At 44.9% G+C, this 144,179-nt stretch overlaps 1 protein-coding gene across 1 annotated transcript; it reads left to right on the top strand.

Annotated features, from left to right (window-relative positions):
• Positions 1-29,364: 29,364 nt before the first annotated feature.
• LOC137323296 (melatonin receptor type 1A-like) lies at positions 29,365-112,785 on the top strand. The gene is made up of 2 exons (XM_067986792.1): positions 29,365-29,813; positions 110,022-112,785. The coding sequence occupies exons 1-2, from the start codon at positions 29,630-29,632 to the stop codon at positions 110,888-110,890; spliced, it is 1,053 nt and encodes a 350-aa protein (XP_067842893.1). The 5' UTR covers positions 29,365-29,629; the 3' UTR covers positions 110,891-112,785.
• The last annotated feature ends 31,394 nt before the right edge of the window (positions 112,786-144,179 follow it).

The raw sequence follows: 144,179 nt of genomic DNA, 5'->3' as shown, positions 1-144,179 counted from the left end.
ACTAACATCTGGGGACTTGTGCCAAAATTGGGAGAGCTGTCCCACAGACCAGTCAAGCAACAGCCTGACATAGCCATACTTACAGAATCAGCCAACGTCCCAGAATCTTCCATCACCATCCCTGGGTATGTCCTGTCCCACCAGCAGGACAGACCCACCAGAGGTGGCGGTACAGTGATATACAGTCAGGAGGGAGTGGCCCTGGGAGTCCTCAACATTGACTCTGGACCCCATGAAATCTCATGGCATCAGGTCAAACATGGGCAAGGAAACCTCCTGCTGATTACCACCTACCGTCCTCCCTCAGCTGATGAATCAGTCCTCCTCCATGTTGAGCACCACTTGGAGGAAGCACTGAGGGTAGCAAGGGCACAAAATGTACTCTGGGTGGGGGACTTCAATGTCCTTCACCAAGAGTGGCTCGGTAGCACCACCACTGACCGAGCTGGCCGAGTCCTGAAGGACATAGCTGCCAGACTGGGCCTGCGGCAGGTGGTGAGCGAACCAACACGAGGGAAAAACTTACTTGACCTCGTCCTCACCAATCTACCTGTCGCAAATGCATCTGTCCATGACAGTATTGGTAGGAGTGACCACCGCACAGTCCTCATGGAGATGAAGTCCCGTCTTCGCACTGAGGACACCATCCAACGTGTTGTGTGGCACTACCACCGTGCTAAATGGGATAGATTCAGAACAGATCTAGCAGCTCAAAACTGGGCATCCATGAGGCGCTGTGGGCCAACAGCAGCAGAATTGTATTCCAGCACAATCTGTAACCTCATGGCCCGGCATATTCCCCACTCTACCATTACCAACAAGCCAGGGGATCAACCCTGGTTCAATGAGGAGTGTAGAAGAGCATGCCAGGAGCAGCACCAGGCGTACCTAAAAATGAGGTGCCAACCTGGTGAAGCTACAACTCAGGACTACATGCATGCTAAACAGCGGAAGCAACATGCTATAGACAGAGCTAAGCGATTCCACAATCAACGGATCAGATCAAAGCTCTGCAGTCCTGCCACATCCAGTCGTGAATGGTGGTGGACAATTAAACAACTAACAGGAGGAGGAGGCTCTGCAAACATCCCCATCCTCAATGATGGCGGAGTCCAGCACGTGAGTGCAAAAGACAAGGCTGAAGCGTTTGCAACCATCTTCAGCCAGAAGTGTCGAGTGGATGATCCATCTCAGCCTCCTCCCGATATCCCCACCATCACGGAAGCCAGTCTTCGGCCAATTCGATTCACTCCACGTGATATCAAGAAACGGCTGAGTGCACTGGATACAGCAAAGGCTATGGGCCCCTACAACATCCCAGCTGTAGTGCTGAAGACTTGTGCTCCAGAACTAGCTGCGCCTCTAGCCAAGCTGTTCCAGTACAGCTACAACACTGGCATCTACCCGACAATGTGGAAAATTGCCCAGGTATGTCCTGTCCACAAAAAGCAGGACAAATCCAATCCGGCCAATTACCGCCCCATCAGTCTACTCTCAATCATCAGCAAAGTGATGGAAGGTGTCGTCGACAGTGCTATCAAGCGGCACTTACTCACCAATAACCTGCTCACCGATGCTCAGTTTGGGTTCCGCCAGGACCACTCGGCTCCAGACCTCATTACAGCCCTGGTCCAAACATGGACAAAAGAGCTGAATTCCAGAGGTGAGGTGAGAGTGACTGCCCTTGACATCAAGGCAGCATTTGACCGAGTGTGGCACCAAGGAGCCCTCGTAAAATTGAAGTCAATGGGAATCAGGGGGAAAACTCTCCAGTGGCTGGAGTCATACCTAGCACAAAGGAAGATGGTAGTGGTTGTTGGAGGCCAATCATCTCAGCTCCAGGACATTGCTGCAGGAGTTCCTCAGGGCAGTGTCCTAGGCCCAACCATCTTCAGCTGCTCATCAATGACCTTCCCTCCATCATAAGGTGAGAAATGGGGATGTTCGCTGATGACTGCACAGTGTTCAGTTCCATTTGCAACCCCTCAGATAATGAAGCATTCCGAGCCCGCATGCAGCAAGACCGGGACAACATCCAGGCCTGGGCTGATAAGTGGCAAGTAACATTCGTGCCAGATAAGTGCCAGGCAATGACCATCTCCAACAAGAGAGAGTCTAACCACCTTCCCTTGACATTCAACGGCATTACCATCGCCGAATCCCCCACCATCAACATCCTGGGGGTCACCATTGACCAGAAACTTAACTGGACCAGCCATATAAATACTGTGGCTACCAAAGCAGGTCAGAAGCTGGGTATTCTGTGGCGAGTGACTCACCTCCTGACTCCCCAAAGCCTTTCCACCATCTACAAGGCACAAGTCAGGAGTGTGATGGAATACTCTCCACTTGCCTGGATGAGTGCAGCTCCAACAACACTCAAGAAGCTCGACACCATCCAAGATAAAGCAGCCCGCTTGATTGGCACCCCATCCACCACCCTAAACATTCACTCCCTTCACCACCGGCGCACTGTGGCTGCAGTGTGCACCATCCATAGGATGCACTGCAGCAACTCGCCAAGGCTTCTTCGACAGCACCTCCCAAACCCACGACCTCTACCACCTAGAAGGACAAGAGCAGCAGGCACATGGGAACAACACCACCTGCACGTTCCCCTCCAAGTCACACACCATCCCGACTTGGAAATATATCGCCGTTCCTTCATTGTCGCTGGGTCAAAATCCTGGAACTCCCTTCCTAACAGCACTGTGGGAGAACCGTCACCACACGGACTGCAGCGGTTCAAGAAGGCGGCTCACCACCACCTTCTCAAGGGCAATTGGGGATGGGCAATAAATGCTGGCCTCGCCAGCGACGCCCACATCCCGTAAAACTTAGCACAGATCAGGGCTTGTTGTCTTTCTGCATCATTATCACATCATCGGTGGATTTACCCACAAAGTAGTCTGAGTTACTTCTTTATGTTTTTGGGAGAAGCCATTATTTATTTACTTGACAATTTAGTTTTCCTACGTTAAACGTGCAAATTGTTGAAGATAGGCAGACAAATCTCTTAAATGATGCCCATTTCCAGTACTGAATGGAAATTACCCATTTTCTTCCCCCTAGGTTTTTTGAGTTTGAGAAAAATCCCATTTTTTTTGTAATTCAGCCTCTGGAATTCAATTTGAAGAAGAACTGTCCTTCTGAATGGCTGTGAAGAGATGATTTGTTAGATCTGCCCCAGTCAGTAGCCTGACCACCTTAATATAGTGGATGCTAGATTCAACCTATATTTTGTGCAGACTCTTCATTTTCCACAAGCAGCCTTGTTGGATCAATTCATTTCTCAGTTAATCCACTTATTTTTTTAAGTTTCTGAGAAACAATTTTGTCCACTTCATTGTTTTTTTGAAATGGATCGATCAAAAACACTGGTTATCACAGAATGCTGTGAAAATGCAGTACAGTCCCATGGAACAGATTGTCTCTGCATGGACCTTGTAAAAATTGAAAATTCAAATGTGCTATTATTTTTGGATGTGCTGCAAAGAATACTTCAGACTTCAGAAGATTAAAGTAATAAACAGGGCCCAGCTTTTCTTGCGTGTGTGGTCCTCCAAGTATAGTGCATTCCTCAGTAATCCCCTGTACAGATAACAAGTGACCAACACTGCAAGCTGCCTGTCGCTCAAGAAGTAGCTTCCTATTTCATTTATACAACAGCAAGTTGGTAGGTGGCCCTCCAATTTTCCAGAGACGACATCCGCTTCCTGCCCAGTTCCAGGCGGGACGTAGTTAAAATCACTGTGGCCTCATTCTGCCGTGGATGGGCAGGAAACTAACTGAAAGCAACAGTTTCCCACTAGAAACCCAGAGGCAGTTAAAATGCCCCCAAAAATGGGGGTAATTTTCACCTTCACCACCTTTACGATAAACTGGTGGAGTGGATCAATCAATTTTCATTTCCATTAAAAATTAATGAAAATAAAAATGATGTGGGTTCTATAACAATTGAGTGATCTGTTCCACCAGTTGAACACCCAAGCCATGAAGGTGAAAATTACCCCTGATAAACCTCTCATAGGAAACTTCTTTGTCCACTATTTCAATGAAGGTGGGTTAATGCCATTTTTAAATAGTGGACAGAGGAGTTTCATACAAGAACGTTAACAGATTTGTTACCAATATTGCACAGCATGATTTCAACCACCGACCATTTAATAATTTACATACACAATCTCTAAATGTGTAGTTATCCTCAAACAACATAGGTAGAAAGAGGAATGAGGTCCTGCAGGCAGATTTTAAGGAGTTAAGAAAGAGAGTAAGAAGCAGGACCTCAAAGGTAGTAATCTCCAGATTACTCCCGGTACCACGCGCTAGTGAGTTTGGAAGTAGGAGGATAGAGCAGATGAATGCTTGGCTGGAGAGATGCTGCAGGAGGGACTGCTTTAGATTCCTGGGGCATTGGGACTGGTTCTGGGGGAGGTGGGACTTGTACAAGCCGGACAGGTTGCACCTCAATAGGGCCGGGGCCAATATCCTCACAGGGAGGTTTGCTGGTGCTGTTGGGGAGGATTTAAACTAGCTTGGCAGAGGGATGGGAACCTGAGTGTAGATTCAGGTGGGACAGAATCAGAACTGGAGATAGAAGGCAGAAAATTAGTAAGTGACTTAGGAAGGCAGAGGAAACAAAAGTTAGAAAATAAACAGCAAGGGAGTTTGGCAGTGCTTAAAGGTATATATCTTAATGCAAGGAGTATAGTGAATAAGGCAGATGAGCTGAGGGCACAGATAGCCACTTGGCGGTATGATATCTTAGCTATTACAGAAACATGGCTTAAACAGGGGCAGGAATGGCAGCTCAACGTTTCTGGTTAGAAGGTTTTCAGACGAGATAGAGAGGGGGATAAAAAAGGAACGGGGGGGTGGCAATTTTGGTTAAAGAAACAATTACGGCTGTGAGGAGGGATGATATGCTACAAGGATCATCAAATGAGGCCATAGGAGTTGAGCTAAGGAACAAAAAAAGGGCAGTCACACTACTGGGAGTGTACTATGGACCCCCAAACAGACAGAGGAAGATAGAAGAGCAAATATTTAGGCAAATTTCTGAGAAGTGCAAAAACAGTAAGGCAGTAATAGTAGGGGATTTCAACTACCCTAATATTAACTGGGACACAAACAGTGTGAAGGCTATAGACTAGCGCAAAATTCTTAAATTGCATTCAGGAGAACTTTTTTAGCCAGTACATAGCAAGCCCAACAAGAGGGGTGAGGGGGGGGGAAAGTTCTGGATTTAGTTTTAGGAAATGAGGCTGGGCAGGTGGAAGGAGTATCAGTGGGAGAGCATTTTGGTGGTAGTGATTATATGGAAAAGGACAAAGATAAAGGAGTTAAAATTCTCAATTGGGGAAAGGCCAATTTTACTAAGCTGAGAAGTGATTTAGCAAAAGTGGACTGGAAACAGCTACTTGAAGGTAAATCAATATCAGAGCAGTGGGAGGCATTCAAGGGGAAGATTCAAGGGGTGCAGAGCAAACATGTTCCCACAAAGAAAAAGGGTGGAGCTGCCAATTCTAGAGCCCTCTGGATGTCAAGGACCAGAAAAGGAAAGCTTATGTCAGAAACCGAGAACTCAATACTACAGAAAGTCTAGAGGAGTATAGAAAGTGCAGGGGTGAAATTAAAACGGAAATTAGGAAAGCAAAGAGGGAGCATGAAAAAATATTGGCAAGTAAAATCAAGGAAAACCCAAAGATGTTTTATAAATACATTAAGAGCAAGAGGATAACTAAGGAAAGAGTAGGGCCTACTAGAGACCAAAAAGGTAACCTGTGTGTGGAGGTGCAAGATGTGGGTATGGTTCTTAATGAATACTTTGCGTCTGTCTTCACAAAAGAGAGGGACGATGCAGACATTGTAGTTAAGGAGGAGGAGTGTGAAATATTGGATGGGATAAACTTAGTGAGAGAGGAAGTATTAAGGGGATTAGCATCTTTGAAAGTAGATAAATCACTAGGTCCAGAAGATATGTATCCCAGGCTGTCAAAAGAAGCAAGGGAGGAAATAGCGGAGGCTCTGAGCATCATTTTCCAATCCTCACTAGATACAGGCGTGGTGCCGGAGGATTGGACGACTGCTAACGTTGTACCATTGTTTAAAAAGGGAGCGAGGGATAGACCAAGTAATTACAGGCCAGTCAGTCTAACCTTGGTGGGTGGGCAAATTATTGGAATCAACTCTGAGGGACAGGATAAACTGTCATTTAGAAAGGCATGGGTTAATCAAGGACAGTCAGCATAGATTTTTCAAGGGAAGGTTGTATCTGACTAACTTGATTGAATTTTTTGAGGAGGTAACAAGGAGGGTCGATGAAGGTAGTGCATTTGATGTAGTCCACATGGATTTTAGCAAGGCTTTTGACAAGTTCCCACATGGCAGTCTGGTCAAAAAAGTACAAGCCCATTGGATCCAAGGGAGAATGGCAAGTTGGATCCAAAATTGGCTCAGTGGCAGGAAGCAAAGGGTAATGGTCAATGGGTGTTTTTGTGACTGGAAGGCTGTTTCCAGTGGGGTTTCGCAGGGCTTAGTACTAGGTCACTTGCTTTTTGTGATATATATTAATGATTTGGACTTAAATATAGGGGGCATGATTAAGAAGTTTGCAGATGATTACAAAAATTGGCCGTGTGGTTGATAGTGAGGAGGAAAGCTGTAGACTGCAGGAAGATACAAGAACATAAGAAATAGGAGCAGGAGTAGGCCAATCGGCCCCTCGAGCCTGCTCCGCCATTCAATAAGATCATGGCTGATCTGATCCTAACCTCAAATCTAAATTCATGTCCAATTTCCTGCCCGCTCCCCGTAACCCCTAATTCCCTTTACTTCTAGGAAACTGTCCATTGAATAAATTTAAAACAGAAATAATGTAGCTTCCACAGCTTCTTGGGGCAGCAAATTCCACAGACCTACTACCCTCTGAGTGAAGAAGTTTCTCCTCATCTCAGTTTTGACAGAGCAGCCCCTTATTCTAAGATTATGCCCCCTAGTTCTAGTTTCACCCATCCTTGGGAACATCCTTACCGCATCCACCTGATCAAGCCCCTTCACAATCTTATATGTTTCAATAAGATCGCCTCTCATTCTTCTGAACTCCAATGAGTAGAGTCCCAATCTACTCAACCTCTCCTCATATGTCCGCCCCCTCATCCCCGGGATTAACCGAGTGAACCTTCTTTGTACTGCCTCGAGAGCAAGTATGTCTTTTCTTAAGTATGGACACCAAAACTGTATGCAGTATTCCAGATGCGGTCTCACCAATACCTTATATAACTGCAGCAATACCTCCTTGTTTTTATATTCTATCCCCCTAGCAATAAAAGCCAACATTCCGTTGGCCTTCTTGATCAACTGCTGCACCTGCATACTAACTTTTTGATTTTCTTGCACTAGGACCCCCAGATCCCTTTGTACTGCAGTATTTTCCAGTTTCTCGCCATTAAGATAATAACTTGCTCTCTGATTTTTCCTGCCAAAGTACATAACCTCAGTGGACTGGTTAAGTGGGCAGAAAGAGGCAAATGGAATTCAATCCAGAGAAGTGTGAGGTAATGCATTTGGGGAGATCAAACAAGGCAAGGGAGTACACAATAAATGGGAGGATACTGAGAGGTGTAGAGGAAGTCCATGTCCATAGATCCTTGAAGGTAGCAGGACAGGTAGATAAGGTGGTTAAGAGGCATATGGAATACTTCCCTTTATTAGCCGAGGCATAGAATATAAGAGAAGGAAGGTTATGCTGGAACTGTATAAAACACTGGTTAGGCCACAGCTTGAGTACTGTGTACAGTCCTGGTCACCATATTACAGGAAGGATGTAATTGCACTAGAGAGGGTACAGAAGAGATTTACAAGGATGTTGCCAGGACTGGAGAATTTTAGCTATGAGGAAAGATTGGATAGGCTGGAGTTGTTCTCTTTCAAACAGAGGAGGCTGAGGGGAGATTTAATTGAAGTGTACAAAATTATGAGGGGCCTAGATAGAGTGGATAGGAAGGACCTATTTCCCTTGGCAGAGAGATCAATAACCAGGGGGCATAGATTTAAAGTAATTGGTAGAAGGATTAGAGGGGAGCTGAGGAAAAATGTTTTCAACTAGAAGGTGGTGGGGGTCTGAAACTCACTGCCTGATAGGGTGGTAGAGGCAGAAACCGTCAACTCATTTAAAAAGTACCTGGATGTGCATCTGAAGAGCCGTGACCTACAAGGCTATGGACCAAGTGCTGGAAAGTGGGATTAGGCTGGGTGGCTCATTTTCGGCCGGCGCAGACACGATGGGCTGAATGGCCTCCTTCAGTGCCGTAAATTTCCTATGATTCTATAGTTAGAGAACTTACTTTTATTTAGTTAGCCCAAAACCCTGAATTTCCACAGGAGCTGTCCTGTTCTCCCACCATAACTTCGGCAGGAGATCAGCAGAACCTGCAGAAAGGTGGCTGCCCGCAGCAAGAGCCTCGTTCCCGAAGAAACTCACTGCTGCTATAATATCACCAAACCGGAACGGAGCAGCTTGGGTCCAGTAAGTACATTCGAACCACTTTAACCCCTCGCTTGCCCCTTTCCCACCCGGTGGGTTTAAAATCGTGGAGTGACTGACAAGATACGCCTGCTGTGTGCCAACAGCAATTCATGTAGTAAAGACCAAATTGTGTGTAAAACAATTCCATTGTGAGTGTTATCTTACTTCAACTGCATTGCACAGCAGCTCTTGGGAGGACAACGTTGCTATCCGTTAATAAATACTTTCTCAGTCACTGCTAATACTAACAGACTTTTCTGATCATTTGAGCAAGTCTGCACCTTCCCTATCTCTTTGAAGATTGCATCAGAATTCTCTTCATTATGTGTATATATATATATATATTAACTTCTGCACTAGCCACGTAATCTGGCATTTTCTGACAACATGAGAGCTTACATTCAGGTACAACGTAATTAATTAGTGTCTCGAAGAACTCAGATTGTTATTGAGTCTTGTTACGTGCATCAGGATCAACTGTAGAATTAGTGAAAATGTGGATCAAATCTGCTGGAAGTCTCTGCAAATCTCTTCAGAATCACAAGCCATGATATTCCATTGAGCAGTTAGTAAGGGATTTACTGCTGGGTCTGCCAGTGTAAATACTGCTCTTTCTGAAAATGCTTACTACTGATGTCTCCAGGTAAAAGATAAGGGAAAATCAAGCAAGGGCTGGTAGTATAACTGACCTGACAGTTTGTTGACTGGCCTGTATCCTTCCTTGTATACTAGTACTAATATGTTAAAAATAAGGCTCAAAGATGGGGGTGCGGGGTGGGGGGGGTGCGGTGGAGAATGAAAATGACATTTTTATAGATACTACTCAGTGAAAGATAGTACTGTCACCAAATATCACTGAAGGAAACTTTGAAGTTTTGTTACACAAATGTGTGTGCATTGGTTTGCACATTCTCATCAATAAAAGTGACTGCGGAAGACATGCCAGCAGTCTGTCTCTGATGTCACAGCCCTGACCACATTTTTTTCTGCTACCCCATTGGAAGGTAAGGATTCCCTGTGCAATGGCTATTGAAGGCATTTCTTGCTCTGATATTCCATCATCATGGAGTCTCCCTGATCATTCCCGATGAATGAAATGAAGATTCACAGTTGGATGAGCCACCTTGTACCAGTAGGATTGCTACCAGAAGGAGAGCACAAAGTCACCTACCATAGGCACAGACTCACAAGGTGAGAAATACACAGTATGCATGGCTGAATACTATAGAGCATATACATAGTCAACTCATGAAAAATTCACAACAAATTTGTTTATGCACTCCATTACATGTATTTCTCATTACATAGGGCAACAATAAGCTTATGTAAAGGTTAGACAGGACTAGCTGTGGCTGATGATTTATTGTACCCTCCAATTGTAACATACAAGCCCAGTGGTGTTGGGTTGTTTTGATGAGTGAGTATGTGTGACCAGCTGTCAGCTAGACCAGTATATCACATTGTTTGTCTTGACATGGGAGAATCACTTAACTTGCAGTTTTGGAATCAGATTTTCCTGAAACTGCAATTTGTACTGATCCTCCTATGAAAGGGCAATGGTGGCTTCCAGAGGGCAAACGTCAATGTTGCTGTGCTGTTTCTGGGTTTGGCAAAGACTTTGAATCCTTAGCACAACTCTGAGCAACAGATCTGCAGTCCCTTTAGTGTACTAAAGCTGCAATGTGGTCCTCTTAATTGTATCAACAATCTCAGCTAATTACCAAGATAAGGGATTATCTGACACCTTCAGCAACCCCCTTCCGATGATGCAGTCATAGGAAATTTGAAGCCTGCAGTGAAGGGTGATGCTCAGATAGCAATTTCCTTTTATAAACAGCCCTTGTAAGGGGCAAAGCCATTGCCTTTACAGCTGAGGAAGGAAGCAAGCCAGCCTTTTGGCCAGCAGGTTTCTGCCCTTCCACTACCACCTTGCTCCTCCTCATCATGGATGATGAAACACATGAAAGGGCCCTATCACAAAAGCCAGTCAAGAATGGGCAAGACGTGGCAGTCGTGGTGAGAATGATAACATTTAATGTGACTCCAACAAAAAACAAATATAAATGAAAAACATGACAGGTGTATTGAATCATAGAATGCTACAATACAGAAGGAGGCCATTCGACCCATCATGCCTGTGCAAGTTCTGTGAAAGAGCTATCCAAATGGTCCCATTCCCCTAACCTTTCCCCATAACCCTGCAATTTTTTCCCTTTCAAGTATTTATCCAATTCCCTTTTGAAAGTTATTATTGAATCTGCTTCCACCACCCTTTCAGGCAGTGCATTCCAGATCATTACAACTCACTACGTAAAAAAAATTCTCCGCATCTCGCCTCTGGTTCTTTTTCTAATTACCTTAAATCTGTGTCCTCTGGTTACTGACCCTTCTGCCACTGGAAACAGTTTCTCCTTACTTACTCTATCAGAACTGTTCATGATTTTGAACACCTCTGTACCCTTAACCTTCACTGCTCTAAGGAGAACAACCCCAGCTTCTCCAGTCTCTCCACGTAACTGAAGACCCGCATCCCAGGCACCATTCTAGTAAATCTCTTCTGCACCCTCTCTGACATCCCTCCTAAAGTGTGGTGCCCAGAATTGGACACAATACTCCAGCTGGGGCCTAACCAGATATTTATAAAGGAGGAGCACAACTTCCTTGCTTTTGTACTCTATGCTCTGTTTATAAAGCCAAGGATAGGAACATAGGAACAGGAGTAGGCCATTCAGCCCCTCGTGCCTGCTCTTCCGCTTGATAAGATCATGGCTGATCTGTGCTCCAACTCCATATACCTGCCTTTGGCCCATATCCCTTAATACCTTTGGTTGCCAAAAAGCTATCTATCTCAGATTTAAATTTAGCAATTGAGCTAGTATCAATTGACGTTTGCGGAAGAGAGTTCCAAACTTCTACCACCCTTTGTGTGTAGAAATGTTTTCTAATCTCGCTCCTGAAAGGTCTGGCTCTAATTTTTAGACTGTGCCCCCACTCCTAGAATCCCCAACCAGTGGAAATAGTTTCTCTCTATCCACCCTATCCGTTCCCCTTAATATCTTACAAACTTCGATCAGATCACCCCTTAACCTTCAAAACTCTAGAGAATACAACCCCAATTTGTGTAATCTCTCCTCATAACTTAACCCTTGAAGTCCAGGTATCATTCTAGTAAACCTACGCTGCACTCCCTCCAAGGCCAATATGACCTTCCGAAGGTGCGGTGCCCAGAACTGCTCACAGTACTCCAGGTGTGGTCTAACCAGGGTTTTGTATAGCTGCAGCATAACTTCTGCCTCCTTGTACTCCAGTCCTCTCGATATAAAGGCCAGCATTCCATTAGCCTTATTGATTATTTGCTGCACCTGTTCATGACACTTCAATTATCTATGTACCTGAACCCCTAAGTCCCTTTGGACATCCACTGTTTTTAACTTTTTACCATTTAGAAAGTACCCTGTTCTATCCTTTTTTGATCCAAAGTGGATGACCTCACATTTGTCTACATTGAATTCCATTTGCCACAGTTTTGCCCATTCACCTAATCTATCAATATCCCTTTGTAATTTTATGTTTTCATCTACACTGCTTACAATGCCACCAATCTTTGTGCCATCGGCAAACTTAGATATTAGACTTTCTATGCCTTCATCTAAGTCGTTAATAAATATTGTGAATAATTGAGGCCCCAAGACAGATCCCTGCGGGACTCCACTAGTCACATCCTGCCAATGTGAATACTTATCCATTATCCCTACTCTCTGTCGCCTTTCGCTCAGCCAATTTCCTAACCAAGTCCGTACTTTCCCTCGATTCCATGGGCTTCTAACTTAGCTAACAGTCTCTAATGTGGGACCTTATCAAATGCCTTCTGGAAGTCCATATAAATAACATCCATTGACATTCCCCTGTCCACTACTTTAGTCACCTCATCAAAAAATTCAATCAGGTTTGTCAGGCACGACCTACCTTTCACAAATCTATGCTGGCTCTCTCTGATTAACTGAAAATTCTCGAGGTGTTCAGTCTTCCTATCCGTAATTATAGACTCCAACAATTTCCCCACAACAGATGTTAGGCTAACTGGTCTATAATTCCCCGGTTTCCCTCTCTCTCCTTTCTTAAAAAGCGGAGTGACATGTGCAATTTTCCAATCTAGAGGGACAGTTCCTGAATCTAGAGAACTTTGAAAGATTATAGTTAGGGCATCTGCAATTTGCTCACCTACTTCCTTTAAAATCCTGGGATGGAAACCATCTGGTCCTGGGGATTTGTCACTCTTTAGTGCTGTTATTTTTTTCATTACTGTTGCTTTACTTATGTTAATTTTATCGAGTCCCTGTCCCCAATTCAGGATTAGTTTTCTTGGGATTTCTGGTATGCTATCCTCTTTTTCTATTGTAAATACTGACGCATAGTAATTGTTCAACATGTCCACCATTTCCCCATTGTCAATGACAATATCCCCACTTTCAGTTTTTAAGGGGCCAACACTACTCCTGACCACCCTCTTTTTCTTAATATAACTATAAAAGTTCTTCGTATTGGTTTTGATATCCCTTGCAAGTTTCTTTTCATACTCTCTTTTTGTAGCTCTTACTATCTGTTTTGTGACCCTTTGTTGATCTTTGTATCGTTCCCATTCGCCAGGATGTGTGCCATTTTTTGCCTTTTTGTATGCCCTTTCCTTATGTCTTCTACTGTCCCTTACCTCTTTTTGGCAAGTAGAGTTCTTGCCCCTCAGGGGTATAAACCGGTTCTGTATCTCATTAAATGTTTCTTTACACATTTCCCACTGATCATCAGTCGTTTTACCCATTAACAGATTTGCCCAGTTTACTGTGGACAGTCTCTGTCTCATCCCGTTGAAGTCGGCCTTACCCAAGTCCAGAATCTTAGCAGCTGATTCACTTTTTTCCCTTTCAAACACTACATTGAACTCGATCATGTTATGATCGCTATTGGATAGATGTTCACGCACAGTTAAGCTGTTAACTAAATCTGGTTCATTACTCATTACTAAATCTAGTATGGCTTGCCCCCTTGTTGCCTCTAGGACATACTGCTGTAGAAAACTATCCTGGACACACTCAAGAAATTCACTACCTTTCTGACAGTTGCTAGTCTGCTTTCCCCAATCTATGTGAAGGTTAAAGTTCCCCATTAAGACCACTATGCCTTTGTTACACGCTTGTCTAATCTCTGCATTTATATAATCTAGCACTTCAGAGCTGCTCCCAGGGGTCCTATATACAACTCCCACTATATCTTAGATCCTTTCCTATTTCTCAATTCAACCCATAAGGTCTCTGTTGGCTGCTTACCTCTCGTTATATCCTCCTTTATCATTGAATTGATTTCATCTCTAATCACTAAAGCTACTCCTTCCCCTCTTCCATTTTCCCTATCTCTCCTGTAGACCCTATAACCCGGTATATTTAGTTCACAATCCTGACCATCCTGCAGCCATGTCTCAGTAATAGCTATCATGTCATAACCTCCAATTTGAATTTGAACCTGTAGTTCATTTAATTTATTCCTTATACTCCGTGCATTTGTATATAGAATTCTTAGTTGGGCCACACACCCTAGCCTGACCTTCAGCTTTGATGCTGGGTTAATTGCCTTACGCCTTCTAGTTTTTACTTTATCTGTAGTGTCTAAAGTACACTTTCTTTCTGCTGCTCTACGCTTTTCCCTTTCACTTGTTCTTGAACAACTGTTTGTACTATTTGTATTGTAAATCTCCCCTGGGTCTTCCCCTCTCTTGCTGCTCTCAACCTTACTCCCTTCTGACTCCCCGCTAAGGTTCTCATCCCCCTGCCACTCTAGTTTAAACCTTCCCCAACAGTACTAGCAAACACCCCCGCGAGGACATTGGTCCCGGTCCTGCTCGGGTGTAACCCGTCTCGCTTGTACAGGTCCCACCTTCCCCAGAACCGGTCCCAATGTCCCACAAATCTAAATCCCTCCCTCCTACACCATCCCTGCAGCCACGCATTCATCCGGTCTATTCTCCTGTTCCTTTGCTCACTAGCACGTGGCACTGGTAGTAATCCTGAGATCACTACCTTTGAGGTCCTGCTTTTTAATTTATCTCCTAACTCCTTGAATTCACCTTGCAGGACCTCATCCCTTTTTTTACCTATGTCGTGGGTACCGATATGGACCACGACTACTGGCTGTTCACCCTCCCCCCCCCAGAATGCCCTGCAGCCGTTCCGTGACATTCTTGACCCTAGCACCAGGGAGGCAACATACCATCCTGGAGTCACGTTTACGACCGCAGAAACACCTATCTGTTCCCCTTACAATTGAATCCCCTATCACTATAGCCCTGCCACTCTTCTTCCTTTCCTCCTGTGCAGCAGAGCCACCCATGGTGCCACAAACTTGGCTCTTGCTGCTTTCCTCTGAAAAGCCATCTCCCCCAACTGTATCCAAAGCAGAATATCTGTTTGAGAGGGAGATGGCTCCAGGGGACTCCTGCTCTACCTGCCTAGTCCTTTTACTCTGCCTGGCGGTCACCCATTTCCTTTCTGCCTGCGTAATCTTTACCTGCGGTGTGACCACCTCACTGAACGTGCTATCCACGATAGCCTCAGCATCGCGGATGCTCCACAGCAAATCCACCCGCAGCTCCAGCTCCGAAATGCGGTTAGCCAGTAGCTGCAGCTGGACACACTTCCTGAACACATGGTCACTAGGGACACTGATAGTGTCCACGACTTCCCACATAGTGCAGGAGGAGCATATCACGGGTGTGAGCTCTGCTGCCATGACTTGCCTTAGATTTACACTGCGTTCACCTCTCAGACTCTCTTCCCGCTCTCGGTCTCTCCTTTTATACTGTGCTCACCTCTCGGACTCTCTTCCTGCTCTCGGTCTCTCCTTTTATACTGTGCTCACCTCTCGGACTCTCTTCCTGCTCTCGGTCTCTCCTTTTATACTGTGCTCACCTCTCGGTCTCTCTTCCTGCTCTCGGTCTCTCCTTTTATACTGTGCTCACCTCTCGGACTCTCTTCCTGCTCTCGGTCTCTCCTTTTATACTGTGCTCACCTCTCGGACTCTCTTCCTGCTCTCGGTCTCTCCTTTTATACTGTGCTCACCTCTCGGACTCTCTTCCTGCTCTCGGTCTCTCCTTTTATACTGTGCTCACCTCTCGGACTCTCTTCCCGTATGCTTATTGAACAGCCTTCTCAACTTGACTTGCCACCTTCAAGGATTTGTGTACGTACATCCCCAGGTCTTTCTGTTCCTGCACCCCCTTTAAAATTGTACCATTTAGTTTATATTGCCTCTCCTCATTCTTCCTAACAAAGTGCATTACTTCATACTTTACTGCGTTAAATTGCATCTGCCATGTGTCTGCCCATTTCACCAGTCTGTCTATGTTCTCCTGAAGTCTGTTACTATCATCCTCACTGTTTACTACATTTCCAAGTTTCATGTCATCTGCAAACTTTGAAATTCTGCCCTGTATACCTAAGTCCAGGTCATTGATATATATTAAAAAGAGCAGTGGTCCTAATACTGACCCCTGGGGGACACCACTGTATATTTCCCTCCAGTCTGAAAAACAACTGTTCACCACTACTCTCTGCTTTCTGTTTCTTAGGCAATTTCATACTAACGCTGCCACTGCCCTTTAATCCCCTGGGCTTCAATTTGCTAACAAGTCTATTATGTGGTACTTTATCAAACGCCAGCGTCAACCATACTACCTTCATCAACCCTCTCTGTTACTTTATTGAAGAACTCAATCCCAGTTATCAAACATAATTTGCCTTTAACAAATCTGTGCTGGCTGTCACTTATTAACTCAGATTTTTCCAAATGACAATTAATTTTGTCTCGGATTATTGTCACTAAAAGTTTCCCCACCTCTGACGTTAGGCTCACTGGCCTATAATTACCGGTTTATCCCTTTCCCCATTTTTGAACAGGGGTGTAACATTTGCAGTCCTCCAGACCTTCGGTGCCACTCCCATACCTTTTACTTTTATTCGTTCATGGGATGTGAGTGTCGCTGGCAAGGCCGGCATTTATTGCCCATCCCTAACTGCCATTGAGCAGGTGATGGTGAGCCGTCTTCTTGAACTGCTGCAGTCCGTGTGGTGAAGGTTGTCCCACAGTGCTGTTAGGTAGGGAGTTAGCGAGATTGTACAACTGAGTGGCTTGTTAGGCCATTTCAGAGGGCGATTAAGAGTCAACCATATTGCTGTGGGTCTGGAGTCACATATAGGCCAGACTGGGTAAGGACGGCAGGTTTCCTTCCCTAAAGGACATTAGTGAACCAGACGGTCTAAGGAGGATTGGAAGATTGCAGCCACAGCCTCAGTTATCTCCATCCTCATATTATGATTGAGTGTTCCAAAGAATTACATAGAATTGCATAGAATTTACAGCAGAGCAACAGGCCGTTTGGTCCATCTGGTCTATGCCGGCGTTTATGCTCCACACGAACATCCTCTCACCCCTCTTCATTTAACCTTATCAGCATTTTCTTCTATTCCTTTCTCCCTCATGTGCTTATCTAGCTTCCCCTTAAATGCAGCTATGTGTTTACTGAGACTTATATTACATGTCTTGGTTTAGTTTCAGACCCAGAGTCAGTCCAGTGTTTGTTTTTTTGTAAACTGCCGTTCCCAATCACATCATAAATTGATAGCCTGCTCAAAAGATATCTATATAAACAGCATGAGCTGGAGTGCATTGGTATGTGGCAATGATTTAAAATAAATGTCACATTAATTTAATAATTAATTAAATAAAATAACTGAGGTATTTGAAAAACTCATTTTTTGAAATTTTTTTTTTCATTCTTGGGATGTGGACGTCGCTGGTGAAGCCAACATTTATTGCTCATCCCTAGTTGCCGAAGTAGCAGTTTGATACAACTGAGTAGCTTGCTCGGCAAGAGACGTCACCACATCAAAATTAAAAAGTAGAAACATAGAAAATAGGAGCAGGAGTAGGCCATTCGGCCCTTCGAGCCTGCACAGCCATTCAATATAATCATGGCTGATCCTCTATCTCAATACCATATTCCCGCTCTCTCCCTATACTCCTTGATGCCTTTTGCGTCTAGAAATCTATTTGATGCAGCCCCCCTTCGGTCCTCGCCCTCTCCCGTGCATTCTGGGCTCTCCTCCTATAAGGGGAGAAAGTACAGATGCGTGAGTGAGCGATGGTGACGTGGCCAACCGACGAATGCATTGGTTTTGCTGAGGCTGACCGTGAAAGAGATGCATCAGAGGGTGAGTATGAGACAGAACCATGACATTGGATGAGGATTGGGTTGAGTGGTAGTGGTGGGGTGAGTAATGTGGAAGTGAGGAAGTGCTGAGGAATTGCAGGTAAGTTGAAGATGAGTCTTAAATGGGTGTGAGGAGTGATGTAACAGAGTAGTGTTGGGAGTGCAGAATGAGTTGTTGGGGGTGGGGACGGTGATGTGGAAAACAGATTGTAGGAGAATGGGTAAGTGTACTCACTTTGGCTAACCTAGTTAGGTCATTGAAGCGCTTCCTGCACTGGATCCAGGTGCGGGAGATGTTGCTGCTGCTGGTGACCTCCTCTGCCACCTCGGGCCAGGCCTTCTTGGAGGCAGAGGCAGGGCACTTCCTCCCGTCCACCGGGTAGAAGACATCCCTCCTCCTCCTCACCCCATCCAGTAGCACCTGGAGTGAGACATCATTGAATCTTGGAGCAGCTTTCCCCTGTGCTGCTCCATTGTGGTGTGTGGGTGTTTGCTCCAGGAGCAGCCATTGGAGGACTGCCCCTTTAAATAGAGTTCCTCCAGCTGACAGCCTGTGATGCGGGTGCACAATCCGCCCGCGGCGCAGCTTTTGGACGGCAAACGCGGAAGCCACGTTAAGTGGCTCCAATTGACCCACGATCGCGTGGCGAACGGACAGATTTTATTGGACGGGTTACCCACTACCCTCCCCCTTTACCATCCCACCTCCTTGCTAATATCGGGGCCTAGATATCCATACCAGTGACACTCAAGCAGAATACACTGAACACTTGCAGGTTTTGTTACACATTCAAAATCAAATGGATCAACAGGGTGAGAAGGCTGAACTGCTCTGTGAGAGGATCGCTTGAAATGTAGGGGTGGAATTCCCTGTGCATTTGTGCCCAGAGACATACATAATTGGGGCGCAAAGCAAATACCCAGTGTAAAAGTTCGAGTAAACTTGGGCGCAAGTGTGTTATGGATGTAATTACGCTATGCCCAAATTTCCTTGCTCTTTTATTCCCATCTATCGATCCCTGCGCCTGAACGCATCGCAGCTCATTATAATGGCTCCGCCACCCATTCTAAAGAGCTGTACATGCAAATTTCCTACAGTTACACTGGTTCAGAACAGGTGTAAAATTACACCCAGGATTTTAAGCACAGCAAGAAACAAAATCATTTTTCTGGTGTTTTATTGTGATGTTTTGAGCGATTTTCGTTCTATTTATCCTCACTGAGACCTGCACTGTATTTTCTGTTTCTTTGAATGCATTTTTATGGTATCAGTACAAGTCACATTAAAAATTGAAAAGCTTCCACTATTGCATGTTCTTAAATAGGTTGGCCTGGAATTGTCTCTGTGGGCCCAATCGAGAAATTGTACTCGAATATACACCCATCTGGCCGATGTGAAATTGTGTCCAATTTGCCGGCAGGCTAATTTTCATAAGCCTGAACGTAAAATCACCCATGAATCAGTGCAATCTACGAGCGTAATTGAAACGGAATTGGGGCAGTTGTACCTAGTTATAATTTTCAGAATATTTCTTCAAATTTGTAGTCTAGCGTTTAAGTTAAACAACTGAGTTATTTACAGATATTTGTTAACCTTTAATAAGTGAAAAGTTTTTGAAATTTGCATCATGAATGTTCTATTTCTCGTTTACAATGGAACTTTAAAATGTTTGTAATAAATTCTGTTTTGAATTTGAACAGATCAGTGTGCGAGTCTTCTCCGGGGGTGGGGAGGGGAGGTCATAAAAAAGAGCGGGAGGGGAGATCATTGGATGAAAGCTTGCACCACAAGCCATGCTCTGACAGCCCTGCATTGTTGGAAGCTTACGTCCCGCGCAAGTGCCGCATACCTCTGCACTGGATCTTCCATCTTTGTCGGCTCCTCTCCCGGGATGGCGATGTCCAGACCTTCTGCCAATGTGAAGTTGTGCAAGGTGCAGCACACCACCAAGCACAGAGCTAGATGAGAGTTGGGTGAATCGACTTAATGGAGTGACTTGCTAAATAGAGTGACGACGGGAATTTGGTGAGAGTGGGAATTCACTGGTAAATAGTGGGTGAGTCGAACAGAAAGTGTGTTGTTATCAAACTGAAATCTAACTTGGTTTTCTAACTTTAAAAAACTGGAAGTCCCCTGAATTGTACAAGAGGTGCATCGATCAATGATAAAGGGATAGATGTTACTCTGACTTGACTTTGTTCTCCCCAGCAGTGGGTGCCTCATTATTTCTCCATTCATCATTTTCTGAGGGTACAGAATCATCAATGGCTTCTTGATTAGTCTGTGGAGGATTTGCTTTTGCCGCTCTGGTCTTGGTTTTATTGGTACAGTTGGTCTCTTTTTTGGGTTTTCATTGGGTGATTGTTTATGTCTCTTCCTCAATTGCATGAAAATTGTTGGTGGGGTCTTGTCTATTACTGTATCAGAGGCCGCCCTCCAAGGCATGTTTTGAGTTTTGTGTAATTGGAAAATTAAAATTAGGGGGCAAACAGATTGCACTCCTTAACCATCAACTTAAGCTGACTCTGAATCGTTTTCAACTACATAATTCAGAGGAATATTTTTTGTGAATGCAAGGTTTTAATAGTTCAATAATAGGCAGCACATTTTGAAATAGAAGGGAATCCCAGCACATCTACATCTCTTCTCCCCAACCCACCATTTTACACCTAAAGATATTAATGTCTGTAAATGTTAATTTTTTTTAAAGAAAAAAGAATAGTGTACTTGGATGTTACAAGGATTTTACCATTAAATCCACAAATACACTATTGAGATATATTAATGAGTTTGAAGGCTTTGAAAGTCTAGGTATGAAGTAACATTCCATGGGCAAGGTTGGGAAAGTTTGTCATCCTGATTGTCATGGACATTTGAGGGGAAAAAAATTTAATTTTGGCATATTATTACTATTTTTCTTAAAGATTTTAAAAGCATTTGTATGTTAAACAGCCTAAATATTCGGTAACTTGTGTCCCCATTGTTGAAATTTTAATAGATAACTTTGCCTAATAAAACCTGCTTTAGTCACGGATTTCCCTCTTAATAATCTGTGGCAATGTTGCCTTGTCTGTAACAGTGATAGTGTTTCTTGGATTTCCTTTCTATTTTGTGAAACTACTGTGAATGTGTTCAGTAAGATAGTTTTGGGGGTTTATAATGTGACTTATTAGCAGTGTGAATAGGTGAAGTTGCCTGCAGAGAAGACTGACCACCATGGGTGCATAACAGGAGTGTTATACATATTTGGTAGATGTTTCTGTCCCATAGTTACTGACATTCTGTTTTCAAAAACATCATGCTGAAAAGTCACTGGAACTTTAGAATTATGGTATTAATATTTAATTATATATATTGGAGGCAGTTTCTATTTTAGTACAGGTTCTGTGTAGGATTGTGCAGACTGTTCATAGCTATATCTGTGTAATGATGAATTTTTTAAAAACTGCAAGTCAGTGGAAGTTAACAATCAATCAACTGAAAGTGGGTTATTGGGTAAAACTACAGATGAACAGTGGGAAGTGCTCAAAAAAGAATTTAGCTTAATACAGGATCAGTATATACCCCTAATGGGCAAGAGCTCTAGCCAAATAAAACAGCCATGGTCAACAAAAGAGGTGAGAGATAACGTAAAACTAAAGGAAGGAGCATACAAAAGTGCTAAGAATAGTGTAGATCCAGGGGACTGGGAGAGATATAAAGAATAATAAAGGAAAACAAAAAGATAGTAAAAGCTGCAAAAAGGGAATACAAAAAGAAACTTGCGAGGGATATCAAGATTAACACAAAAAGTTTTTACAATTATATTAGAAGAAAATGTGGGTCCTTTAAAAACAGATGTGGGTAATATTGCAAATGAAAATAAGGAAATGGCAGACTTATTAAATAATTACTTTGTGTCAGTCTTCACAGTAGAGGAAGAGGATAATATACCTAACATTCCAGGTAAACTAATAATGAATCAAGGACTGGAACTCACTAAAGTTAACAAAAGCAAGAAAACAGTATGAGAAAAAATAATGGCACTAAAGACTGACAAATCCCCAGGACCTGATGGTTTTAAAGGAAATAGCTGAGGAAATTGCAGATACTTTAGCCATAATCTTCCAAAACTTTCTCAATTCAGGAATTGTCCTCTTCAATTGGAAAATTGCAAATGTAACTCCATTACTTAAGAAAGGTGAGAGAGAGAAACCAGGAAATTATAGACCTGTTAGTCTAACATCCATTGTGGGGAAGTTATTGGAATCTATAATTAAGGAAAGAGTGACTGAGCACTTAGAAAAATTTTGGCTGATTAGAGAGAGTCAACATGGATTTGTAAAGGTAGGTCATGTCTAACGAACCTAATTGAATTTTTTGAAGAAGTAACTAAAGTAGTAGACAGGGGAATGTCTATGGATGTAGTTTCCAAAAGGCATTTGATAAGGTTCTACCTAAGCGACTATTAACTAAAATTAAAGCTCATGGAATTGAAGGCAAATTATTGACCTGGTTAGGAGATTGGTTAGGCGGTAGAAGATAGAGAGTAGGGATAATGGGTATGTATTCGAATTGGAAGGAAGTGACTAGTGGTGTCCCACAAGGATCTGTGCTGGGACCTCAACTATTCACTATATGTACTAATGACTTAGATAATATAATAGAGCCATATACTCAAGTTTGCCGATGCCACAAAGATTGGTGGCATAGTAAGTAATGTAGGCAAGAGGATAAAATTACAGAGACATTGATAGATTAAGTGAGTGGGCAAAACTGTGGCAGATGGATTTCAACGCAGGTAAGCGTGAGGTCATCCATTTTGGAACAAAAAAACAATAGATCTGAGTATTTTTTAAATGGTGAAAAGCTAGGAACAGTGACGGTTCAAAGAGATTTAGGGGTCCATGTAGACAGATCATTAAAATGTAATAGGTACAAAAAATAATCAAAACGGCTAAAGGAATGTTGGTCTTTATAATTAGAGGGCTAGAATATAAAGGGGAGGAAGTTTTGCTATAGCTATACAAAGCCCTGGTTAGACCACATCCGGAGTCCTGAGTACAGTTCTGGGCACCGCACCTTAGAAAGGATGTACTGGCCTTGGAAGGAGGGCAGCGCAGATTCACCATAATGTTACCAGGGCTCCAAGGGTTAGATTATGAGGAGAGATTACATAAATTAGGCTTGTATTCCCTGGAATAAAGAAGATTAAGGGGTGATTTGGTTGAGGTTTAAGGATTTTGAAAGGAATTAATAGGGTAGATAGAGACAAACTTTTTCCGCTGGTGGGGGAGTCGAGGACATGGGGGCATAACCTTAAAATCAGAGCCAGAACATTCAGGAGAAAAGTTAGGAAATACTTATTCACACAAAGGGTGGTAGAAGTGTGGAACTCACTCCCACAAAAAGCAGTAGATGCTAACTCAATTAATAATTTTAAATCTGAGATCGATAGTTTTTTTGCTAGCCAAGGGTATTAAGGGATATGGAGCCAATGCAGATGGATGGAGTTAGGATACAGATCAGCCATGATCTCATTGAGTGGCGGAACAGGTTCAAGGGGCTGAATAGCCTACTCCAGTTCCTATGTTCCTACCACAAATCTCAGCCACTCTCTCTGGGGAATATTGAAGTACGCCCCCAGACCTGTCCAGGCACCTGAAGTGGCTCTTCAGCATTCAGATTGTTCTCTTGATTACCTGCCTGGTGGACACGTGCAACTCACTGTACCTCTCCTCCGCCTCGGCCCGCACCACCCATGGACCTCTCCTCCACCTCGACCTGCACCACCCGTGGACCTCTCCTCCACCTCGACCTGCACCACCCATGGACCTCTCCTCCACCTCGGCCTGCACCACCCATGGACCTCTCCTCCACCTCGACCTGCACCACCCGTGGACCTCTCCTCCACCTCGGCCTGCACCACCCATGGACCTCTCCTCTGCCTCGGCCCGCACCACCCGTGGACCTCTCCTCCACCTCGGCCTGCACCACCCGTGGACCTCTCCTCTGCCTCGGCCCGCACCACCCGTGGACCTCTCCTCCACCTCGGCCTGCACCACCCATGGACCTCTCCTCCGCCTCAAGCTGCGCCACCCGTGGACCTCTCCTCGGCCTCGGCCTGCACCACCCATGGACCTCTCCCCCACCTCGGCCTGCACCACCCATGGACCTCTCCTCCGCCTCAAGCTGCGCCACCCATGGACCTCTCCTCTGCCTCGACCCGCACCACCCATGGACCTCTCCTCCACCTCGGCCTGCACCACCCATGGACCTCTCCTCCGCCACAAGCTGTGCCACCCATGGACCTCTCCTCCGCCTCGGCCTGCGCCACCCGTGGACCTCTCCTCCACCTCGACCTGCACCACCCGTGGACCTCTCCTCCGCCTCGGCCTGCACCACCCGTGGACCTCTCCTCCGCCTCGGCCTGCGCCACCCGTGGACCTCTCCTCCGCCTCGGCCTGCACCACCCGTGGACCTCTCCTCCGCCTCGGCCTGCGCCACCCGTGGACCTCTCCTCCGCCTCGACCCGCACCATCCATGGACCTCTCCTCCGCCTCGGCCTGCGCCACCCGTGAACCTCTCCTCCGCCTCGGCCTGCACCACCCATGGACCTCTCCTCCGCCTCGGCCTGCGCCACCCGTGAACCTCTCCTCCGCCTCGGCCTGCACCACCCATGGACCTCTCCCCCACCTCGGCCTGCACCACCCATGGACCTCTCCTCCGCCTCAAGCTGCGCCACCCGTGGACCTCTCCTCCGCCTCGGCCTGCGCCACCCATGGACCTCTCCTCCACCTCGGCCTGCGCCACCCGTGGACCTCTCCTCGGCCTCGGCCTGCACCACCCATGGACCTCTCCCCCACCTCGGCCTGCACCACCCATGGACCTCTCCTCCGCCTCAAGCTGCGCCACCCGTGGACCTCTCCTCCGCCTCAAGCTGCGCCACCCATGGACCTCTCCTCTGCCTCGACCCGCACCACCCGTGGACCTCTCCTCCACCTCGGCCTGTGCCACCCATGGACCTCTCCCCCACCTCGACCCGCACCACCCGTGGACCTCTCCTCCACCTCGGCCCGCACCACCCGTGGACCTCTCCTCCACCTCGACCCGCACCACCCATGGACCTCTCCCCCACCTCGACCCGCACCACCCATGGACCTCTCCCCCACCTCGACCCGCACCACCCGTGGACCTCTCCTCCACCTCGGCCCGCACCACCCGTGGACCTCTCCTCCACCTCAAGCTGTGCCACCCGTGGACCTCTCCTCCACCTCGGCCTGCGCCACCCATGGACCTCTCCCCCGCCTCGGCCTGCACCACCCGTGGACCTCTCCTCCACCTCGGCCTGTGCCACCCATGGACCTCTCCTCCGCCTCGACCCGCACCACCCATGGACCTCTCCTCCACCTCGGCCTGTGCCACCCATGGACCTCTCCTCCACCTCGGCCTGTGTCACCCATGGACCTCTCCTCCACCTCGACCCGCACCACCCATGGACCTCTCCTCCACCTCGGCCTGTGTCACCCATGGACCTCTCCTCCACCTCGGCCTGCACCACCCATGGACCTCTCCTCCGCCTCGGCCTGTGCCACCCATGGACCTCTCCTCCACCTCGGCCTGCACCACCCATGGACCTCTCCTCCGCCTCGGCCTGTGTCACCCATGGACCTCTCCTCCGCCTCGGCCTGCGCCACCCGTGGACCTCTCCTCCACCTCGGCCTGTGCCACCCATGGACCTCTCCTCCACCTCGGCCTGTGTCACCCATGGACCTCTCCTCCACCTCGACCCGCACCACCCATGGACCTCTCCTCCACCTCGGCCTGTGCCACCCATGGACCTCTCCTCCACCTCGGCCTGTGCCACCCATGGACCTCTCCTCCACCTCGGCCTGTGTCACCCATGGACCTCTCCTCCACCTCGACCCGCACCACCCATGGACCTCTCCTCCACCTCGGCCTGTGTCACCCATGGACCTCTCCTCCACCTCGGCCTGTGTCACCCATGGACCTCTCCTCCACCTCGACCCGCACCACCCATGGACCTCTCCTCCACCTCGGCCTGTGCCACCCGTGGACCTCTCCTCCACCTCGGCCTGTGCCACCCATGGACCTCTCCTCCACCTCGGCCTGTGTCACCCATGGACCTCTCCTCCACCTCGGCCCGCACCACCCATGGACCTCTCCTCCACCTCGGCCTGTGCCACCCATGGACCTCTCCTCCACCTCGGCCTGTGTCACCCATGGACCTCTCCTCCACCTCGGCCTGTGTCACCCAACATGGTGTCACAAGCCATGACAGCAGGTGGTTCACCTTGTTACCAAAACACCATCCATTGACTGGTTCGCCTTCCCCGAGCTAGTGTGCTATTACGTAATTTTACACGATGAAGGCATCATAACACCCACCAACGTGCTGCGCATTAATGTGCAGGATGTGCGGCCGGACGTCGCAGACAATCTGCGCATTGGGGGAGTAGAATTCCTTCCTGTTCATGTAGCTCTGCCCATTTTCAAGCGGAGCCTTCAATGCCATGTGCATCCCATCCATTGCTCCATGCATCTTGGGGAAGCCAGCTACGTGATAGAAAGTCAGTGCCCTCCGCCTATGGTCCACTGGTGACATCTCAAATTGTAAGAACTCTCCAGCTCTACGGAACAGGACCATCAGTCACCTGCCAAATGCTGTCCCTCACTGCCCCTTGACTGATCCAGCACAGGACCCCGGGGATACCTGGAATGATCCACACCCATAGAAGTTTAGGGCCGTCGTGACCTCATATCCACGGTAAGGCCTCTGCAGCTTGTGGAGCAAAGCTTCAGATCATTTTGCAGCAATTCACACAGTTGGTCAATGGCATCCTTAGTGAATCATAGGTGGCATACAATCAGCTCCTCAGACATCTCTTCCTACCTCATTCGAGGCCTATATCCTCTGTGGGCTGGGTACCTGCAAGTAGGGTGCAGTCTCCAACTGTGGCACTTAACTTTTTGGGCCTTGACCTCTCTTCTCCCTCCTCCTACATTAGAAAGAGCAGTGGTGCAGCCAACAAATGAGCTATCCTTCAGGACTTTTCAAAAAGTAGCTTGTGAATTGGATTTCTGTGGCACAGGAGAAGCTGGAGGCTTCAATTTACTCCTGGTCAACTGGTATGTGGTGATTCCTGTGACCAGGTGTGCCTGAGAACCTGGGCACAATGTTTTTTTGTGTGTGTTTTAGGCCCCCCCTTTATAAGGAGGGGGGGGTGTTAGGATGTGTTTTATGTGCAGCAAATCAAAAAAAACAAAAATAAATGTCAAATAATAATTTTATTGTAAGGATCGAGGATGCACTGCAGCCCCTGCGGTGCCCACCGGTCGGCGCAATGTAATGAACTCTCCCCCCTCCCTCCCCAACAAGTGCAATTGGAGGAAACTCGCGTTTTGGTGCTGGGGGAGTGGCCAATTTTGTGGATGGGGACTTGTTTTGGATGCAGGGTTCACTGGACGCACTTAAAAGATTGCGGATACTTTGGTTTATTGTACTTATATGCGTAAGTCACTTGCACCCAATTTTCAGCTTTTTTTAAGCCATGTAATTCGTTTGTGCCCAGATCACGTGTGTATCTGACCGTAAATCAAGAGGAAACTCCGGGCCATTATACACAGGTCACTAATAAAAAAGGCATAATTTATCACTCAATCTGACCTCACGTTTTCTATCATTTTATGAGTCGCGCATAATGAACAGAAGAATTAACCAAGTGACTCCTGCAAAAAAAATCCTCCCAAGCAATAGCTGTAAAGATATTTAGTGCTTTGTTTTGTTGCTATCTATATTTGCATGCAAGAACAACCCAGACAAAAAAAACAGCATTTTTTTGTATTTCTTTTTGTGATTCAGTAACTCCAAGTACTGATGGAATCTTCAAAAAAGTCTGTAAACACTGACAACTCGTTCGAGAAAAAAAATGAACATGTGAATGTTTAATCGAATAAAGTAATGAGGTATTTAAATAGATAGAAACTAATGGACAAGATTGAACGAGCGGCAATGGAATAACCGTATGGATGCATGCATGTGTATGTATGAATGAACAGTCGAGCCAATTCAATGAATGAATGAATGGATAAAGAAGGCGGTACAGGCTGGAGTAATGCTCGGCTGCTGCCTTTGAATCATCCAGTGTGATAACGAATCAATTGTAAACAATTTTACAACACCAAGTTATAGTCCAGCAATTTTATTTTAAATTCACAAGCTTTCGGAGGCTTCCTCCTTCCTCAGCTGAATGTTGTGGAAATGAAATCCTCGAAATGAAATCGCATTTATAATTCACAGAACAATGCTTGGTGATTACAGACAGTTTTTTCAACTGCCCGTTGCCAAGGCAATCAGTGTGCAGACAGACAGGTGTTACCCACAAGGTCTCCGAATATACAAATCACCAAAAAAAAACAGAGATATTGAGGTAGAAACATAGAAAAGACAGCAACTGACCCGTTATATTAAAAACAGATAACATTTGTTCGCTGGTGGGGTAACGTGTAGCGTGACATGAACCCAAGATCCCGGTTGAGGCCGTCCTCATGGGTGCGGAACTTGGCTATCAATTTCTGCTCGACAATTTTGCGTTGTCGTGTGTCTCGAAGGCCGCCTTGGAGTATGCTTACCCGAAGGTCGGTGGCTGAATGTCCTTGACTGCTGAAGTGTTCCCCGACTGGGAGGGAACCCTCCTGTTTGGTGATTGTTGCGCGGTGTCCGTTCATCCGTTGTCGCAGTGTCTGCATGGTCTCGCCAATGTACCATGCTCTGGGGCATCCTTTCCTCTTCTGGCGCCAGAAGAGGAAAGGATGCCCCAGAGCATGGTACATTGGCGAGACCATGCAGACACTGCGACAACGGATGAACGGACACCACGCAACAATCACCAAACAGGAGGGTTCCCTCCCAGTCGGGGAACACTTCAGCAGTCATGGACATTCAGCCACCGACCTTCGGGTAAGCATACTCCAAGGCGGCCTTCGAGACACACAACGCAAAATTGTCGAGCAGAAATTGATAGCCAAGTTCCGCACCCATGAGGACGGCCTCAACCGGGATCTTGGGTTCATGTCACGCTACACGTTACCCCACCAGCGAACAAATGTTATCTGTTTTTAATATAACGGGTCAGTTGCTGTCTTTTCTATGTTTCTACCTCAATATCTCTGTTTTTTTTTGGTGATTTGTATATTCGGAGACCTTGTGGGTAACACCTGTCTGTCTGCACACTGATTGCCTTGGCAACGGGCAGTTGAAAAAACTGTCTGTAATCACCAAGCATTGTTCTGTGAATTATAAATGCGATTTCATTTCGAGGATTTCATTTCCACAACATTCACCTGAGGAAGGAGGAAGCCTCCGAAAGCTTGTGAATTTAAAATAAAATTGTTGGACTATAACTTGGTGTTGTAAAATTGTTTACAATTGTCAACCCCAGTCCATCACCGGCATCTCCACATCATAACGAATCAAAGCCCTGATCAGCTCGTCGCTCTACCACACAGGGGCGGTGTCTTTACACTGCTCAATGCAAACCTGTATCACATGATGAAAGAGGGGCCGCTCAGGCTGGATTGCCACAAACTAGCAATGTGATGGGGAGACCCGATGATATAAACGTCCTGAGTCCGACAGATTAGCAGGTTCAAAAAAAGTTTGATCCCTGTAGTTAAAAATAAAATACAACTTTAACCATTATGGATCCCGATGTACATTACTTTGGCCAATTTCACCACTGGTGACCAATTATAAAATGTAACTGGACTGGTTTCGGATCGAATAGTTTGATTATTTTCCTCCTTGGAATCTAAATTATCTGGAACCAAGTCAAATCCGACGAAAATGAATATAAATGTAAGCTGTTTAAACAGTTCTAGTCGGGTACCTGAGCCGTCCACTCTCGATCGCCCACCTTGGGTGGCAAGCACCCTGGCGGGGATGCTCATATTTACCATCGTGATCGATATCTTGGGGAATGTACTCGTCATCTTGTCAGTTTACAGGAACAAGAAATTGAGGAACGCCGGTGAGTCCAGCGCTTTATTTTGTGTGAAAAGTCATATCCTCTTTATAAACATATTTCCTATTTTAAGTGTTAGTTTATATTTTAAAAACTTGCATTTTTGTTTGATCAGATTGATGCAGCTAATTATTGTTAGTTTTTTATTTGGTAAAATGTGTTTCCCAGGTTCTTCATTATGAGAAACTAGATGTGCTTATTTACATTCAGAGACCACCCGTCAAAGACAGATTATTCCCTGAAATCTTAGCAGCGAACAGATCGAAATCGTCACTTTGATGGTTATGTTCTGTTTAACGAAACTTAAATCGATGGGCAGATACTCTTGTTAACTGTGTCTCCAGCTCGGACGGGAGGGTCGCGTTGCTGATGTTTTCCATTTTTTAACGTGCACATTTCCCATATCTACTTTGCTCTAAACTGTACATCAAGTGTGGGTTGCTGCTAAACCCAGGCTAATCGAGACATAAAAACGTTTGTACCAAAGGGGATTGTTTCACAATTAGAGTGAAAAGTAGAAGCAGTTTTATTGGCTTTTTACCTTCGCTGTCATTCTTCCTTCGATGTATTTTCCCCTTCTAATTGTGGCATTGATTTTACATTCTTGTGAAGAGATCGATTTTTACAATTGGCTACATTAGACCTGACCTCACACCACGGTCAAGATGTATTAACTCACTATGATGGTGAAACAGAACCCATTACCTATGAAATAATTAGTTTGGGGGATTTATCCTTTCACTGAGTTATCCGCAGAGCGATTCATTAAGATTATAGGGTAGAGTTTCCGCTTTAGGTGCAATTTGTGTCCAAAAGTTGCACTGGTTAGGTTACAGTTTGCATTTCGCTAAAATGTATTTGCATAATCACAAACGTAAAATCTTCCATGAACCAGCAGTTTAAAACAGCGTAATCATTTATTTTATTTTCTTTGCAATAAAAAATATTCCTTGATGTACTTAAGAGTGGTAACCAGTGCAGTTTTATTAATACAGCTGAAAATGAGTTTATCACAAAAAATAAGCATTTTTAATAAGGGTGTGCAGTCCTCTACCTGTGAGTAATCTGATTTTAAATCACTGAAAATGACTTTAACAAACTATACTGAATCATTTACTCCTTTTATTGGTGTACACTAGTAAACTTCTTAGTACAGTAAATAATTTTTATTGTGTAAAAACGTGCCAACTAGTGGCTGTGCCCCTAAGAAAATGAGCTTAATTTGAAGACCCTCCTTGAATGGCCACAAACGGGCGCAGTTGGTGGAAACTCGTCATCCTGATTATTTCGATTTGGGGACGTGGCCAATTTTGTGGGGCCGGTATCAGGAGCGAAGATTTACACCTGACGTAAATTGCGCTTGATTTTCCGTGATTTTCCACAACATTTTACGTTGGTTCGGGTGGATTGTGCTGATAAAACCAGTGCAATCCAGCCGAAACTTTACCCCTATATTTGTACTACAGAGGTAGTGTCTGGGAATCATTCCATAGCCACAGTCCAGCTGTAGGTGTCTGTTTAGAGCCTGTAGGAATGTGCCTGTTGATTTCAACTGGATCAGTGAGATTATCCAATTATAGGACCGAGTGATCCAAAGTTGAAGTGATTGTATAGAACGAGCGGGCAGAATACTTGCTCTTGATATTTAACCTCAGCGGTGTTATGTTTGTGCCAATAGTTCAAGCACCAATGTGTGTCTGAGAGAGAATGAGAAAGGGTATCCGAGATGGTTTACGTGATAGTGAGATGTTCTTTTATTCCTAATGTGACATTTTTAGATTGAGTTTTAATGATGCTAATATCTGTTGAAATGACCCATAGAAGAAATGATTATACATTGATCAAGGTCAGTGGTGAATCCGTCTATGGAAGCTCCAAAGAGAAGATTTTTCCCACTTATGTAAACACATTTTATTGGACAATTTGTTGGGAATCTAAAGAAAAGCAACACAAACACATTTCAATAATAGAGTCATAGAATCATAGAATGATACAGAATAGAAGGAGGCCATTCAGCCCATCATGCCTGTGCCAGCTCTTTGAAAGAGCTATCCAATCAGTCCCACTCCCCTGCCCTTTCCCCATAGCAAATTTTTTCCCTTCAAGTATTTATCCGAATCTATAACTGTGTCCAAGTTTTATTCATAAATATATGAATTTTGACTTGATGCTATTTTTACTTTTTCAACATGACTATAAATATTTCTTTGATAAAATTCTTCCCTGTGGTGATGCTGATGTCTACTGAAGTTTGTGAAGAATTCATTGCTGTAAAACGCCACTGCTTTCAAACAATATTCCCTCTGGCATATGTTAGATGACAGTACCTTATAAATACTGTATTGTCCTTTCCATTCTGTCTTAAGTTTATTTTTGTTACTGTTGGTATTTAAGTGTCCTCACTAGATATTAAGATGTACAATATAAATATATTTGCACACGTAATACTTCAGGATTAGCCATCTTTTTCCTTCCGATTTCAAATTTTATTGAATGTGTTGTGTTGATTTTCTTTGGTTTCCCTGCAATTGTCCTATAAAAAATGATTATATAGCAAGTGGGGGTGGGGGGAATTATCTTTCGAGCTTCCATAGATGGATTCAGTACTGACCATGATAAGTCCATAACCTTTGGGATATTTCAACAGATATTTGCCCCATTAATTCCCAATTGCCATGATTCTCCCCAATACTAGATATGAAGATATTGGTGGAATAGGTCAGAGGATTATTGACATGACAAAGTGTGATGATAGCAAATTATTCAACCCTTCCCAGAATTGTGATGTACTAATTTCTTTGACCTGTCAGTAAAATTTTGGCATCTACTTGGCGGAACAAGTACGACAACTTTGATAAACTTCACTGACAGACATCAATAGAAAACAGCAATATTTTGCATCGTAATAAATTTCCTTTATAGCAAAGTTACAGCTTGCATGATTGATTGACAGTGAAATATTGACAGAAATATTTGAAAGGAACAGTAAACTATATATTTTGTCCTTTTTTCAATGGATATTTTTAGGAGTGGAAAAGAACAATGCAGATAAACATTTGTGATAATGAAGAACAATTGGTTTAGTATGGTTCTACAGTTTGGAGTTTAATGTTCCTTGTGATGTAATTAGAGTATGGTAGGTACCGTTTCCCCAGTATTTTCACATCACTTGCTTTTTAAATCTTATTTAAGATATTCAGTCCAGCAGTTTACAAGCTTCACCTGAAAGACAGATTTCCCAAACTTGAAATGTGTTGAAAGTGATGTGACAGCGGAAGAAAGGACATAGGAGCAATTATCAAACAAAATTTGACACCAAGCCACATATGGAGAAATTAGTAAAGGTGACCAAAAGCTTGGTCAAAGAGTTAGGTTTTAAGGATTGTCTTAAAGGAGGAGAGAGAGGTAGAGAGGTGGAGAGGGTTAGGGAGGGAATTCCAGAGCTTAGGGCCTGGCAGCTGAAGGCACGGCCGCCAGTGGTGGCATGATTAAAATCAGGGATGCACTAAAGGCAAGAATTGGCGAGGCCATGGAGGGATTTGAAAACAAGGATGAGAATTTTTAAAATCAAGGCGTTCCCGGACCGGGAGCCAATTTAGGACAGCGAGCACATGGGTGATGAGTGAATGGGACATGGTGCGAGTTAGGGTTTTGGATGAGCTCAAGTTTATGGAGGGTGGAAGATGGGAAGTCGGCCAGGAGAGCATTGGAATAGTCAAGTGTAGAGATAACAAAGGCATGGATGAGAGTTTCAGCAGCAAATGAGCTGAGGCAGGGGAGGAGATGCGCAATGTTACGGAGGTGGAAGTAGGCGGTCTTGGTGATGGAGCAGAAATGTGGTCGGAAGCTCAGGGTCAAATAGGATGCCAAGGTTGCAAACGGTCTGGTTCAGCCTCAGACAGTGGCAAGGGAAAGGAGTTTGTGGCAGGGACCGAAGACCAATGGCTTCGGTTTTCCCAATATTTAGTTGGAGGAAATTTTTGCTCATCCAGTACTGGATGTTGGACAAGCAGTGTGACAAATCACAGACAGTGGAGAGGCCGAGGGAGGTGATGGTGAGGTAGAGCTGGGTGTCATCAGTGTACATGTGGAAACTGACGTCGTGTTTTTGGATGATGTTCCAAACGGGCAGCTTGTAGATGAGAAATAGGAGGGGGCCAAGGATTGGTCCTTGGGGGACTCTAGAGGTAACGGTGACTCCAGAGATAATAGTGACAAAGAAAGTGACTGTGCATTATACACAGGTTTGTGAGTTTAAACAGTGGGTGTGAAGTAAAGCAATCGCTGGTTAGCTGTGTATGTTAGTTCGCTAACATTGCAACTATACCTCACTGCTGCCGTGAGACCAATAGCTGCAGAGTGTGAAGCACACCTGGCAAGAGCACAGTTCCTGCCTGTGCCCTAGTCACCAGGAGAGAGCACTTTGCATGCATGCTTTATACGCAGGCAAAGAGCTTTGATTCTCTGGTGGTTATTTCTTAATGTTAGCAGATGGCACAGTTTGTTTTTTTTTCCTTCAAAAATTTTAAAAGGCTAAGTATTAAGTTAAGAAAGTGTCCAGGAGATCCAACAGACTACACGAGCACTCTAAACCTGACTTCATAGTATTTTTGCATTGATGTTCAGCCAAAACTAGTTTTCATCTCCAAGAAAATGGTGCATTGCTGCATCTAACAACAGATCTTATTTACAAAGCACAGTATTGCCTTTGGAGAAGTTCATGAAAGAATAAAGAGGGCAATAAGGACATCCATCATCATTTTGCATGAAATGCAGGCATTCTTTAGGAATGCAGTCAACCTCATTCCAGAAAATGCCTGTTAAATGCAAATCCATTTATTTAACACAATTCTAATATTCAATGTATTTTCTAGTTACTATTATACTGTAGAATCCTATTTATGAAAATAAATGCAATTTAGTTTTGTTTCCATACACTCATAGTGCATTAATAACCAGAGCATTAATAGTTTTGATTCTGGGTTTTGCAAAAGCAAGTTCATTGTGAATGTATCAGTATTTATATCTTGTAGTTCATCAAACAGTGTAAATATGACCGGTCATACTATTCCTTTCAGCGCTCTTTGACATATTGTACTAAAAAGAAGAATTTTAAAGTATAATTCTGTTTTAATTTTTATTGATTTTGATTCTAGTTAAACCGAAGAAACAAATTATTATTGTCATCAAGTTCATACACAGTATATTTTACATCGATTACTCTGCTGCACTGTCAGAGGTTCCGTCTTTTAGATGAAACGCTAAACCAAGGCCCCGCCTGCCCCCTCAGGTGGATGTAAAAGATCGCAAGGCACTATTCGAAGAAGAGTAGGGGCGTTCTCATCGGTGTCCTGGCCAATATTTATCCCTCAAACAGCATCATTAAAATAAGCAGAATATCTGGTCATTATCTCATTGTTGTTTGTGGGACCTTGCTTTCTGGTTTACTGGGGTTTTATGGGCTGGATTTACTGCAGCTTCTTTGAACTATAGAAGTTTACAGCACAGAACAAGGCCATTTGGCCCATTGGGAAAGAAATTCAACTCAGCAACAACTTGCATTTATATAGCGCCTTTAACATTGTAAAAAGTCGGCGCTTCACAGGAGCGTTATCACCGAGCCACATAAGGAGATATTAGGGCAGGTGACCAAAAGCTCAGTCAAAGAGGTAGGTTTTAAGGAACGTTTTAAAGGAGGAGAGAAATTTATAGAAGTTTATAGAATTTATAAAAATTTATAAAGGCTTTGGGAGGGAATTCCAGAGCTTAGAGCCAAGGCAACTGAAGGCATAGCCGCCAATGGTGGAGCGATGAAAATCAGGGCTGCGCAAGAGGCCAGAATTGGAGGAGTGCAAAGATCTCAGGGGGGGTTGTACGGCTGGAGGAGTTTACAGAGATAAGGAAGGGCGAGGCTGTGGAGGGATTTGATAACAAAGATGAGAATTTTAAAATGGAGGCATTGAGGGACCAGAAGACAATGTAGGGCAGTGAGCACTGGGGTGATGGGTGAACTGAACTTGGCGCAAGTTAGGATACGGGCAGCAAAGTTTTGGATGATCTTAAGTTTATGGAGGTGGAAGATGAGAAGCTAGGCAGGAGGGCATTGGAATAGTCACTGGTTTCTGGCATTAAATGGGTGGCGCAATGCGAACACACACCCGAAGGCATCGACCTGTTTGAAATTGGGCCTCATCTGCGTGAAACCGGTGAGCCGCTGATGTTAATCGGGTAATGCAATACAGCTCACCAGTCGAAGTCGTGTCTGTCACAGTTAGGTCCTGGGAGGTGAAGTAGAGGTGAGTGAAGAGCCCGGGCCGGTTGCAACCTGCAGTATTTTTGTGGAGGCAGAAGGAGCACTCCTGCTCCTCCTGGCTTCACAGAAATGAAACCATTTTGTGGTGGCCTCCAGCAGCCCCTTTAAGAACTGCTGGTTAGGCTGCTGAAGACCTGGGAACATCTGGACTGAGCATGTGCAGTACATGCTCTGCCCATTTGCTCACCAGTTTTGTATCGAGGTCCTAAAACTGTCATTAGGACCTCGATATGCATATTTAAGAAACCTAACTCCTGTCTCAGGCATACTTAGAAGTCGCCAGCGTTCAGTTGGGCAGCCGGTGCATTTCCTGGGGAGATCAGGTGCGAGAGATCGTCAGCTGAAATTCATCCCTCCAACTTTAATTTTTTGACCAAAAATCAGGTGAAACAAGGTTGAATTTCCCCCCATTGTGTCTTTGCCCATGCAATAGGGCTTTTGCATCTGTCTGAGATGCAGAAGCAACAAAGTAATTATAATTCTAAGTCTCCAATTTCAGGCTGCTTAAAACTTTGGCAAACAGCAAGAGATCACCTCAAAGAAATTTAGGACTGAGCAGAACAAACCTTTTTGACAGAATGCCGTGAGGCTGTGGCATGCACTGGCAGAATTAGTGATTGAAACTTGTCAACATTTAAGAATAGATTAGATAGGCGGTTGAAAGAAGAAGGAATAAAGAGATATGGGAACAGAGTGGCACATGGCATTAGGACCACTGGGTTGAGGATAAACACCAAACATCAATAATAACTGATTTGGTCACTTTAAACTAAAGTGGCAGGGGGTTGGGAACCTGAGCAGGGAGAGAGAGGAAAGCGTAACAGGAAGGGACAGAAGGTATGGAGTAATAGGTAAAGTGTTAAAAAAGGAAAAAGCAGGAACTAAGCGTCACAAAACAGATTTGAAAGTTCTTTATCTGAATGCACGTAGCATTCGTAATAAAATGGACGAGTTAACGGCACAAATAACTACGTATGGGTATGATCTTGTGGCCATTACAGAAACATGGCTGCAGGGTGACAACGACTGGGAATTAAATATGCCAGGGTATTTAACAATCAGGAAGGACAGGCAGGAAGGAAGGGGAGGTGGGGTGGCTATGTTAATAAAGGAAGGAATCACTGTAATACAGAGAAATGATATTGGGACAAAGCATCAAGATAATGAAACAGTTTGGGTGGAGATAAGGAATAATAAGGGAAAAAAAACATTAGTGGGCGTAGTATATAGGCCTCCTAATAGTTGCAACTCTGCTGGAAGAAGTATTAATCAGGAGATAGTCGGGGCATGTAATAAGGGAACAGCCATAATTATGGGGGATTTTAATTATCATATTAACTGGACAAATCAAATTGGGCAGAGCAGCCTTGAGGACGAGTTCATTGAGTGCATCAGGGATGAATTTCTTGAGCAGTATGTAACTGATCCTACAAGGGGACAGGCAACCTTGGACCTGGTCCTGTGTAATGAGTCAGGATTAATTAATAATGTCCTAGTTAAGGATCCCCTTGGAACGAGCGACCACAACATGGTTGAATTCCATATCCAATTAGAGGGTGAGAAGGTTGATTCTCAAACAAGCGTACTGAGCTTGAATAAAGGAGACTATGATGGTATGAGAGCGGAATTGATTAAAGTGGACTGGGAAAATAGATTAAAGGGTAAGACGGTACATGAGCAGTGGTGTTCATTTAGGGAGTTATTTTACAACTTTCAAAATAAATATATTCCACTGAGGAAAAAAGGGTGTAAAAGAAATGACAGCCACCCGTGGCTAAGTAAAGAAATCAAGGATAGTATCCGACTAAAAACAAGGACATATAAGGTAGCCAAACTTAGTGGGAGGATAGAAGATTGGGAATTCTTCAAAAGACAGCAAAAAGTAACTAAAGGATTGATTAAGAAAGGGAAGTTAGATTATGAAAAGAAATTAGCAAAAAATATAAAAACAGATAGCAAGAGTTTCTATAGTTATATAAAAAGAAAAAGGGTGGCTAAGGCAAACATAGGTCCCTTAGAGGATGAGACCGGGAAATTAATGGTGGGAAACATGGAGATGGCAAAAATGCTGAACAAATATTTTGTTTCAGTCTTTACAGTAGAGGACACTAAGAATATCCCAACACTGGACAAACAGGGGACTCTCGGGGGGGAGGAGCTAAATACGATTAAAATCACTCAAGAGATGGTACTCAGTAAAATAATGGGACTCAAGGCGGATAAATCCCCTGGACCTGATGGCTTCCATCCTAGGGTCTTGAGGGAAGTGGCAGTAGGGATTGTGGATGCTTTGGTGATAGTTTTCCAAAATTCCCTGGACTCAGGAGAGGTCCCGGCAGATTGGAAAACTGCTAATGTAACACCGTTATTTAAAAAGGGTAGTAGGCAGAAGGCTGGAAATTATAGGCCAGTTAGCTTAACATCTGTGGTGGGTAAAATTTTGGAGTCTATTATTAAGGAGACAGTAACGGAACATTTAGATAAGCATAATTTAATAGGACAAAGTCAGCATGGCTTTATGAAGGGGAAGTCATGTCTGACAAATTTGCTTGAGTTCTTCGAGGATATAACGTATAGGGTGGATAAAGGGGAACCAGTGGACGTAGTGTATTTAGACTTCCAGAAGGCAAGATTATTACTTAAGATAAAAAATCACGGGATTGGGGGTAATATTCTGGCATGGGTGGAGGATTGGTTATCAAACAGGAAGCAGAGAGTTGGGATAAATGGTTCATTTTCGGACTGGCAACCAGTAACCAGTGGTGTTCCACAGGGGTCGGTGCTGGGTCCCCAACTCTTTACAATCTATATTAACGATTTGGAGGAGGGGACCGAGTGCAACATATCAAAATTTGCAGATGATACAAAGATGGGAGGGAAAGTAGAGAGTGAGGAGGACATAAAAAACCTGCAAGGGGATATAGACAGGCTGGGTGAGTGGGCGGAGATTTGGCAGATGCAATATAATATTGGAAAATGTGAGGTTATGCACTTTGGCAGGAAAAATCAGAGAGCAAGTTATTTTCTTAATGGCGAGAGACTGGAAAGTACTGCAGTACAAAGGGATCTGGGGGTCCTAGTGCAAGAAAATCAAAAAGTTGGTATGCAGGTGCAGCAGGTGATCAAGAAAGCAAACGGAATGTTGGCTTTTATTGCTAGGGGGATAGAATATAAAAACAAGGAGGTATTGCTGCAGTTATATAAGGTATTGGTGAGACCGCACCTGGAATACTGCATACAGTTTTGGTCTCCATACTTAAGAAAAGACATACTTGCTCTCGAGGCAGTACAAAGAAGGTTCACTCGGTTAATCCCGGGGATGAGGGGGCGGACATATGAGGAGAGGTTGAGTAGATTGGGACTCTACTCATTGGAGTTCAGAAGAATGAGAGGCGATCTTATTGAAACATATAAGATTGTGAAGGGTCTTGATCGGGTGGATGCAGTAAAGGATGTTCCCAAAGATGGGTGAAACTAGAACTAGGGGGCATAATCTTAGAATAAGGGGCTGCTCTTTCAAAACTGAGATGAGGAGAAACTTCTTCACTCAGAGGGTGGTAGGTCTGTGGAATTTGCTGCCCCAGGAAGCTGTGGAAGCTACATCATTAGATAAATTTAAAACAGAAATAGACAGTTTCCTAGAAGTAAAGGGAATTAGGGGTTATGGGGAGCGGGCAGGAAAGTGGACATGAAGCTGAGTTCGGATCGGTCAATGCCCTGTGGGTGGCGGAGAGGGCCCAGGGGCTATGTGGCCGGGTCCTGCTCCGACTTCTTGTGTTCTTTAGATTTGTGGTTGGGATCAGATCAGCCATGATCTTATTGAATGGCGGAGCAGGCTCGAGGGGCCGATTGGCCTACTCCTGCTCCAATTTCTTATGTTCTTATGTTCTTATTCATTCCCATGTTGTAATTTCTGTGCAATTCTATGTAATTGCTATGTTATCCCTCTCATCTGCCTCAACTCACACCTTACAACAACACCCTCTATGGTACTCTGGATCTGGTAATTGGTAATGAAATAGGATTAATTAATGATCTCAAAGTAAAGGATCCCTTGGGAAGCAATGATCATAACATGATAGGATTTCACATCCAGTTTGAGAGTGAGGATCTTCAGTCTGAAACTATTGTATTAAACTTAAATAAGGGCAATTACAAAGGAATGAGGGCAGAATTGGCTAAAGTGGACTGGTTAAACAGATTAGATGGTATGATGGTGGATAAGCAGTGGCAAACATTAAAAAGATATTTTATGACTCGCAACAAAAATATATCCCTGTGAGGAGGAAAGACTCCACAAAAAGGATGAACCAACCATGGCTAACTAAGGAAGTCAAGGATGGATCAGGTTAAAAGAAAAAGCATACAATATGGCAAAGATTACTGGTAAGCCCGAAGATTGGGAAAACTTTAAAAACCAGCAAAGGATGACTAAAAGAATAATAGAAGGAGAAAATAAATCATGAGAGTAAACTAGCAAGAAACATAAAAACTGACAGCAAAAACTTCTACAAGTATATAAAAAGGAAGAGGTTAGCTAAAGTAAACATTGGTCCCTTAGAGGATGAGACTGGGGAAATAATAATGGAAAACAAGGAAATGGCAGAGGAATTGAACAGATATTTTGTATCTGTCTTCACTGTAGAAGAGACTAATAACATACCAATAATAGTAGAAAATCAAGGGACAAAGGGGAGGGAGGAACTAAAACAATCACTATCACTAGAGAAAAAGTACTAGGTAAATTAATGGGTCTAAAGGCTGACAAGTCCCCTGGACCTGATGGCTTGCATCTGAGGGTCTTAAAGGAAGTGACTACAGAGATAGTGGATGCATTGGTTGTAAACTTCCAGAATTCACTAGATTCTCGAAAGGTTCCAGCAGATTGGAAAACCGCAAACATAACACCCCTGTTCAAGAAGGGAGTGAGAAAGCAGGTAACTATAGACCAGTTAGCCTAACATCTGTCATTAGGAAAATGTTAGAATCCATTATTAAGGAAGCAGTATCAGGACATTTGGAGACTCTTAATACAATCATGGAGAGTCAACATGGTTTTATGATGGAGAAATCGTGTCTGACAAATTTATTAGAGTTTTTTGAGGAAGTAACGGGCAGGGTGGATAAAGGGGAACCAATGGATGCAGTATATTTGGATTTCCAAAAGGCATTCGATAAGGTGCCACATAAAAGATTACTGCACAAGATAAGAGCTCATGGTGTTGGGGATAATATACTGGCATGGATAGAGGATTGGCTAACTAACAGAAAACAAAGAGTCAGGATAAAAGCGTCATTTTCAAAATGGCAATTTGTAACTAATGTGGTGCCGCAGGGATCAGTGCTGGGGCCTTAACTATTTACAATATATGTCAATGACTTGGATGAAGGAACAGAATGTATTGTGGCCAGATTTGCTGATGATACAAGGATAGGTGGAAAAGCAAGTTGCAAGGAGGACACATAGGGGGTGATTTTAAACCCCAAGAATGGGTGGGGTGGGGGCTGGTGGGAGTTGAAAATAGTTGTTTTTTTTGGGTCACAACTGCAAAATTTTCGGACTTTGCATTCCCAGTGGGAAGCCTGTACTTTTACGCTAAACCCAGAAATAAAGCCGGGTTACAGTCGCAACCCAAAAAACAACTATTTTCAACTTCCACCTGCCCCCAACCCACCCGTTCTTGGCATTTAATATCACCCCCAAAGTGTCTGCAAAGGGATATTGACAGGTTAAGCGAATGGACAAAAAGTTGGAAGATGGAATATAATGTGGGAAAATATGAAGTCATCCACTTTGGGAGGAAAAATAAAAAAGCAAAATATTATTTGAATGGAGAATTACTACAAAATGCTGCAGTACAGAGGGATCTGGGTGTCCTCGTACATGAAACACAAAAAGTCAACATACAGGTGCAGCAGATAATCCGGAAGGCAAACGGAATATTGGCCTTTATTTCTAGGGGGATGGAGTGTCAAAGCAGGGAAGTCATGCTACAACTGTACAGGGTGTTGGTGAGACCACACCTGGAGTACTGTGTACAGTTCTGGTGCCCTTATTTAAGGAAAGATATACTTGCATTGGAGGCAGTTCAGAGAAGGTTCATTGGGTTGATTCCAGGTATGGAAGGGTTGTCTTATGAGGAAAGATTGAACAGGTTGGGTCGATACTCATTGGTGTTTAGAAGAATGAGAGGCGATCTTATTGAAACATATAAGATTCTGAGGGGACTCGATAGGGTAGATGCCCCTCATGGGGGAATATAAAACTAGGGGGGCATAGTCTCAGACTAAGGGGTCGCCCGTTTAAGATGGAAATGAAGAGGAATTTCTTCTCCCAGAGAGTCTTGAATCTTTGGAATTCTTTACCCCAAAAAGCTGTGGAGGCTGAGTCATTGAATACATTCAAGGCTGAGTTAGACAAATTTTTGATCAGCAAGAGAGTCAAAGGATATGGAGAAAGGGTGGGAAAGTTGAGTTGAGGTAAAAATCGGATCAGCTATGATTTCATTGAATGGCGCAGCAGGCTCGAGGGGCTGAATGGCCTACTCCTGCTCCTATCTCTTATGGTCTTATTTGTATCCCACACTGGCCTCTCTCAGCTGATGAATACTGCACTAGACTTTATGTCACAAGACACTGCATTGACACTCATTTCCCTTACAGCCAGCAGACATTCAGCTCATCTGAGCTGAATTTGAGCCCAGTTCCCAGTGGCACAAAGCTAGTATTTCAGTTGCTGTACCACATAATTCTTCCCCCCCCCCTTCCCATATATACGGTTGTTATAATAAGGTACATTATAGAAACAACTAATTTTAATATTAAGCATGCATAAACATTATTCCATTTACACCGTTTCTGCCAATCTTCTGCTGAATTTCCAGTGGAAATTCTACCTCTAGATTTCAATAATTACTAAGCTTCATCTGGAGCATTCTCTTCTTTTCATGTATTATATTTCCAGATTTTGAGGGAGAATTTAATTGTTGAGGGAGAGCCACGCACCCTGTCACTGTTGGGAAATAAGTGCCATTTATCAAATATGACAAACATGATCGGAGAAGTAAATATAAAAACTGAAAACAAATATCTGAAACCTGTCCCCATTGAGAAGATGATTTGCTGCATTGTGCAGATTCTTTTATGGAAATTAGAAAATTATGACATGGTATCCACATTTCTTTATTTACATTAGAAATGTTCAGATGAAGAGAACCCTTTGGATTTTATTGTTTCAGAATACCAACTCTATCATCTTCTCATTTAGCTTTGACACGCTTGAACACACAGATAGCACCTCGGTTTAAGGAGTCACCCAAAGGACAGTACTTCCAATAATGCTAAATCCTCTCAGTAGTGCAATGGGGTGTTAGTTTAGATTATGAGCTCAAGTCTAGGTGTGGGGCTCAAGCCCACAGCCTCTGGCTCTGAAAGACAAGACAAGACTGCTTTCAACCAAGCCAATCTGGCCCTACTGCCAGATGGAGGAGTCAAACCCAAACAGCTCCCTGTCCTCTCAGTGAAGGTAATCCATAGATATGACAATGAACTTAATATTTAAATGCCTAAATCTCTTACATTTAATCCCATATCTGCCCTCTTGTTCTAGACTCCCGAATCACAGGAAACCGTCTGTTTCTATATACTCTGTCCCATCCTTCATACTTTTAAGAACCTCTGTCAAATCACCCTGTAGTCTCATCTCTTCTAATGAAAACGGCCCTATTTTTTAATTCTTTCTGCATATTTGTATTTCCCCATACCATGGGACATTTTAGTTGATCTGCGCTGTACCCTCTTTATTGCCTCAACATCTTTTCTATAGTGTGGAACACAAAACTGTACATACTACCCCAACGGTGGTCTTATTAAAGTTTTATATAGAGTCACCATTACATCTCGATTTATATTCCACACCTCTTGCCATCAAACCAGTATTCCATTAGTTTTTCTTAATAGCTTTATGCACTTGAGGTGTTGCTTTTAATGTCTTCTGAAACTGAACCTTCAAATCCCTCTGCTCTTCCACAACATCCAGCTTTCCTCCTTTTAGAATCATAGAATCATAGAAGTTTACAACATGGAAACAGGCCCTTCGGCCCAACATATCCATGTCGCCCAGTTTATACCACTAAGCTAGTCCCAATTGTCTGCACTTGGCCCATATCCCTCTATACCCATCTTACCCATGTAACTGTCCAAATGCTTTTTAAAAGACAAAATTGTACCCGCCCCTACTACTGCCTCTGGCAGCTCGTTCCAGACACTCACCACCCTTTGAGTGAAAAAATTGCCCCTCTGGACCCTTTTGTATCTCTCCCCTCTCACCTTAAATCTATGCCCCCTCGTTATAGACTCCCCTACCTTTGGGAACAGATTTTGACTATCTACCTTATCTATGCCCCTCATTATTTTATAGACTTCTATAAGGTCACCCCTAAACCTCCAACTCTCCAGGGAAAAAATTCTCAGTCTATCCAATCTCTCCCCATAAGTCAAACCATCAAGTCCCGGTAGCATCCTAGTAAATCTTTTCTGCACTCTTTCTAGTTTAATAATATCCTTTCTATAATAGGGTGACCAGAACTGTACACAGTATTCCAAGTGTGGCCTTACTAATGTCTTGTACAACTGCAACAAGACATCCCACCTCCTGTATTCAATGTTCTGACCAATGAAACCAAGCATGCTGAATGCCTTCTTCACCACCCTATCCACCTGTGACTCCACTTTCAAGGAGCTATGAACCTGTACTCCCAGATCTCTTTGTTCTATAACTCTCCCCAACGCCCTACCATTAACGGAATAGGTCCTGGCCCGATTCGATCTACCAAAATGCATCACCTCACATTTATCTAAATTAAACTCCATCTGCCATTCATCGGCCCACTGGCCCAATTTATCAAGATCCCGTTGCAATCCTAGATAACCTTCTTCACTGTCCACAATGCCACCAATCTTGGTGTCATCTGCAAACTTACCAACCATGCCTCCTAAATTCTCATCCAAATCATTAATATAAATAACAAATAACAGCGGACCCAGCACCGATCCCTGAGGCCTACCGCTGGTCACAGGCCTCCAGTTTGAAAAACAACCCTCTACAACCACCCTCTGTCTTCTGTCGTCAATCCAATTTTGTATCCTTAAAGTATAATTATTTTATTTTTTTAACAAAATGTGCCACCTTACATTTACAGACATTGAATTCTGCCATTTTTTGCCCATTCCACCATCTTATCAATATCTCCTTGCAGCTTCCTTTGGTCCTAGAACTATTTACTGTGCCTCACATTTTAGTATCATCCACAAATTTGGACACCTCTCCCTCTAGCCCTATATCTTCATTTAACTGCGTTGTCCTTGGAGCTGACATGGAAAGCCTTCCATTCCCCAATACAAACACCCCTCACCTTGATGAGCTCAGAATTCATACAATAAAGTCATAAGTAATTTTCCCTACTGTGTGCCAGACCAGATCACTTTTCCCATCATGGCTCACTTTATGCAGGAATGTGCTTAGATGTTGAGACATTTCTCCAGAGCACTTCAGCCTGGGTAGAAGTGGGAGATTGGAAGAATAATATATGTAATTTTAATAACTTAACACTCTGTTAACATGGGGCTGAGTAAAGGCACTTTTGGGATAAAGATATTATAAGATTTATTCCTTTATATACGGTCCGTGCTTGGCTGGTCTATCCCATTGTAATTCACGATATCTGATTACATAAAATGAACATTATGAAAAATACTAGGGGAATGTAAGATTGCAAAGTTAAGTTGGTTAGAACATTGTTCTCTCACTTCAGGGATTCAGGATCAAATGCTGCCTGGAAGGACAAGATAAAATATTTCCTTTTTGCAAAGGCTGTCATGCACAAAATTATATTAGGAAGTTTCAGTTTAATCCCAAGATGACGTTTCCACCACATGAACCATTAAGCCCCAATAGATAACTTGACATGTATTGGCATTAATTGGGCAAAAGTAGATTAAAAGGATTGGTGGTGTGAGAACTGTTAAAAGAAATACCCTAGGGAAGACTCACAAAAATCGTATTTGTGTTAGTAAGCAATTCCTAAGTTTCTGGACTTGTTTGGAGACCACTAGAGTGTTCTGAAATGAAGCACAATAACATGGGAGCCCACTACTGACTGGCACTAAAAGTCTACATGAGCAGGAAACAAAAATAGATAATGCTGGAAACACTCAGCAGATCGGGCAGCATCCGTGGAGACAACAGGCAAGTTAACCTTTCAGCCTTGCACTCTTCATCAGAACTGGAAGATGTTACAGACAAACAGCATTTAAAGAGGAACACAACAAAGGGGCGGGGGAGGGAGAAAGACATAAACACACACATAGGAAAATAAATAGAATGACCTGTAAAATGCTTATGTGGAAAACAGAGGGTTAAATGGCAGGTGTGATATAAACATGAGACAATAGAAGGCATAATGAGAGAAATTAAAGAAATAAAAGGTTAATGAGACAGTAAATGTGTGTACAGCTAAAGGTACGGTGAATAGGCAAGTGAAAGGGAAGCATGAAGACCTAGTAAAGATGAACAGGCCCAGGAGCCTGGTAGGAGAAAAATGCAGATGCAAGGGTAAAGATTACTGCAGCAGCACAATGTTCCGATGGGGGCCCCACATCCCAAGAACCAACCTGCTCCTTCCCCCACCCCCATCGTCGGAAATGCTAGCACACCCATTCCACATTGTCAGCACTTCCTGCTGGAGAGAAAATGGGAGCTATAGTTAAGGCCCAAAGTTGTTAAAGTCAATATTACAGACGGAAGGCTGCAAAGTGCCCATAGAATCATAGAATCATAGAAGTTTACAACATGGAAACAGGCCCTTCGGCCCAACATGTCCATGTCGCCCAGTTTATACCACTAAGCTAGTCCCAATTGCCTGCACTTGGCCCATATCCCTCTATACCCATCTTACCCATGTAACTGTCCAAATGCTTTTTAAAAGACAAAATTGTACCTGCCTCTACTACTGCCTCTGGCAGCTCGTTCCAAACACTCACCACCCTTTGAGTGAAAAAATTGCCCCTCTGGACCCTTTTGTATCTCTCCCCTCTCACCTTAAATCTATGCCCCTCGTTATAGACTCCCCTACCTTTGGGAAAAGATTTTGACTATCGACCTTATCTATGCCCCTCATTATTTTATAGACTTCTATAAGATCACCCCTTAACCTCCTACTCTCCAGGGAAAAAAGTCTCAGTCTATCCAACCTCTCCCTATAAGTCAAACCATCAAGTCCCGGTAGCATCCTAGTAAATCTTTTCTGCACTCTTTCTAGTTTGATAATATCCTTTCTATAGTAGGGTGACCAGAACTGTACACAGTATTCCAAGTGTGGCCTTACTAATGTCTTGTACAATTTCAACAAGACATCCCAACTCCTGTATTCAATGTTCTGACCAATGAAACCAAGCATGCTGAATGCCTTCTTCACCACCCGATCCACCTGTGACTCCACTTTCAAGGAGCTATGAACCTGTACTCCCAGATCTCTTTGTTCTATAACTCTCCCCAACTCCCTACCATTAACGGAGTAGGTCCTGGCCCGATTCGATCTACCAAAATGCATCACCTCACATTTATCTAAATTAAACTCCATCTGCCATTCATCGGCCCACTGGCCCAATTTATCAAGATCCCGTTGCAATCCTAGATAACCTTCTTCACTGTCCACAATGCCACCAATCATGGTGTCATCTGCAAACTTACTAACCATGTCTCCGAAATTCTCATCCAAATCATTAATATAAATAACAAATAACAGCGGACCCAGCACTGATCCCTGAGGCACAACGCTGGTCACAGGCCTCCAGTTTGAAAAACAACCCTCCACAACCACCCTCTGTCTTCTGTCGTCAATCCAATTTTGTATCCAATTGGCTACCTCACCTTGGATCCCATGAGATTTAACCTTATGTAACAACCTACCATGCGGTACCTTGTCAAAGGCTTTGCTAAAGTCCATGTAGACCACGTCTACTGCACAGCCCTCATCTATCTTCTTGGTTACCCCTTCAAAAAACTCAATCAAATTTGTGAGACATGATTTTCCACTCACAAAACCATGCTGACTGTTCCTAATCAGTCCCTGCCTCTCCAAATGCCTGTAGATCCTGTCTCTCAGAATACCCTCTAACAACTTACCCACTACAGATGTCAGGCTCACCGGTCTGTAGTTCCCAGGCTTTTCCCTGCCGCCCTTCTTAAACAAAGGCACAACATTTGCTACCCTTCAATCTTCAGGCACCTCACCTGTAGCTGTCGATGATTCAAATATCTCTGCTCGGGGACCCGCAATTTCCTCCCTAACCTCCCATAACGTCCTGGGATACATTTCATCAGGTCCCGGAGATTTATCTACCTTGATGCGCGTTAAGACTTCCAGCACCTCCCTCTCTGTAATATGTACACTCCTCAAGACATCACTATTTATTTCCCCAAGTTCCCTAACATCCATGCCATTCTCAACCGTAAATACCGATGTGAAATATTCATTTAGGATCTCACCCATCTCTTGTGGTTCCGCACATAGATGACCTTGTTGATCCTTAAGAGGCCCTACTCTCTCCCTAGTTAATCTTTTGCCCTTTATGTATTTGTAGAAGCTCTTTGGATTCTCCTTTGCCTTATCTGCCAAAGCAATCTCATGTCCCCTTTTTGCCCTCCTGATTTCTCTCTTAACTCTACTCCGGCAATCACTATACTCTTCAAGGGATCCACTTGATCCCAGCTGCCTATGCATGTCATATGCCTCCTTCTTTTTGACTAGGGCCTCAATCTCCCGAGTCATCCAAGGTTCCCTACTTCTACCAGCCTTGCCCTTCACTTTATAAGGAATGTGCTTACCCTGAACCCTGGTTAACACACTTTTGAAAGCCTCCCACTTACCAGACATCCCTTTGCCTGCCAACAGACTCTCCCAATCAACTTCTGAAAGTTCCTGTCTAATACCATCAAAATTGGCCTTTCCCCAATTTAGAATTTTAACTTTTGGGCCAGACCTATCATTCTCCATAGCTATCTTAAAACTAATGGAATTATGATCACTGGTCCCAAAGTGATCCCTCACTAACACTTCTGTCACCTGCCCTTCCTTATTTCCCAAGGGGAGGTCAAGTTTTGCCCCCTGTCTAGTCGGGCCATCCACAAACTGAATGTGAAATTCCTCCTGAATACACTCAACAAATTTCTCTCCATCCAAGCCCCTAATGCTATGGCTGTCCCAGTCAATGTTGGGAAAGTTAAAGTCCCCTACTATTACCACCCTATTTTTCTGGCAGCTGTCTGTAATTTCCTTACATATTCGCTCCTCAATTTCCCGTTGACTATTTGGCAGTCCGTAGTACAATCTTATCAAAGTGATCTCTCCCTTCTTATTTTTCAGTTCTACCCATATAGACTCAGTGGGCGAACCCTCGGATATATCCCCTCTCACTACTGCCGTGATGTTCTCCCTAATCAAGAACGCAACTCCCCCTCCTCTCTTACCTCCTGCTCTATCTTTCCTATAGCATCTGTACCCTGGAACATTGAGCTGCCAGTCCTGCCCCTCCCTTAGCCATGTTTCAGTAATAGCTATAACATCCCAGTCCCATGTACCCATCCATGCCCTGAATTCATCTGCCTTGCCCATCAGACTTCTTGCATTGAAATAAATGCAGTTTAATCTAGACTTCCCTTGGTCTTTGCCTTGCTTTCTCAGACCATCTGTCCGGTCATGTTTTGTACACTCTCCCTTACTGCCTTTTGTTTCTGTCACCACTTTACTTCCCACTGACTTCCTGCATCGGTTCCCATCCCCCTGCCACATTAGTTTAAACCCTCCCCAACAGCACTAGCAAACACTCCCCCTAGGACATTGGTTCCAGTCCTGCCCAGTTGCAGACCGTCCAATTTGTACTGGTCCCACCTCCCCCAGAACCGGTTCGAATGGCCCAGATATTTGAATCCCTCCCTCTTGCACCATCTCTCAAGCCACGTATTCATCCTAGCTATCCTGTCATTCCTACTCTGACTAGCCCGTGGCACTGGTAGCAATCCTGAGATTACTACCTTTGAGGTCCTACTCTTTAGTTTAACTCCTAACTCCCTAAATTCAGCTTGTAGGACCTCATCCTGTTTTTTACCTATATCGTTGGTACCTATATGCACCACGACAACTGGCTGTTCACCCTCCCCCTCCAGAATGTCCTGCAGCCGCTCCGAGACATCCCTGACCCTTGCACTAGGGAGGCAACATACCATCCTGGAGTCTCGGTTGCGTCCGCAGAAACGCCTGTCTATTCCCCTTACAATTGAGTCCCCTATCACTATAGCTCTGCCATTCTTTTTCCTGTCCTCCTGTGCAGCAGAGCCAGCCACGGTGCCATGAACCTGGCCGCTGTCACCTTCCCCTGGTGAGCCATCTCCCCCAACAGTATCCAAAACGGTATACCTGTTTGAGAGGGAGATGGCCACAGGGGACCCCTGCACTACCTGCCTGCACCTCTTACTCTGCCTGGTGGTTACCCATTCACTTCCTGCCTGTACACCCTTTACCTGCCCGGTAGAAAGTTAAGGTGCTGTTTCTGAAGCTTGTATTGAGTTTCATTGGAACAGTTGAGAAAGCCAAAGACAGTGAGGCCATATTGGGAGTGGGACAGAGAATTGAAGTGGTAAACAACAAGAGCTTGGGGGTCACACTTGCAGACAGACAGAGGTGTTCTGCAAAGTTATCTGTGTTAGGCCTCCCTATTGTAAAGGAGATAACATCAAGAGTAGCAGATACTGAAAGTACATTAAATTGCTCTCTCGCCCAGAAGGAGTGTTCGGGCCCTAGATAGTGGTGTGAGAGGAGGTGTGGGCAGGTGTTGCAAGGGAAGGAGAGCAGGTGGTAAGGATGATGGAAGAATGAACCAGGGTGTCACAAAAGTATAGTCCCTTCGGAAAACTGAGAAGGGAGGGGAGGCGAGAGGAAGGTGTTTTGTTTTATTCATTCATGGGATGTGGGCGTCGCTGGCGAGGCCGGCATTTATTGCCCATCCCTAATTGCCCTTGAGAAGGTGGTGGTGAGCCGCCTTCTTGAACCGCTGCAGTCCGTGTGGTGACGGTTCTCCCACAGTGCTGTTCGGAAGGGAGTTCCAGGATTTTGACCCAGCGACGATGAAGGAACGGCGATATATTTCCAAGTTGGGATGGTGTGTGACTTGGAGGGGAATGTGCAGGTGGTGTTGTTCCCATGTGCCTGCTACCCTTGTCCTTCTAGGTGGTAAAGATCGTGGGTTTGGGAGGTGCTGTCGAAGAAGCCTTGGCGAGTTGCTGCAGTGCATCCTGTGGATGGTACACACTGCAGCCACGGTGTGCCGGTGGTGAAGGGAGTGAATGTTTAGGGTGGTGGATGGGGTGCCAATCAAGTGGGCTGCTTTGTCCTGGATGGTGTCGAGCTTCTTGAGTGATGTTGGATCTGCACTCATCCATGCAAGTGGAGAGTATTCCATCACACTCCTGACTTGTGCCTTGTAGATGGTGGAAAGGCTTTGGGGAGTCAGGAGGTGAGTCACTCGCTGCAGAAAACCCAGCCTCTGACCTGCTCTTGTAGCCACAGTATTTATATGGCTGGTCCAGTTAAGTTTCTGGTCAATGGTGATCCCCAGGATGTTGATGGTGGGGGATTCGGCGATGGTAATACCGTTGAATGTCAAGTGGAGGTGATTAGACTCTCTCTTGTTGGAGCTGGTCATTGCCTGGCATTTGTCTGGCGCGAATGTTACTTGCCACTTATGAGCCCAAGTCTGGATGTTGTTCAGGTCTTGCTGCATGCGGGCTCGAACTGCTTCAATATTTGAGGGGTTGCGAATGGAACTGAACACTGTGCAATCATCAGCGAACATCCCCATTTCTGACCTTATGATGGAGGGGTGGTGAGATCATTTTGAAGGTGGCTGGTGGGGTGGAAGGTAACAGCAAGAGGGAGCCTATCATGTTCTGAGAGAAGAACAGAAGGGGTGGGGGGAGAAGCATGGGGAATGGGATGGATGGTTGAGGACCCTGTCTACTACAATGGAGGGGAATTCTTGGCAGAAGAAAAAGAAGGATACTTTAGAAGCTCTGGTATGGAAGGTGGTATCATCAGAGCAGATGTGATGCAGATGGAGAAATTGAGAGAAAGGAATGGGGTCCTTGCAGAAAGCAGGGTAGGAAGACGCATAATCCGGGTTATTATGGGGGTTTGTAATAGATATTAATGGATTACATTTGGGGAGACAGAGAGAGAGAGAGAAGTCCAGGAAGAAGGGAAGAGTCAAAGATGAGCCATGTTAAAGGAAGGGAAATTTGAAACAAAATAATTTTTTACATGAGCATACTGTCCTCACAGCAGGCAGCACTTTGAGAGCCATCTGAAATTAATGGACAAACTGGAGGAATATAAAATATTAAAAACTAATAGAAACCAGAATTTAACTATATATTTTGGCATCTAGTAATTCATCAGGAATGTTCACAAATCATGCTTGCTCACCTTTCCTGGAATACTCGTGCAGCAAGCAATATCTTTCTAGGCACAATTGTTTATTTGATTGTGTTTAAACACACTGGGTGTGAACATCCGTGGGGGTTCCCCTGCTTGTCTATCATAACTTAGGTGAAAGAGCTGTGATAACCCTGATCACGTTTACTCCGTTTTCCTAGGGTTTTTGCTACTCTTCTGCCAAAGTTACAGTGGATTAACAGGAGAAACCCTGTGGAAATTCACCCCCAATTTATCTTTTCTCGCCAACATGGGTTCACGCCTGCAGCCTCCTGCTGCTAGATGCACGCTCCCGCCTTCCAGCGAGGTAGTCAATCTGGCTGGTTGTTGGGCGAGACTCTGCATAGATTTATTTCAATGAAGCCCTGCCTTTAAGATCGGCTGGGCCTACACGTCCCCACCCTTGCTGGATTCATTGCCCGCTACTGGGCTCCCCCCCACCCTTCTCGCCTCCGCCGCGAAAATCAATGATGACAAAGAGTTCACACAGCCAGATTTCTTCACTGATCAATTCTGCCGTTGCTTATCATTTCTAAATAGACTCAGTTTAATTTAGTTCCAAGTTCACTCCAGTTTTTTAATTTCTAGAGTACCAGATGTTTGTGTTTCAAACTTGCTGTCTTTGACTTATTTTAGGAAACATGTTGACACTTTTCTTTAACAAACAGATAATTTTGTGACTGCTCGCTCTAGAACCGTAATTATTCTGCTTTACACACTGCAAGACTTGATGCTGGTATGCTCCGATTTTACAAAGCAGTGTTAAACTATCTTGCACTAAGTTAATAGAGTAGTGGTGGATTGAAAAATGTCTGTGGAAAGTGGTGTCTGTTTGATTTAGGCCAGGAATTTCCTCAGAGCTGCTCCTGCTCCACCAACATAACTTCAGCGCAATATTAAAAGGGTGGTCAAGCGGCAAAGAGGGATCTGGAAATTCTTTCACTACAAGACCAGGAAGTAGCTCAAAGAAACGTCATGAGGCGGGTCCCCAGTATCAGGAAAATGAGTTATGAGGAAAGATTGCAGTAAGCTAGGCTATTCATCCATGAAAGAAGTTGAGAGAGGAGACCTTATAGAGGAATATGACCTAGTGAACAATATCGCTAGATCTGGAACACTACTTCAGAGTGAATCATGGCAGTATCTACAAGGCACAAGTCAGGAGTGTGATGGAATATTCTCCTCTTGCCCTGGATGAATACAGCTCCAACAACACTCAAGAAGCTTGACATCATCTAAGATAAAGCAGCCTGCTTGATTGGCACCCCATCCACCACCCTAAACATTCACTCCCTTCACCACCGGCACACCGTGGCTGCAGTGTGTACCATCCACAGGATGCACTGCAGCAACTCGCCAAGGCTTCTTCGACAGCACCTCCCAAACCCGCGACCTCTACCACCTAGAAGGACAAGAGCAGCAGGTACATGGGAACAACACCACCTACATGTTCACCTCCAAGTCACACACCATCCCAACTTGGAAATATATCGCCGTTCCTTCATCGTTGCTGGGTCAAAATCCTGGAACTCCCTTCCTAACAGCACTGTGGGAGAACCGTCACCACACGGACTGCAGCGGTTCAAGAAGGCAGCTCACCACACCTTCTCAAGGGCAATTAGGGATGGGCAATAAATGCTGGCCTCGCCAGCGACGCCCACATCCCATGAATGAATTAAAAAAAAGTAGGATAAGGAGTCACAGGTTCAAACTAGTAAAAGGCAAATTTAGGACTAATGTCAAGAAGTTTTTCTTCAGACAAAGTGATCAGCACATGGAATGGAAGTGAAAAGCTTGGAAACTATTTAAGAACAGTTAATGGAGGTGTGGGGAGCTCTAGAGTTTTCTGGATTAATGAAATAAAATGGGCTGAACGGCCTCTTCTCATCTGTATCCATCTTGTGGTTAAAAAACCTTTCTGTATTAAACTAATTGAGCAATAAGAGCAAAGTGTTAATTATAGGCAATAGCATTAAAATATGGAAACTACAACAATAGAGTATCAGGCCATCAGCAAGGAGACAGAATCACAGTTCCGGCTAAATTTGCACTCGAACTTTCCTCAAGGATGGTTTATGAGTCTCAGAAGGGCCATCAAGGGAAGGAAGGATAATAGAATGGAAAGGGATCTATTACCATTTGCATGAGCACACAACCTGGCAGTTCACCCAAGCATCACAGCAGAAATGCTCATGCACCAGGCTGTTTCCCTCCTTCAACTGAGGATGCAGAGGATTAATTTGGATGGGAGAAGAAAATAGGGCAGTTTTAAAATCTTACAAGTTATGGGTTACAACTCACACTAAACTTATTGTAATGTTGATAACCTTTAGGATGATTGCTTAACTAGAGTTCAGAGTTTAATCACATTTAATTTAAAATAAAAATCCTACCTGGTACCTGGGTGGTCTAGTGGAATAACACACTGCCCTTTCACCTCGAGACTAGGGTTTGAATTCTTGTGCTTATTTTTCTTTCAAAATTATATATAATGTTGTGGTTATCTGGTATTGAATCATAATTACTCAGCTTAATGCACTGCAAGATTTGATGCTAATGTGCTCTGAATTTGCAAAGAAAATTTAAACTGTCTTGCACTAAGTTAGTAGAACAGTGGCAGGTTGCAAAATGACCTTGGAGAGTGGTGTCTGGCTGATTTAGTGTCATCTTAATTCAATAAGAGTTTACATCCATCCTCAGTTTAGCTAATTGCTCTCAATAGCGTAATTTTAAAAAATAGCTCACAGATAGGCCTGGATTTTCCTCCTCCTGTCAGAAGTGCAACATCTGCCTATCCATGCAACCCAAGGTAACCCTATCCCATTATCCTGGGGCGGGGCTAATTTGATACACAGGGCATGCTTTGACTGGTATCCCCACTGCTGACCCTCTTACTGCTAATGAGCGGGAGAGAAATGCTGTGCAGCTACAGTGTATAAAATGTGGCACCTGCTTAAAGGGGTAGGGAACTTCAAAATATCTCACATCCTGTGATAGCAGAGAGAAACATGAACATGTCTGAAGGAGGAGCAGCTTTGGGTGTTGTAGCTGTGGCCCGAGCTGTGAAAGCCCCGGATGTCTTGGTGGACGTTCTCTTGGAAGATATAATTGACTGGAAGGGAATGGCCTATATGGACAGAGGAGAAGAAGGCCCAGAAGAAGGTTACTCATGGAAGTAATGAATGTCAACTTCACCAACCCTTGCACAGCCATGCAATGCTGAAAGGGATTTAATGACCTCAAGAGATTGGCCAAGGTAAGTGAAGAGTGAAGACACGGACACTCAAACACACCCTGAAACAATGTTAGCAGCACGATTCATGTCCACACCTACCATGCCCTCACTGTAAATCATGAAATGAAGGTGACAGTTAATATTTACAATACACCACATGTCCATCCCCCCACTTCTCCCCCCCCACCCCACCCCACACACCCACACACACACACACACACACACACACACTCACTCATTTCCTACCATGCCATTTTACCTTCTCCCAGAGTCTGAGATGAAGGGTAGCAGTGTGAGGTGCAAATGTTCAGTGATCGTTGCCAGTCTGCACCTGAAACCATTCTCGCTGTGGGATGGCTGCAGACACCTGGGTAAAATTCAATGATTTGACAAGTAGGTGCCTTTCTCACTCTGTGTTCTCTTTGAAAAGGAAAAGGTAGCTCACCATCATTGACAAAAAGTAGTCATTGGAGGAGGAATTGCAATAATCTGCCCTCAAAGTGCTCACAAGAATGGAGCACTGGAACTCCTGGGGTGAGGGAGAAGGAAACAATGGGAGATGGGGACAGTTTGGTAACCACTGAGATCTTTTACAATACAGTGAGTAGTTACTGCACCAAACTTGTTACATTAATGTAAGGTCTCATTTTATTGCTCAATTATATTTTCAAATGCTACACTTTATACCCTCATTCCAAAAAGTCTTCCATTTTTTACCTCCTCCCCACCGCCCACTAGGTGATGAATTCAGTTTAAAACAAAAATCTGTAAATAAACAGCTGGTACCAGTAAAAGTGACCACGAAGCTGTTGGATTGTCGTAAAAACCCAACTTGTTTACCAATGTCCTTTAGGGAAGAAAACCTAGCGTCCTTACCCTGTCTGCCCTACATGTGACTCCAGTCGCATGCCATCATGGTTGACTCTTAACTGCCTTCTGAAGTGGCCTAGCAAGCCATTCAGTTGTATCAGACTAGGGATGGGTAATAAATGCTATCCTTGCTAGCGATGCCTCCACCTCAAGAATGAATTAAACAATAATTCCCACCCCTCAATCACAAAGGCGCACCACAACACCTCTCTTTCTCATTACAAGCTCACACTTCTTTCTTCTCACCACACATTGACACTATTCTCTTCTCACATACAACCACTTGCACAACTACCAACTCCTCCCACCACAACTTCCTCACTTCACATGCCATACACTTCTTTACATTCAGCAGCCCCCTCATTCCATTTTGCATCTCAACACCTCTGCTATAGGCACAAGCCCTACACATCTCCACTTACTCTCACCCACCTTTTCTGCAGGGCAAGACAACACACAACATGAAGGTGAGGAACAAGACTGGAGGAGGAACACCCATCATCATTGCCCTCACCCGAGTAGAGCAGAATACCCTGGAGATCAGTGGCCAGGCAGTTGGCAGCATCCTCAGAGAAGGTGAGGCTGGTGGGTTACCAGAGCATGATATCTGCATATCACTTAAAACCCTTTCTTCACCTCAGCAATGACTATTCTCAAGAATACCACCTGCAAATGTGTAGATTCCATCTCCCATCCTAACTCTTGTCCTTTTTCTCTTTCCTCTAGATCCTTCTCAGCAGCAAGAGCCTCCTGCACAAGAAGACACTTTGGTGGAGTCCTCCCGAGGATGTACCATCAAGCACTCCATCCCTTCCAGGCAGCAGCTCAGACACTGGAACTCCTCATAGGTTACATAGTGAGTTTGAGGGGTTTGCATGTGGTGTGTTGCAGAGCACCAGTAAGCAGCAGCAAGTATAGGTGGCAGGGACAGCATTGGAGAGAGCTCACCAGGTGCTCTGCTCAGGAGGACACAGATGACAACTTCAGTCATGAGAAGAAAACCGCTGGTATCACACAAACAGCTGTACAAGGTATTGGAAGGCCTGCCAACGAGTTTCACCACTATGGCTGACAGCATGGAGCAGTCCGCTTCCAGCCTCTGTGCTGTCATCTCGCATGGCATCAGAACTCTGCAGTCTGCCTGGATGGTGTGGCCACCTCCAGGGACAATGCAGCCGGACCCTCACAACAGGAGTCCATGTTCGCACGCTTTGCAGATTTGCAGATTCTGGGCTCCAACATTGAGAGATAAGTGGACTAAGTAGACAGGGGCTTTGAAGGAGCCACCCACCTTCTGCAGTCTGCTCTCCCATCGATCAGTGTCAAGAAGTCTGTTCTTTCCCCATCCATCCAACCAACACCCATCATGGTGCCAGCAACACAGGTGGGTCAAACTGCCTTGGTGGCAGCCAAGGAGTAGCAATCTGCAGTTGGGCCTTCACAGGCTTGAGCACCCAGAAGTCACCGGCCACGAGCACCTGGCAGGTCCCAATGTGAAGAACAGCAGCCTTCCACCAGCTCAGCTGAGGTCACTAGGAGAGCACCACGTACGGGTAGTAAACTTAGTAAACCTTTTAAGAAAAGCAGTATAAGTTGAGTATTTGGGTGAGAGATGAATTCAAGCCAATTGATATGTTTGGTTTTAAATTGACCACCTTTATTAAATTTAGCAGTTTGGTCTACAGTGTGGTTTCATAGGAACATAGGAACAGGAGTAGGCTGTTCAGCCCCTCGTGCCTGCTCCACCATTTGTTAAGATCATGGCTGATCTGTGATCTAACTCCATATACCCGCCTCTGGCCCATATCCCTTAATACCTTTGATTGCCAAAAAGCTATCTATCTCACATTTAAATTTAGCAATGGACCCCCAAATAGTCAATGGGAAATTGAGGAGCAAATATGTAAGGAGATTACGGACAGCTGCAAGAAAAATAGGGTGGTAATAGTCGGGGACTTTAACTTTCCCAACATTGACTGGGACAGCCATAGCATTAGGGGCTTGGATGGAGAGAAATTTGTTGAGTGTATTCAGGAGAAATTTCTCATTCAGTATGTGGATGGCCCGACTAGAGAGGGGGCAAAACTTGACCTCCTCTTGGGAAATAAGGAAGGGCAGGTGACAGAAGTGTTAGTGAGGGATCACTTTGGGACCAGTGATCATAATTCCATTAGTTTTAAGATAGCTATGGAGAAGGATAGGTCTGGCCCAAAAGTTAAAATTCTAAATTGGGGAAAGGCCAACTTTGATGGTATTAGACAGGAACTTTCAGAAGTTGATTGCGAGAGTCTGTTGGCAGGCAAAGGGACGTCTGGTAAGTGGGAGGCTTTCAAAAGTGTGTTAACCAGGGTTCAGGGTAAGCACATTCCTTATAAAGTGAAGGGCAAGGATGGTAGAAGTAGGGAACCTTGGATGACTTGGGAGATTGAGGCCCTAGTCAAAAAGAAGAAGGAGGCATATGACATGCATATGCAGCTGGGATCAAGTGGATCCCTTGAAGAGTATAGAGATTGCTGGAGTAGAGTTAAGAGAGAAATCAGGAGGGCAAAAAGGGGACATGAAATTGCTTTGGCAGATAAGGCAAAGGAGAATCCAAAGAGCTTCTATAAATACATAAAGGGCAAAAGAGTAACTAGGGAGAGAGTAGGGCCTCTTAAGGATCATCAAGGTCATCTATGTGCGGAACCACAAGAGATGGGTGAGATCCTAAATGAATATTTCACATCGGTATTTACGGTTGAGAAAGGCATGGATGTTAGGGAACTTGGGGAAATAAATAGTGATGTCTTGAGGAGTGTACATATTACAGAGAGGGAGGTGCTGGAAGTCTTAACGCGCATCAAGGTAGATAAATCTCCGGGACCTGATGAAATGTATCCCAGGACGTTATGGGAGGTTAGGGAGGAAATTGCGGGTCCCCTAGCAGAGATATTTGAATCATCGACAGCTACAGGTGAGATGCCTGAAGATTGGAGGGTAGCAAATGTTGTGCCTTTGTTTAAGAAGGGCGGCAGGGAAAAGCCTGGGAACTACAGACCGGTGAGCCTGACACCTGTAGTGGGTAAGTTGTTAGAGGGTATCCTGAGAGACAGGATCTACAGGCATTTGGAGAGGCAGGGACTGATTAGTTAGAGTCAGCATGGTTTTGTGAGAGGAAAATCATGTCTCACGAATTTGATTGAGTTTTTTGAAGGGGTAACCAAGAAGATAGATGAGGGCTGTGCAGTAGACGTGGTCTACATGGACTTTAGCAAAGCCTTTGACAAGGTACCGCATGGTAGGTTATTACATAAGGTTAAATCTCACGGGATCCAAGGTGAGGTAGCCAATTGGATACAAAATTGGATTGACGACAGAAGACAGAGGGTGGTTGTCGAGGGTTGTTTTACAAACTGGAGGCCTGTGACCAGCGGTGTGCCTCAGGGATCGGTGTTTGGTCCGCTGTTATTTGTTATTTATATTAATGATTTGGATGAGAATTTCGGAGGCATGGTTAGTAAGTTTGCAGATGACACCAAGATTGGTGGCACTGTGGACAGTAAAGAAGGTTATCTAGGATTGCAACGGGATCTTGATAAATTGGGCCAGTGGGCCGATGAATGGCAGATGGAGTTTAATTTAGATAAATGTGAGGTGATGCATTTTGGTAGATCGAATCGGGCCAGGACCTACTCCGTTAATGGTAGGGCGTTGGGGAGAGTTATAGAACAAAGAGATCTGGGAGTACAGGTTCATAGCTCCTTGAAAGTGGAGTCACAGGTGGATAGGGTGGTGAAGAAGGCATTCGGCATGCTTGGTTTCATTGGCCAGAACATTGAATACAGGAGTTGGGATGTCTTGTTGAAGTTGTACAGGGCATTGGTGAGGCCACACTTGGAATACTGTGTACAGTTCTGGTCACCCTATTATAGAAAGGATATTATTAAACTAGAAAGAGTGCAGAAAAGATTTACTAGGATGCTACCGGGACTTGATGGTTTGACTTATAGGGAGAGGTTAGATTGACTGGGACTTTTTTCCCTGGAGAGTAGGAGGTTTAGGGGTGATCTTATAGAAGTCTATAAAATAATGAGGGGCATAGATAAGGTAGATAGTCAAAATCTTTTCCCAAAGGTAGGGGAGTCTATAACGAGGGGACATAGATTTAAGGTGAGAGGGGAGAGATACAAAAGGGTCCAGAGGGGCAATTTTTTCACTCAAAGGGTGGTGAGTGTCTGGAACGAGCTGCCAGAGGCAGTAGTAGAGGCGGGTACAATTTTGTCTTTTAAAAAGCATTTGGACAGTTACATGGGTAAGATGGGTATAGAGGGATATGGGCCAAGTTCAGGCAATTGGGACTAGCTTAGTGGTATAAACTGGGCGACATGGACATGTTGGGCCGAAGGGCCTGTTTCCATGTTGTAAACTTCTATGATTCTATGATTCTAGTATCAACTGCCGTTTGCGGAAGAGAGTTCCAAATTTCTACCACCCTTTGTGTGTAGAAATGTTTTCTAATCTCGCTCCTGAAAGGTCTGGTTCTAATTTTTAGACTGTGCCCCCTACTCCTAGAATCCCCAACCAGCGGAAATAGTTTCTCTCTATCCACCCTATCTGTTCCCCTTAATATCTTATAAACTTCGATCAGATCACCCCTTAACCTTCGAAACTCCAGAGAATACAACCCCAATTTGTGTAATCTCTCCTCGTAACTTAACCCTTGAAGTCCGGGTATCATTGTAGTAAACCTATGCTGCACTCCCTCCAAGGCCAATATGTCCTTCCGAAGGTGCGGTGCCCAGAACTGCTCACAGTACTCCAGGTGCGGTCTAACCAGGGTTTTGTATAGCTGCAGCATAACTTCTGCCCCCTTGTACTCCAGTCCTCTAGATATAAAGGCCAGCATTCCATTAGCCTTATTGATTATTTTCTGGGTAACTTATTTCCAAGACTCTTTTTAAAAATACAGGCTTTTACAACACCAATCCATTTTATAATAAATGAGATTTGAACGAACAATCTCTAAAGTCATTGAAGATTTATGCGCTTCCTTTTTTGGGGTTTTCTGAAATAACAAACCAGAATTTGAGCTCAATATTTCTTAATAGTTACCAAAATTGACTTAACATATTCAAATTTCTAATAATTAGCATTTTGTATATATCTTTTGTTTGTGACCATTTTCTACTGCATTGTATAACAGAATTTTCTCCACATCTTTCTACTCTAAACTCAGAAAAGGTCTGGCTAGCTATACTGCTGTCTGAGCAAAGTGCCCTGTTCCCTTCTATAAAAACTTATAAGTCTACAACTGAGCACTTCAAAATGACTAGAATTAAACATATTGGGCTCGATTTTGGGATCGTGTTTCCGGCGGGTTCCCAGCGGGGTGGCCCCGAAAATCCCGATATCCGGTCACGTGACCGGATCGCGACGAAATCCCGGCCACTTCCGGGTACCGCGCTGACGTGCGGGGCTGTGCGCGCAAGCCCCACTGGTGGGAATCCCGCAGGCAATTAAAGCCAGCGGGGTTCCACTTGAGAGTACTTACCTTGCTCGTTGTGGTCAGTTAATGAGCTGAAGCAGCTGTCAAAAGAGGAAGTGTGGGATTTTAGGTTCAAGGCAGTGAGTTTCCCACACTGGGGGAAACAGTCCCTCCTCAACCAGGCGTGTTGCAGCCAGCAGCCTGTGGCAGGTGCCAAGGTGCGCTCCACGGGGGAGAGCCCTCACCCACGCAGGAGGCCACCGTGTCACATAGGGCAACCCCTGCCCTCCACCACCCCCCGCCAAGCCAGAGGACAGACCGACACGAAACCGCAGCCCCAGTCCGAGGAACCACCCACCTACCCTGCACAACCCCTCAGACCAACACCTGCCAGATGGGTGGTGTGTGGACACCCTCGGAGGACGAAGAGCATGACCAGCCCCAGCAGCCTCGCAGTCCACGCCGTCCGCCGCAGAGACGTGGATCCCCCCAACACGGTGTTGTTGCACGCCCACCTGCACAGCAGGAGGGAGGGCTACCGCAGAGAGAGACGCATCGCAGAGGGCACTACCCTCGCCACAGGGTCCACAGACCGAGGCGCAGCTCCCCGGAGCTCTCCGAGCAGCAGTGCACAGGGAGGCGCAGATTCGCTCGACATGTAGTCGTGGAGATCTGCAGCCTCTTTCATGCCGAGCTGCTCCTGGCTGGCCCCAGCACCAACTGCTTACCTGTCGCTGTCAAAGTCACCACTGCCCTCCACACCTTCTCCTCCGCATCCTTCCAGGGTGCAGCCGGCTACACCGCCGATGTCTCTCAGTCGTCTGCGCGGACGAGCCCTGCAAATACACCTGCACCTACTCTGCAGTAACACGTTGGGTGGCATCAGTGGTGGGTCCTCATAGTGATACCCAGGAGCGGGCATTATTGGACACAACGGACAGGATTCGCGGAGACATGGCAGTGGTGGTGTCAATATAATGTGTGCTGTTTGTTGCTCTGAAATTCAATATAAGTAACACCCATGACAAACCCTCAGACACCCTTGTGCACCCCCTTCATGCTGACGACACGTTTGCCTTACGCTGCCTACTGCACATATGTGATGCATGCCCTGTGGCTGCAGCACAGGTGGTGGCAGGTTGAGTGAGGCTGGCCGAGAGGGAGATGCACGGGAGGGTGAGTATGGGATGGAGCAATGAGATTGTATGAGGATTGGGTTGCGTGTTAGTGGCAGGATAAGTACTGGCGAGGTGAGTAGGTGGAGGTAAGATGAGGATGGGGTTTGAGTGGGTATGAAGGGTGATGTGACAGAATAGTGTTGGCGGTGCCGAAGGAGATGTGGGGTGGGGGCAGTGTTGTGGCAGACGGAGTGTAGGGGAAAGACTTCATGTTCTCACTGCGGCTGACCTACTGCGGTCATTGCAGCGCCTCCTGCACTGTATGCAGGTGGGCCATATGTTGGTGGCGCAGGTGACCCCCTCTGCCACCTCGAGCCAGGCCTTGGTGGCAGAGGCAGGCCGCTTCCTCCCGCCCGCCGGGGGGAAGATCTGTGTCCTCCCCCTCCTCCTCACCCCATCTGATGATACCTGGGGTGAGGCATCATTAAACTGGGAGCAGCCTTCCCCCTGGGCTGCTCCATGCTGCAATTTGTCCCATTGGTTGCAGCATCTGTCAGTGGAGGACTGCCCCTTTAACTAGAGAGCCTCCAGCTGACAGATCGCACTGCGCATGCGCAGCCCGACTGACGCGCAGGCCAGCGCCGTGGACCCCGGAGGAGCAGGTAATTGATTCCTATTAGTGGGTTGCCTGCTACGATCGCGTGGGCAACCCACTATTTTCGCCGAGCGTGTTGACCACGCTCCCGGAGGACCACCCGCTGGGAACCTGCAGGCCTGCTAAATTCGAGCCTATTATTTCTGTTCAACTTTCATTCCCAATGAAAATCTCTTCCTTTGATTGTCATTTATACTCAGTCGGTAGCACTACTGCCTCAGAGTGAGAAATTTGTGCCTTTCTTCCCATTATTCCATTAGCCTTATTGATTATTTTCTGCACCTGTTCATGACACTTCAATTATCTATGTACCTGAACCCCTAAGTCCCTTTGGACATCCACTGTTTTTAACTTTTTACCATTTAGAAAGTTCTATCCTTTTTTGATCCAAAGTGGATGACCTCACATTTGTCTGCATTGAATTCCATTTGCCACAGTTTTGCCCATTCACCTAATCTATCAATATCACTTTGTAATTTTATGTTTTCATCTACACTGTTTCATAGCAGCTTCTGAGTTCCCTACTCAGTATTTCATTACTATTGGAGTTGCCCGTACAAGTCGCTGGAATCGCTGAGCAATGAGCTGATCACTCACTTCTCTGGCTGCAAGGCATTGAGGTGGCTCTTTCTCTTCTCTGCTTCCTCCTCTTCTCCCTCGTCTTCCTCAAACGATAAGGCCTGCTGCTGCTGCTTCCTGGGCTCCTCCAAAGGCAGGCCTCTCTGTAAGGCAATGTTGTGAGGTATACGGCACACAGCAACTATGTGGAAGTCTCTTTGAGGGGCCATATTGTAGGGACCCCTCCTCCAGATCTGTCGAGACACCTGAACCTCATCTTCAGTGTGATCGATTATGCTCCTGCTGGTCCCATGGCTCCTATTATATCAGTGTTGCTCGGGAGTGGTGGGGTTGCGGGGGGTTCTAATGACAAACGTGAGAATTTTACAGCTGAGGCATTGGGGGACCGGGAGCCAACATAGGTCAGTGAGGATAGGGTAAGATATTGTTTCAGCAGATCACAGTACAGGAGAAACTTTTGTAATATGATTATTTTTGCTCTCTTTATGTTAAGAACAGTTAAAATAAGTGATGTGATGATGTCATCATGCCACCATTTTGTTTTGCCCCTGGGTTTCACCCTTCCTATCCTGAAGGCTCACACTGGGTTATGGGCTCACAGATGTTAACTGCTTCTGGTCCTTTACCCAAATGCTCATTCTTCATGTGTGAGGCCAGACAGCAAGGGGGTGATATTAAACCCCAAGAACGGGTGGGTTGGGGGGTGGGTGGGAGTGGAAAATAGTTGTTTTTTGGGTTGCAACCGCAACCCGGCTTTATTTCTGGGTTTAATGTCGGTACGTAAAAGTACAGGCTTCCCACTGAGAATGCAAAGTCTGAAAATTTTGCGGTTGTGACCCAAAGAAACAATTATTTTCAACTCCCACCCACCCCCTAACCCACCCGTTCTTGGGGTTTATAATCACCCCCCAAAATGTCAGCAGTCTATTGAAACAAGGGCAGCATCATGGCCAAGCCTAATCTTTCCAGCAGGAGCAACTATATATTGAATAGAAGCGGGAACTCTGACTTAATTTTCTTCTCATTAGCCTGGGGCGCTGATGCTAATTGTAGTATTTCAACTGCCACTGAGGCCACGATCAGCTAATTGAGCACAGATCAAGAATGAAATCTAGGGCAGCCTTGATCTGTGTGGCTATGTCCCACATTGGGCAGTGCCTTTCCCCATTGTCACTGGGGCAGTTTGTCACTGGTTATTTTACTGCATGTTTCTGTTTATGAACCTGGTTCCTGGTAAGATACTTTACCATGTTGCAGGACTCCTTTAAGTTATGGGTACCCACCTGCACCAGCTTTGGCCGTTCCTGCAATTTAAACTGACAGGTACTTGTATGTACCATGTTATAATTACCATGTGCATATTGCACCATTTCACAAGGATTTTTCTTCCACAGTGATCAGAACATAGCCTTCTGTATCATGGGGTCTCAACAGGGAATGAATCTTCTCGAAGTTAATTGGAATCTTGCTACTGTCAACTGTAAATTGATTTTCCTTAATTGGAAACTCCTGAATCCTTCCCAAATTAAATACTGATTGAACATTCTGCTTGAGTTCTTACCCCTAGGACATGGCCTAGAAATTACTGTTGTCCTCATAGGTGGACAAACTCTTAACCCTTTTAATAACATTCCTCCGTTCATAATTTTAACTGAGCATTAACTAGTTTAAAATAGCTGCCAGACAATGACAGGTTAAGTATTTGTCCATTAGTATTACCAGCAGTCATTACCATTAGCCTAGGCTAATAGGTTTTCAAACTGAGGTCCTGGAGGTGCATGAGGGAATCCCAGTGGGTCTACAAGACCATCAGATTTCTGTATTTACTGACTCAATGGCGTGTTCGTTCTGTTGATGTATAAATTTCATGCAATGTACTGTTTTCTTTGGTTAGCTGACACTGTTTTTCAAGAGTTAGGATAGGGATCCCAGGAGTGTGATAATATTTGCAGGAGGTCCCTCACTCAGAAATGTTTGGAAACCATAAAGACTGAGCTTCTTAATGCTATAAATGACGACAATAACATCCTTTCCTCAGTGATTATATTTTCATAAGCAGGTTTGATTCCCAAGAGAGTTCTTGTTTTACTTTTCCCTCTTGCTCCTCCATGACACTAACAGTGAGCTTCTGCAGGCTATCCTACTGTAGAAGTCATGACTGCTCAGCCCTATCCCATCCTTATTTAATATCCATATGTGCATTTCCAGCAGAGGTTGATTGATAGCAATTTGGAGCAGGAACTCTGGGTTATTTTCCCCTTCCAAGCAAAGGTTAATTGAAACCAAATGAAGCACCTCTATCACTGCCCCAGCTGAAATCATCTAACTCAGCACGGAACAGCGATTGAACCTAGAACCTTCCTGGTCAGTATGCCTTAGCTACTCACTGCATAAAGTTGCTGAACTATTAACAGGAACACAAGCATTTGATGGTTGGTGTTGTCTTCATTGGGTTACAATCAGACCTTCTGGAGCTCTGCGACATCCCAAGTCCAATTTCTGTGGCAGTCCCAGCCTCATTGTGTGGCATGGCAACGTAGATTCTGTCGTGAGTTTGTCCAGAATTTGGGCACATCTCAGCCTCAATCACAGTCTAATAAACATTTTCATAATACTGTATAAAAGCAGGGCTAATTGTGCATTTTTAAACTATTTAGGAGTTTTTTGTACTTAGACCCTTGAGTCCCCACATGCCACTTAGCTGTTGACAGTAATAATAGCTCCCACTTAACACTGGCTTTTAAAAAATTCATTCTCAGGATGTGGGCGTCACCGGCAAAATTAAACTGGTATTTATTGCTCATCCCTAGCTTCCCTGAGAAGATGGTGGTGGGCCGCCTTCTTCTTGAAGTTTGATACAACTGAGTGGCTTGCTAGGCCACTTCTGCGGCTACATTGGTGTAGGACTGGAGTCACATAGAGGCCAGACCGGGTAATGGACATTAGAGAAAGACTAGGGTTTTTACGACAAAAAATTTCATGGTCACTTTTACTGATACCAGCATGTTATTTCCAAATTTTAAAAACTGAAATCAAATTTAAATCCAAACTGCCATGATTTGAACTTATGGGGGTAAATTTTAACTTACCCGGCGGGAACTCAGCAGGGGGGTCAATGTGGGGGTGGGAAACCCGGAAAATTTTTTTGTGTATTTTCTCGAGCGATTGCGACTCAATTGAAGGTCCTTAATGTGAGTTCCGGGTTTCGCATCTCCAAGCTGCGCAGCGGGCGCACTGCACATCCGAATGACGGGCTGCAAGCTGGAGTATTTAAAGGGCCATTACAACCATGGATTTTGAGGGAGAAAGGAGGAATTGAACGAAATGGAGCCAGCACCCCAGTTCAGTGGCTCTTCTCTTGAGTTGCTACTAGTTGGAGTGAGGAGCAGGAGGGACATACTATACCCGGCTGATAGGAGGAAATACCCTGCCTCTGCCATCAAGAAGGCCTGGCTTGAGATGGCAGAGGAGATGAGCAGCAGGAGCACTGTCGCAGGGATGTGGGTACAGTGCAGGAAGTGCTTTAATGTTCTAACCAGGTCAGGAAAAGTGAGTACAGTTACTGATTCACCTACATCCTATGCTGCACATTAACCCCCTCCCCCCCCCCCACTCTGTCCTGCCAAGCCTACTCCATCACATCACTCCTCACACCCACTTAAATCTCATTATCAACTTACCTTCACTTTCTGTGCACTTTCTCACCTCCCCATTTGTGAACCCACCACTCCCACTCACCCCAGTCCTGATGCAATGTGATGAATCTGTCTGATACTCACCCTCTGATGTATCTCTTTGATTGTCAGCCTGACCCAGAGCAATGCATCCACCGGGTGACTCCGTCACCCTCACTCACTCACACGTCTATTGTTTCTCCCCTTGTAGGAGAATAGAGCGCAAAATGCAAAGGAGAGGAGTCGGACTGGAGGGTGGCCAACACAAATAGTGGTCCTGACAGAGGCAGAGGAGGAAGCTTTGGAGCTCAGCCACATGGTTGAATGCCTGGCTGTTGGGGATGCCGAGACTGGCAACCCGCAAAGGTCTGGTGACAGAACTTCAACATTCCTCACACACATGAGTTGATGCTCATCGCAACATAACTTCTGCTACAATTCTTAATATTGTTCTCCAGGGCCTCCAAGGATTAATGAAAAGACATGCTCCATGGACGAGATCGATTCCTCAGAGGAGCTCCATGCCTCTGAGGACGCACTGTCACATCATAGTGAGTCATGCACCAGCGCAGATACTCTCACCTCGGTGGGTCCTGTTAGGCAGTTGGTTGGGTTGTCACCTGGTGATTCCCCACTCACAAGTGAGCATGTGCAGACACTGGTGGCAGGTGCAGCTATGGAGAGTCCGGGTCGGGGGGGCACACTCCTCTCCAGGCTCTGCTCAGCTAGACGCAGATGATGAACCCCGGGGGTCATCGTTGAGATTGAGAATGATCGAGGTACAGATGCAGCTTTGCGAGGTACTGGAAAACGTGCCACACTCACTCTCCACGATAGCGGAGAGGATGGTGGAGTCCACCTCCAGCATTAGTCGAATGGCGGCACAGGTAAGTGTGGGAATGCCTGTGATGGAGAGAATGACAGCCTCCATTGAGCTTCAAACACAGATCACAAATGAGTCCATTCATGCCATGACAATGGCTGTGTGGACTCTGGATGCCAACTATTCTGCCGCCTTAAATAGATAGACACCTTAGCAGTGGCCATCACAGATGTCCTCCAAGCTGTTGTCCAGCATAGCGGTAGGAGTGATGTGGCCATGGTCCTGGAGAGGGATGATGGCGAAAGGGGACATGGAAGTGGGGACTCCACTCAAAGTGCTCCTACATCTTACCTGTTGCCCCCCCCACCGAGCCAGTACCCGCAATGCTGCCTCCTCTCCCAATGGCCGAGTCTGCCCCTGCACAGGTGCAGGTGGAACAGTCTTTGGTGGGGCCGTCACAGGCTCCAAAACCCAGAGGGCGTAGGCCGAGAGCATCTCAGCAGTCAGGGCAGGGACCTGAGCAACCTGTCACTACCTCTGCTCAAGCCACAGGGGATGCACCCCGTAGAAGTAGTAGGAAGAGGAAGGCCAAGGTTTTGTGATCACCAAGGGTGTGCACAATAGTGTCTGACGGACTGTCATGTTTTTCATTTCTATTTGTTTTTTGTTACATTCATATTAAATGTTATAATTGTCACCACCACTGCCACGTTTTGTTCATTCTTGAGTCCCTTTTGTGAAAGTGTCCTTGCATGTGCTTCATCATGAACGCCAAGACTTCATGCCATCCATCGGGTGCATTTACAATGGGTGTATGCATGGTTGAAGGATGATTTTGTGCAAGCGGAGGTGGGGAGGGGGCTGGAGTTGGTGGTGGTGGTGGTGGTTATTCCAGGCAGTCTGAGTAGTTCACTATCTTCAGTTTGCAGATCTCCTTATTTGAACCTATTAGATATGAGTGACTCCCTGGCATCACAAGCAGCCATGTGTGCCGCTGCTCTGCTGATGGGTGGCCTCTTCCTCCTCCTCCTCCTCCTCCTTGTCATGTTCATGAGCATGTGGAAGCTCCACCTATAAGCTTCTCTGTTGAGCGATGTTGTGCAGGACTCAACACATGACTATTATTCTACAGACCCTCGCTAATGAGTACTGAAGGGCTCCCTCAGATCGATCCAGGCACCTGAAACGCATCTTGAGCATTCCAATGGCTTGATCAGTGACAGACCTAATGGTGATGTGACTGCTGTTGTACCGTTGCTATGCCTCGTTGGTGAGTTCCTCAAAGGTATCATGAGCCACGTCTGCAGGGCGTACCCCTTGTCCCCAAGAAGCCAGCCCTTAAGTCTCTCTTGTGCGTAGAAGAGGGCCGGGATGTTGGATTCACGCAAAATGAAGGAATCATGGCAGCTGCCAGGGAATTTGGCACACACCTGCAGAAACTCTTCCGGTGGTCGCAAACCAGCTGTGCATTGATGGAGTGATATCCCTTTCGGTTGATGAACAATCCTGGCTCATGTGCAGGGTCTCGGATTGCTACGTGTGTGAAATCAATGGTGCCCAGCGCTCATGGGAAGCCAGCCAGAGAGTGGAAACCCCTTTGCCCTCTCAGGCTGGTTGATGTCATCGCGGGGGAAGGTGACCTAGTCAGATGCCCTGGCAAACAAGCCATCTGTGATCTGTTGTATTCACTTACGTGCAGACGACCGAGAGATCCTAGTGATGTCACTGGTGGCGCCCTGGAACGATCTGGAGGCAAAGAAATTAAGGGCAGTGGTGACTTTAATTGCGACGGGCAATGTGTGGTCACCAGGCCCAGCCGGGAACAGCTCTGCATGAAAGAGCCTGCAGATGTCTGCTACCACCTGGCGACTCAATCTGAGCCCTGTGTAGGCACTGCTCCTCAGAGAGGTCCAGGAAGCTCAGCCTCTGTCTGTAGACCCTCTCGTGGGTAGCGCCTCCTGAGACCTCGGCCCCTCCGTTGGTCCTCTCTCTGTTCTTCTGCAGGCCCTTGTGGCGCACTTCTGTTTTGTGCACCTGCAACTCCCAGAACTGCACGCTGTGCCTGTCATGGATGGTGATGTGCCTCCTCCTCAGATGTACTGTAGAATAAATCCATTGCGGCCCCCATCCTGATGTTGTCAGTTTGAGGGGGTCCAAAATGTAGGTAAATATGTGTGAACACAAGAATTCTAAGTGTGAACCAAGAAATCTCAGTCTAAACACAAAGAACTTCCAGCCAAAGGTTTATCGGAGAGAATTGATTGCCCTGCTGCAAAAACTCACCTTATCTTGCGTCAATCATTGGTTTAAAATAAGGGTCGCTGCAACTCGCCTCCATTTCCCTGGCATGTTTCAGAGGCCACAGGAGACACATTCAGGAGAAGTTAAAGTGGTTTGTGTAGGCAATACACAAAAAGTTAACAGCTTTAAGGACTTTAAGTACCTCAATTGGCCCTTTAAATATCGTCCGTCAGCTTTAAGTGCCGGCGGGACTTCTGGGTTTCAGAAGCTCGGGCACCCAAATGCATCTGGGTCAAACCCGGAAGTGGGGGTGTTGGAACCGGGATGTAGTCCTGCACTGAAAACGGAGAATTTTCACTCCGCACGTGCCCCCAACCCAGCCGTTCTTGGGTGGTAAAATTTACCCCATGTTTTCTGGATTATTAGTCCAGGCCTCTGGATTACTAGTCCGGTAACATAATCACCACACTAACATACCTCGCTTGATATTTGAGAGAACTAGATGTTAAATAATGGTTGCCAACACTTGGTACACCAATACCTAGTGTTCTGAATCAGAATAATATGTCTAGACAACAATTTTGGAATCCCGATTGATTTGCTGCTCATTAATTTTAACCTGGACTCCAAGGCCTTTTTTTGTGCGGGGTGGGGGGTGGGGTTTATTTGTTCATGGGATGTGGGCGTCGCTGGCAAAGCCAGCATTTATTGCCCATCCCTAATTGCCCTTGAGAAGGTGGTGGTGAGCCGCCTTCTTGAACCGCTGCAGTCCGTGTGGTGAAGGTTCTCCCACAATGCTATTAGGAAGGGAGTTCCAGGATTTTGACCCAGCGACGATGAAGGAACGGCGATATATTTCCAAGTCGGGATTGTGTGTGACTTGGAGGGGAACGTGCAGGTGGTGTTGTTCCCATGTGCCTGCTGCCCTCTTAGAACTGCACGCCGTGCCTGCCACAGATGGTGATTTGCCTCCTCCTCAGATGGGTGGGGCGGGAAATGTGCATGGGAGCCCGATAGCGGGCGGTGCACAGGGAGAGTCTGGTGATGTGGGGGCCCTGCTGATCTTAACAGTAGAGCCACATTTAAATAATACTTCCCAGAGTCCTGCCCGACACCCAGCCAGATTCACTACCTGACCAGCAGGTGAGAGTGGCAATTTGGCGGCAGGAGGCCGCAGCCGGGGACCTGTGGGAACTGCCCCCCAGCAATCGGTTGGAGGAGGGGTTCCAGGGCGATCGTGTCTTGGCGATGGATGGGGGAAAGTTCACTCTCGACCTGGGATGGGGGGGTATTCCCTTGCGATCGGGGGGGAGGCTGGGGCTTGGGAGGCCCTAGGACACCTTGAGGGGCCTGGGGGGAGCACTCCTGCTTGAGGGGCTGTATGGCCTACTCCTGCTCCTATTTCTTATGTTCTTATGATCAAGAAAGCTCTCCTGAACACACTTCAGAAATTCCTCCCCCACTTTCCCCTTTACACTATTACTATCCCAGTCTATATTAGGATAGTTGAAGTCCCCCATTATCACTACTCTACAGTTCTTGCACCTCTCTGTAATTTTCCCGCAAATTTGCTCCATCATATCCTTCCCACTAGTTGGTGGTCTATAGAATACACCCAGTAGTGTAATGGACCTCTATTGTTTCTTAACTCTAACTAAATAGATTCTGTCCTTAACCACTCAAGAACATCCTTTCTCTCCAGCACAGCAATATTCTCCTTAATCAATACTGCCACCACCCCCCCCCATCCCGCCACCTTAAACCGCTGCAGTCTCTTTCCCTGTCTTTCCTGAACACCTTGCATCCAGGAATATTTAGTACCCAATCCTGCCCTTTTTTGAGCCAGGTCTCCATTATCGCCACATCATATTCCCATGTGGCTATTTGCACCTGCAGCTCACCAACCTTATTTACCACACTTCCTGCATTTACACTCTAAACCTATCTTCAACCTTCTCGTATTTTCTTAGTCTGATCCCACCTAATACTGTGATATTTCTTACTCTACTGCTATCTGTCTCTCCCAATCATCTGTACACCTTGTTTCTCCTTTCTAATGCTACATCCTGGTGCCCATCCCCCTGCCAAATTAGTTTAACCCCCCACCCCCACCACAGCACTAGTGAACCTCCCCGAGAGGACAATGGTCCCAGCTCTGTTGAGGTGCAACCCATCCGTCTTGAACAGGTCCCTTCTGCCCCAGAACTGGTTCCAATGCCCCAAGAATCTGAAGCTCTCCCTCCTGCATCATGTTTCTAGCCACACATTAACCTGCCTTATCTTCCTATTTCTGTACTCACTAACGCGTGACACTGGGAGTAATCCAAAGATTGCTACCTTTGAGGTCCTGCTTTTTAACTTCCTCCCTAGCTCCTGAAACTCTAGCCACAGGAACTCATCCCTTTTCTTTCCTATGTCATTGGTACTCACATGGACCACGACTTATGGCTGTTCCCCTTCCCCCCGCAGAATGTTCTGCACCCTCTCCGTGATGTTCCTTTCCTTTTCTGCTCCTCAAAGGTATGCCCATAGGTAATGCCATACCTGCTCCTGAGAAGCACTCGATGTAGTAGAGGGTCAAAATCTTGCTGTCTCGAACTTGTACAGTCTTTTGACTCAACAGCACCCCATTTCCACCCAGTCTCAACTGTTCCTGGCAACAGCTGCCCCCTATATTTCTCATTCTAACTAATCCCTGGTGCATTGTGTGTGTAATAACAGGAAATTTGGGACTACAGCACCACTAGCCCTCATTTTAATATATTCAAATCAGCCGCATGGGGACTTGTCAAGTGGATCGTGAAAATGGCCAAATCATGTTTGGAAATTTGGGAGTTTCATTCTTGGGACGGAGAACCAACGTAAGTGGCTCCCATCCCAGTTTGCCGGCCAGTTAAGTGAGTTGCCACAATTTTAGTCCCCAGAAACAGTGAAAATGCTGTGAAATTTCAGAGGTTTGATTTCTATCTAATTAAATGTCTGTTTTATTAATGGATGGTTTCCACCCAGGGTATTAAAATAAGTAAATGAGGAAATTGCAGAAGCTTTACTTATAATCTTTCAAAGCTCTCTTGATTTGTTAATTGCGCCATTGGACTGGAAAATTGCTAATGTCACTCCATTATTTAAGAAGGGTGGGATAGAGAAACCAGGAGCATGATTTTAGCCTGGAAAATCAGGTGGGTTAGTGGAAGGGGGGGGGTAGTAACAATTGCAAAAATCTAAAACCCGCCTATTTCCAGTTTTCACGGGGGCAGGACATGGAGCGGGCGACCAATGCGCTCTCAGGAGGAGATCAGGCATTTAAGTAGGCTACTGGCCTCCATTTTCAAAGCTTTTTTGATTTTAGCCCCTGGGGGCTGGGATTCCTGGGCCTTCTCCTTCACGACACATGAGAGGAGGCGAGAAGGCCCGAAACAGCAGGTAAGTGCCTTTACCGCACAGCTTGTTGGCCCGAAGGAGCAGGAGTGCTTCCCCCAGGCCCAACAAGCCTACCTGCAGTGACACACACCATGATCTCCGACCCCCACCCATGACTTCTGACGCCCCCAATCTCTGATCCTCCCTCATGATCTCCAACCCCCCCACGATCTCCAACCCACCTACATTCTCTGATCCCATGATGACCCCCGACCCTCCCCCCAATGACTGACCTCCCCACCCCCCTTGGATGGCTGACAACCTCCGATGACTGCCCCCCCCCCCCGGTGACCCCCGACACCACCCCCCCGACACCACCCCCCCCCCCAAAATCAACACTTACCTGATCTCGTCCTCTTCCTGGCTCTTCTTCTGTCCGACTGAGAGCCAGCCTGTCAATCAGGCTGGCCTGTTGGGTGGGAAACCGGCAAAAAAGAAAAAAACGACGTCCTTATGTCAAAAACGTAAGGACATCCGGGAAACCCGTACTTTCGGGTTTCCCATCAGGAATTCCACCCCCCTCCCTGCCCCCGAGCTAAAATCATGCCACAGGTAACTATAGGCTTGTCAGTTTAAAGTCAGGCATGGGGAAACGTTGATACATCGAAAATAGGAGCAAGAGTAGGCCATTCGGCCCTTCGGGCCTGCTCCGCCATTCAAAATGATCATGGCTGATAGTCGGCTGATAGTCTAACTCAGTACCCTGTTCCCCATATCCCTTGATCCCTTTAGCATTAAGAAATATATCTATCTCCTTCTTGAATACATCTAATGATTTGGCCTCCACTGCCTTCTGTGGTAGAGAATTCCACAGAAGCTACTGGAATCTGTCATTGAGGATAGAGTGACTGAGCACTTGAGCAAATATGAGCAGATCAGAGAGAATCAGCATGGCTTCATTAAAGGTAAGTCATGTCTAACTAATCTAGTTCAATTTTTTTAGGAGGTCACTAGTAAGGTAGACAAAGGACTGTCTATGGATGTTATCTATATGGACTTTCAGAAGACACTCAATAAGATCCACAGAAAAGATAATTGGCAAAAATGAGAGTGCATGGAATGGGAGGTAGCCTTTTGACTTGGGTTGGAAATTGGTTGGGAGCTAGGAGACAGAGTGTGGGGATAATGGGAATGGACTAAGATTAATGAGATGTGACGAGCATTGTTCCCCAGGGATCTGTTCTGGGGCCTCAACTTTTCACCATATTAATTAATGACTTGGATGAAGCAATAAAGTTTTCAGATGACACTAAGTAGTTTCGGGTTACGGATCCAAGTTAGGTAGATGGAGTTAAGATACAGATCAGCCATCTAATTGAATGGCAGAACAGGCTTGAGGGACTGAATGGCCTACTCCTGTTCCTATGTTCCAGTTAGGAGCAGGAAGTTGAAAAGGGACAAAGACAGATTAAGTAAGTGGGCAAAATTATGGCAGGTGGAGTTTAATGTGGGCAATTGTGAGGTCATCTACTTTATGCCTAAGAAAAATAAATTCGAGTATTTTTTAAATAGTGAGAAACTAGGAACTGTAGAGAAGGAAAGAGTTTTGGGAATCTGAGTACACAAATCATTTAAAGCTAGTAGACAGGTACAAAAAGTAATCAAAAAATGTAATGGAATGTTGGCCTTCATCTCAAGGGGGCTGGATTACAAACGGTAAAAAGCTATGCTTCATTTGTATGGCGCCTTGGTCAGACCCCATCTGGAGTATTGTGTTCAGTTTTAGGCTTCACACCCCAGGTAAGACATATTGGCCTTGGAGGGGGTGCAGCACAGATTCACCAGAATGATATCGGGGCTTAGAGAATTAAATTATGAGGACAGGTTGCATAAACTTGGCTTGTATTCCCCTGAGTATAGAAAATTGAGGGATAATCTGATCGAGGTGTTTAAAATGTTAAAAGGATTCGATTGGGCAGATACAGAGAAATTATTTCCTTTGGTGGGGGAATCAAGAACGAGGAACATAATCTTAAAATTAGAGTTAAGCCGTTTAGGAGGGAAATCAGGAAGCACTTTTCACACAAAGTGTAGTAGAAACCTGGAATTCTTTCCCCAAAAGGCTGTGGATGCTGGGACAATTGAAGCTTTCAAGACTGAAATCGATAGATTTTTGTTGGGTAAGATTATCAAAGGATATGGAGCTAAGGCGGGTAAATGGAGTCGAGGTACAGATCTGCCACAATCTAGTTGAATGGCGATCAGGCTCAAGGGGCTGAATGGCCTCCTTATCTTTCTATGTTCCTATGATAGGTTGGTCCTATCTGAATGCAGGAAACCATTAAATTGAGCATAAGATGTCAGTTTCCCAGTGTAAGCTACTATATTTTTAAAGCACTTAGAAATCATAGTATTATAGCAGGTACAGCACAGAAGGAGGCCATGTAAACTTTTTCCCTTCAAGTATTTATCCAATTCCCTTTTGAAAGTTACCATTGAATCTGTTTCCACCATCCTTTTAGGCAGTGCATTCCATATCAATACAATACATGCGTAAAAAAATGTTTCCTCATGTTGCCTCTGGCTGTTTTGCCGATCACCTTAAATCTGTGTCCTCGGGTTACCGACCCTTCTGCCACTGGAAACAGTTTCTCCTTATTTACTCTATCAAAACCATTCATGATTTTGAACACCTCTATCAAATCGCCCCTTAACCTTCTCTGCTCAAAGGAGAACAACCCCAGCTTCTCCAGTCTCTCCACATAACTGAAGTCCCTCATCCCTGGTACCATTTTAGTAAATCTCTTCTGGACTATCTCTAAGGCCGTAGCAAATTGTAAAAAGGCTGAGAGTGGACCAAAGTACTTTCCCCAATGTCACTGAAACAGCACTTTCTTGATGCAAAGAAAATACAGTGCTTAACAGTTCTCTCAGAGTGCAAGGATGGAACAGCAGTCTCAAAACAGAGACCAAACAGAACTATGCTTTCACTGTGGAGGTCAAATAAAAGTCTGTCAGTGCAGGAATGGGACAGTAGATTCACGATAAAGACCAAACAGGGTTACTAGAGGTACGACTAATAATCCCTAGAACTTGAGTTCAAATCCCACCACGGCAGCTTGTGAATTTGAATTTATTTTTAAAAATCTGGAAGTAAAAAGCTGATATCAGTAAAAGTGACCATGAAGCTGTCGGATTGTTATAGAAACACAACTGGTTCACTGCCGCCCTCACCCGGTCTGTCATAAATGTGACTCCAGTCCTACAACAACATGGTTGACTCTTAATTGCTCTCCAAGATGGCCTAGCATGCAACTTAGTTATATCAAATCTTGGGCAGCTAGGGATGGGAAATAAATGAATGCTCACATCCCAAGAATGAATTTTTCAAAAAACAGCAGCCTCCTCAGTGCAGGGACAGGACCGAAATCTCTCAATGTGTGGATTGGATAGCAGAGTCTCTGTGCAGGGTCTTGTGACTCAGGGACTAAAATAAAACTTGGCACCATTTTGCATCCATTAATCTTAAATCAGTCCAGAGGACTGATACCATCTGTGGCACCATACACAACGAAAGTGTATGCTTTACAGAGAGGAGAGAACAGTAAAAGAATTTGAACTCGCGCCCCCAGAAAAGATCACTAATCACATTGAAAAACTGCTCACAAAGTTCACAAAAATCTTGCCAACCCGAATTTGTAAAATTTACCCTTGTAACAAGATTGAATATTTTTGTTCTTTTTGATTTTGTAAGGTAAAATGTGCTCTCTGCTTTTTATCAATTAATGGTCAAGGCGAAAATAAAAACAATGTAGATTCCCAGTACTAAATTTAATGAATACTTTGCATCGGTCTTCACTAGAGAAGAGGATGCTGCCTCATTAATTTATCTTGCCCTAGTGGATTGGAATCAAAAATTGGTAGGCAAAACAGTAATTGAACAATGGGAGACCTTCAATGAGGAGTTGGTTCGGGTACAGATTAGACGCACTCCCACGAGGGGAAAAGGAAGGACATCCAATGCTAGAGCTCTCTGTGTGACTAAAGATATCGAGATTAAAATGAAACAGTAAAAGGAGGCTTATGATAAATGTAAGATTCATAATACAGTAGAGAACCAAGCAAAATACAGAGAGCACAGAGGAGACCTAAGATACGAAAAGACAGACAGGAAAAGACTGGCACTTTATTGTGGGGTGCTCTTTGTCCTCATCATCGCTCTCGTACAGCAGGTCTATCCTTATACGGCCTTGGCACAGTCTCTCCTTCACAATTCTTCTTCAAATTCCAGTCACTGGCTGGCAGTCACCTTCTTCACCTCTTTGTCATCTAGACCATCCCACACGTAGTTGCCTATGTCCTGTTAAGTCTTGCCCTTTTTGAGAATGGGCACTACATGGACCTATTTCTAATCTCCTGGTACCTTCCCAGTGTACAACTACTCTGCCACTGTCACAGATAAATACTATTTACTTCACCTTTCTCCTTGGAGGATTTGTAATAGTTGTTTATCCTCTATGTTACCTATGATTAATGTTTTAATCCATTTAGGCTTATGCCTGTTTAGTCATTGCATGTGGATCCTAGATATGTATTTATCCTGCTTCCTTAGCATTATGCCATTAATGGCGCTCCACTTCCCCTCAACTGAATTGTTGTACTAGAATATCCTTGGATTATTTCTCTTGAAACCCTCTTCCCTATATTCTCTTGAAACATCCATCCTAGGCAGATTTATAAATTTAATAAAAGAAACAATTTTAAAGTAAGATATTAGTCAGCAGTTCTGAAGCCCTCCTCCCCTTTTTCGAACACAAATATTAATTCAGTCAGGAATAATATAGCAGATGTTAAAGTATTTAATTTTACTATTTCTTTTTTCCTATTTGTGTCAAGATGAGGGAAACCCAATGCGTGAGAATAGAATACTTTCCATTCTGGAATTCATTGTCAGCATCAAGCACTCCCACTCCCAAGTCAGGTGTAGCACTTCCCTAGGAATTGCATCTTGACTTGGTGAGAAGGCTTATGTGCTCCTATGACTCTGAGAGTTATGCTGGACAGAGTATAACTCCTATTAGGGCAACCCGAGCTAGATATGTCAAAAGGTAGGATCCAGAATAGAGGGAATCCACTGGACCTCCTGGTACGGGGTTGTGAATTAGCCTAAAGACCTATCTACAAAAAATACTTTTCATTACAGAAACAACCCAGAGTCAAGACGAGTCTGTTACAGCCTTGCAAATATAAATATTAACGTGGACAACCATGATTTGCTGGATGTAAGAACATAAGAAATAGGAGCAGGAGTAGGCCATATGGCCCCTCGAGCCTGCTCCGCCATTCAATAAGATAATGGCTGATTTCTGACCTCAACTCCATTTTCCCGCCTGATCCTCATATCCCTTAATTCCCTTAGAGTCCAAAAATCTATCGATCTCAGTCTTGAATATACTCAATGACTGAGCATCCACAGCTCTCGGGTAGAGAATTCCAAAGATTCACAACCCTCTGAGTGAAGAAATTTCTCCTCATCTCAGTCCTAAATGGCCCTTATCCTGAGACTATGCCCCCTATTTCTAGACTCTCCAGCCAGGGGAAACAATCTCACAGCATTTACCCTTTCAAGCCCTCTCAGAATCTTATATATTTCAATGAGATTACCTCTTATTCTTCTAAACTCCAGAGACTAGAGCAAAAGCAAAATACTGCAGATGCTGGAAATCTGAAATAAAAAAACTGGAAAGGCTCAGCAAGTGAGGCAGCATCTGTGGAGAAAGAAACGGAGTTAACCTTTCAGGCCGAAGACCTTTCGTCAGAACTGGAAGATGTTAAAGAGTTAAAGTTTTTAAGCAGGGAAAGGAGGGGAGGAAAGAACAAAAAAGAAGGTATGTGATAGGGTAGAGGGCAAGAGTGATTAAATGACAAAAGGGATGATGGTACAAGGCACGGAGGCTGATAATGGGACAGGTTAAGGAACAAAAGATCAGTGCAGATTAGCTGTAAATGGCAACAGCAGAACCATTAGCAGCACTTGCTATCTGAGAAAATGGGAGCAGTGGTCATGATCTGAAGTTATTGAAATCAATGTTGAGCCTGGAGGGTTGTAAAGTGCCTAAATGAAAGATATGGAGATGCCGGTGATGGACTGGGGTGGACAAATGTAAGGAGTTGCACAACACCAGGTTATAGTCCAACAGCTTTATTTGAAATCACAAGCTTTCGGAGCTTTGCTCCTTCGTCAGGTGAAGTGTTGGACTATAACCTGGTGTTGTGCGACTCCTTATAAATGAAAGATGAGGTGCCATTTCTCAAGCTTACATTGAGCTTCATTGGAACAAAGCGATCACCCAATCTACGTTTGGTCTCCCCAATGTAGAGGAGACCGCATAGTGAGCAGCGAATACAGTATACTAAATTGAAAAAAGTACAAGTAAACCGCTGTTTCACCTGGAAGGAGTGTTTGGGGCCATGGACGGTGGGAAGGGAGGAGGTGAAGGGCAGGTGTTGCATCTCCTGTGCTCACACGGGAAGGTGAATGAGTGTTGGGGGTGATGGAAGAGTGGACCAGGATGTCACGGAGGGAGCGGTCCCTTCAGAATTCTGAAAGGGGAGGGGAGGGGATGATGTATTTGGTGGTGGGATCGCGCTGGAGGTGGCGGAAATGGCGGAGGATGATATGTTGAATATGGTGGGAGTGGATAGTGAGGACAAGGGGGACCCTATCATGGTTCTGGGAGGGAAGGGAAGGGGTGAGGGCAGAAGTGCGGGAAATAGGATGGACACGGTCGAGGGCCCTGTCAACTACAGTGGAGGGGAATCCTCGGTTGAGGAAAAAGGAAGGCATATCGGAAGCACTGGTGTGGAAGGTGGCATCGTCAAAACAGATGCGATGGAGACGGAGAAACTGGGAGAAGGGAATAGAGTCCTTACAGGAAGTGGGATGGGAGGAAGTGTAATCAAGGTAGCTGTGGGAGTCGGTGGGCTTATAATAGATATTGGTTGACAGCCTATCCTCAGAAATGGCGATAGAGAAGTCGAGGAAGGGAAGAGTCAGAGATGGACCATGTGAAAGCGAGGGAAGGGTGGAAATTGGAAGCACAGTTGATGACATTTTCCAGTTCTGGGTGAGAGCAGGACATGGCACTGATACAATCATCAATGTACTGGAAAGAGAGGTGAGGGAGGGGACCTGAGGAATGGAACAAGGAATGTTCCACATATCCCACAGAAAGGCAGGCAGAACTGGGACCCATACGGGTTCCCATAATGACACCTTTTATTTGGAGGAAGTGAGTGGAGTCAAAGGAGAAGTTGTTCAATGTAAGAACATGTTCAGCCAGGCGGAGGGGGGTGGTGTTGGATGGGGACTGGTTGGGTCTCCGTTCAAGGAAGAAGCGGAGGGCCTGCAGGCCATTGTGGGGGGGATGGAGGTGTAGAGGGACTGGACATCCGTGGTGAAAAGGAGACGGTTAGGGCCGGGGAACTGGAAACTGTTAAAGTGGCGGAGGGCATCAGAAGAATCGTGGATGTAGGTCGTAAGAGACTGGACAAGGGAAGAAAAAATAGATTAGAGATAGGAGGAAATAAGTTCCATGGGGCAAGAACAGACTGAAATGATGGGTCTCCCAGGGCAGTTCTGTTTGTGGATCTTGGGAAGGAGGTAGAAGTGGGCTGTGCGGGGTTGTGAGACTATGACGTTGCAGGCCGTGGGGGTAAGATCTCCAGTGGAGATGAGGTCAGTGACGCTCTGGGAAATTATGGCTTGATGTTCGGTGGTGGGGTCATGTTCCAGGGGGAGGTAGGAGGAGGTGTCGGAGAGTTGGTGTTCAGCCTCTGCAAGGTAGAGGTCTGTTCACCACACAACAACAGCGCCACCCTTGTCAGCAGGTTGAATGACAATGTCAGGGTTGGACATGCGAGAACGGAATGCTGCAAGTTCAGAGGGAGGTAGGTTAGAGTGAGCGAGAGGGGTAGAGACATTGAGACAGCCAATGTCACACCGGCAGTTCCCAGTGAAAAGATCAAGAGAGGGTAAGAAGCCAGAGGGAGGGGTCCAGGTGGAACAAGAATTCTGAAGATGGGAGAATGAGTTTGCTGTGCGGGGTAAGACTCCTGGCTAAAGAAGTGGGCACGGAGGCAAAGGCGATGGTAGAAGAGCTCAGCATCGAGTCGAGCTCGAAATTCATTGAGGTGGGGGGCGTAAGGGGATGAAGCTGAAGCCTTTGCTGATAGCTGATCGTTCAGGCTCAGAGAGGGGAAGGTCAGAGGGAATGGTGAAAATACAACAAAGAGTGAGATTGGAGGGAGGAATGGGGTCAGAGGAAAGTGAAGGAGACAAAGGATCAAGAGGGGTGTTGGTACCTAAGAGTTGTTGAAGCTTGCAGACCTTGACACCTGAAAGGAAGAAGAAACATCTTTTGTTAAAGTTCCAGATGAGGCGAAGGATGAAATGGAACTGCGGACCAGGACAACTCTGAAATAGAGTGAGTCAGTGCTGCTGGAGAGAGAGGTGGAGAGCGCACATGTGGCGGCACATGGTGTTGAGCGTGGATCTCAGGAAACGGCGAGAGCAGTGGTTCGAGGAACACTGAATATCATCGGGATATCTGCAATCACGGGTGGATCCGAAACATGAAGGGTGGAATTTAAATTGGAAACCACGTGGAATAAGTCAGAGCTGGAGACCAGACCATTGCTGATGGAAGAGGTGTGGCTGTGAAAGTGAGTTTTAGATGAAACTTCATCAAACCAGACAGTATAGGCCCATCCTACTCAATCTTTCCTCACAGGACAATCCTCTCATCCCAGAAATCAATCTAGTGAACCTTCGTTGCACTGCCTCTAAGGCAAGTATATCCTTCCTTAGGTAAGGAGAATAAAACTGTATTCCAGGTGTGGTCTCACCAAAGCCCTGTACAATTGCAGCAAGACTTCTTTACTCCTGTACTCCAACCCCCTTGCAATAAAGGCCAACGTACCATTTGCCTTCCTAATTGCCTGCTGTACCTGCATGTTAACTTTCTGTGTTTCGTTTACAAGGACACCCAAATCCCTTTGGACACCAACATTTAATAGTTTCTCACCATTTAAAAAATATTTTGTTTTTCTAATCTTCCTACCAAAGTGAATAACCTCACATTTCCCCACATTATACTCTATCCGCCACCTTCTTGCCCATTCACTTAAACTGTCTCTATCCCTTTGCAGCCTCTTTGTGTCCTCACAGCTTACTTTCCCACCTAGCTTTGTATTATCAGCAAACTTGAATACATTACACTTGATCCCTTCATCTAAGTCATTAATGTAGATTGTAAATAGTTGAGGCTCAAGCACTGATCCTTGCAGCACCCCACCAGTTACAGCCTGTCAACCTGAAAATGTCCCGTTTATTCCTACTCTCTGTTTTCTGTACGTTAACCAATCCTCTATCCATGCCACTATGTTACTCCCAACCCCATGAGCCCTTATTTTATGTAACGACGTTTTCTGTGGCACCTTATCGAATGCTATTTGAAAATCCAAATATACTGCATCCATTGGTTCCCCTTTATCTATCCTGCTAGTTACATCCTCAAAAAACTCTAATAGATTTGTCAAGCACAATTTCCCTTCCATAAAACCATATTGACTCTGCCTAATCATATTATGATTTTCTAAGTGCCCCGTTACCACGTCCTTAATAATAGATACCAGCATTTTCCCGACTATTGATGTCAGGCTAACTAACTGGCTTGTAGTTCCCTGTTTTCTCTCTCTCTCCTTTCTTAAATAGTGGGGTTACATTTGCTACCTTCCAATCCACAGGGACCGTTCTAGAATCTCGGGAATTTTGGAAGATCACAACCAATGCATCCACTATCTCTGCAGAACCCTAGGATGTAGGCCATCAGGTCCAGGGGATTTGTTGCCTTTTAGTCCCATTAATTTCTCCAGTACTTTTTCTCTACTGATATTAATTGCTTTAAACTCCTCACTCTCATTAGACCATTAATTCCCCATTATTTCTGGGTTTTTTTGTGTCTTCTACTGTGAAGACAGACACAAAATATTTGTTTAATGTCTCTGTCATTTCCTTATTCCTCATTATAATTTCTCCTGACTCAGACTCTAAGGAATCCACATTTACTTTTGCTACTCTCTTCCTTTTTACATACTTGTGGAAGCTCTTACAATCTGTTTTTATATTTCTTGCTAGTTTACTCTCATATTCTATTTTCTCCCTCTTTATCAATTTTTTGGTCATCCTTTGTTGGTTTCTAAATCTCTTCCAATCCTCAGGCCTACTACTCTTCTTGGCAACATTATAAGCCTCTTTTAATGTAATACTATCCTTAACTTCTTCAGTTAGCCATGGATGGATCACTTTTCCCGTGAAGTTTTTATTCCTCAATGGAATGAATATTCGTTGAGATTTATGAAATATTTCTTTAAATGTTCGCCATTGCTTACCTACTGTCATATCCTTTAATCTAATTTCCCAATCACCCTTCGCCAACTCACTGCTCATACCTATGTTTAAGTTTAAGACTTTAGTTTCAGACTTAAGTACGTCACTCTTGAACTCAGTGTGAAAGCCTATCACGTTATGATCACTCTGCCCCAGAGGTTCCCTTACTATGAGATTACTAATTAACCCTGTCTCATTACACAAGGCAAGATCTAAAATAGCCTGTTCTCTGGTTGGTTCCATGATGTCTTGTTCTAGGAAACTATCTCGAATGCATTCCATGAACTCGTCCTCCAAACTACTTTTGCCAATTTGATTTGCCCAGTCTATATGAAGACTAAAGTCCCCCACGATTATTGCATTACTTTTGTTACATGCTACTCTTATTTCCTGATTAATACTCTGTGCAACAATATAACTACTGTTGGGGGGCCTATAAACTACTCCCACCTGTGTTTTCTGCCCTTGTTATTTCTTATCTCCAACCCATACTGATTCTACTTCCTGATCTTCTGAGTCAAGATCCTTTCTCACGACTGTCTTTATGTCATCCTTTATTATCAGGGCTACCCCCGCTCCCCCCATCCCCCCCCCACCCCCTTTTCCATTTTGCTTGTCTTTTCGAAAAGTCAAGTACTCTGAAATTTTTAGTTCCCACCTTGGTCACCTTGCAACCATGGGCTCGATTTTCGCACCCCCAAGTGGGTGCATTCGTGGCGGGGGGACTCTGAAAATCGGGGATTCCCGGGGCGGGTCCGGAGCCCGGCTCCAACCCGCCCACTTCTGGGTTCCCCAGTGATGCGCTGACATGCGCGCGCAGCCCCTGCATGTGGGACTCCCACCGGAAATTAAAGCCAGTGGGATGCCACTTGAAGTAATTTACTAGGTACTTCAGGTTGTTTACAGAACTGATTGACCTGATATTTTAGGAGGGGTGGGATTTTCAAGTCAACTGGGACTGTTTCCCATACTGGGAGAAACACTCCCAGTTGAATTGGACGTGTTGCAGCCATCAGCCTGTGGCAGCTGCAAAGGTCCATTTGACAGGTGGTGGGGGAAGACCCTCACTTATTGCAGGAGGCCACTCTGTCACTTTGGACAAAGTTTGGCCTCCACCACCCTCCTCCTAACAATAAAATTCACCAACTTGCACACTTACCCCGGTGTCCAGAGACATGTACCTACCTTGCGGACCCCCTCAGATGTACATCTTCCGGATGGGGGCTGCCGTAGCTGCAGTCATGACCTCCTCGGAGGACGAACAGCATCACGAGCCTCGGCGGCCACGCCGTCCACCTCTGACACGTGGAGCTCCACAACACAGTGCTGTGACACATCCACCTGCACAGCAGGAGGGAGGGCAACTGCAGAGAGAGAGGCGTCGCAGAAGGCACTACCCTCGCCACAGGGTCTACAGACCGAGGCTCAGCTTCCTGGACCTCTCTGAGCAGCAGTGCACACGGAGGCTCAGAGTCACTCGACATGTAGTCGTGGACATCTATAGCCTCCTTTGTGCCGAGCTGCTCCCGGCTGGCCCGGGCACCATCTTCTTACTTGTCGCTGTCAAAGTCACCACTGCCCTCAACAACTTCTCCTCCGCATCCTTCCAGGGTGCCACCGGGGACATCGCCGACGTCTCTCAGTCATCTGCACAAAAGAGCCCTGAAAATACACCTACACCCACTCTGCAGTCAGACAATGGGTGGCATCAGTTGTGGGTCTTCATAGTGATCCTCAGGAAAGGGCATTATTGCACAAACCAGACAAGATTTGCAAAGACGTGGCAGTAGTGGTGTCAATATAATATGTAATTGAGTTGATCAGAAATCAAATATAAGTAAAAACCATGACAAACCCTCAAACACCTTGTGCATCCCCTTCATGCTCACGACACGTTTGCCTTACGCTGCCTACTGCACATATGCGATGCATGCCCTGTGGCTGCAGCACAGGTAGTGGCAGGTTGGGTGAGGCTGACCGTGAAAGAGATGCATGAGAGGGTGAGTATGAGATAGAGCCATGAGATTGTATGAGGATTGGGTTGAGTGGTAGTGGTGGGATGAGTACTGGCGAGGTGAGTAAGTGCAGGTAAGATGAGGATGAGCTTTGAGTGGGTGTGAGGAATGATGTGATAGAGTAGTGTTGGCAGTGCAGAAGGAGATGTGGGGTGGGGGCAGTGATGTGGCAGACAGAGTGTAGGGGAATGAGTAAGTGTACTCACTTCGGCTGACCTACTTTGGTCATTGCAGTGCCTCCTGCACTGTATGCAGGTGGGCGATATGTTGGTGGTGCTGGTGACCTCCTTTGCCACCTCAAGCCAGGCCTTCTTGGTGGCAGAGGCAGGCCGCTTCCTCCCGCCCGCCGGGGGGAAGATCTCTGTCCTCCCCCTCCTCCTCACCCCATCCAATAAGACCTGGAGTGAGGCATCATTAAACTGGGAGCAGCCTTCCCCCTGGGCTGCTCTATGCTGTAATTTTTCCTATTTCTTGCAGCATCAGTCAGTGGAGGACTGGCCCTTTAAATAGGGCTCCTCCAGCTGACAGCCTATGCTGCGTATGCGCAGTCCGCCCGCTGCGCAGTTTTCCAGCCCAAAACCCGGAAGCACAGGCAAGTACCTTCAATCAAGCTGCGATCGCATGCGGAGCACCCCGATTTCACTGGGTGCATTACTCACACACCCAGTTGACCCCCCGCTGCCAACCCACCACCCTCCTAATATCAGGCCCCATGTCTCAGTAATGGCTACCAAATCAAACCCATTGATCACTTTTTGTGCCATTAATTTTTTTATCTTGTTACGAATGCTTTATGCATTCAGATAAAGCACCTTTAAATTTAACTCTTTACTATTTTTCCCTGATTTGACCTTATTCACTGATGCACTATTACCATTAAACTTTCTGTTCCTTCCTGACACACTCTGCTTCTCTTTACCCAAATCGCTACACTGCTCCATGACCTTGGCTTTTCTCTTTAGATGTATAAATTTACCCTTACCTGAACCCCCCACCCTCCACCGCCCTTTTTAGTTTAAAGCTCTATCTACCGACCTAGTTATTTGATTCGCCAGGACACCGTTCCCAGCCTGGTTTAAGTGGAGTCCTTCCTAACAGAACAGCTCCCTCTTTCCCCAATACTGGTGCTGGAGCCCCATGAATTGAAACCCCTGTCTCCCACACCACTCTGAGCCACGCATTTAACTATCTGCTCTGTTTGACCCTATGCCAATTTACGCGTGGCTCAGGTAGTAATCCAGAGATTATTACCTTTGAGGTTGTGCTTATTAATTTGGACCCTAGCTCCTCAAGCAGAACCTCATTCCTAGTTCTACCTATGTCATTGGTTCCTACTTGGACCACAACAACCGGATCCTCCTCCTCATGCTCCAAATTGTTCTCCAGCCACGAGGAGATATCCCTAACGCTGGCAAGATGATACTCCTGATCAGAGTCAAATATCTTTCTCTGGACAGACAGCAGTGGAAGCAATGGGTTGCCTCATGTGCCACTAGACACAGGAGGCGTCAAGTAATTAACTCAGCTTTAGCACAGCCAGATGTAGAGCAAAACTTACTCCACTCTGCTCCAGCAATGCACTTTTCCCCCAACCTCAGAAAAGCACCCTCTACTACGATAGTGTGGCTTTATTTCTTTTTCCCCACAATAACCATCTATAAGCAAGTGCCCACAAAGAGAACAAGATTGAGGCAATCCATTTTACACAGGACTCTACAGTAGCAACAACAGGAACTTGTATTTAAGATAGAAAAAATATTCCAAGATGCTTCACAGAGGCATAAGGAAAAAAGTGGATGCTGAGATATTAGGAGGGATGTTCGAAAGCTAGGTCAAAGAGGTGGATTTTCAGAAGATGTTTAGGAAGGGAATTTCAGAGCGGGAAATCTAGGCAGCTGAAGAAATGGTGGGGTGAAGAGAGGGAGCGAATACACGAGAGGCTGGAGTCGGAGGAACCAAGGATTTGGGAGGGGGTATTGTAGACAGAAAAACATAAGAAATAGGAGAAGGAGTCGGCCATACGGCCCCTCGAGCCTGCTCCGCAATTCAACAAGATCATGGCTGAACTTCAACCTCAACTCCACTTTCCTGCCTGATCTCCACACACCTTGATTCCCCTAGAGTCCAAAAATCTATCTATTTCAAACTTGAATATATTCAATAATTCAGCATCCACAACCCTCTGGAGAAGAGAATTCCAAAGATTCACAATGCTCTGAGTGAAGAAATTCTTCCTCATCTCAGTCTTGAATGACTGACCCCTTAACCTGTGACTATGCCCCCTAGTTATAGACTCTCTAGCTAGGGGAAACAAGATGCAGTTTCGGTCTTCATTAATTCAGGTTCAAAGTACTTTTTTTTTTGTGAAGAGTAAGTTGGATTGTTGTAAAAACACCAGGAAAAATTGTACTTTCACAGACATGTAGGAACAGTATTAGGGTGGAAAACTGAAAAAGCTTATATTTTGAAGATCAAACTCTAATGTGTACAAGAGTCTTTCCATGAATCCATCATTAAGATGCTTTTCAGCTGGTAAAAAATGTATGATTGAAGGTGTTTTTCAATTTTTTTACTTCTGATAACACTACTCATCTGCTATTGTCCATGATTCAATTCCCTATTACAGCAACATTAATATAATGAATACATCAGTACAGACTTAATTTGCTGATCTTTCAGAGTTTGATACTATCATTCAACACTTGTGGATGCTAGATGTAACGACAATGGAGTCAGCTAATATTTGGAGGGATACTTCTGCAGCTCTCAATTGGCCTTACATGATAGAGAGCAAAAGTTGACCAACAACTTCAAAAAGCTAACGCAGACCTTGACAATCAGCCCTGAGGGAAAGACCTTATGATACATAAATACAAGGAATTTAAATGGACACTGCATTTGGACACAGGGTTATCATAATTTGAACTGCAGATATACCTGACATTTGATCACTTATTTTGCAAGGGGAAATATACAAAATATACAAAAGCGCAGTTTGTTACAGTGATGGATTTAGTAATTACTGAAGTGCGATGTGAGGCTCGAGTTTATTTACTAGGAGGTCTGAGGGAATCCTCACCTGGCCTTGCTGAAAACTTTTATCTTTGGCACTTTATTTGGTGTTTTTCCAACATTTTAGATCACACTGCTATTCTACCTTGGAAGCCAGAAATAATTTCCTGGATGGATCACAGATACTTTTTGGTAGTTTAGATGCATGCATGGAGTATTAGATTGAGGGCATGATGATTTAACTATTTTAGATAAACAATTTTCATTTATAAGCAGCTCTAGGAAGGATGAGGGTGAGGCAATAGCTAGAAAGAAAGAAAGAAGGACTTTTATTTATATAGCACCTTTCAGGACCTCTGCACATCCCAAAGCACTTTACAGCCAATGAAGTACTTTTTTTTTGAAGTGCAGTCATTGTTGTAATGTCGAAAACATGGCATCCAAGTTGGGCACAGCAAGGTCCCAAAAATAGCAATGTAATAATAACCAGATAATCTGTTTTAGTGATGTTGGTTGAGGAATAAATTGGCCAGGACACCGGGGAGAACTCCCCTCAGCACAAACCCTTGGAACCGAGTTCTGATGAAGGGTCACATCTAAACATCAATTGCTTTTCCTCTTTTAGATGTTGATCAACTTTCTGTGCATTTCAAACATTAAAATACAAGGCCAGAAAATACTGTTGGTGATAATAGCGTATGAAAGCTTAATGTATTTCTGTGACGTTCCTCTGTCTGCTAAAGAATATTCATAAAAATACCATACAAATACATTAAACTTGTAATGGCTACAATAAGCCATTGAGTATGCTTGTGTCCTTGAAAATCCTTTTGTTGTATTATATTCCTGACATTCATAGTTGAGATGATCGCTGTTAAATCACATTCACGTTTTTAGCTTTTGCTGCATTCACTGCTTTTATTATTTAATTTTGGACATCCAGGATTCCTCAGTTAATTTAAAGCCTTATGATTTCCTGCACAATCATCAAAAATGTGCAATCAACAGTGGTGTGGCAAGGTAAACAGCTCAGAGAATGAGATGTATAAAATAAAATATCAACAGATAATGACAATAGATGTTGTTATTGGAAACATCAACATTTGGGGAAATTGGGTAGTTCAATGGCTTAGATACAGGCCTTTCACCACTGGGATTAGCGTTCAAGTGATGGGAAGTCAATATTAAAGGCTCTTTATCTGAATGCACGCAGCATTCATATCAAGATGGAATAATTAGTTGCACAAATAGAGATAAATAGGTTTGACCAAATAGCCATTACAGAGAGTGGTTGCAAAATGACCAAGGTTGGGAACTAAATATTCCAGGGTACATGACATTTAGAAAGGACAGGCAGAATGGAAAAGGAGGGGGTGTGGCCCTAATAATAAAAGATGACATAAGGACAGTGGTGAGAAAGGATCTTAGCTCTGAGGATCAGGAAGTAGAATCAATATGGGTGGAAATAAGAAATAACAAGGGGCAGAAAACACTGGTGGGAGTAGTTTATAAGAACATAAGAAATAGGAGCAGGAGTAGGCCATACGACCCCTCGAGCCTGTTCCGCCATTCAAACAGATCATGGCTGATCTTCGATCTCAACTCCACTTTCCCGCCCGATCTCCATATCCCTTGATTGCCCTAGAGTCCAAAAATCTATCCATCTCAGCCTTGAATATATTCAATAACTCAGCATCCACAGCCCTCTGGTGAAGAGAATTCCAAAGATTCACAACCCTCTGAGTGAAGAAATTTCTCCTCATCTCAGTCTTGAATGACTGACCCCTTATCCTGCGACTATGCCCCCTAGTTATAGACTCTCTAGCTAGGGGAAACAATCTCTCAGCATTTACCCTGTCATCCTGCTCATAATCTTATATGTTTCAATGAGATCACCTCTCATTCTTCTAAACTCCAGAGAGTATAGGCCCATTCTACTCGACCTCTCTTCATAGGACAGCCCTCTCATCCCAGGAATTAATCTAGTGAACATTTGTTGCACCTCCTCTAAGGCAAGTATATCCTTCCTTAGATAAGGAGACCAAACCTGTACGCAGTACTCCAGGTGAGGTCTCACCAATGCCCTGTACAATCGTATTAAGACTTCCTTACTCTTTAACTCCAACCGCCAACATGCCATATGCCTTCCTGATTACTTGCTGTACCTGCATTCTAACTTTTTGTGTTTCTTGTATGAGGATATCCGAGTCTCTCTGAACACCAACATTTAATAGTTTCTCACCATTTAAAAAATATTATGTTTTTCTGTTCTTCCTTCCAAAGTGAATAACCTCATATTTCCTCACATTATGCTCCATCTGCCACCTTCTTGCCCATTCACTTAAACTATCTATATCCCTTTGCAGACTCTTTGGGCTCGATTTTCGAATCCAATGCGGGTGCGTTGGGAGTGGGGGGGCTCCGAAAATCAGGGAACTCCCGAGCGGGTTCAGACCCCGGCTCCAACCCGCAGACTTCTGGGTTCCCCACTGACGCATCTGGGTGCGTGCGTGCCTCCAGAACGCGGAAGTCCCACTGGCAATTAAAGCCGGCGGGATGATAGTTAAGACAGTTAGTTACATACTGGAAGTACTTGAAGAACATAATTTTGTGCACACTGAGACAGGGGTCTGATTTTTAAACATCCTCAGTGTGTTTCCCGTGCTGCGGGAAACACTCCATATTCTACCAGATGTGTTTCAACCAGCAGCCAGTTGGACATTCAAATGCTTGTTTGACAGATGGGGAGAAAAGGTAAGTTATTCTAGCAGAGCACTCAGTTCTTTCAGACAAACTTTTGACTGTGAGATCTTTGTGCTTTCATTGAAAGTGCTTGGCTTCCACTCACAATTCTTCTGTTTACACATATTTAAAAACTTTTCGGACCCCCTCAAACTGACACCATCAGGATGAGGGGTGCAATGGCTGCATTCACCACTACATCCGAGGACGGGCATCATCACCAGCCTCGCCAGGCAGGGCGTGCACTTCTGCCACGTGGAGCTCCACAACACAGTGCTGCGCCACAGGGACCTGCACAAGAGCACAGAGGGGAACAAGAGAGACAGCAACGTCGCAGGAGGCACTACCCTCGCCACAGGGTCTACAGACCGAGGCTCAGCTTCCTGGACCTCTCTGAGGAACAGTGGATACGGAGAGTCAGAGTGAGTCACCAGGTGGTCGCAGACATCTGCAGCCTTCCTCATGCTGAGCTGCTCCTGGCTGGGCCGAGCGGCATCTCATTACCCGTCGCAGTTAAGGTGACCACTGCCCTCAACTTCTTCGCCTCCGCATCATTCCAGGGTGCCACTGGGGACATCGCTGGGGTCTCTCAGTCATCTGCACACAAGTGCATAAGGCAGGTCACCGACGGCTCGTTTCGCAGGGCCTTGCAGTACGTCAACTTCCCCGTGGACGACCTCAGCCAGACGGAGGGGTATCACTCCATCAACGCTCAGCTTGTTTGTGACCACCGCAGAAGATTCCTTCATGTGTGGGCCAGGTTCCCTGGCAGCTTCCACGATTCCTTCATTCTGAGGGAATCCAACATCCCTCCCCTCTTCCATGCACCAAACACCCGTAAGGGCTGGCTCCTTGGACACAAGGGATATCCCTTGCACACGTGGTTCATGACACTACTGAAGAACCCCACCATCGAGCAACAGCATCGATATAATGACAGCCACATCGCCACCAAGTCTACAATTGATCATGCTATAGGGCTGCTCAAGATGCACTTCGAATGCCTTGATCGTTCTGGGGGAGCGCTTCAATACGCACCAGACAGAGTGGGACGTATTATGGTAGTGTGTTGTGTCCTACACAACATGGCATAACAGAGAGGGATGCTGCTTGAGGAGGCCCCATCCACAGCTGCCATCCACATTGAGGAGAAGGAGGAAGAGGAGGAAGAGGAGGAACCCATGGGCGGAACAGCGGCTCACCTGGCTGCTCGTGAGGCCAAGGAGTCACTGATATGTGAACGGTTCTTCCAACATCAGAAAGTGTGAAGAGTCCAGTCCTCAGACCACCTGGAAAGAGCAGTGCCCACCCCTCCCTGCACAAAATAGTCCTGCAACTACACAGACACCCACTGTAAAGTCACCCACTCGGTGGCATCAAGTGTCGCCGTTCATGGTGAACCTCATGAAAGGGCCCTATCACAAAAGCCCGTCAAGAATGGGCAAGACGTGGCAGTAGTGGTGATAATCATAACATTTAATGCGAGTTTAACAAAAAGCAAATATAAATGAAAAACATGACCATCCCAACTCCCTTGTGCACACCCTTCATGCTCACAAAACCTTCGCCTTTCTCTTACGACTACTTCTACGTGGTGCATCCCCTGTGGCTGCAGCAGAGGTAGTGGCTGGTTGCTCATGTTCATGCCCTGACCGCTTAGATGCTTTGGGCCTACGCCCCCTGGGTTTTGGCGCCCATGAGTGCCCCTCCAAAGACTGTTCCATCTGCACCTGTGCAGGGGCAGACTCGGCCACCTGGAGAGGAGGCACCATTGTAGGTACTGGTTGAGAGGGGGGCAATGGGTCAGACATGGGAGCGCTTTGAGTGGCGTCCCCACTTCCATGTCCTCTTTCGCCATCATCCCTCCCCTGGGCCAGGCCCACATCACTCCTACCACCCTGCTGGAGAACAGTGTGGTGGACATGTGTGATGCGTTGGAAGGCCACTTCTAAAGTATCTGTCAGCCTATTTAAGGCGGCAGAATGTTGTTCACCCTGAGTCCAAAGGACCGTTGTTAGGGCCTGAATGGACCCATTTGTGAGACGTGCTTGAAGCTCAATGGAGGCTAGCCTTCTTTCCATTGTAGACATTCCTGCACTTACTTGCGACACTATCTCAGACATTTCAGCAGTCATGTGCGACACTATCTCAGACAGTTGCTCATATCCCTACAACACTATCTCAGAGATTCCCTCCTGTACCTGTGCCATCATTCCATTCATGCAGGAATTGGACTCCTCCATCCTCTGCACTATCGTGAAGAGTGCGCGTGGCACCTCTTTCAGTTCCTCGCAAATGTGCTGCTGCCCCTTGATCATTCTCCTTTTAAAGGATGGCCCCCAGGGTTCAGCATCTGCATCCGGCTGAGCAGAGCCTGGAGAGAAGTGCTCCCACCAACGCGGACTCTCCACAGCTGCCCCTGCCACCAGTCTACTCGTGCTCACTTGTGTGTGGTGACTCAGCAGGTGCCAACACAACTAACTCACTATTAGGACCCTCCTATGTGTGAATATCTGCGCTGGTGGATGGCTCACTAAGCTGTGACGGTGCCCCCACAGAGGCCGGCAGGTCTTTGAGGAATAGCCCTCTGCCGTCACTGTGGTCACTGAAGGGCCTGTAAGAGAACAGAAAACAATATTAAGTATCATCACAGATGTGTCATGTTGCGATAAGCATACTGAGGTGTTGAACATGGCAAGCATTGTTAACATTAATTCATGTTGTGTGTGCTGAATGTTAAAGTTGTGCCATCAGACGTTTGTGGGGTGCCAGTCTCGGCGTCCCCGACAGATAGGCACTCGAGGGTCCAGCTGATCTCGAGCGCCTCCTCCTCAGCTTCTGTGAGGACCATTATTTGTTGTGGCTCCCCTCCGGTCCTCACCCTCTCGCGTGCATTTTGCGCTTTCTTCTCCTGGAAGAAGAGAAAAACGTGTGAGTGAGTGATGGTGGAGTGGCCAACCGATGAATGCATAGCTTTAGGTGAGGCTTACTGTGAAAGAGATGCATCGGAGAGTGAGTATGAGACAGAGATATCACATTGGATGAGGATTGGGGTGAGTGGTAGTGGTGGGGTCATAAATTGGGAGATGAGGAAGTGCTCAGGAAGTGCAGGGAAGTTGAGGATGAGCCTTAAGTGGGTGTGAGGAGTGATGTGATAGAGTAGTGTTGGCAGTGTATAATGCTGTAGGGGGGGTGATGTGGAACACGGAATGCAGGAGAATCAGTAAGTGTACTCACTTTGTCTGACCTAGTTAGGTTATTGAACCACTTCCTGCACTGGATCCAGGTGCGGGAGATGTTACTGCTGCTGGTGACCTCGTCTGCCACCTTGAGCCAGGCCTTCTTGGTGGCAGAGGCAGGGCACTTCCTCCTGTCCGTGGGGTAAAACACTTTACTCCTCCTCCTCACCCCCTCTAGTAGCTTCTGCAGTGAGGCTTCACTGAACCTTGGAGCAGCCTTGCCCCTGTGCTGCTGCATTTTGACTTCTGGGTCTTTGCTCCAGCAAAAGCCTTTGGAGCAATGGCCCTTTAAATAGAGCTCCTCCAGTTGACAGCCTGTGATGCGGGTGCGCAGTCCGCCCGCTGCGCAAATTTCCGATGGCAAATCCGGAAGCCACATTAGGTGGCACCAAGTCACTTGCGACCGCGTGGGAAACGGACATATTTTATTGGTCATATTACCCACGTGCCTATTCACCCCCCTCCCCTGCTGCCATTCCGCCTCCATTCTAAAATCAGGGCTCTTGTGTCCTCCTCACAGCTTACTTTCCCAGCTAGCTTTGTATCATCAGCAAACTTGGATACATTACACTCGGTCCCCTCATCTAAGTCATTAATATAGATTGTAAATAGCTGAGGCCCAAGCACTGATCCATGCGGCACTCCACTCGTTACTGCCTGCCAATCTGAGAATGACCCATTTCTCCCTACTCTCCATTTTCTGTCTTTTAACCAAACCTCGATCCATGCTAATATATTATCCCCAACCCCATGAGCCCTTACCTTATGTAACAACCTTTTATGTGGCACCTTATTGAATGCCTTTTGAAAATCCAAATATACTACATCCACTAGTTCCCCTTTATCTACCCTGCTAGTTACATCTTCAAAAAACTCTAATAAATTTGTCAAATACTATTTCCCTTTCATAAAACCACGTTGAGTGTGCCAAATCATTTTATGATTTTCTAAGTGTCCTGTTACAACTTGCTTAATAATGAATTCCAGCATTTTCCCGATGATCAATGTCAGGCTAACTGGCCTGTAGTTCCTTGTTTTCTCTCTCCCTCCCTTCTTGAATAGTGTTTTAACATTTGCTACCTTCCAATTCCCTGGGACCATTCCAGAATCTAGAAAATTTTTGAAGATAAGAACCAATGCATCCACTATCTCTGCAGCAGCCTCTTTTAGAACCCTTAGATGTAGGTCCAGGAGATTTGTCGGCTTTTAGTCCCATTAGTTTGTCCAGTATTTTTCCTCTACTGATATTAATTTTTTTAGGTTCCTCACTCTCTTTAGACCCTTGGTTCCCCACTTTTTCTGGTATGCTTTTTGTGTTTTCTACAGTGAAGAGAGATACAAAATGTTTGTTTAATGCATTTGCCATTTCCTGATTCCCCATTATAATTTCTCCTGCCTCAGCCTCTAAGGGACCAATGTTTACTTTTCCTACTCTCTTCCTTTTTACATACTTGTAGAAGCTCTTACAATCCATTTTTATATTTCTTGCTCATTTACTTTCAAATTCTATTTTCTCCCTTTTTATCAATTTTTTGGTCATCCTTTGTTGGTTTCTAATATTTAGGGTTACAATTCATGGAGCACTAGTTTATATGCCCCCTAATGGTAGCAATACTGTTCAACAGAGTATTAATCATGAAATAATAGGAGCTTGTAACAAAGGAAATGAAGTCATCATGGGGGATTTTAATCTGCATATAGACTGGGCAAATCAAATTGGCAAAGGTAGTTTGGAAGATGAGTTCATGGAATGTATTTAAGATGGTTTCCTAGAGCAATATGTCATAGAATCAACCAGGGAACAGGCTATTTTAGATCTTGTATTGTGTAATGAGATAGGGTTAATTAGTAATCTCACAGTAAAAGAACCTCTGGGGAAGAGCGATCATAATATGATAGAATTTCTCATTGAGTTTGAAAGTAACATACTTAAGTCAGAAACTAAAGTCTTAAATTTAATAAAGCCAATTACATAGGTGTGAGGGGAGAGTTATCAAAGGTAGATTGGGAAATTAAATTATAGGGTTTGACTGTTGAAAAGCAATGGCAAACATTTAAAGAAATATTTCAATATTCTCAACAAATATACATTCCATTGAGAAATAAAAACTCCACAGGAAAAGTGATCCACCCGTGGCTAACTAAAGAAGTTAAGGAGCATGTCAGATTGAAAGAAGAGGCCTATAACTTAGCCAAGAAGAGTAATAAGCCTGGGGATTGGGAGAGTTTTAGAAACCAACAAAGGACAACCAAAAAATTGATAAATAGGGAGAAAATAGTACATGAAAGTAATCTAGCAAGAAATATAAAAACGGATTGTAAGAGCTTCTACAAGTATATAAAAAAGAAGTTAGTAGCAAAAGTAAATGTTGGTCCCTTAGAGGCTGAGACAGGAGAAATTATAATGGGGAATCAAGAAACGACAGATGCATTAAACAAATATTTTGTATCTGTCTTCATAGTAGAAGACACAAAAAGCATACTAGTAATGTTAAAACAATTAACATTACTAGAGAAAAGGTACTGGACAAACTAATGGGACTAAAAGCCAACAAATCCCCTAGACCTGATGGCCTACATCTGAGGGTTCTAAAAGAGTTGGTGCAGAGATAATGGATGCATTGGTTAAGATCTTCCAAAATTCTCTAGAATCTGGAACGGTCCCAGTGGACTGAAAGGTAGCAAATGTTATCCCGTTATTCAAGATGGAAGCGAGAGAGAAAACAGGAAATTACAGACCAGCTAGCCTGACATCGGTCATTATTAAGGAAGTGGTAACAGGGCACTTAGAAAATCATAATATGATTAGGCAAAGTCAACATGGTTTTATGAAAGGGAAATCGTGTTTGACAATTTTATTAGAGTTTTTTGAGGATGTAACTAGCAGGGTACTTAAAGTGGAACTAGTGGACGTAGTATATTTGGATTTTCAAAAGGCATTTGATGAGGTGCCACGTAAAAGGTTGTTACACAAGGTAAGGGCTCATGGGGTTGGGGGTAATATATTAGCATGGATCGAGGTTTGGTTAAAAGACAGAAAACGGAGAGTAGGAATAAACAGGTCATTCTCAGATTGGCAGGCAGTAATTAATGGGGTGTCAAAAGGATTGGTGCTTGGGCCTCAGCTATTTACAATCTATATTAATGACTTAGATGAAGGGACCGAGTGTAATGTATCCAAGTTTGCTGATGATACAAAGCTAGGTGGGAAAGCAAACTGCGAGGAGGAGAAAAAAGTACAAGCCCGTGGGATCCAAACAAGAGTGGCAAGTTGGATCCAAAATTGGCTCAGTGGCAGGAAGCAAAGGGTAATGGTCGACGGGTGTTTTTGTGACTGGAAGGCTGTTTCCAGTGGGGTTTCGCAGGGTTCAGTACTAGGTCCCTTAATTTTTGTGGTATATATTAATGATTTGGACTTAAATGTAGGGGGCATGATTAAGAAGTTTGCAGTTGATACAAAAATTGGCCGTGTGGTTGATGGTGAGGAGGAAAGCTGTAGACTGCAGGAAGATATCAATGGACTGGTCAGGTGGGCAGGTAAGTGGCAAATGGAATTCAATGCAGAGAAGTATGAGGTAATACATTTGGGGAGGGCAAACAAGGCAAGGGAGTACACAATAAATGGGAGGATACTGAGAGGTGTAGAGGAAGTGAGAGACCTTGGAGTGCATGTCCACAGATCACTGAAGGTAGCAGGACAGGTAAATAAGGCGGTTAAGAAGACATATGGAATACTTTCCTTTATTAGCCGCGGCATAGAATATAAGAGCAGGGAGATTATGCTGGAACTGTATAAAACTGGAACTGGTTAGGCCACAGCTTGAGTACTCTGTACAGTTCTGGTCACCATATTACAGGAAGAATGTAATTGCACCTAGAGAGGGTACAGAGGAGATTTAAGAGGATGTTACCAAGACTGGAGAATTTTAGCTATGAGGAAATATTGGATAGGCTGGGGTTGTTCTCTTTCGAACAGAAGAGGCTGAGGGGTGAGTTAATTGAGGTGTACAATATTATGAGGATTAAAGTGGATTAAGGAGGATTTCCCACAGCAATAACCAGGGGTCATAGATTTAAAGTGATTGGTAGAAGGATTAGAGGGGAACTGAGGAAAATTTTACTCACCCCGAGGGTGGTGGGGGTCTGGAACTCACTGCCTGAGAGGGTGGTAGAGACAGAAACCCTCAGCTCATTTAACATGTTCCTGGATGTGCACCTGAAGTGCCGTGACATACAAGGCTATGGACCAAGTGCTGGAAAGTGGGATTAGGCTGGGTGGCTCATTTTCAGCCAGCGTGGACACTATGGGCCGAATGGCCTCCTTCTGTGCTGTAAATTTTCTATGATTCTATGACACACAGAGTCTACAAAGGGATTTAGACACGTTATATGAGTGGGCAAGAAGATGGCAGATGCAGTATAATGTGGGGAAATATGAGGTTATTCACTTTGGTAGGAACAATAGAAAAACAGAATATTTTTTAATTAGTGGGAAACTATTAAATGTTGGTGTTCAGAGAGACTTGGCTGTCCTCGTACAAGAAACACAAAAAATTATTAGGTAGGTACAGCAGGCAAATAGGAAAGCAAATGGCATGTTGGCCTTTATTACACGGGGGTTGGAGTACAAGAGTAAGGAAGTCTTAATACAGGGCATTGGTGAGACCTCACCTGGAGTACTGCGTACAGGTTTGGTCTCCTTACCTAAGGAAGGATATACTTGCCTTGCAGGTGGTGCAACGAAGGTTCACTAGATTAATTCCTGGGATGAGAGGGTTGTCCAATGAAGAGAGGTTGAGTAGAACGGGTCTATACTCTCTGGAGTTTAGAAGAATGAGAGGTGATCTCATTGAAATTATGAGGGGGGTGACAGGGTAGATGCTGAGAGGTTGTTTCCCCTAGCTAGAGAGTCTATAACTAGGGGGCATAGTCTCAGGATAAGGGGTCAGTCATTCAAGACTGAGATGAGGAGGAATTTCTTCACTCAGAGGGTTGTGAATCTTTGGAATTCTCTTCGCCAGAGGGGTGTGGATGCTGAGTTATTGAATATATTCAAGGCTGAGATGGATAGATTTTTGGACTCTAGGGCAATCAAGGGATATGGAGATCGGGCGGGAAAGTGGAGTTGAGATCGAAGATCAGCCATGATCTGTTTGAATGGCGCAGCAGGCTCGAGGGGTCATATGGCCTACTCCTGCTCCTATTTCGTATGTTCTTATAAACTACTCCCACCAGTGTTTTCTGCCCCTTGTTATTTCTTATTTCCACCCATGTTGATTCTACTTCCTGATCCTCCGAGCCAAGATCCTTTCTCACTACTGTCTTTATGTCATCCTTTATTATGAGGGCCACACCCCCTCCTTTTCCATTCTGCCTGTCCTTTCTAAATGTCATGTACCCTGGAATATTTAGTTCCCAACTTTGGTCATTTTGCAACCACTCTCTGTAATGGCTATTTGGTCAAACCTATTTATCTCTATTTGTGCAACTAATTCTTGCATCTTGATATGAATGCTGCGTGCATTCAGATAAAGAGCCTTTAATATTGACTTCCCATCACTTGAACGCCAATCCCAGTGGTGAAAGGCCTGTGTCTAAGCCACTGAACTACCCAATTTCCCCAAATGTTGATGTTTCCAATAACAACATCTATTGTCATTATCTGTTGATATTTTATTTTATACATCTCATTGTCTGAGCTGTTTACCTTGCCACACCACTGTTGATTGCACATTTTTGATGATTGTGCAGGAAATCATAAGGCTTTAAATTAACTGAGGAATCCTGGATGTCCAAAATTAAATAATAAAAGCAGTGAATGCAGCAAAAGCTAAAAACGTGAATGTGATTTAACAACGATCATCTCAACTATGACTGTCAGGAATATAATACAACAAATGGATTTTCAAGGTCATAAGCATACTCAATGGCTCATTGTAGCCATTACAAGTTTAATGTATTTGTATGGTATTTTTATGAATATTCTTTAGCAGACAGAGGAACGTCACAGAAATACATTAAGCTTTCATACGCTATTATCACCAACAGTATTTTCTGGCCTTGTATTTTAATGTTTGAAATGCACAGAAAGTTGATCAACATCTAAAAGAGGAAAAGCAATTGATGTTTAGATGTGACCCTTCATCAGAACTCGGTTCCAAGGGTTTGTGCTGAGGGGAGTTCTCCCCGGTGTCCTGGCCAATTTATTCCTCAACCAACATCACTAAAACAGATTATCTGGTTATTATTACATTGCTATTTTTGGGACCTTGCTGTGCCCAACTTGGATGCCATGTTTTCGACATTACAACAATGACTGCACTTCAAAAAAAAAGTACTTCATTGGCTGTAAAGTGCTTTGGGATGTGCAGAGGTCCTGAAAGGTGCTATATAAATAAAAGTCCTTCTTTCTTTCTTTTTAGCAATTGCCTCACCCTCATCCTTCCTAGAGCTGCTTATAAATGAAAATTGTTTATCTAAAATAGTTAAACCATCATGCCCTCAATCTAATACTCCATGCATGCATCTAAACTACCAAAAAGTATCTGTGGTCCATCCAGGAAATTATTTCTGGCTTCCAAGGTAGAATAGCAGTGTGATCTAAAATGTTGGAAAAACACCAAATAAAGTGCCAAAGATAAAAGTTTTCAGCAAGGCCAGGTGAGGATTCCCTCAGACCTCCTAGTAAATAAACTCGAGCCTCACATCCCACTTCAGTAATTACTAAATCCATCACTGTAGCAAACTGCGCTTTTGTATATTTTAGATATTTCCCCTTGCAAAATAAGTGATCAAATGTCAGGTATATCTGCAGTTCAAATTATGATAACCCTGTGTCCAAATGCAGTGTCCATTTAAATTCCTTGTATTTATGTATCATAAGGTCTTTCCCTCAGGGCTGATTATCAAGGTCTGTGTTAGCTTTTTTGAAGTTGTTGGTCAACTTTTGCTCTCTATCATGTAAGGCCAATTGAGAGCTGCAGAAGTATCCCTCCAAATATTAGCTGACTCCATTGTCGTTACATTTAGCGTCCACAAATGTTGAATGATAGTATCAAACTCTGAAAAATCAGCAAATTAAGTCTAGACTGATGTATTCATTATATTAATGTTGCTGTAATAGGGAATTGAATCATTGACAATAGCAGATGAGTAGTGTTATCAGAAGTAAAAAAATTGAAAAACACCTTCAATTATACATGAGGGATAAATTCTGTTATTAACATTTTTTACCAGCTGAAAAGCATCTTAATGATGGATTCATGGAAAGACTCTTGTACACATTAGAGTTTGATCTTCAAAATATAAGCTTTTTCAGTTTTCCGCCCTAATACTGTTCTTTCATATCTGTGAAAGTACAATTTTTCCTGGTGTTTTTACAACAATCCAACTTACTCTTCACAAAAAAAAATGTTCTTTGAACCTGAATTAATGAAGACCGAAACTACATCTTTTTTGAGTATGAATGATACATTCTACCCTTTGATATGTAAGGATATTATTTTTACTAGTCTTCAGAGGAAGCAGAGACAACTATTAAAAAAATAATCAGGCGGGCTTATTGAAGGTTATGGAAGTTGGGTTTGTTTTGAAAAGAGAGTTCAAGTTGAGTTTCTTGAAATTTTCAAGATCGTGAAGTGACGTGACAACTGATTCATTATTGTGAAGGTATCAAATATCAGGGACAATTAAAAATTTGGGGATAAGAAGGGAAGCCAGTTGAAACCTTTTGACCCAACTGCTAATCGAGTTGTGAAATAAGATATTTAGAAGTAAGACCATCAAAGTGGACATTTAAATAGATTCAAGAGACAATTAAATTTGTTTCTGGAGAAAAAAAGAGATTTTTAAAATTTTTCATTCAAGGGATGTGGGTGTCGCTGGCGAGGCCGGCATTTATTACCCATCCCTAATTGCCCTTGAGAAGGTGGTGGTGAGCTGCCTTCTTGAACCGCTGCAGTCCGTGTGATATGGTGAGGAGGCATGAGGTGGTTTCGATCCCCAAAAAGGAAAGAGCTTGTTGAGCTTAATGGCCTTTTCCTGTTCCTAAACATTCTTCTGTACTAATAGCAGCCTTTCTATAAAAAGAAAGAAAGATTTCAGGAAATCCCAAAGCGTTTTACAACCAATTAAGTGTTTTGAAGTGTAATCACTGTTGTAATGTAGGAAATGTGGCAGCCAATTTGCACACAGCAAGCTCCCACACAGCAATAAAATAATGACCAGATAATCTCTTCTTTAGGCGTTGATTGAGGGATTAATATTGGCCAGGACACCAGGAGAACTCCCCTGCTCTTCTTCATATAGCGCCATGGGATCTTTTATATTCACCTGTGAGGACAGATGGGGCCTCGGTTTAACGCCTCATCTGAAAGATGGCACCTCCAACAAGGGAGCACTCCCTCAGTATGGCAGTGAATTGTCAGCCTAGATTATGTGCTCAAGTCTCTGAAGTGCAATTTGATCCCTTCACAAACCTCTGACTCAGAGGCGAGAGTGCTACCACTGAGTCAAGGCTGACCCTATAATCTGGAAATGCTGGAATATCAGCAGATTATTTTAATATAGATTTAATAGTTCTTCGTACATAATCTAAACCACATAAACGTGTCAAAAACAATTTGAAAATAGTTGAAACATTGCAGATTTTTCAATAAACCATTATTTACTTCTGATGCAAAACTGAGCAGAAAGTACTTGTGACCTCAAGTTCAGTTTTTTTTTCATTTTCTCATGCAGTTTTTATTGATATACTTTCAGATTCCAGATTTTTGCCTGCATTTCTGAAAGGTCATTGGGCCATATTTCCTCTCCAATAATTATAGCAAAAAAGTAGATTTATGTAAAAATGTAATGGTGGTGGAAATTGATAATGGATTATTAGTCTATGTTTAGTGCTGCTCCTGGGATTCCTCTCCCACCAAAAATGAAAAGAAAACATACGTAAAAATGTTTTTTTTGCATCTTCAGACCTTTTTAAATGATGAACTTATTTAGCATTCCACGGTAGTGCAGTCAATTTGCAAAAATGAGTATTTTACTCCAAGTCAATGTTGATGTGAGTGAGTTTGTTGAAGGAGAAGATTTCAGAACATTGTAATAGTAGTTAAAAAATGGAATAAAAACAGAAAATGCTGGAAATACTCAGCAAGTCAGGCAGCATCTGTGAAGAAAGAAACTGAATTAACGTTTCAGGTCGATGGCCCTTCGTCAGAACTGAGTTAGTACTGTAGAGTTGTGTAGCCAAGAGCATGGGTATGACCATCACTGGGGTGTAGATCACAATGGAGCAGGAGGAGGCCCGACAGTATATAGTGAAAAGAAAGCAGTTGATTTGTAGCAGGTATTATCAGGCATTGGATGTATTGCAACAGCGTCAGCTATCTGGGTATCTGGTACCTGAGATGTGCCACCTGTGCCACAAAGACTTGCAAGGACAGCCATTCACCTGCAATCCTGGCAGTGAAGGTCACCACTGTCCTCAACATTTATGTCACAGTAACCTGGCAGGCATGTGTGGCTTTTTTGTAACTAACTCCTTTTTGCACAATGAAACAATAACAAGCTTGAAGATATATTAAAAGTGAATTAATTTTATGTTTTGCCGCACATGTGGTGTGAGCTTTTAATGTCTTTTGCTCCTGCATTTGCCTCTTATGTGCTGTGCATTTATCTGTGTTGACTGTTCACAAGCCTTACTACTAACCATATCTGACAGTATTCCCAAGGTAGCCCAGGAATGCCCCAGACGTGCCCCGAAACTGCTGTCACAATTTATGTGGGATGGGCAGACAAAAAGCATGCTTCCTCCCCCTTGCGAGGGGCTGCATCAGTGGGGCAGAAATCAAGCAGATCTGAGCTCCGTCCCCTTTTTCGACCCCTCCACATCCTCCTCCAATAGAATTATGCCTTAATTGCACAATAGATATCGTGTAGTGCTCCCCCTGTATCTGTGCAGAGGGCTGATTCAAGGTAAAAGGATCAGTTACATAAGTTGAGGACTCGATTTTCGGACATCCGAGCCGGCGGGTTTGTGGCGGTGGGGGGGGGGGCTCTGAAAATTGGGGATTCCCAGGGCGGGTCCGGAGCCCGGCTCCAACCCGCCCATTTCCGGGTTCCACAGTGACGCGCTTAGATGCGCGCGCAGCCCCCGCATGCAGGACTCCCACCGGCAATTAAAGCCAGCGGGATCTCACTTAAATCAATTAAGTAGATAGTTCAGGTCGTTTGCAGACCTGATTTATAGGATATTTTAGGAGGGGTGGGATTTTGAACTCAACTGAGACTGTTTCCCGTACTGGGGGAAACACTCCCAGTTGAAATGGATGTGTTGCAGCCATCAGCCTGTGGCAGCTGCAAAGATCCATTTGACAGGTGGCAGGGAGAGACCCTCATTCATTGCAGGAGGCCACTCTGCCACTTTGGACAAAGTTTGGCCTCCACCACCCTCCTCCTAACAATAAAATTCACAAACTTGGCACTTACCCCGGTGTGCAGACACATTTACCTACCTTGCGGACCCCCTCAAACGTACATTTTCTGGATGGGGGCCTCCATAGCTGCAGTCTTGACCTCCTCAGAGGACGAACAGCATCACGAGCTTCGGCGGCCACGCTGTCCGCCTCTGACACGTGGAGATCCACAACACAGTGCACAGACATTGGTAGAAAAAATACAAGGGTTCGCCTTGTTTTCCGTGTGCACATCCCACAGCCGAATGGAAAAGTTGTCTCACTGCAAGCAGCTTCCATTCCAGTTGAATGCTCCCAGCGTTCTGTCCAGGAACTTCCTCAGATTGAAAAGTACAGCATCAACTCATGCTCGGTCAGTGGTGGAGAAGAAATGATCGTTAATGGCTTCAATTTTCTTCCCGAGTCTAAGATTGTCTTCCTTGAAAAGGGCCCAGATGGGCGCCCTCAGTGGGAGGTAGAAGGAACAATTATCAGGGAGAAGTTTCAAGGGGTTAATCTTGTTGTTGAAGTCCCTCCCTACCATAATAAAAATGTTACATCTGCAGTTCAAGTTCAGTTTTATGTTTGCAATGGCAAGAGAAAAAGAAGTCAGTCCCAGCGCTTCACATACATGCCAGTTTTAATCAAGCGGGAGCATACTGATGAGATAGAATTGCCCACCATTCCCACCCTTCCATTGCCTATTGCACACACTGCTAGTGTACCTGGTCTACATCAAGTTGGGTCTCAGCTGCCTTCCTCAGATACTGGACACCTTCATGAAAATTTGGCACCTACTTCACAGAAGAACCTTGGTCCTCCAATGCAGCAAACGTATGCACCTATGGTTTCTCCACCAGTAACGTGTATGCCACACCTACCAACAAGAAGCATTAGCCCAGGTTCAGAATGTCCCATTATGTCTCCTTTGGGTCACTTGTCCTTCCCAACACCAGCTCCACCTATCAGGCCTTCTTATCAGCCTATGCAATCTAACATGATGTATAATGGACAGCCAGGTCTTCCCATGAACTCTGCTTCTAGCCAAGGAGGGAATTAGGGGTTACGGGGAGCGGGCAGGAAATTGGACATGAATTTAGATTTGAGGTTAGGATCAGATCAGCCATGATCTTATTGAATGGCGGAGCAGGCTCGAGGGGCCGATTGGCCTACTCCTGCTCCTATTTCTTATGTTCTTATGACACATCCACCTGCACAGCAGAAGGGAGGGCAACTGCAGCGAGAGATGCATCACAGAAGGCACTACCCTCTCCACAGGGTCGACAGACCGAGGCTCAGCTTCCTGGACCTCTCTGAGCAGCAGTGCACACGGAGGCTCAGAGTCACTCGACATGTAGTTGTGGACATCTGCAGCCTCCTTCATGCCGGTCTGCTCCCGGCAGGCCCGAGCAACATCTTCTTACCTGTCGCTGTCAAAGTCACCACTGCCCTCAACAACTTCTCCTCCGCATCCTTCCAGGGTGCAACCGGGGACATCGCTGACGTCTCTCAGTCACCTGCACAAAAGAGCCCTGCAAATACACCTACACCCACTCTGCAGTAACACAATGTGGGTCTTCATTGTGATCCTCAGGAAAGGGCATTATTGCACAAACCAGACAAGATTCGCAAAGACGTGGCAGTAGTGGTGACAATATAATATGTAATGTGAGTTGATCAGAAATCAAAAAACCATGACAAACCCTCAAACACCCTTGTGCTTCCCCTTCATGCTCACGACACGTTTGCCTTATGCTTCCTACTACGCATATGTGATGCATGCCCAGTGGCTGCCGCACAGGTAGTGGCAGGTTGGGTGAGGCTGACCGTGAAAGAGATGCATGAGGGGGTGAGTATGAGACGGAGCCATGAGATTGTATGAGGATTGGGTTGAGTGGTCGTGGTGGGATGAGTACTGGCGAGGTGAGTAAGTGCAGGTAAGATGAGGATGAGCTTTGAGTGGGTGTGAGGAGTGATGTGATAGAGTAGTGTTGGCAGTGCAGAAGGAGATGTGAGGTGGGGGTGGTGATGTGGCAGACGGAGTGTAGGGGAATGAGTAAGTGTACTCACTTCGGCTGACCTACTTAGGTCATTGAAGCGCCCCCTGCACTGTATGCAGGTGCGTGATATGTTGGTGGTGCTGGTGACCTCCTCTGCCACCTCGAGCCAGGCCTTTATGGTGGCAGAGGCAGGCTACTGCCTCCCGTCCGCCAGGGAGAAGATCTCTGTCCTCCCCCTCCTCCTCACCCCATCCAGTAGGACCTGGAGTGAGGCATCATTAAACCTGGGAGCAGCCTTCCCCCTGGGCTGCTCCATGCTGTAATTTTGGCTCCTTTCTGCAGCATCAGTCAGTGGAGGACTGCCCTTTAAATAAGGCTCCTCCAGCTGACAGCCTATGATGCGGCTGCGCAGTCCGCCCGCTGTGCAGCTTTCCAACCATGGTAAGTGCCTTCAATTAGGCTGCGATCGTGTGCGGAGCACCCCGAATTCACTGGGCATGTTACCCTCGCGCCCAGTCGACCCCCCGCTGCCAACCCGCCTCCCTCCTAATATCGATCCCTGAGTGTCAGTAGAGGAAAAATGTAGTACAAATTGAACACCCTTCTGTTTAAAGGAAATGATTCTTGTACTTTATGGATGAAAAATACTTCTAGAGACCGTTAAAGGATGAAAACACTGGAACAAGTTATCCTTAACCATGCGTTAATATCTGTAAGTAAGAGGAACCATCAATCTGCAGTTGAGTTCAGGGCTGATCTAATCGAGGTGTTTAAAATGACAAAAGGATTCGATTGAGGAGATACAATTTCTTCATGGGGGAATCCAGAACAAGAGGGTGCAATCTTAAAATTAAAGCAAGGCCATTCAGGAGTGAAATCAGGAAGCATTTTTCCACACAAAAGATTGTGGAAATCTGGAACTCTCTCCTTAAAAGGATGTGGATGCTGGGTCAGTTGAAATTTTCACGACTGAGATTGACAGATTTTTATTAGGTAAGGGTATCGAGGGTAAGGGTAAATGGAGTTGAAGTAGAGATCAGCTATTATATGATTGAATGGCAGAACAGGCACGAGGGGCTGAATGGCCTACCCCTGTTCCCTGTTCCTATGTTCATGTGTTCATGTGTTCCTATACTGTATGCTGTTGCCATCAATCCTGTTTTGGAATGGACTGCCAGGTTTTTGAGTGAGTGGTCTGGAAATTTCTAAAATAGTAACTGGCCACAAAAGTCCTTTTAGAAAATAACATCATTTTTTCCATTTATTCCACAATATAATGTAACAATTTAGGTTTTAAATGGATTTTCATGAAATAAGTTTTTATTTAATTTGTGCAATTATAAATAAAGATATGTACTTGTTAGCCATATAAATAAATATGGTATTGTATAAATATCTCTCTTTTTCTCTTCCTTTATTTAAACAGGAAATATATTTGTTGTCAGCCTGGCCGTTGCAGATCTAGTAGTGGCAATTTATCCATATCCCATGGTCTTGACATCTATATTTCACAACGGCTGGAATCTGGGCTACATCCATTGCCAAATCAGTGGTTTCCTGATGGGTCTAAGTGTGATTGGATCGATCTTCAATATCACCGGCATTGCCATCAATCGGTATTGCTACATCTGTCACAGTCTGAAGTACGACAAGCTCTACAGTGACAAGAACTCCCTGTGCTTTGTAATCCTCATCTGGATGCTGACGTTTATCGCAATTGTCCCAAACCTGTTTGTGGGATCGTTGCAATATGACCCGAGAGTCTACTCCTGCACATTTGTGCAATCTGTGAGCTCTGCCTACACAGTCTCGGTGGTGTTTTTTCACTTTATCCTCCCCATCTCCATTGTCACCTTCTGCTACTTGAGAATATGGATCCTCGTTATCCAGGTCAGAAGACGTGTGAAGCCGGATATGAAACCCAAACTGAAGCCCCACGATTTACGGAACTTTGCGACAATGTTTGTGGTCTTCGTGCTCTTTGCAGTTTGTTGGGCGCCTCTTAATTTTATTGGTCTTGCCGTGGCTGTCAATCCAATCATGATTGCCCCAAGGATTCCAGAGTGGCTCTTTGTAGCCAGTTACTTCATGGCATATTTCAACAGCTGCCTTAACGCGATTATCTATGGACTTTTGAACCAGAATTTCAGGAGAGAGTACAAGAGAATTATAATCTCTTTGTGCACCGCAAGGATTTTCTTTCCAGAGAGTTCTAATGATGCGCTTGACAGAATTAAAAGTAAACCTTCTCCTTTAATGACAAACAATAACCAAGTGAAGGTAGATTCTGTCTGAATAGTTCGTGCATTCACTTCACGTGCCAGCAAATCAAGCAAAAGAGAAAAGCACATTATACTGAATCGATGGAAAGCCTAACATATACTCAAAGTTTGTAAACCCATGTTATCATTTATCAAACGCGTTATTTTAAAGTATAAAGGATAACATTACAATTCAATTATATATCAGTGATTGATGCTCAAGGGAGCAGTAGATTTCATTTGATTCTAATCATATCCATACAGAAATTTATAAAGAGAAAGAAGGTTTATTTTTAAATAATTGATAAACTCCTACAGTATTGGAAATGGGAGTAGGAAACTTGCTTCTTAAAAAGAAAGATTTGAGCCTCACTATGCTTAGCTTAGCTTTTAAACATCTTTAAGTTAAAGTTGCCTTACAGGGTATGTGAGATTAGAGACTAGAGATTTTCAAATAAAATTTAGAGATTAGAGATTTTTTTTAAAAATCACACTAAAGGATTTTAATTTTTAGAAAGCGTTGGGAGAAAGTATTTTAAAATGTTTACCTATTTTAACTTCTGCTGACTTAAGAAATGCCCAATGACACTTTATTAGCACAATATTCAGTATCTGTAAAGAAACATAAAAAAGTGAATTGCCAAGCATGTTGTGAGAATTCCACATTAACTTGGATAGGGTGCATGCTTTCCTATACAAAGATGATACAAATATTAGTTTTACCGACAGTGCTTTTACAGTGTTTGATATGATAGTTTCGGTTTCAGTGTGATGATAAAGATATGTGAAATTCTACATTATTTGTGTAGTGCAATTGATTTTGAAAGTCAACAGTGCACTAATGTGAATGGCTAACAGACCAACATATCCTTTATACAGTAGCTGAGGTAAAGTATTCAATTCAGAGATTAACCCTCAAAAGACAAGATAAACATAATTGATCAATTGGCAATTCATTGTGACTAAATTGTGCCAGATTGGTCCCTTAACCCTTTATGAGTCAACCATCCATAGGATTTCATTTGAATATAAATTTGTTCAGTAATATTTAATTTGTACTTGTGGTAACTGTGCTCTTGTAAATAATTGTTTCAAATAATTTGTCAGCCTAACCTACTCATAATGGATTCTATACCATCTGTTCAATAGGACTTATATGAAAACACACTGGGACCATTATTCTGATAGGCCCACTCTGAAGTGGAGGGGAACCCTTGGCCACCCAAATTGAAGGCTGTCAACCCTATCCAAAATTGCAGGGACTGGTTCATGAGCATGTTTGGGGTGGGCAGCTGGCACCTGTAGGGGCGCATCAGAGGTGCCCGCCCTATATGCCTGCCAGAAGTTGGAGCAGCACCTAGCCACTCCAATAGGCTGCCCCCAAAGCCGTTTCTAGGCTGAAGAGAAACCAACACTGAAAGATCTTCAGCTCTAATGGGAGCCATAACTCTGGCAGCATGAAGTATTCAATCCCGTCTTGGATTGATTACCTCACTTCTGGCATAGTTGGGGGCCTTTCCTGGGCACGAGTTCCAGTGAGGCCTTTCAAGGGCCTAATTCTTGGGGTAGTTTGGAAACTCCCCCAGACATGCCTCCTTGATGTAGGAAAATGGTTAGACTAAAAAAAATGGGGCAGAATAAAGGCACAACCTGGTTCCACCCAATTTTGTGGCCCCCAGTCAGACAATCTGATCCAGTTCGGCCCAGGGCCCAAACAGAATTTTAGCCCCGTTAACAGTAATTAAAAATGATTCAATTATGCTTATAACTGGTATCGTCATGCTATACAACCAGAATCACGCATTCATAAATGAATTATGGTGCATTTATCATGTGTTTTATTTTTACATAAGCTATAGTTCTTCATTTAAAAACTGCCAAAACAGATGATGACGGCTTGCTGTTGCTGTTTACCAAAAGGAAATAAAATTGTACTAATTGTTTAGATGTTTCAGTGGTGCTCTATATCAGTAATATAGTCACAGTATTATTTTACAGAATTGTTTTCATTATTAAAAGAAGTCTGGAATATACCAGAAGACTGGTTACATTAAAGTTTTAGGGGGTGAAATTAGACGTGGGCGGGGACGTGAAACAGGCCGAATTGCTTTTGCCGCCTGTTATATGACACGCCCGACATTCAGTTCTACTGAAGTCAATGGAACAGAATATCGTGCCAAGTGTATAATTGGCGACTGATGTGATACCGCCTGGATCACGCCCTCGCCCACTTCCAATTTCACCCGCTTACACTCTTAAAATATAGAATGAATCCAGGCATAGGGTGCTTTATTTAAAATATCAAATGATGAAAACTGCAATGGCTTAAATTTCAAGATGTGGAGATGCCGGTGATGGACTGGGGTGGACAAATGTAAGGAGTCTTACAACACCAGGTTATAGTCCAACAGCTTTATTTGAAATCACAAGCTTTCGGAGGCTTCCTCCTTCGTCACCTGACGAAGGAGGAAGCCTCCGAAAGCTTGTGATTTCAAATAAAGCTGTTGGACTATAACCTGGTGTTGTAAGACTCCTTAAATTTCAAGAGTTAATTTGAACCTGATATTTTATTTTTAAATGTAGTATTCCATTGGCTTTATGACATGCATCAAATTAACTTTCTTTTGAAATGCCATTATCATCAAAGGGCACCACAAACATGTACTAGAGGAGAGACAACCCTGGACAGGCCTTGTTTCAATCATTGGAGAAGAGGCAACCCTGGACAGGCCTTGTTTCAATCATTGGAGGAGAGACAACCCTGGACAGGCCTTGTTTCAATCATTGGAGGAGAGGCAGCCCTGGGCAGGCTTTGTTTCAATCATTGGAGGAGAGGCAGCCCTGGACAGGCCTCCTTTCATTCACTGATGTGTCCAATATCTCAAGAAGCTGAAAAATACATAAAAAGTAAAAATTCTGAAAGTGCAAACACATCATTCAAGGCAATATCTACTAAAAATGCAAGTTTTGTTGTAATTTTTTCCAGGTCTGTATGTTTCCAGGTCCCTTTGAGATGCACTGTTTGTTTTCTCATCCAAGTTTATAGTGGCTAATATTGTAGTTGTTTGCCTCAGCATCTCCTGTTCTCAGAGTATTCACATCACAGAGCAATATGCAGAAACACCTGTGTAAATCTAAAAGAAAAAGCTCAGTACATCATGGGATTGAATCTTTTTCATCCATTAAGCTATTGTCAGAGAGTCAGAGAGACTTCATGATTGACTTTATCTGCAAGCCATGAACAGTAAGGTTGAATTAAAGGGCCACTCAACAGTAAGTTTCACTTAAATGGCCCCTCAAACCTTGTTTTCTCATTTTAAATTTTGATAGTGAGCTTGTGAATGAACTCCTTTGCCAAATGCTTACTGTATAGGTCTTTTTTTTTGTTTCTCCCAGAAGGTGATGTAGAAGAAGGATGCAGACATGGGGTCAGTCCAGTTAGAAGTGGGATAAGTGCATTTGGGCCTGATGCCCTCTCCCTGTCTTGAGTACATAACATAATCGTCACGATTTTAACTCAGGGCGGGAGTCATACAGATGGGGGCCAAGATGAAAAACAAACCATCTGGCTCTCAGTAGTATGAGCCCAGTACATTTTAACCCCCAGGCTTCATCTGCATAGGCCCCCGCCAGTCAACTGCCTGAATCGGTGGGAAGTGACAGTTGGTCGGCAGTAGGTGGATGTCAGGTGGCAAGTGATGCCATTGGGGACCCGAAGAAATGGTCCACGGCACTCAGGTAAGTGGTTGGGAGGTGATTCAGGATGGCCTCTTGGTCGTGGGATGGGGGAAGCCCGGGCAGGGTAGGCCTAAACACTCATGCTCCTCCGGGCTCCACACAGAATGTAAAAAAACCTTTCTGGGCCTTTTTTGGCCACGGCTCCTTTTCCCGTTAGGTTGGCCTGGCAATTGGCTTCTCCACGCAGGCCTCTGGTTAAAATTGCAGTCAGGCCTCAATGGCATCAGCGGACCACAATCTACATTTTTATAGAAGAACCCCTCTGGCTTCTGTTGGGTGTCCCTCTCGCCTGCTCAGAAATGCAGGTTAAGATCAGAACCCACGGATTGGCAGCAGAATCAGTGTGGGTAAGTCCCCCGGCCATTTTAACTATCCGCCTGCTCGGTTTCAGCCAGGCGTGCAGGGTTAAAATTGGCCCTAATGTGTTATAGTAATTGTAATAGTAACAGTTTCAGGAAGGAGAAGATCTTTGGTCCATCGAGCCCTCCTATCCACAATATTCCCTTGGTGCATTTCTAATAATCCCGAATCCTATTTGTTGACAAGAACTTGTCTAGTTCCTTCTTGAAACCCATTAACGCTTCTTGTTCCACCACTTATGCCAGTAATCTGTTCCACAAACTTGGCATTTTTTAGTAAATAAAGTTCTTCCTGTTTTTCCTGTTTTCTTTTGTTATAGAATAGAATGATAGTATTGTTACAGCAAAGAAGGAGGCCATTCGGCCCTTTGAGCCAGTGTCAGCTCTTTGTAAGAGCAATCCAGTTAGTCCCATTCCCCCGCTCTTTCCCTGTAGCCCTGCAATTTTTTTCTCTTCAAGTATTTATCCAATTCCTTTTTGAAAGCCATGATTGAATCTGCTTCCACCACCCTTTCAGGTAGCGCATTCCAGATAATAACTACTCTGTCATATGCCCCCTTTTTCTGCTTCATCTCACTCTCTATCTTTTTCGACATCCAGGGAGCTCTGGCTTTGGTTGCCCTACCTTTCCCCCTCGTGGGACTGTACCTAGACTGTACCTGAACCATCTCCTCTTTAAAGGCCACTCAATGTTTGATTACAGTTTTGCTTGCCAATCTTTGATTCCAAATTACCTGGGCCAGATCCATTCTCAACCACCTGAAATTCACCCTCCTCCAATTAAATATTTTTACTCTAGATTGCATCTTGTCCTTTTCCATAACTAAACCTTATGATACTATGATCACTGTCCCCTAAATGTTTGCCAACTGACACTTGCTCCACTTGACCCATTTCATTCCCCAGAACCAGTTCCAGCAATGCCAGAAACATACTGATCAAGAAAGTTCTCCCGGACACACTTCTGAAATTCCTCCCCCTCTTTGCCCTTTACACTATTACTATCCCAGTCTACATTAGGATAATTGAAGTCCCCCATTATCACTACTCTATAGTTCTTGCACTTCTCTGAAATTTATGCGCAAATTTGTTGAGTATATTCAAGGCTGAGATCGATAGATTTTTGAACTCGAAGGGAATCAAGGGATACGGGGATCGGGCGGGAAAGTGGAGTTGAGGTCGAAGATCAGTCATGTTCTTATTGAATGGCGGAGTAGGCGCGAGTGGACGTATGGCCTACTCCTGCTCCTGTCTCCTATTTCTTATGTTGTTATGTTCTTACTGTCTTTGGAGGTCCTTCTAAGGCTGTGCATTTCTACAGCTGAGCAATCAAGTGGGTGGCCTGTCCCTAAACCTCTTGCCAATGCTTTCCTTGGGCAGCCAGTAAAAGATACACAGGACAGTGACCTAGTAACATCCTTTGATTTTCCCTAGTCCCTTACAGGAAAACAAATGGGGACCGATTTTTGGATGGCCGAGCGGGTGCGCTGGGGCCGGGGGGGCTTCTAAAATGATGGAATCCCGGAGCGGGTTCGGAGCCCAGCTCCAACCTGCTGACTTCCGGGTTCCCCTGTGATGCGTTCAGGTGCACGCGCAGCTCCCACTGCGGGACTCCCACTGGCAATTAAAGCCGGTGGGATGTGGCTTTACGTAGTTATTTAGATACTTGAGGTACTTGACAGACCTCATTGAGTGGAGATTTTGGCAGGGGTGCAATTTTGAAGGATCCTCAGCGTGTTTCCCGTGCTGTGGGAAACACTTCCTGTTGGAGCAGACGTGTTTCAGCCAGCAGCCAGTGGGAGATGCAAAGGATTCTTTGACAGGTGGGGGGAAAACCTCATTTATTGCAGCAGGGCACTCTGTCACTTCAGATAAAGCTTTGGCTGCAACACCTTTGTCTTTCTAATCAAAATTCTTAATTTATACCCTAAACTCTGCTGTGCAAACACATTTACCTACTTTGCAGACCCCCCTCAAACTCACACCGTCAGGATGGGGGGGCGCCATAGCTGCATTCATCACTTCATCCGAGGACGAGCAACATCACCAGCCTCGCCAGGCACACCGTCCACCTCCACCACGTGGAGCTCCACAACACAGTGCTGCGCCACAGGCACCTGCACAAGAGCACGGAGGGCAACAACAGAGAAAGCAATGTCGCAGGAGGCACTACCCTCGCCACAGGGTCTACAGATCAAGGCTCAACTTCCTGGACCTCTCTGAGGAGCAGTGCATACAGAGGCTAAGAGTCAGTAGCCAGGTAGTCGCAGACGTCTGCAGCCTCCTTCATGCCGAGCTGCTCCCGGCTGGACTGAGCAGCATCTCTTTACCTGTCGCTGTCGAAGTCACCACTGTCCTCAACTTCTTCGCCTCCGGGTCATTCCAAGGTGCCACCGGGGACATCACCGGGATCTCTCAGTCATCTGCACACAAGTGCATAAGGCAGGTCACCAACGGCTTGTTTTGCAGGGCCTCACACTATATCAACTTCCCCATGGATGACCTCAGCCAGATGGAGAGGGCAGTGGGATTCCATGCTGTGGCTGGCTTCCTACGGGTGCAGGGTGTAATCGATTGCACCCATATAGCAATACGAGCACCTCCACACGAGCCAGGACTGTTCATCAACAGGAAGGGCTATCACTCCATCAACACTCAGCTTGTTTGTTACCACCGCAAAGGATTCCTTCACATGTGCGCCAGATACCCTGGCAGCTGCCACAATTCCTTTATCCTCCGGGAGTCCAACATCCCACCCCTCTTCCATACACCGAACACCTGCAAGGGCTGTCTCCTCGGGGACAAGGGATACTCCCTGCATACGTGGTTCATGACACCTCTGAGGAACCCCACCACCGAGCAACAGCGTCGATATAATGACAGCCACATCGTTACCAGGTGTACAATTGAGCATGCTATAGGGCTGCTCAAGATGCACTTCAGGTGCCTTGATCATTCTGGGGGAGAGCTTCAATACGCACCAGACAGAGTGGGACGCATTATAGTCATGTGAGAGAGGGGTGCCGCTTGAGGAGTCCCCATCCACATCTGCCACCCACATTGAGGAGGAGGAGAAGGAGCAACCCATGGGCAGAACAGCGGCTCACGTGGCTGCTTGTCAGGCCAGGGAGTCACTGATATGTGAACGGTTCTCCTAACATCAGACACTCTGAAGAGTCCAGTCCTCACCACCTGGACAGAGCAGCGGCCACACCAGCCCCTCCCCCCCCCCGCACAAAACAGTCCTGCAGCTACACATACAGCCACTGTCGAGTGACCCAATGGGTGGCATCAAGTGTGGGCGTTCATGGTGAACCTCATGAAAGAGCCTTATTACAGAAGCCAATCAAGAATGGCCAAGACGTGGCAGTAGTGGTGACAATAATAATATTTAATGTGAGTTTAACAAAAAGCAAATATAAATAAAAAACATGACCAACCGTCAAACACCCTTGTGCACCCCTTCGTGCTTACAAAACCTTCACCTTTCGCTTCTGACTACTCCTACGTGGTGTATCCCCTATGGCTGCGGCAGAGGTAGTGGCAGGTTGCTCTTGTTCATGCCCTGACCGATTAGATGTTTTGGGCCTATGTCCCCTGAGTTTCGGTGCCCGTGAGGGCCCCTCCAAAGACTGCTCCACCTGCACCTGTGCAGGGGCAGACTTGGCCACCTGGAGAGGAGGCAGCATTGCGGGTATTGGTTGAGAGGGGGGACAATGGGTGAGACAAGGGGACGCTTTGAGTGGCGTCCCCACTTCCAATTCCCCTTTCGCTATCATCCCTCCCCTTGGCCAGGCCCATACCACTCCTACCACTCTGCTGGATGACAGTTTGGAGGATGTATGAAGCCTTGTAAGGCCAGTGCTGGAGTATCTGCCTGCCTGTTTAAGGCGGCAGAATGTTGTTCACCCTGAATCCGAAGGGCCGTTGTCAGGGCCTGAATGGACTCATTTGTGAGCCGTGCTTGAAGGTCCATGTAGGCTAACCTTCCCTCCATCGCAGACATTCCTGCACTTACCCGCGACACTATCTCAGAGATGCCCTCACATCCCTGTGACAGTATCTCAGAGACACCCTCCCTCACCTGTGCCACCATTCCACTCATGCAGAAGTTGGACTCCTCCATCCTCTGCGCGATTGCGGAGAGTGTGCGTGGCACCTGTTCCAGTTCCTCGCAAATGTGCTGCTGCCCCTCGATCATTCTCCTTTTAAAGGAGGCCCCCAGCTTTCAGCTGAACAGAGCCTGCAGAAGAGTGCTCCCACCGACGCGGGCTCTCTACAGCTGCCCCTGCCAACAGTGTCTGCTCGTGCTCACATGTGTGTGTGGTAACTCACCATGTGTGACCCCAACTAACTGAGGACGGGGACCCAACGAGGTGTGTGCATCTGTGCTGGTGGATGGCTCACTCAGATGTGACGGTGCACCCTCAGATGCTAACAGGTCCTCTGAGGAATCGCCCTCCGCCATCACACCTGTTGCTGAAGGCCCTGTAAGAGAACAGAAGGTAATATTAAGCATGTGACGGATGTTGAGGTGCTGAAGATGGCAAGGGATGTTAACATCAATTGATATTGTGTGTGCTGAATGTTAAAATTCTGTCACTAGACATTTGTCAGGTGCCAGTCTCGGCGTCCCTGATGGACAGGCACTTAAAGGGTGTGGCTGCCCGTGAAAGAGATGCATCAGAGGGTGAGTATAAGACAAAGCCATGACATTGTATGAGGATTGGGTTGAGTTGTAGTAGTGGGGTGAGTGCTGGGGAGGTGAGGAAGTGGTGAGGAAGTACAGGTAAGTTGAGGATGAGCTTTAAGTGGGTGTGGGGAGTGATGCAATAGAGTAGTGTTGGCAGTGCAGAATGAGTTGGGGGGTGGGGGCGGTGATGTGGAAGACGGAATGTAGGAGAATGAGTAAGTGTACTCACTTTGGCTAACCTAGTTAGGTTATTGAAGTGCTTCCTGCACTGGACCCAGGTGAAGGAGATGTTGCTGCTGCTGGTGACCTCCTCTGCCACCTCGAGCCAGGCCTTCTTGGTGGCAGAGGCAGGCCATTTCCTCCCATCCGCAGGGTAAAAGACATCCCTCCTCCACCTCACCCCATCCAGTAGCACCTGGTGTGTGGCATCACTGAATCTAGGAGCAGCCTTTCCCCTGGGCTGCTCCATTGTGTTATTTGGGTGTTTCCTCCAGGAGCAGCCATTGGAAGAATACCCCTTTAAATAGAGCTCCTCCAGCTGACAGCCTGTGATGTGGGTGCACAGTCCGCCCGCTGCGCAGATCTCTGACGGCAAACCCAAAAGCCACGTTAAGTGGTTCCAAATTACCCGCGATCGTGTGGGGAACAGACGGATTTTACTGGGCAGGTTACCCAAGCGCCCAATCGCCTCCCCCCCCACCTGCTGCCGTCCCGCCTCCCCGCTAATATTGGGGCCCTTGTATCCAGGAATATTTACTACCCAATCCTGCCCTTTTTTGAACCAGGTCTCTGTTATCGCCATTACATCATATTCCCAAGTGGCTATTTGCACCTGCAGCTCACCAACCTTATTTACCAAGCTTCGTGTGTTTACACACATGCACTCTAAGCCTATCTTAGACCTTCTCATATTCTCTTTTAGTCTGATCCCACCTAATACTGTACTATTTCTTACTCTAGTGTTATCTGTCTCTCCCATTCCTTTGTGCACCTTGTTTCTCCTTTACAATGCTACAGCCTAGTGCCCATCCCCCTGCCAGATTAGTTTAAACCCTCCCCCACAGCACTAGTGAACCTTCCCACGAGGACATTGATCCCAGCTCTGTTGAGGTTCAACCCGTCTGACTTGAACAGGTCCCTCCTGCTCCAGAACTGGTCCCAATACCCCAAGTATCTGAAGCCCTCTCTCTTGCACCATGTCTCTAACCACGCATTAACCTGCCTTCTCATCCTATTTCTGTACTCACTAACGCGTGACACTGGGACTAATCCAGAGATTACTACCTTTGAGGTCCTGCTTTTTAACTTCCTCTCTAGCTCCTGAAACTCTAGCCACAAGACCTCATCCCTTTTCTTTCCTACGTCGTTGGTGCCCACATGGACCACGACTTCTGGCTGTTCCCCTTCCCCCTGCAGAATGTCCTGCACTCTCTCCGTGATGTCCTTTACTGTGGCACCGGGGAGGCAACACATCGTGCTGGACTCACATTGACGGTCACAAAAATGCCTGTCTGTCCCCCTGACTATCGAATCGCCTATGACTACTGCATTTCTACACTTCACTGTGTTCCCCATGCAGTCCTTTGCCCCACAGTGCCATACTCAGGACCGCATAATTGTTGTCCTTAATTTGGAAATATGATCCCTTGCACTTAAATTCTATACATGGCAGAAACGCCTACTTGGATCCAATTTATCCAAACCTTTCATAATTTTAAACACGTCTATCATATCACATCAGTCTATATTTTGTAAATTGTTGTTTCTATATTTGTATTTTCTTATTTTAGAAGGGAAATTCAACACACCAAACAATTAAACAATATATCTATAAATATGTTGTTTTCTGATCTCGAACATGTGCACTCTAATTCTTTGGTAAATGTCACGTAACATCAAATAAATCCTAATGGGTAGAAATTGGAAGGGTGTAAAATGTGCACAACAAGGGACAATTTCAGGGACCAACGTCCAGCACCCCAAGGACATTTAGGCCCCTTGCATATGCTAAGGGGGACCTAATGCCTGTTTTAGGACACTTCAGGGAAATTGGGTTGCCCTGAGCAGTGCAAGCATCGTACCTGCTCCGCTTAGGTTTTCCAGATGGGGATGCAGCCTAGGAAGCAGCCACCACCAAATAGGTAGGTTATTTTTCTTTAAGGTTGATGTGGAAACAAGTGTTCCTCCCGGCTCCACAACACCCCGGAGGGAGCTCATTCAAAACTCCTTGAGCTCATCCTAAACTCCTTGAGCTCATCCAAAACTCCTTGAGCTTATCCAAAACTCCTTGAGCTCATCCAAAACTCCTTGAGCTTATCCTAAACTCCTTGAGCTTATCCAAAACTCCTTGAGCTTATCCAAAACTCCTTGAGCTTATCCAAAACTCCTTGAGCTTATCCAAAACTCCTTGAGCTCATCCAAAACTCCTTGAGCTTATCCAAAACTCCTTGAGCTCATCCAAAACTCCTTGAGCTTATCCAAAACTCCTTGAGCTCATCCAAAACTCCTTGAGCTTATCCAAAACTCCTTGAGATTATCCAAAACTCCTGAGCTCATCCAAAACTCCTGAGCTCATCCAAAACCCCTTGAGTTTATCCAAAACTCCTGAGCTCATCCAAAACTCCTTGAGCTTATCCAAAACTCCTGAGCTCATCCAAAACTCCTTGAGCTTATCCAAAACTCCTGAGCTCATCCAAAACTCCTGAGCTCATCCAAAACTCCTGAGCTCATCCTAAACCCCTTGAGCTTATCCAAAACTCCTGAGCTATCAAAAAACTCTGCTGCCCATATCATAAGTCACACCAAGCCCCGTTCACCCATCACCCCAGTGCTCGCTGACCTAAATTGGCACCCGGACTGGGAACGCCTCGATTTTAAAGTTCTCATCCTTGTTTTCAAATCCCTCCATGGCCTCACCCCACCCTATCTCTCTAACCTCCTCCAGCCCTACAACCCTCCGAGATCTCTGCGCTCCTCCAATTTTAATCGCTTCACCATTGGCAGCCATGCCTTCAGCTACCTAGGCCCTAAGCTCTGGAATTCTCTCCCTAAACCCCTCCACCTCTCTACCTCTCTCTCCTCCTTTAAGACACACCTTATAACCTACCTCTTTGACCAAGCTTCTGGTCACCTGTCCTAAAATCTCCTTAAGCGGCTCGTGTCAAATATTGTTTGATAACGCTCCTGTGAAGTGCCTTGGGATGTTTTACCATGTTAAAGGCGCTATATAAATGCAAGTTGCTGTTGTTGTTGTTGCTACCGGCCCGCAATGGGCTCCTCTCCCGTTCTCCTCCCCCAAAGAGCTTACTTCCGGGCTGCTGCTGGCAAGGCAAGCAGCCCGATATTCATCCTTATTAAGTGGGCCAGCTGCCTGTGGAGGTGCGCCAGGTGCCGGTAATTCATCCAAATAATGTTAATGAAGGCCCAAAGCTCAATTTTGGTTTTGGGCCTCCCAACTGGGGCACATGCTCCATGCACTGCATCCATTTCGGGCCTAAAGGGACTTTCAGTCCCTAGATCTATTTCCGTACCAGTCACCTTTACCCATTTTAATTTCTACTGGGTTGGGAGATTGCCAATACCATTTTAACGAGTCTATAACGAGGGGACATAGATTTAAGGTGAGAGGGGAGAGATACAAAAGGGTCCAGAGGGGTAATTTTTTCACTCAAAGGGTGGTGAGTGTCTGGAACGAGCTGCCAGAGGCAGTAGTAGAGGCGGGTACAATTTTGTCTTTTAAAACGCATTTGGACAGTTACATGGGTAAGATGGGTATAGAGGGATATGGGCCAAGTGCAGGCAATTGGAACTAGCTTAGTGGTATAAACTGGGCGACATGGACATGTTGGGCCGAAGGGCCTGTTTCCATGTTGTAAACTTCTATGATTCTATGATTCTATTTTACTAGCACAATATTCAGTATCTTTAAAGAAACATAAAAAAGTGAATTGCCAAGCATGTAGTGAGAATTCTACATTAACTTGGAAACGGCAAATGCTGTCCTCGTACACAAAAATGAACTTAGGTTTACCGACAGTGTTTTTACATTGTTTGATACGATAGTTTTGGGACATGATCTTTACCTAGAGCTGGGAAGAGAGCTGTGGAGGTAAATTTTCACGTGGGAAACCCAGAAGTGAAGGGAGCGGCTTGGAATCTGTATTCACAACTCAATTGAAGGCAATTAATTTTGCTTCAGGGTTTCGCATTGCCAAGCTGTGCAGCGGGTGTACTATGCCCCGGATGACGCGATCTGAAGTCCACTATTTAAAGGGCCAATGTAAAAATGGATTTTGGAGGAGAAAGGAGAAAGTGAAGACATGGAAACGTGTAAAGGAAAGACGGCACTCAGGTTCTCGGATGCATCACTTGAAGTACTGCTGGGGGCTGTGAGAATCAGGAGGGAGGTCATCTATCCAAGTGATTGGAGGAAGAAACCTGGTTCTGTCACCAAGAAGGGGTGGCCGGAGGTGGCAGAAGAGGTGAGCAGCAGAAGCAATGGTGCCCAGGTCGTGGCTGCAGTGCAGAAAGCACTTTAATGACCTAACTAGGTCAGGAAAAGTGAGTACATTTGCTGATTCACCCACATCCCATGTTGTACAACGTCCCCCCCACGCTCTCACTCTGTCTTGTCAAGCCTACTCCATCACATCACTCCATCACATCACTCCTCACACCCACTTAAGTTTCAGCAGCGACCACCCTTCACTTACTACGCAATTGCTCTCTTCCCCATTTATTCACCCACCACGGCCACTCACCCCAATCCTGATGCAATGTGGTGCATCCATCTGATAGCCACCCTCACCCAATGCCATTCAACAAGACCATGGCTGATCTTCTACCTCAACGCCATTTTCTTGCACTATCCCCATATCCCTTGATGCCTTTAATATCTAGAAATCTATCGATCTCTGTTTTGAATGTTTTCAATGACTGAGCCTCCACAGCCCTTTGGGGTAGAGAATTCCAAAGATTCACCACCCTCTGATTGAAGAAATTTCTCCTCATCTCAGTCCTAAATGGCCTACCCCTTATTCTGAGACTGTGACCCCTGGTTCTAGACTCCCCAGCCAGGGGAAATATCTTCCCTGCATCTACCCTGTTGAGCCCTGTAAGAATTTTGAATTTTTCAATGAGATCACCTCTCATTCTTCCGAACTCTAGAGAATACAGGCCTAATCTACTCAATCTCTCCTCATACGACAATCCCGCCATCCCAAGAATCAGTCTGGTGAGCCTTCGTTGCACTCCCTTTATGGCAAGTATATCCTTTCTTAGGTAAGGAGACCAAAACTGTACACAATACTCCAGGTGCCTTATATAATTGCAGTAAGACATCTTTACTCCTTTACCCAAATCCTGCTGTAATAAAGGCCAACATACCATTTGCCTTCCGAATTGCTTGCTGCACCTGCATGTTCGCTTTCAGTGACTCATTTACAAGGACACTCAGGTCCCTTTGAACATCAACATGTCCCACCCTCTCACAATTTAAAAAATACTCTGCATTTCTGTTTTTCCTACCAAAGTGGATAACTTCACATTTTTCCACATTATATTCCATCTGCCATGTTCTTGCCCACTCACTTAGCCTGTTTATATCCCCTTGAAGCCTCTGTGCATCCTCCTCACAACTCATCTTCCCAACTAGTTTTCTGTCATCAGCAAACTTGGAAATATTACATTTGGTTCCCTCATCCAAATCATTGATATAGAGTCTGTGCCTGCAGAGTGAGGGATGGTGATGTGGCCAACCGCTGAATGCATTGGTTTGGGTGAGGCTGACCGTGAAAGAGATGCATCAGAGGGTGAGTATGAGACAGAGCCATGACATTGTATGAGGATTGGATTGAGTTGTCGTGATGGGATGAGTGCTGGGGAGGTGAGGAAGTGCAGGTAAGTTGAGGATGAGCTTTGAGTGGGTGTGAGGAGTGATGTGATAAGAACATAAGAACATAAGAAATTGGAGCAGGAGTAGGCCAATCGGCCCCTCGAGCCTGCTCCGCCATTCAATAAGATCATGGCTGATCTGATCCCAACCACAAATCTAAAGAACACAAGAAGTCGGAGCAGGACCCGGCCACATAGCCCCTGGGCCCTCTCCGCCACCCACAGGGCATTGACCGATCCGAACTCAGCTTCATGTCCAATTTCCTGCCCGCTCCCCATAACCCCTAATTCCCTTTACTTCTAGGAAACTGTCTATTTCTGTTTTAAATTTATCTAATGATGTAGCTTCCACAGCTTCCTGGGGCAGCAAATTCCACAGACCTACCACCCTCTGAGTGAAGAAGTTTCTCCTCATCTCAGTTTTGAAAGAGCAGCCCCTTATTCTAAGATTATGCCCCCTAGTTCTAGTTTCACCCATCTTTGGGAACATCCTTACTGCATCCACCCGATCAAGACCCTTCACAATCTTATATGTTTCAATAAGATCGCCTCTCATTCTTCTGAACTCCAATGAGTAGAGTCCCAATCTACTCAACCTCTCCTCATATGTCCGCCCCCTCATCCCCGGGATTAACCGAGTGAACCTTCTTTGTACTGCCTCGAGAGCAAGTATGTCTTTTCTTAAGTATGGAGACCAAAACTGTATGCAGTATTCCAGGTGCGGTCTCACCAATACCTTATAGAGTAGTATTGGCATGTTCAGAATGAGTTGGGGGGTGGGGGCGGTGATGTGGAAGACGGAATGTAGGGGAATGAGTAAGTGTACTCACTTTGGCTTCCTGCACTGGACCCAGGTACGGGAGACGTTGCTGCTGCTGGTGACCTCCTCTGCCATCTTGAGCCAGGCCTTCTTGGTGGCAGAGACAGGCCACTTCCTCCCGTCCACTGGGTGGAAAATATCCCTCCTCCTCCTCACCCCATCCAGTAGGACCTGGAGTGAAGCATCGGTAAATCTGGGAGCAGCCTTTCCCCTGGTCTGCTCCATTCTATACTTTTGGTTCTTTGCTGCAGGAGCAGCTTTGGAGGACTGCCCCTTTAAATAGGGCTCCTCCAGCTGACAGCCTGTGATGCGGGTGCACAGTCCGCCCGCTGCGCAGGTTGACGACGGGAAACCCAGAAGCCATGGTAAGTAGCTTCAAGTTACCCGCGATCGCGTGGGGAACAGACGGATTCTATTGGACGGGCTACCCACGCGCCCAGTCGCCCCCCCCCCCCCCCCCCCCCGCTACCATCCCGCCTCCCTGGTAATATCGGGGCCAAAGTATTTGTTTAATTTCTCTGCCATTTCCTTATTCCCCATTATAAATTCTACCATCTCTCTCTGTAAAGGACTCACATTTGCCTTTGCCAGTCTTTTCCTTTTTACATACCTATAGAAGCTTTTACAGTCCGTTTTTATGTTTCTCGCTAGTTTACTCTCATATTCTATTTTCCCTTTCTTTATCAATTTCTTGGTCCTCCTTTGCTGAATTCTAAAATGCTCCCAATCCTCAGGCTTACTGCTTTTTCTGGCAACTTTCTATGCGTCTTCCTTTGATTTAATACTATCTTTAATTTCTCTTGTTAGCCATGGTTGGACCACTTTTCCTGTTGGGTTTTTATGCCTCAAAGGATTATATATTTGTTGCAAATTATGTATTAATTCTTGCCTGTCTACCGTTATACCTTTTCATGTAGTTCCCCAATCAACCACAGGCAACTTGCGCCTCATACCTTTGTAGTTTCCTTTGTTTAGATTTAAGACCCTAGTTTCGTACTGAACTACACCACTTTCAAACTTAATTGATTGATAATGATCATGTGAAGCACCTTGAGATGTTTTATTACATTAAAGGTGCTATATAAATGTAAGTTGTTATTGATGTTGAAGCTTAAAAGTTATTATTTCCAGCTGCTACATTCCAAAGCAATTGCTGCAATGTCTTGGCGTTTGGCTTTTCTTGTTTTTCCAGTAAAGATGAATCATCTCTTTAGCCGCAGGAACTACCAATCTAATCAGCCTGTACTGCATCTTTAGCGATTCACATTCTAGATGGAAAGATTCCCAGAATTGTTACCTTAGGTTCTGGATTCAGGCCACAGGATGAAACTTTGTTCATAATTAAGAACTCTGCCAAAAGAAAACAACAATTGGGCAGGCCCAAAGCATACATGTGTAACCACATTTTCACATCTTCAGCTGCTGCTAACAGAAATATTTGGCTTCTCTGTATGGGGATGAGACATCTATGATGAGGTATTAAAATGAATGAATTTCACTGTCATTGGAATTGATCCAAATGAATTTCCATTTTAAATTACTTCTATCCCATTGTAATGCTTGCTCCCATTTGTTTATTAGCCCTAGGTCTGAACTGTTATCCTGGGTCAGCATTCTGGCATATACACAGATAATTCTGCTTCCTGTCCCTATGCTAGTCTCGTCAAGGAGTTTCTCATACATTTTATTAACCTTTGTCTTGCTGGCAGCTTCAAAGAGCTCTAGCCTATTTTAACCCTAACATGAAAGTAATAGAGTTGCTCAATTACAGGAGTAGCTTTATCACTGTTATGTTAACCAAATGCTACTGAAATAAACTCTTAAAGCATTCATTAAAAACCCAGTTGTAAACTATTGATTTCAGCTCTCCTTGCCTCTCTTTGCTCTTCAAACTGACCAAATGGGATAGATAGGCTGGCTATGCTTAAATTAGATAAGGAAGTAAGGGTGGAAATAGCAGAGGTGCTGGCCATAATCTTCCAATCATCCTTAGCTTCAGGGGTGGTGCCTGAGGACTGGAGAATTGCAAATGTCACACCCTTGTTCCGAAAAGGGTGTAAGGATAAACCTGGCAACTACAGTTTAACCTCGGTGGTGAGAAGCTTTTAGAAATGATAATCTGGGACAAAATTAATAGTCACTGGGACAAGTGTGGATTAATAAAGGAAAGCTAGCATGGATTTATTAAAGGCAAATCATGTTTAACTAACTTGATTGAGTTTTTTGATGAGATAACAGAGAGGGTTGATGAGTGCAATGCGGTCGATGTTTAACCTCGGTGGTGAGAAGCTTTTAGAAATGATAATCTGGGACAAAATTAATAGTCACTGGGACAAGTGTGGATTAATAAAGGAAAGCTAGCATGGATTTATTAAAGGCAAATCATGTTTAACTAACTTGATTGAGTTTTTTGATGAGATAACAGAGAGGGTTGATGAGTGCAATGCGGTCGATGTTGTGTATATGGACTTTCAAAAGGCGTTTGATAAAGTGCCACATAACAGGCTTGTCAGCAAAATTGAAGCTCATGGAATAAAAGGGGCAGTGACAGCATGGATATGAAATTGGCTAAGTGACAGGAAACAGACAGTAGTGGTGAACGGTTGTTCTTCGGACTGGAGGGAGGTGTACAGTGTGTTCCCCAGGGGTCGGTACTAGGACCACTGCTTTTTTTGATATTTATTAATGTCTTGGACTTGGGTGTTAAGGACACAATTTCAAAATTTGCAGATGACACAAAACTAGGGAGTGTAATAAACAGTAAGGAGGATAGTGATAGACTTCAGGAGGACATAGACAGGCTGGTGGAATGGGCAGACATGTGGCAGATGAAATTTAATGCAGAGAAGTGCGAATTGATACATTTTGGCAGGAAGGACGGGGAGAGGCAATATAAACTAAATGGTACAATTCTAAAGGGGATGCAGGGACAGAGAGACCTGGGGGTAGATGTTCACAAATCTTTGAAGGTGGCAGGACAGTTTGAGAAAGTGGTTAAAAAAGCATACAGGATCCTGGGCTTATAAATAGATGCATAATGTACAAAAGCAAGGAAGTTATGTTGAATCTTTATAAAACACTGGTTCGGCCACAACTGGAGTATTGGGTCCAATTTTGGGCATCGCACTTTAGGAAGGATGTGAAGGCCTTAGAGAGGGTGCAGAAAAGATTTATTAGAATGGTTCCAGGGATAAGGGACTTCAGTTACGTGGATAGACTGAAAAAGCTGGGGTTGTTCTCCTTAGAGCAGAAAAGGTTGAGAGGAGATTAGATAGAAGTGTTCAAAATCATGATGGGTTTAGATAGAGTAAATAAAGAGAAACTGTTCCCATTGGTGAAAGGGTCAAGAACCAGAGGACACAGATTTAACTTGATTGGCAAAAGAACCAAAGGTGACATGAGGAAAAACTTTTTTTACGCAGCGAGCTGTTATGATCTGGAATGCGCTGCCTGAAAGGGTGGTGGATATAGATTCAATTGTGACTTTCAAAAAGGAATTGGATAAATATTTGATGGGATAAAAATTTGCAGGGCTATAGGGAAGGAGCGGGGGAATGGGACTATCTGCATTGCTCTTACGAAGAGCCGGCACAGGCTCGATGGGCTGAATGGCCTCCTTCTGTGCTGTAACGATTCTATGATTTTATGAAATTGACCTCTTCCCAATTTTCTCTCTCTTCTATAATTATTATTATGAATTTTCACATTAAATTACATTTCAGTGCGGTACTGAAGGAGTGCTGCCTTGTTGGAGGTGTTGCCCTTCATATAAGACATTAATGCATGCCTGTTCTGCTGGATGCTAAATCATTAATCAAAGCAAAAGAGAATTCTTCCTCAATGTTCTTCCCTCAACCACTATCAAAACCAGATTACTTGGTCATTCATTTCATTGCTGTTTGTGGAATCTTGTCAGTAAAATGCCTTTCATGTTTCATGCGTATGTTCCTGCAGTTCAAGATCATTTTTTTTTTATTCGTTCATAGGATGTGGGCGTCGCTGGCGAGGCCGGCATTTATTGCCCATCCCTAATGATCAACAACAACAACAACAACAACAACAACAACAACTTGCATTTATATAACATCTTTAGTGTAGTAAAACATCCTAAGGTGCTTCACAGGAGCGTTATCAAACAAAATTTGAAGCTTTTGGGACATTGCTGAGAAATGTGATGAGATACAATATAAATGCAAGTCTTTCTTTTCTATGAACTATGTTTTTGCTTCAGTTCTAACTTTTGCTGCTCTGACCCCAGAGTTCCCACGGTGTATTTTGGACATGGGGCCCACATTGTAAAACGCGAAACTCCAGAGGCGTTTTTTTTCACTCAATTGAGACTCAAAACTGTGGAGGTTTGTGTGGTCACGACAGAGATGTTATCAGGGCAACTACTGAAGCCGTTTCCACAATGTAAAAATTAAAGTAGGGCCGTTCAGCGAGTTATGTCAGCAACAGGCAGGCAGCCTGGATGAGAACTCAGCAGCAGAACCCTAAAGATTGATAGGCAGCATTGACTATAATCTTATTTCAGCAGTGAGTGAATCTGTGAAAACAAAAGCTAGATTTCATGAAATAACAAAAAATGTTCTTTGGCTGATTTTCCCTTCCTTAGCCTTGGGGTACTGAAGCTATAGCCAGATAGGGAATTGAACTAAGCACCTTATGTTCCTTATTTGTAACAAATTCGCAAGTGCATATATAAAATAGCAAACAGAGGACATCTCCCCACTGGGTTTGGATGAATTAGTTATACATTAGCTTTATTAACTGGGCCACCAGGGCATTCGTCTCCTCATTTTCACTAAAAATATTGGCAGTTGTGATTAGTTTATCTGTTTACGGATAGGCTGTCTCTGTTTTAGAACATGACCTTTATACACTTTTCCTTTTATAGTTATGTTAGTTTAGATCTCTCACTGGATTGGGTTTCTCCCAATCCCATCAATAAAATACAGGCTGATTAAAAACCTGCTGCAATTGATGGATAATTGTGTCTGTTCAGCCACAGTTCAGCCTCCACTTCTAATTTATTTTCCATTCAGCCCTTTTTCCACCGCAAGAAATATAAAAACAGATTGTAAGAGCTTCTACAAGTATGTAAAAAGGAAGAGATTAGCGAAAGTAAATGTGGGTCCTTTAGAGGCAGAGGCAGGAGAAATTATAATGGGGAATCAGGAAATGGCAGAGATGTTAAAAAAATACGATGGCCGCTAAATTGGGCCGTGTAGTGCCCATTGTTTCGGTGCTACACGGCCTGTCCGACATCCAAGGCGTCTTGGACGCGCACACACGTTTCCTGCGTGACGTGCACCAGGCACCATCTTGGTATAGGAGTTTGTGTAGGCGCAGATAACGAACGCTGGAATCATGTAAAGTAGGTAGAAAAAGGCTTCAATCAGTGTGCAACACTGATTTAAAGTGATAGACACCATTTTGGGACTTAACGCTCAACTCAACGCACAGTCTTAACCCCGGCCATCTGAACGTGTCTTAGAGTGCCTGGAGGACCTCCACCTGTGCTATTTAAAGGGACCATGCAGGATTTACAGGATAGTGGCTGGATTATTGCCTCTGGCTGCTGAGACATTTATGACCATATTTGGAGATTTCCTAGACTGCAATACTAGGACGTGGGGACATAGCCTGATATTTAGAGCCAGGACGTGCAAGAGTGAAGTTAGGAAATGCTTCTACACAAAGGGTGGGAGACATTTGGAACGATCTTCTGCAGATGGCAGTTAATGCTAGCTCACTTGTGAATGTTAAATCTGAGATTGATAGATTTCTGTGAACCAAGGGTATTAAGGGATTTGGGGCTAAGGCGGGTATATGGAGTTAGGTCACAGATCCACCATGATCTCATTGAAAGGGGAAACAGGCTCGAGGGGCTAAATGCCACAGCCACTTGCTGCCTCTTGATATGCCACCTTCTCCTGCAAGAAAGCGGGATGTGTGCCTGGGTGATGTGCCTGTCATTGTTGAATAGCTACCAGTGTGTGTGGCCTGTGAGTTGTGGGTGGGCGGCTTGAAACAGTGGTAATGTGTAAGGACGAGAGGAAGCATCTGATTGGAAGAGTTGAGTACTGATGGAAAGAGTTTATTGGTTGCGGGGATGGAGGGTGTAGTGCGTGGTGCAGTTGGTAGGAGACGCCACTTGACAGTTGACCTCACTCACCTTGCCCACTCATGCCAAAGCATTGAACTTCATCCACTGCATCCATGTTCATGATGCTGTGCGCCGGGCATTGACTTTGTCCCCTGCTGCTTCCAACTGCCTTTTGGGTACATGTCTGGAGGGCCTCTTGCCCCCCCGCGGATATAGGATGTCCCTCATTCTGTCCACCTCTTGCACACAAGGTCTCTAGTGCATCAGCAGAGAACCTTGGAGCACGCACTCTTGCAGGCCTGGTACCAACTCAGATCGGCAGATTGGTGAGGTCTGGCATGCAGATTGGAGGATGTGGGATTTAGTAGTGCGCAACCTTTATTCAATGTTTTACCATAACATAGACCTGGCAGGTAACACCTGTCTGTCTGCACACTGATTGCCTTGGCAACGGGCAGTTGAAAAAACTGTCTGTACTCACCAAGCATTGTTCTGTGAATTATAAATGCGATTTCATTTCGAGGATTTCATTTTCACATCGTTCACCTGACGAAGGAGGAAGCCTCCGAAAGCTTGTGAATTTAAAATAAAATTGCTGGACTATAACTTGGTGTTGTAAAATTGTTTACAATTACCATAACTCATCAGTGTATAAACAGAGGGATGGGACCTGCATCTGTGTTTTACGTGTGCGATGCCTGATCTCTGTTCAGACTCCATGCAGACAGCAGATTGTTATTTTCAGCAAATAACAGGTACATGCTACCTTTAAGAGATTTCTAAGAAAAATTTTCCCTTTAAGAGAGATGGAGCTCCCTCTGGTGGTGGAAAGTGCGAATTGCATTCATTCCACGTGCAAAGCCTGGAAAGGAACGCTGATTGCAGGTAAGTGCTCTCTTGGGACCAAACTTGCGTCTTGCCTGCCCAGGGTCCGTCGGGCGCGGGGTGTTGCATCGCCCAGAATGGACCCTTATCTAATTTTTCCCCCTTTGTATCTGTCTTCACAGTAGAAGACACAAAAAACATACAGGAAATAATGGGGAATCAAGGGTCCAAGGAGACTGAGAAACTTGAAGTCATTGAGATTAGTTAAGGTAAAGTACTGGAGAAATCAATGGGACTAAAAGCCAACAAATCTCCTGGGGCCAATGGCCTACATCTGAGGGTTTTAAAAGAGGTGGCTGCAGAGATAGTGGATGCATTGGTTTAATCTTCCAGAATTCCCTTGATTCTAGAACGGTCCTCGTGGATTGGAAGGTAGCAAATGTAACCCCACTATTCAAGAAAAGAGGGAGAGAGAAAACAGGGAATTAAAGGACAGTTAGCTTGACATCAGTAGTAGGGAATATGCTAGAATCTATTATTAAGGATGTGCTAACAGGGCACTTAGAAAATCATAATATGATTAGGCAGAGTCAACATGGTTTAATGAAAGGGAAATCGTGTTTGACAAATCTATTAGAGTTTTTGAGGGTGTAATTAGTAGGGTAGATAAGGGGGAACCAATGGATGTTGTATATTCGGATTTTCAAAAGGCATTTGATAAGATGCCACACAAGAGGTTGTTACACAAGATTAGGGCTCAAGGGATTGGGGGTAATATATTAATATGGATTGAAGATTGGTTAACGGACAGAAAACAGAGAGTAGGAATAAACGGGTCATTTTTGGGTTGGCAGGCTGTAACTAGTGGGGTGCCGCAAGGATCAGTGCTTGGGCCTCAGCTGTTTACAATCTATATCAATTACATAGATGAGGGGAACGAGTGTAATATATCCAAGTTTACTGATGATGCAAAGCTAGGTGGGAAAGTAAACTGTAAGGAGGATGCAAGGAGGCTGCAGAGGGATATAGACAGATTAAGTGAATGGATGAGATGGTGGCAGATGGAGTATAATGTGGGGAAATGTGAAATTATTCACTTTGGTAGGAAGAATATACAAGCAGAATATTTTTTAAAAGGAGAGAGACTAAGAAATGTTGGTAGTCAGAGGGATTTGGGTGTCCTTGCACACAAATCACATAAAGTTAACATGCAGGTACAGCAAGCAATTAGGAATGCAAATGGTATGTCAGCCTTTATTTGAAGGGGGTTGGAGTGTAAGAGTAAGGAGGTCTTGCTGCAATTATATAGGGCTCTGGTGAGACCACACCTGGAGTACTGTGTACAGTTTTGGTCTCCTTACCTAAGGAAGGATATACTTGCTATAGAGGTGTGTAACAAAGGTTCACTAGATTGATTCCTGGGATGAGAGGTTTGTCCTAAGAAGAGAGATTGAGTAGAATGGGCCTATGCTCTCTGGAGTTTAGAAGAATGAGAGGTGATCTCATTGAAACGTATAAAATCTTACAGTGCTTAACAGGATAGATGTTGAGAGGCTGTTTCCCCTGGCTGGAGAGTCGAGAACTAGGGGTCATAGTCTCAGGATAAGGGGTCGGCAATTTAGGACTGAGATGAGGAAAAATTTCTTCACTCAGAGGGTTGTGAATCTTTGGAATTCTCTACCCCAGAGGGCTGTGGATGCTGAGTCATTGAGAATATTCAAGACTGAGATTGATGGATTTTTGGACACTAAGGGAATCAAGAGATATAGGGATAGGGTGGGAAAGTGGAGTTGAGGTAGAAGATCAGCCGTGATCTTATTGAATGGTGGAACAGGCTCGAGGGGCCTTATGGCTTACTCGTGCTCCTATTTCTTACATTCTTATGTTCTTCCACAATTCTTCTGGAATCATAGGAGGCAATTTTTGTCTGGTGTGTTAATTGGACAGGTAGCAGGCTTGGGGATCGTGTGTCCACCCAATTTTGCCAGCGAGAAGCCCAAACCATCTTGGTAGTTGGACCCTATTAGCATGCAAACAGCGAGCTGCGAGCACTGAACGGGCACTCCGAGGCAGCTCGCTGGTCAGGAAGAGCGAGCAATCGATGGCTCCAATGCCAAGCCAGCTGCCAGTCCAGTATTAGGGAAGAGGATGCAATCTGATGATGGGGGGGGTGGTGGTAGCGGGGAGGAGTGAGCTGCACAGGGACAAACAGCGGGCCGGGTTCTTTTTGTGGGGCCAGGAGGACCACAGCTGCTCCACCTGGCCCCTCAAAAATAAAACTTTTAAAACATTGACCTGTTTTTGGAGCAGCTGTGACAGTCTCTTTAAAGGCCGCTGGTTAGGCTGCTCCATGCCAGGGATCAGTTGGCACATGCCCCGCCCATTGGCCCATGAAAATCACATCAGGGTCCTACAATGGGTACAGTAGCCCAATTAAATATTGAAATAAGGCTCCCAACCACTTCAGACAGAAGCGCAGCCACCCATTTCGAGGCCAGTTTGAAAATCAAGTGCACTGAAGCTCTTTATTCTAATCCTATTTCCCTGTTCTTTCTTTTATCTTGTTCCTTTTCAAATACTTATCCAATTCCCTTTTAAATGATATTGCCTCCGCCTCACGAGCCACCTGTAATAAAGCATTCCATGTGCTAATAATCTGTGTGAAAAAAGTTCTTCTAACTTCCCCCTCTTTTCTTCTACTGATCACCAACCCTGAGTCCATGGTCTCTTGTTACTGATTCATTTTAAGACAGAAATAAGTGTTCAGATTTATTCCAGGATTGAGCTTCTTCACCCAAACCTGAAAATGACTATAGGTCCGTTCTAAACTATAATTATTAGTCACTTTAAAAAAGGAATGATTCAAAGTCAAGTTTCAAGTTACTTGGGGAAAAGACAAACCTGATTAGAAACTTTAGAGAAACAAAAAGGGAGAATGTTTTAATTTTAATTTTTTTTATATAAGGAAAGATTCAATTGGCAATTTGTATGAAAATGTGCATCATTTATTCAACAAAATTCTGTGGGGTTATATAGCATTTAGACATTTGGTTGATTTTAGTGCTTTGCATTGTGATAAAATTATGTTTGCTGTACTTGTTATAGTACAAATATATTTTACACATTATGCAGGCGATTTGGGGGCCACCTGCGCAGCAGAAATGGGGCAGTAGCACCCTGAGAATTGTGGGGGAATGACTTACCACTCTGTTCGTGCTAACGGTGTGGCCGTCCCTATCATCACTGGATTGCCAGAGCACCCTCCTTAGTCAGGCAGTAGGCCCTTTTAATATGCAAATTGGGGTCCTATGACGTGTATAGCACACCGATTGCCATTTTAGGACAGTACTGGGCAGAGCCTGCGATGTGCACACTCCGTGGCGGCCCAGCAGTAGAGGAGCCCAAAGGTAAGTTTATCCAGGGACTAGCTGGATTGCTCTTGCAGAAGCCGGCACGGGCTTGACAGGCCGAATGGCCTCCTTCTGTGCTGTAATCATTCTATGATTCTATTCCATGATTCTATCCAGGCTCCACAAAAACAACATGGGCCTCCACTGCACCAGGTGCTCCCCCGCAACCCCTGCACCGCTCGATGGGATGGGGGGCGGGGGGAGTCTACCCCTTTGGGTCATAAAGGGTTCTATATTTTAATAGTCTGTGAAAAAATTCTTCCAACTTCCTCCTTTGTTTTCCTCGTAATAATCCTTAATCTGTCTTTTGTTGTTACTAATTTACCAACCATGTAACATCTAACCTTGGTGGAGATATATTCAAACTAGCCTTTATGCTTTTATTATTATGATCAATGCACATTCTGGATCATATTCCTGTTCCCTTTTGCTGTAACACAGTTAATTTACAATGCACCATGAAGGAGGGTGGGGGATGGGTGGGCAGACCGTGGCACTATGATCACAGTGCAGGTGGAAAATAGGCAAAGTGTTTTTCTAGAGCAAAATATAACTCGCGTTCCCTAATCCCGATAGCAATATGTTTACTGTGGTCTTTATATTTTCTTATTAGTTTTGACAGATTTATTTTCATATCTGTATGCATCATGGAAGCCCATTTTCAGCTTGACGTTCCAATGAGATTCTAGCGCATCACTGTAGGAGGATTCTGCAAACAAATAAAAATATCTTTGCATGCTACCAAATATTAATTTTGCTCTTTGCTGCTGTTGACAGATGAAAAGAAGTTCAGCTCATGACGTCACTTCACCCATAATGCACTGATGAAGCAAAAGCAATGTCCTCCAAGAATATATTGTGATCTCGATTTTTCTACAGCACGACAGCACATGCTTCAGAACACTTGGCAGACGAGTTTATTTTATAAATAAAGCATTGAATTTAAAACTAAAAATAGAATTGACTGCTATTTTTTTTCAAAAAACAAGGTCAAGAGATTGCTGGGTGCATGGCTGCATGTTAATTTTTATTCTGCTTGCTGTTAGATTATTGCAAGTATAAATTGCTTTGTTTATGGCTCTTTTATTAATGGAAACATCATGTAAAAATTTCTTCCTGTAATAATTCTTTGCTTCTTGCTTGGCTCCCAAAGATTATGTTCATAATACATAACTAAATATAAAATATAGTGTCAGCATACTTTTTGATACAGTTGACCTTTTAAGTGGGATTTTTTTTTTCATTTTAGCCTTAACATTGAGTTATTTGACAGCTTAAACACGCAAGGCTATAGCATGACACTTAGTATTGATTATGTGGATTATGCTCCAGTGATCACACAGTCCAATGTGCTGAGTAATTGAATCAAACTTATCATCGTCTGATGAGCTGCTGGAAAATATATATCATTTTTGGCTTTTTAATGAGATAAAAAGAGTAAAAATTCAAAATTTTGTCTTGGTTATTTTTTTTACAATGAGTGCCCCACAACAATCTAAAATTTATCTTTTTTGAGTATTTTTGTCGGCATTTATATTATATGAGGCTATGAATTATTAACTACTCAACATATTTCTCATTCGTTTCTCGTGGATTCGTAAAACAAGCTCATACTGGCAAGAAAAAAAGTCAAGTTGCATTTGGTCAGTGTAACTGCATCCACTTTACCATTCTCTAATCTTTATGTAAAAGCAACCCAACAGGTGTAAAAGGGAGTTACATTTTAGAATGAATGTTAATTGTGTTTGGACACAGATATGTTGTAATAATGCCTTCCAGCAGGTCCTGCATCAGTGCCAGTGGTTCAGGGTATAGATATGCAGCAGTATTACAGGTGTTATTCACAAGGGGGCCAAAAATCTGAAGTTGGCTGCGATGTTGTTCACACATTGAGCAATGCACAGCATAACAGAATAGAGATGTTAAGCGCTTATTTTTTTAAAAAAGATATTTCTTCCAGCGCACTCTCACCATAATTCTGACAGGAGTGTGCCAGAACGGCCGCAAATTAGGCTGGGAGCCATATAAGCAGGGTCCCATCCTTTGTGATTCCCTGGGGCCTTGGAAGGAATGGAGCCTCCACCCACCTCAAATAAGGCCAGCAGAGTAAAGAGAAAGACGTGCATTTATATAGTGCCTTTCATGACCTCAGGAGGTCCCAAAGCGCTTTACAACAAAAACATCAACAATAACTTGCATTTATATAGCGCCTTTGACGTAGTAAAATGTCCCAAGGCGCTTCACAGAAGTAATTTTCAAACAAGATTTGATACTGAGCCACTGTAAGGGGATATTAGGACAGGTGACCAAAAGCTTGGTCAAAGAGGTAGGTTTTAAGGAGGAGAGAGAGGTAGAGAGGCAAACAAGTTTAGGGAGGGAATTCCAGAGCTTGGGGCCTAGGCAGCTGAAGGATCGGCTGCCAATGGTACAGCAATTAAAATCGGGGATGTGTGCAAGAGGCAAGAATTGGAGGAGCGCGGAGATTTTAGAGGGTTGTAGGGCTGGAGGAGGTTACAGAGAGAGGGAGGGGTGAAGCCGTGGAGGGATTTAAAATCGAGGTGTTTACGGACCAGGTGCCAATGTCAGTTAGTGAGCACTTGATTAGGATACAGGCAGCAGAGTTTTGGATGAGCTCAAGTTTATGGAGGGTGGAAGATGGGAGGCCATCTAGGAGAGCATTGGAATAGTCAAGTCTAGAGGTAACAAAGGCACAGATGAGGGTTTCAGCAGCAGATGAGCTAAGGCAGGGGTGGAGATGGGCGATGTTACGGAGGTGGAAGTAGGTGGTCTTAGTGATGGAACGGATCTGTGGTTGGAAGCTCCTCTCGAGGTCAAATCGGATGCCAAGGTTGCTAATGGTCTGGTTCAGCCAATTAAGTACTTTTTTTTGAAGTGTAGTCACTGTTGTAATATAGGAAACGCAGAAGCCAATTTGCACACAGCAAGGTCCCACAAACAGCAATGTAATTATGACCAGATAATCTGTTTTAGTGATGTTGGTTGAGGGATAAATATTGGCCAGGACACGGGGAGAACTCCCCTCCTGTTCTGTTCTTCGAATAGTGCCATGCGATCTTTTACATCCACCTGAGATTTCGGCCACCTTACAAAGGGAGCCAAGGGGGCACCACTCAACTCTTTCCAGGGGCAAGCCGGCACATACTGCCCTCCCCCCTGGCCCGTCAACCAGCGGCATGGTTTACGGTCTCCTTCAGTGGGTGGGCATCCCAGATGCACCCCTAGAGACACTCCCCATGGCCCTGGAAAGTCCACCAGGGACCAAGGCAAAGGTTCCTGGCAGGACCATCGCCGTAATTACACTAGGATTCAGCTGCTGCAGATTTCCAGCCTCAAGGCCTGTGTGCAAAATGGAAATTGTTCCCTTTGCACTGGCAGACTTGGAAGCAAAGCTAACTTCAAACATTTCAGTTGACTTTAATGATGCATTTATGATTTACACTTAATGTAAATCAGGATACTGTGGGCTATTTGCAGTTAAGTTGAAAGTTGAAAGCCACTTTCAATTGAGAATGATTCATAATTAGTGAATTCTGTGCAATTAGGATTGTAGGAAATCCCCTGGCACACATTTGGCCAAAGTACAAATAATGATCTCATTAGAAACAAATAAATGAAGCACTTACTAACATAATTTGCTCTGCTAAATCCATCTGGTGAAATGTGAACTTTAAGGAATTGCTCCAGTAGATAGCACATGACTTTGGAGACATTTCGTGATATGGTTAGCTGGCAAAATGAGGAGTATTAGACTTTATATTGAAATAGAGGCATGGCAGGGCACCTCAGACCCGTCAAATGCAAGCCTTGTGCCATGTGGGAATTCCATAACGCTTCCCATGTTTGGGACAACCACAGGTGCAGGAAGTGTCGTCAGCTGGAGGAGCTCGAGCTCCGGGTTTCGGAGCTTGAGCAACAACTGGCGTCACTGCAGTGCATCCGCGAGGCTGAGACCTACGTGGATAGCACGTTTCTGGAGGTGGTCACCCCACAACTTAAGAGAGTGCAGGCAAAGAGGGACTGGGTGACCGCCAGACAGACAAGGAGGACCAGGCAAGTAGTGCAGGAGTCCCCTGAGGGCCTCTCACTCTCTAACCAGTATTCAGTTCTGAATGCTGGTGAGGGAGAAGGTACCTCTGGGGAGTGCAGCCAGATCCAAGACCATAGCACCATGGATGGCTCAGCTGTACAGGGGGGGGAGGAGAAATAGTGATAGGGGAGTCCATAGTTAGGGGAACAGACACGCGTTTCCGCGGCCGCATGTTGCCTCCCTGGTGCCAGGATCAAGGATGTCACTGAGCGGCTGCAGAACATTTTGGAGGGGGAGGGTGAACAGCCAGAGGTTGTGGTCCATATTGATACCAACGACATAGATAGAAAGAGGGATGAAGTCCTGCTGGCAGATTTTAAGGAGTTAGAAAAGAAATTGATAAGCAAGACCTCAAAGGTAGTAATCTCAGGATTACTCCTGGTGCCACACACCAGCGAGTATAGAAATAAGAGGATAGAGCAGATGAATGCGTGGCTGGAGAGATGGTGCAGGAGGGAGGGCTTTAGATTCCTGGGGTATTGGAACCAGTTCAGGGGGAGGTGGGACATGTACAGGCCGGACGGGTTGCACCTCAACGGAGCTGGGACCAATGTCCTCGTGGAGAGGTTTGCTAGTGGTGTGGGGGGGCGGGGATTTAAACTAATTTGACAGGTTGTAGCATTGGAAAGGAGAAACAAGGTGCACAAAGGATTGGGAGAGACAGATGGCACTAGAATAAGAAATAGTACGGTATTAGGTGGGATCAGACTAAGAGAGAGCACAAGAAAGTCTAAGATAGGTTTACAGTGCGTTTGATAAAATGCTGCATAATGGGCTTGTCATCAAGATTGAAGGCCATGGAACAAAAGGGGCAGTAGCAGCATGGATACACAATTGGCTAACTAACAGGAAGCAGAGAGTAGTGGTGAATGGTTGTTTCTCGGACTGGAAAGAGATGTATAGTGGTGTTCCATAGGGGTTGGTACTAGGACCACTGCTTTTCTTGATATATATCAATGACTTGGACTTGGGTGCACAGGTCACAGTTTCAAAATTTGCAGATGACACAAAACTTAGAAGTGTAGTGAACAGTGAGGAGGATAGTGATAGTTTTCAATAGGATATAGGCAGGCTGGTGGCATAGGCGAACACGTAGAATCATAGAAAGGTCACAGCGCGGAAGGAGGCCATTCGGCCCATCAAGTCCATGCCAGCTCTATGCAAGAGCAATCCAGCTAGTCCCACTCTACCGCCCTATCTCCTTAGCCCTGTAATTCTTTTCCTTTCAAGTATTTATCCAATTCCCTTTTGAAAGCCATGATTGAATCTGCTTCCACCACCCCTCAGGCAGTGCATTCCAGATCATAACCACTCGCTGTGTAAAAAAGTTTGTCCTCATGTCACCTTTGGTTCTTTTGCCAATCACCTTGAATCTATGTCCTCTGGTTCTTGACCCTTCTACCAAAGGGAATAGTTTCTCTCTATCTACTCTGTCTGGACCCTTCATGATTTTGAACACCTCTGTCAAATCTCCTCTCAACCTTCTCTGTTCCAAGGAGAACAACCCCAGCTTCTCCAGTCTATCCATGTAACTAAAGTCCCTCATCCCTGGAATTATTCTAGTAAATCTTTTCTGCACCCTCTCTAAGGCCTTCACATCTTTCCTTAAGTGCGGTGCCCAGAACTGGACACAATACTCCAGTTGTGGCCAAACCAGTGTTTATAAAGATTCATTATGACTTCCTTGCTTTTGTACTCTATCTCTCTATTTATAAAGTCCAGGATCCCGTATGCTTTATAACCGCTTTCTCAACCTGCCCTGCCATCTTCAACGATTTGTGTACATATACCCCCAGATTTCTCTGTTCCTGTACCCCTTTTAGAATTGTGCTCTTTAGTTTGTATTGCCTCTCCTCATTCTTCCTACCGAAATGTATCACCCTGCAATGGGGAACGTACAAGGGGTTTGAGCCCTGGTGCATTGGGTCGCCAGGGAGCAGTGGATATCGGAGAGTCAGGCGAGTCGGAGCGCACACTTATGCTAACACACCATACTTATGCTTTTATTTTGTAGGACTTGATAAATTTCATATTAGTCAGTAGTTTTCCAAGCTGTTTACACTTTCTGCCATCCTTCGGGAAGGTGTAAAGGATTTTGTTTGGCTTTTCTTTGGAGGCAAATTGAATGGGTTACTTCACAGGTGTGCACTTTGATTCGCCCAATTTTCTGATATTCACTACATCCAGGTGAACCAGCACGTTTCTCAAATATCAAGAAAATAGTAGAAATATGAAAAGTGCATGTTTTGGGTGGCAATTTGAGTTTTTAGTTCTATATATCTCAATTTACAAAAAGTTGTGCCTTATTTCAGAATCTAGAACACAAAGATTTGTTTATGAATCAATGGGGTGGATTTTAACTCGGGATATAATCGATGTGTAGGGAGCCAGAAACAGGAGGCACCCCCTGAAATCCAGGGGTGCATTTTAAATTCTGAAATCGGTTTCCTGCCCGAAGCCAGATGGAATTACCTCAACGCCGGTGGACGGAAGCAGGATTTGGGGCAAAGGGTGACTGTTTGCTCGGGTAAGGTAAGTGCTTGGTGGGGAAGGGAGGTTCCAAAGAGATGCTGGTGTAGGGGCTGGAGCAGGGGAAGCCGAAGGTTTCCTTCTGGTGCCCAACGGAGCGCTCCTGCTCTTCCTGCCTCCCCACCCTCCGCACCCCCAAGAATCCTCCTGAGGAATGAAAATGTTACTTACTTTGGCTTCTTCTGGCCACTCTCCTGCATGCCACCAGCTTTCTCTGGCGGATTTGACACTGCACAGGCTCCCCTCCCCAAGTCTTCATTAAAGTCACGTTGCAACATCGATGACATCCTAGGGTCGTGACTTTTAAAGCACTAAATTCGGCTATGTAGCGCCCGTTGTTTTGGTGCTATGAGGCCTCCTGAACATCCAAGATGGCGTCTTGGATGCACACACGCTTCTGGCGTGGCATGCGCCGGACACCATCTTTGTAAAGGGTGTAACGCAGGCGCAAATAACGAACGCCGACAGCATGTAAAATAAGGAAAATATGCGTACAATCAGTGTGCAACGCTGATTTAAAGCGATAGACACCATTTTGAGACTTGACCCTCCGTTCAACACACTGTCTTAGCCACAACCATCTGAACGTGTCTTAGAGTGCCTGGAGGACCCCCCACCAACGCTATTTAATGGGAGCACGCAGGATTTACAGGTTAGTGGCTGGATTATTGCTTCTGGCTGCTGATGCATTTGTACCTGTTTTTGGAGGTCTCCTATACTTGAATACTAGGATGAGGGGACATAGCCTAACATTTAGAGCCAGGATGTGCAGGAGTGAAGTTAGGAAATGCTTCTACACGCAAAGGGTGGGAGAAGTTTGGAACACTGTCTGCAAATAAC

Source organism: Heptranchias perlo, chromosome 1 (assembly GCF_035084215.1).
Source record: "Heptranchias perlo isolate sHepPer1 chromosome 1, sHepPer1.hap1, whole genome shotgun sequence".
Classification (NCBI taxonomy): Eukaryota; Metazoa; Chordata; class Chondrichthyes; order Hexanchiformes; family Hexanchidae; genus Heptranchias; species Heptranchias perlo.
The sequence above is the reverse complement of the archived record's forward strand: the minus strand, read 5'-3'. Positions and strand labels throughout refer to the sequence as shown.

Coding starts and splice junctions, on each gene's coding strand:
- LOC137323296 (XM_067986792.1), top strand. CDS start 29,630: ATGAATATAAATGTAAGCTGTTTAAACAGTTCTAGTCGGGTACCTGAG. Junction 29,814..110,021: donor CAAGAAATTGAGGAACGCCG/GTGAGTCCAGCG, acceptor TTATTTAAACAG/GAAATATATTTGTTGTCAGC.